This window comes from Sphaeramia orbicularis, chromosome 5 (assembly GCF_902148855.1).
Source record: "Sphaeramia orbicularis chromosome 5, fSphaOr1.1, whole genome shotgun sequence".
Lineage (NCBI taxonomy): Eukaryota > Metazoa > Chordata > Actinopteri > Kurtiformes > Apogonidae > Sphaeramia > Sphaeramia orbicularis.
Genome location: NC_043961.1, coordinates 39,301,178 through 39,433,677, shown reverse-complemented (window position 1 = coordinate 39,433,677; position 132,500 = coordinate 39,301,178). Strand labels below are relative to the sequence as shown.

General features: G+C 37.7%; 1 pseudogene; it reads right to left on the bottom strand.

The window, feature by feature from the left end:
- Positions 1-39,906: 39,906 nt before the first annotated feature.
- Positions 39,907-97,967, bottom strand: LOC115419930 (receptor-type tyrosine-protein phosphatase T-like; annotated as a pseudogene).
- Positions 97,968-132,500: the final 34,533 nt, after the last annotated feature.

The following is a 132,500-nucleotide window of genomic DNA, read 5'->3' as shown; positions in this document are numbered from 1 at the left end:
TAAAGACATAACCAACCCTTAATTTGTAACCAAAACCAAATTTGAACAATGGCATGCTTTTGACTTTTGATAAACACAAAATCATAGAGGTGCCAAATCCACTGGAGAAGACTGGACTTGTGTCTAGACTTAAAGAAAACACTGAATACAACATGACAAAATGCACATGCATGGCAATTAAAAAAAAACAAGGTGATCTATTTTCATTTACTCTAAGTATTTTTAGTAAAGGTGCATTACAAAAGATAGAAGTATTGGGGAGAAATCTAGGTGTGTTAATCAGATTTTTCATAAGCAGATAACTGCAGTTATCGGATAAAGCCTATCTGAGTGTCCTGTTTACATGATCACCTGAATAATCTGATAATTCCAGAAATTGGATAATGATCGGAGTATTGGTTTGCATGTAAACGGGTTCGCTGATACAAGGTGACAGAATGAATGAGCAGCTTAAAGAATCCCATCAATACTCAATAAGTGCTGTGTTTATGGATTTAACACATTTCAATACATAATAAAACCTAAAAATAACTTTGAAACATGATGCAGTTCGATACATTTCTGTCATGGAAATGAGTTTACTGACGCAAACGTGTGTGTGTGTGTCTGTTTATAGGCTCAATTAGTAGTTAAACCGCCCATAAAAAAGTTCCAGATTTTCTCCCCTACTGACTCCAGCTGAGATCCTCCACTATTCACACTGAATGCAACATTCAGCAACTGAAAGTTTGGGATGGTAAACCATACTGTGAGCACTTCCACCACTCACTTCAGGTTATTCCTTTTATTTATCATCCATCTACCTGTGGCTGACTCGTACTTTGGTGTAGTTCTCAGTCTCACTTTCCTGACGTGCTTTAACAAAGCAGGTCGTGGCCCACTATTTCAAGGAAAATTATTATTTAAACAAGCTGTTCCTTCAGGACCCTGTATCGGCATCTTGGCTTTGATACTAGTTCCTGGATGACATTTTATATGAATGCCATTAAATCCATTTTAACAGAAGGAAAATGATATTACACATCATTGAATTACTGGTTTATTTTTGAGCTCTGTGGCATTTACACAGTCATTTCCTTGAAATATTGTAAATCTACCTCAAATACCAGATTTCAGAAAATGTCCCAATCGACCACTTCTAATTAGCTTCTTACTTTGAGAAAAAGAATGTTATCAGTGCCAGATTTCAGTTGTATGTCATTGTTTGTTTTTGAGATATTGAGGCTTTGTAAATGGAATATGAGATTGTAAAAATGAAAAAGTCAGGAGTTCAGGTATGTGATTCTTCTGTAAAAAAAACAAACAAAAACAAAAAAAACAATCAGTTGTGTATTCTCTTAATTATTTACAAATTTTAAGTAAGAAATTTTGAGAAATTACATTTTCTTCTTTTCTCCTTGTATTTTAGTCTTATTGTATCAGAAATAAGATGGTCTGATTTATGAGATAATAATAATAATAATAATAATAATAATAATAATAATAATAATAATAATAATAATAATAATAATAATAAAAACATTTCTCTCCACACATATTTCCATGCATATTCTAAAGATGACCCCTTACCACATATTCAGTGCCTCTTTGACATCATGAGACACTGCATATAATTTTTTTTTTTTTTAATCAAAACTAGATTCCTGGCAGATGGTATGTTGTGCAATTGTATATTCATTAATATCCTGAAAAACATAAACACAGCCAGAGACTCAGTAGAATTATTTAGTAGAATTAATGAATGTATTATTTTACAATACATGGTAATAGAATAGAATAGAATAGAATAGAATAGAATAGAATACAATACAATACAATACAATACAATACAATACAATACAATACAATACAATCTTTATTTTGTCAGCAGGGGTCCACACACCTAAACATGCACCACACACTGAAATTTGTCCTCTGTCTTTAACTCATCACTAGATCATTCATCTCACACAGTATGCTAAGAGCAGTGGGCTCACCATACCAGGTGCCCGGGGAGGAAATGTGGGGTGGGGGGGTTTAAGTGTCTTGCTCAAAGGCACATCAGCCAACAACTTTCTGCCAGTCCAGGAAATCGAACCGGCGACCCTTCAGTCACAAGCCAACTCTCCAGCCAACTCCAGGCCATGGCTGCCCCACCTGTTACCTGTATTTTCTGTAAAGCACTATCGTAACAGCAAACCATTTTTGTCTTTCCACAAACTGGATTTAATGTGTACGGCAATCTGTACTCATAACTTATCTTCAAACTTTAGTCTTTTGCTAAACTGATATCTAGGATGGTGTATTAGGGCCACATAGGAAAAATAAAAGTACTTGTCACTACATGAATAAAGTCGTAATATTTCAAGAATAATGTCATATTTTTATGAGATTAAAGTTGTAATATTTTGAAAATGAATTTGCAATAGTGCGATAAGTCTTAATTTGGAAATTGTAAGCCTTAACTAAGTTAAGTAATTTGCTTCAAATACGTTCAGTTCTTACGACGAAACGATCCCCAACGTGTACAAACTGGCTTTAAGGTCCTTAGACTGATGCTAATGTGTTGATGGTGGGTGGGGCTAATAGGCTCAGTATTTCGCAATGTGTAAACCCCCAAAAGTAGAACCTTATAAAATGTTCCTAGTTCTCCATTATGTGATGAGTGGGTATGACTTTATTCTTGTAAACTGATATTTTTCCTGCCTGTTTTTAAATTACGTTATTCTCATAATATTATGGCTTTATTCTCAAAATATGACAACTTTAATCTCATAAAAGTATGACATTTTCATTAAATCATGATTTTTTTTTTTAAACTATGACTTTACTGTCATAATAATATGGCTTTAGTCTCGAAATATTATGACTTTATTCTCGTAAAATTACAGGTTTTATCTCCATAGGCTAGGCTCAGTAGTTGGCCGTGCATAAACCCCAAATGAATGTGTAACCTCACAAAATGTTCCAAGTTCTCCATTATACGACGAGTGGGTACGACTTTATTCTCATAAATTATGATATTTTTCCTGCCTGTTCTCAAATAACATTATTCTCATAATATTACAACTTCATTCCTGTAAAATCCTGACTTTTTGTATTTGACTTTATTCTCATAAAATTCTGAGTTTTATCTTAATATTTTACGACTTTATTCTCGTAGTGACAAGTGTTTTTATTTCCTTATGTGGCCCTAATACGCCGTCATAGACATCAAATGCCTCCTATAAAATAAGAAACTCCAGGTCCATAATGTGCAGAGACAGGACTTTCTGTCAGCTGATGAACTTGTCTGTCTGCTCACAGTGTGTTTGTGTGCGTGTTCTGCCATTCGGAGCTTGTTTTCTTTATTTCTTAGCATTGGGACAGTTTGTAGGTTAGACTGTAATTGCGTCTCCATGTCCAACATTTCATTTAAGGAGTGGAGCTCGTTAAACTGCAGTCACTTACTTTTCCCCCTTTCTTGTTGTTTTCCATCTTCATGTGTTTCTCTGTGACTATTGTTCTGTCAAGTAAATCTTATTCTAGGAGGGTTTTTTTTTTATTATTATTCAACGAGTGTCAGCATTTTTTTCTTTTACTGTAGTCTTTTCTTCACACCATACGTCTTTCTACCTCATTTGCTTCAGTTGATAAGTGAGGTCAGGGGTAATTTATTTAACCCTTTTGATTCCAGGTAAAGGTGCTGCTGTGAATTGTCATCTGTTTCAGTGTCATAAAAGCTGCTGTGAGTATGTGCTTGTGTTCCTTTTCTTCAGTGGTTTTGCTTTACTGTGTGTTTTAGGGTCAAAACAGGGTGGAACAAGTGGTGCCAGGCACAATGAACCCTGCCCCTCGCATGAATTTTGCACATTATAAGTAAATGGGAAGATTTGAACTTTGACCTACCTTTCCCAAAATGTAATGACATCTATTCTGGGTCACTGCAATCTATAAATCCAGTTTGGTATGAATTCAACCAATAGTTTTGCTGCTAAAGTGTTAACAAACAAACAAATCAACCAAACCAAAAACAATACCCCTCGCCTCCCCTTCAGGTAATAACAGAAAAAGACCAATAGAGGAATTGAAGTTTGACAGGTTTGGACTAAATAACGTGCTCAGAATGTACATCAAGAAGAGATTTAGGATGTTGAACATGAACTGTGAACTGGAACACACTGAACAACAAGGATTTGAATTTGGGCCCAGTAGGTTTTGTTTTGAGCTCTGTTTTTCTAAATCAGTCCAGCTGCTGTTTCACACCTCAACTCTATAAAGCAGTTACACAGTCAAAACTCAGTAAAAACACAGTAAAAAAAAAAATTAAGGAAAATCCCCACAACACTATAAACAACAGTGGAAAAAAAAATACAAGGAAAATGGTTTGAAAAAAAAAAAACAAAACAAAGTGGCTATTCCCACAATTTGCCTGGGTTTTAATGAATATAAATCAGCCACTGGGACAATGTTCAGAGTGCAGAATTCTGATCATTTGGCTCTGTGGCAATAGACAAACTGATATTTCATGCCACAGTACTGTTGCAGTGGCCATTGCCTTAAAAAAAAAAAAAAAAAAAAAAAAAAGCCCAAAGTCAGTCTCACTCACTGCTCTATGTTTTGCTCCCCCCCATTACACAAGCAGTGGGGGGTGCACTGAGCATGCTCAGATGTCTACGGAAAAAACAAGGTCTATTCTATCAGCACTTTTTGAAATTTTTCCTATTGAGTAAATACATTAATTTTTATGAGTATTTTACCCTTTCATGCATGAATTATTAGAACCTTTGTCAAGATCTTTTCTTGAGTGTTTTTATTCCTCATAAGGCATGAAAAAACAATGCAATTGAGTTTTTTTTTTTTCATGGATTGAGAAAAATGTCCACTCGGCTACACCATGCATTTTATTCTTGATGTACAGAAACATGTATTTAAAACCCAATATCAGAAAGTGATATGAAAACAATGAAATAAAAACATTTTTAATGCTGCTAATCTGATGTTTTCTCACATTTTAACATACTCTAATACTAGTTATGACTCTCTTGAGTTATTGATTTGATTGATTGATGTCTTTATTTCAAATATGAATGTCAAAACAGAAGAAAATAAACAAAACACTTTAACAAAGGACATATAATGCATATTCGAAAAGGAGTGAGAAGAAGCATAACTTATAAAATCCCACCCCTTCTCCTTAAATAATTAATAACAGTAATCGTCCTAGTTCATGGAGATAATATGCAGAAAAAACTTTTTTTTTTTTTTTTTTTTTTTTTTTTTTTTTTTTTAAATCTGCTAATTAGAGTCTAACAGTCAACTATTGATTTACACTCAAACATATCACTGCAGATCAGGTTTATCAAGAACAGGAAAGTTATAGTAATGGTATGAATTGCAGTGTATTGGATGGTGCATACTTGTGTCCACTGTATCAGCTGATTATCCAACTAAAACGACAAAACCTGTGAATATACAAGAGAACAGCTGAAGAGTAACTGTCTACCGGAGTGAACACTATGCATGAAAGGGTTAAAATAAATCACACATTCTGAATGCTCACCACAGACATGTCAGGGGTTAATGGGTTAACATGTCTTAATGGCTCTTCATGTTCCATCCACACGTTATGTCAAGATAAGTTTATTGTCACCGTATTCATTTAAATTGCTTGGAGCTCATTACAGTTTCTTCATACATTCTACATTTCACAGACACACAAAAAACACAGTCATTCATAATTAATAACAGTCAAGCTGATAATAACAAATAATCTGCAAGTACAGGATGTCAAGAATACATTCATGAGTCAAAGCCAGTTTTTAAAAGTAGGTGGAAGAGTCACAGTGTGTGTTTATTGAGAGTCTGAACGGCTTCGGAGAAGAAACTGTTCAATAGTCTGTGCATGTTTTCATTGACCTCCTTGACCTCCCTGAGGGAAGGAGGTCAAACAGGTGGTGACCAGGGTGAGAAAAGTCATTCACAATGAAGAGATAGTAGACATCAGCAATGTCCTCTAATGAGGGATGTGACAGTTGAAGTTACAATTCATAATGTGTTCATGTACAAAAGTGGAGTTCACACATTAGAAAAAAAACCCAAACATCTATATTTATTCACTTAAGCCTGGTTTTAAAAATGAACATCAGACTAAAGCTATGTGGGATGTTAAGTCAGCTGGTACGTATGGGAACACATATTGTATTTCTTATCAGTTAAAGATTTAATTGCAGTTGTTTATTATTTTTTGTGGAAACCACTAGATCAACACTGGTATTGTTATTAAGTGGAATCAGATTTGGCTGTTGAATATATGCATTTGCTCATTTGTTCTTTCCTTAGAGTGGCATTCAGTTATGGTTCTGACCACATTAAATACAACAGACTCATATGAACACACGTTCTGTTTACGGTGAATAAGGCCTCGTCATGATGGTTCTGCCATGAGTTCAGCTCTAATTTGTCTCATTCTAATACATTCACTCTCATCCAGTTCCACATCCGGCTTGAACATTTTAAACAAGAGCAGAGCATAAGATTAGGTTTGTCTGATATAAAATTCCTTCTAAAGCGGTGACTGCAAAGCCTTTCTCTTTTCTCTTCCCCCTTTTTTTCCCTCTAGCATCTTGAAAAGTATCATTTTTGTCTTGCATTCTCCAAGTCGTTTGAGGAGACATAATGCTCCTCTGTGTGTGTTAACAGAACCTCTGATGTTTGGTTCTCACACAGACTCTGTGCTCGTTTCCCTTCAGTGATGTGTGTGTAGAATTGTGATTGATACCAGTGATTCATTGTCGTACTCAATTGTATGATAAACAAAATGCCAGTTTGGAGTTCTTACAGTTCTTTAGAGGGTTACACATTTGTCATATTTGAGGACTGTAAACAGAATTAATTGGATGGTCTTCAAGAAGATGGAACATTTACACTGAGTATTTGACCCTTTGTTTAACTACTATATATTTTCAGTTAATTGTCCCCTTGGTGCTTTAGTATTTTGAGAGTTGATGAAAGCCTTTTTATATTTATAAAATAGCTGGGTTTGTAACAGCCAGACATTGTATTTGACACTTTATTATTTCCCACAAATTAGTTCTGCTTCAGATTCTGTTCAGGATTCTTACAACCTCATTTCCATTTGTTGAACCAACAGATTTTTAGGGAACTATTCTATGCAAGGATGTGTCATTAACGCATAGCTGTGCATAATGCACAACAGTGTAACAGGTAGTGTAGAGGGAGGATCCAAATGCACACAGACTCACAAGTAAAAGAACAGGCTTTAATGAATCTCAGTAGGTGGTAGAGGTAACAGGAGAGCAGGACTTGGAAAAGAATAATAATAATAACAGTCCTTTCTCTGTTACATGCTGGCTGAGGTGAGTTCAGGTGAGCGGGTACGTGAGCCGGACTCAAACCTGGATCATCCATGTGGCAGGCAAGAACTCTGCCTAAGGGCCGTTTCATAGTCAACGCAAGGGCACGCAGACGCAAACGCATTGCAATGCTTTGAAACACACTGGCCACCAAGATGCATGCTTGTGTCTCAAAATGTGTTGTCCATTTTTTTGATACCCAACACAGTGATGCGTGCAATACCATACGTCACCATCGGGGGCAATATGCAAGTGATGTATTTTTAACAAGTTATATTTACAGAAGAAGAAGATGGCGGTGATTCACCAGAGTCTCCAGCAGGAAGTGAGTCACTTGAGCCACCAGGTCGGAGACAGACATTCAGAAATATTGGAAATGCTTCTCCCCATCTAGAATTCACCTAGGCTGAACAAGAGATTGGATTTCCCCGTCCTTTGTGCTCTTAAACTGAAGGGTCGAACAGGATGTTCACTAATTAAAAGTGACACAGGCTCAGTGAGTTCTGGTCCAATGTTACAATGGCTTGTGTATGTGATTATTCTCCTGTGAATTGGGCGAGTCACCACGGTATTCCTACTAGGGATGCACCGATACCACTTTTTTCCAGACCGAGTACGAGTACTTACATTTGAGTACTTGCCGATACCGAGTACCGATACGAGTACTTAATAATCCAATTCCAGTTCTTAGTTCCTTTCGTAAATGTGCTTTATTGTCGTTATCATTAGTCTGACTGGAACAAAGTGCTGCTACTGACATTTAATGTGTTGGAATGAGCGCTTCTCAATTAATCCACCAGGGGGCGCTGCTCTTAATTAACCATACTGGACAAATACCACAAAGAAGAGTAAAGTTTTTTGAGAAGAAGAAGAAGAAGAAAGTCAGTAATAACAAACGTGGAGACGACAGAGGTAACACTAATGTGATACTAATATTTCAGCGATTTCACTGGTAAGGTTTAAAAGCTTAGCTTCAGCAGGTAGAGAAAAGAGAAATGAGTGATAGGTTTCGTTTTCACTTCTGTTGGCGGCACGGTCCGCACCGCTCCGTACATCCACTGGTATTCTCATTCTGTTTGCGCATCCACCAGCACCTGGAAAACGGATGGAATGTACGCAGAGGACGGACAGAACGCTGTCTCCGTATCTGTCTGTCTTTAACGTTACTTGCAGTCAGCGTTCCTTTTATCACCGTCATTTATTTTGAAAAATCTCCACACTCTTCACACTCCACACACATTATTCCACCGCCTCGTACCTGCTGCACTGAACTGTGAATGTCACACGGCCGTAAGTTGTATCGGTGCATTTGTATCAGATGTCTTTTATGAGTATGAGTACGGTTACACACACTGAGTATCGGAGTCAATGCTGACACTTGTATCGGTATCGGTGCATCCCTAATTCCTACCCTTAAAATGTCCGGCGCAACAAACATCAGAATACACTCTTTTTGATCTGAATATCACTCAGTTTGACACCTGTACCTGACTCAGAGCTACCCCCTATTGCACAAGCGATGTATTGCATTTTATGTGTCACCCGGTTAGCTTGCATTCACTGTATTAATTATGAAAGGAAATGCGTTGCACATGTTGCACGCATTGACTATATAGGCAGCCAAAGCCAGAGGAACAGGCTGAATACAATGCCGAGTACAGGTAGTGGGTCAGCCTCCTTTCATATTTAATAGAGGGGAACAATAGGCTATCTGACTGTCATATTCTCAGCTGAAGAAGTGCCTGCTGTTCAGGGTAATATAATTATAGAAGGCTGAAAATCACAAGGTATGTCTGTTCTAATGATACAAGTCAGCAGGGTAAAGCTCAGGCATGTGGGAGCTTCCACTCATATTTAACAGAGGGGGCTGGGTGGGACAGTATCTACAAGTATAGCTTTTAAGTTGAAATAATTAATCATTGCATATAATGTACCTATCACTCCTATCATTTTCAATGCTGATAATTTGTTAATGGTTAGGAATGTTTTTACTGTTCTCAAATGTAAAAAAAAAAAAAAAAAAAGGGTCAGGTTTGATCCTCATTATTATTAAAGGGTTAAATGTGTCACTTATTAACCCTTTGCACCGACGTCACAGTTATCATGTGACTAGGGGTTCAGCCCATGGTGGACGGCAAAAGCAACACAACAAACAAACAAATGAGCGACGGATTCTGTCTACCAGCACTGAAAATAAAGTTTTGGAGTTGTCCTGCGAAGTGACTCACCTTACTGGACGGCACAAAGAACACTATTTGGAGCAGCTAGCGATAGCAGGGCTAGCTACCGACCCTTCTCCCTCCTGATGTGTTTATGGATCTAGCAAAATCCTCCAGTCTACCGGAGTTTAAAGCACACGGTCTGTACCATTCTGTTCTAAATGGAGTGTCCCCATACACAGGTACTGATCTAAAAACATACAAAAGTCTGGATGTTACCAGTTCTTAGTCTCAGGTTACATTACAGAGTCGCTGTACTGCGCTCACGGCAGAGGAATGGATCCCATAATGGTAAAGGAAAGATACAGCTACCGTTAGCTAGCTAGCTGTGTATGTTTTTAACATGTTTCCCCAGCCTGCCATTAAAACTCAAACAGACTGTAACCAAAAGCAGCTCTAATTAACTAACACTGTAATAATGTTAGTGTTTGTCATAAGTATCCTACAGTATTAGCTCTGTTGTTGAAGTGTCTGCCTTTCTACTGTCTACACGCAGTAATATGCACAGTTCCACCGCTAGAACATATGGTACAGCATAATGAGAATAAAAGTATTTCATATAATGTAGTGTAGCTGGTAAAAAAGGCAGGCACTACAACAGAGCTAATATTGAAGGCTGCTTATGACAGCCACTGGAACAGAGTGGCTCATCGTAGTTAACCCAGTCTACCACCTAGCTAGCATTTGGTGGAGCTAATATGCTATCACCAAAACCGAGCCTGCTCTATCTGTAATATCAGGTCCATCAGATCCAGGCTCTGTCTGGAACCAGCTGAAACCATGGGTGTCTTTGAAGAAGGATGGAACTGTTGTGTGCAACCACTGTACGTGTAAAGCAGGGTTAAAAACGAACAAAAACGAGAACGTTTAGATCAAATTCTATATTAGCCGGTTTGCTGTCTAGTGTGCAGTCTGGCACTTCCGCCGTCTGTCATGGCGCTCATTTGCGGCGCGAACAGAGTGTGACGTAACGTGCAAAGGCTCAATACATTTTTCATTTTGCTACCAAATAGCTTTTTATGCTCCCAAATATTTTTTACTTTAGGAGCACATGTGCTCTGAGGAAAAAATGTTAGTGTAGACAGACTAATCTCATGACATCATGTATGTGACGCCAGTTTATTGCATTTGGCGTGCTATACGTACACATTTTTATCCTTATACATGTTATTTAACGCCAGTTGATGGTGTGTCAATGCGCTAGCCGCTAATCGCTAACTGCTAATTGCGCTAGCCACTAATTGCGCTAATCACTAACTGCACTAACCACTAACTGTAAACCTAACCCTATCCCCTAACCGCTAATCGCGCCAGTTGCTAATTACGCTAATGCAGCCGCTAATCACGCTAATGGCGTGTTATTTTACACGGCGTAAATATACACGCTGAAAGCTTATAATGCAGATAACAAGCCAATTAAAAGTAGCATGTTATCTGTACGTAATTCATGATATCATGTTGGTGTAGAGCTGGTTTGTGTTGTTGTATAAGAGATGTGCTGTATTATAAAATATTACTGTTGCCCACCTTCAGTATTATTTTTTCTTTCACCATGGTTGTGTTAGTTTTAGTATTTTTCTCTTAAAAAAATACATCTTCTGTACTCTTTTTGGCATTGTTTATGGATTAACGTTTTATTATTTGAGTTTTTTCTTCAATAAATGTAATTATGTTTTCCCTTTATTTTTTTATTTTTTTATTTTTTTTCAGTACAAAATGGCAGTGATGCAAGTTACATTCGCAAGAGGACCCTGAAAAGAGTCGATGTTAAGCTTAGCTCCTTGGAAAATGAAATGCCTGGAAGTTCTAAGATAGTGATAGTTCAGGACAATGATGAGACAAACTGTACAGCTGACAGTCCTCATTGTAATATGGGCATGTCTGAGGAGGAGGATTTAAGCAGTGAACCGGAAACTGATGATAGTTCTGATGATGACAATTGACAATTCCCATCCCAGCTTGACATCTGTGTTATCAGACTGGGCCATTAAGTATGGTGTCTCTGTAGTTGCTCTTTCAGTGCTGCTGTCCATTCTCAGGGCTTACCATCCTAGCCTTCCAAAAGATGGTTGGTCTTTGCTGTAAACTAAGACACATTATGTGGTGGAAAATTTAGCAGGTGGTTCTATTTACTATGTTGGTGTCATGAGTGCACTTAGGAAAACTTTTGAGCAAATGTCAAGTAAAGTCCAAGATAAACACTTGTTCAAATTACAACTGAACATCAATGGTCCACCACTTTTTAAAAGCTCCTCTGTGCAGCTCTGGCCCATCTTGGAGATGTCACAATACGACTGTATGAAAATAATGTACTGATTGCATTGTTCTGTGGTGTGTCCAAACCAATGTCTTTGCTTGAGTACCTGGGTGCACTTGTAAATGAGCTTAAACAGTTGAAAGATGGATTTCTCATAGGTGCACAGACTTTTTTGTAAAAGTGAGTTCACTTATATGTGATGCTCCTGCTAGATCGTACATTAAAGTCATTAAGTCTCACACAGGGTATTCTGGATGTAACAAATGTATTCAGTCAGGTCTTTACATAAACCACCATATGACTTTCCCAGATGCATGGCGCTCCTAGGACTGATGAGCTTTTCAAATGCTGTAGTGATTCAGATCATCATGTGGGGCACTCACCTTTTACTGAATTGAATATTGGCATGGTAAGCTGTTTCCACATCATTATATGCATTTGGTGTGTCTTGGTGTAGTACACAGGCTTTTAGATTTGTAGACAGGAACTGCTGCACCTCTACGTATATCTGCTGGTCAATGCAGCGTCATATCTGAAAAACGGATCAGTTTGAAACCCTTTGTACCAGCTGAGTTTGCCAAGAAACTAAGAGCATTTAAAGAAAGACTGAGGTGGAAATCAACTGAACTGAGACAGTTTCTATCATACACAGGTCCAGCTCTTTTAAGCGGTGTGTTGGCTGAGGAGGTCTACAAGAACTTCATGCTGCTTTCAGTTGCCATTGACATTTTAGCTGGGCCATCATCATATTTAGTGATGAATGACATCGCTAGGGCATTACGGTGCTCATCTGTGGACTATTTCAGTCAATTATGTGGTGCTGAGTTTGTTGTATTCAACATCCATGGTTTAGTTCACCTCAGTGAGGATGTTAAAGTTCATGGTCACTTAGATCTCATATTTGGATTTCCTTTAGAAAATTATCTCTATAAATGAAAGAAAATGGTGAGGAAACCACACAGTCCTTTGACTCAGATAATCCGACATGTCTCAGAAATGGACAGCACCAATGCAGAAACCATTACTGAGAAACAGACAACCTTAGCAAAAGGGCAGCACAGAGAAGGACCTGTGCTTCATCTAATGGACACTGTGAAACAGTTTAAGCATTTATTGATTGATGGTATGACTATCACAACTTCAAGTGGTGAAAACTGCATTAGTATTAACAGTGCAGTTGCTTTAGTACAAAATATACCTCTGCAAAAGGGGTTTTATTATGTAGTGTATAAGGAGTACACCAAAAAGGAGATTTCTTTACTTATCCTTTATATTATTCTGTATTCTGCAACCTTGTTGTTTTAGGTCTGTTCATCAGACTTAAAATGTGCAAGGCTTGATAGGAATATGATGAATGAAATATACTAGGATTCCACTTGAGACGAGGGACATTTTTGTTGTTTTCCCTCTACTACACCTTGATTAATCTGTTTAAACAGTTTGGTGCACACATGAGACAAACATTAAACTTCAGAGCTGAAGGGACAAAGCTCTTGTGAAGTGGACACTCCTACACGTAGGAGACACACACAAAGACAGCTGAGGTGATTTCTCATAGACTGCAAGGGAAGCCCAGCCTCCCCTAAAGTTACGAAAATTAAATGGTCAAATATGTACGGTTGTGTTGACATTTCATTGACTACAAACATGTTAGAACACGTTCATCTCAAAGACAAGTTTGTTCGGAATCAGCTTTAACACAATTCAACGAACTTGATGTTGTTCACTTCTCATACATTCCCGTTGCGCTGTTTTCTCATACAATCTATGGTCAATGCATTTGTCCGTAGATGCTCAGCGTCCATGCACTTCAATGGGACTTCATGGAACAGTTTTTTTCATTGTCTCAAAACTGGACGGTAATTGGATAAATGCTACAATTTTGTCCCGTCCCCAGACGCTCGGCATCTCTCGGGGTGAATGGAGCTGTGGGACCTCGGCTGGGCTGGATGCCAGGCTTCCACGTGCTGATTGGAGGATCAGTTGAAAGGCTGAATCCCATTTGATTGACAGCTATTTTGAGATCTACTCCTTCACTTGACAGAGTTCAGTTTAATACCGTCACGCATTCTGCTTGAGAAATCGCGAGAGAAACCACTACGAAATTACTTGTTCATTTCTTGCACTGTAAATAAAACACACTCATTGGACTTGCTTGTTTCAATTTAACATAATTTCAACGTTTTCTTGTTTCAGTTACATAATGTAATCATTTCTTTCCCGAGTTTAATATCGTTTTGCAGATAGTTAAATTAATCATACTGTTGGCTAGGTCGGAGTGAAGTAGCTATCTAGCAAGGTGCACATGATGGCAGACAATGCTAATGGAACGGAGGGCTGAATTTATGTTTAAATAACTTGACAATTTTTTGATGTAAGCCGACAATGAGCTTCCCCTCTCTGAAAGATGAGCAGCTGCCACTGAGAGACAGACACACAGAGACAGGCCCGCAGACAAAAGTTTGATATTACAACTAACTTATCTCTTGCTTGTTTCTGTCATATTCAGCTTTGCCACATGACTTGCTGGTGAAGCAAGAGACTATAATTGAGCAGCAACAAAACATAACAAGAATGGTGCAAGATTTTCATGCAGAGATGCACAGCATGACAAACCCTTCTACAGTCATGGAAAGGCACCATCCTTATTTTCCCTGACACACTTTTGAGCAGCTGAATTCCCTAGAAGGAGACCTCCAGTCTATTCCCGGACTTAAAAAGGATTTGGTGAGCTGCCTTTGATTCCTTTAGGATAGGGTAATGTAATGATGCTTTGAAAATCAATCCAGGTAATTCTCTTTTGCTACTTTCAGGTCACCGCTCTGGGACTTGCTGGGGGTGCCACAGTAAAGAAAACAGTTTGGGGCATCCTCAGACAAGTCATAAGAAATGATCTGGCACCAAAGGTTACCTAGTGTGGCTTAAATGGAAAGCTGGCCTTTGAAAGGCTTCATCTAAGAGCGGTGAAGTGGGTAAGTTTTATAAGTGTATTAAAGTATTCCGAGGTTACAGTAGACTTAGTGAGTCTGTTTGTATTGTCTTTGTGTATATGCTATCACTTTTAGATGCAGTGAGAAGAAATCCCACCTGCTCTGCAGCCACCAATAGTGATATGTGGTACCAGCTCGACTTGACTCGGCCTTTTCACATTTCCATTATGTAACAGGACCTGGAATCTGGTACCCCGTACTAGTTTTTTGGTATGTACTTTGCTGAGATTCCAAAATGGGGGTACCAATACTAAAATGTGACGTGTGAACACTGCAGACCACTGATTGGTGGAGTTGTCTCAGTGTCATTGTGTTATCAATGTGCGACCAAAATTTTTTTTAAATTTGATTTTGAAGGTTACCGTAAATGTACCGATAGGTTAATCAGCCCACAAAACTATGATGGTAGTCCACAAAACTACACCGTGGTTGGTCGAGGAGGTTCAGACATTTCTGTCCTTGGTGGCTGACGAAAAAATTCTGCGTGAACTTGACAGGGCAACATGCAATGAAAGAGTTTTCAGGAGCTATCTGAGCAGATGACCAAACATGGTTACCAAAGGACCTTCACACAATGCCGGGAGAAACTGAAAAAGTTAAAAAATGACTATCGTTCCATAAAGGACCACAATGGCAGCAGTGGTTCTAATCAGAAAAAGTGGAAATGGTTTGATGTGGTGGACTCCATCTATGGCCATAGACCGGTGAACAACAGGAGGAAGGATGGCGTCGACTCCACCACTGCCTTAAATTCCCTGATGGAGGATGGTACGTTTTTGTTTTTTTTGTAACGTAGCATTACAACCATGGTAGTAACCAAACAAGATTACAAAAAATGAGTTTGTGTAGGACTTGTATGAAAAGAGAGCTTATATCACTTATAAACTGAACAGAAAACGTGGTGCCAGGCACAACAAATCCCACCCTGTACACATATTTCGCCCATTATAAGTAAATGGGAAGAATTCAAAATAAAAAATTCAAACTTTGACCTACTTTTCCCAAAATGTAATCACATCTATTCTCGGTCACTAGCCATCTATAAACCCAGTTTGGTATGAACTGAACCAATAGTTTTGCTGCTAAAGTGTGAAACTGGTTTCACTGGGCTGGGGACAGGGATGGCAGGGGGGGAAATGCCAGCCAGGACCTAGCTGACCCAGCTTGAACCCCGCCAGGACCCAGCCAGGAGCACAATAAATACTGAAGAAGGCTGTGTATATGTTCGATGATAAAACAGTTCCTCACTTTGGCACATTTTGGAAACTGATTTGTCTGTGCAAACCAAACCTATGACTGTGTGTATGATAATGTCAGTGTGTGATGTAAATTTGTTGACTGCTTGTTGTATGTGTTTTTTTTTGCATACATTCTGCTTTTAACTGGTCTTTGCGTGCCTGTTGAGAGTTCGTCAAGAGATTAACAAGCTCCACCAGATTTTGTTATCTGGGAGGAAGGAAAGTTCACAACTACGCAGCCGTTCCAATTACTGAGAGACTTGTGTTCATAGGAAGTCCGTTCTCTGGGACCGCTTTTACCAAGACTGTAGTCGCCGAGTTCAGAAGACCATACCCTGCAAAGCTGATACTGAGAAACAACCATGGTCAGGATCAGACGAGGTCGGAACCAAGAAATCAGGCAAGAAGAAAATACTTCCGAATCAGGCATACCGCAAAGACAATCTGCTATGAGTAAAAGAATCTATGCAGCTTAAATACTGGCCAGCTAATTAGGCACAGCTGGGAGCAACAGGTGGAACTGATTATGGTGATGAGGTGTGGAGAGGAGAGGGAGGAGACAGCAGCAAAGCAGACTGTGACAAACAGATGATAATGTTCAAACTGTCTACATCCAAATCCACCCCTAAGCAACTTTATCCAATATCATTCCAATATTAAATCCAATATCAAATCATTAAGGTTTCCGGGGGGGGGGGGTGTTCAGCTGGGAATCAAACTTCTGAACCAAATAAATTTTGGTCAAAACACTTGAAACTGTTCAAAATCAGATTTGAATACTGAAACAGCACCTGGTCCATGTTGGTGGTAAAGGGGAAAAATAAATTTAAAAAAAATAAATAAATAAATAAATAATAATAATAATAGGAAGAAGGGAGGATGTTAATGTGCAGTATACTGGGGTGTGTGATGTCAATAACCCAAGGAGACAGCAAGTTAAAACCATACAATTTAAAACAAACAAAAAAAAATAATGATACACTGGTCTAACTCTGTTAAAATTCCAGGGTTAATATGAATGTAGTTACTAGAAGCGTTGTAGTCAAGACCACACCATCCAAGACCAAGACATTTCCAAGGCCAGAGGGTTCTGAGACCAAGACAAGACCAAGACTTTTAAGGGTCATGACTAAGTCAAGACCAAGACCATGCATACAATGAAAAATTAATAGGTGAGGGAACAAAGCAAGAATTCTCTATTTTAAGACTGATTTACAGTAACAGTAATGACGACAAACAGTCTCTACACTTTTTTCAAAGCACCACAATGCAGGAAATCTCAATTCTGTTTATTTTTCTGTCAAAAATCCAGCATCCATCAACCGAACAGCAGCTGTTTCATTCACAGAATTACAGCATTAAATTGATGTTAGCATACCAAGCCTGACTGAAATACAATGACAAAACACTCAAACATCTTCACCATCCAAAACAAACCCAATATATGCCTTATTTTTTGTCACAGTTTTTGGTTCAGTTTGGTTTTGCATGTCATTTTACAGATGTATTCTTCATGGTTTTGAAAACCAAATTTTATTACTAACGAGTTTGCATACATCATCATATTAACTGTTAAAGGTGCCGTATGTAGGATTGTGGCCAAAACTGGTACTGCAATCACATTCAAAATACTGTAGAGCGTGGTATCCTCTCTGCCTCCCCCCAGGCTAGGAGTTGCCAGATCCAGCATGAGCGTCGACTACTAGCGTTTCCATTAATCTTTGTCACCACACCATAAATTTCATACAAAAAAATCATCACCAGACTTATTATACATAAGTATAATACATAATAGAACAGGACAAACATCCTGTTCTATTATATATGATACATAAGTATCATATATAATAGAACAGGACAAACGTCCTGCCCGTTCAAATGAAAGTTTCACTTTTACTTCCGTGAAGTACAAGCGGCACGGATCGCTACCGTTACACCCCCACCCCCTTTACTGAACCATGGATGCCAGACTACCAACCCCCCCAACCAAACCATGGACAGCGGACTACCACCCCCCACCCCCTTTCGGATTATGCATCGCTACATGCAGAGGTCACTTCCACAGAAAACACTGTACTACAAGGAGGTACCATGGCAAGAGACAAGTCCTACACCGGTACCGGTGCTTCACCAGGGCCAGGCGAAGAGACTGGAGCCTGGCCCCGGGAGAAGGAACTGGGTGAAGAGGCCACGGCCCCGGCTCTCAGTGGTTCTTACCGGTGGTCAGACTAGCCGCCGTTGGTCTTCAAATTCTTCTCTGCTTTCAGCCGTCTCCATGTTTCAAAAGCATCTCCTATACATCTCCTTGTTTTGTTTCTCACTTTGTCACGACATATTTGGGAATAATAAGAGGCCTTTCAGGTTTATTAACGTCAGACATGTATGATCAGAAATGTTCCAGCTGCAGCTCAGGGAACTGGCAACCTGGGTGCTGAAAGGCAACTGACTTGGTGATTGGAAGACAGGTGATGGGCGGAGCATCAGACCAAAACACACAATAACAGCATAAACATCATTTCGGGGCTGACACTGAGCTTTTCAAATGCACATATTCTGGCTGGACTAGTACTGTCAGTGAGATCAGTATTTAAAATGAACATGATTCCTTAATGTCTGGTGACAGTCAAGGCCATTTTATAATTACTTAGAACATAATTCCTACATACTGCACCTTGAACTGAGTTTTACCACTGACACGAAATAATAATAAAAGAATTTGAAGAATGGGAACTATTGTTGTTTGTTATTGGTATCATTTACAAGAAGCAAGAAGTTATCAGTTATCGTATTGGTTGTAAAAAAAACAATTACCGTGCATCCCTAGTAGCTACCGAAGTCCATGCAGCCAATGCCAGCTCTTCAGCCATCCAGTCCATGTTTGCCCCCAACCCCACCCCAGCCCATCCACTGTCCACTCCTCTGATACTCACTGTCCACCCACCTTCTGCCCATCATACTTCTACTGCCTGTACAAGTCTATTGACCTGGAGGACACCTCATGTGTATGTTGTCAGGTTCAATCTGTCTCTGGTCTGGTCCTCTGCTCTCTGCTGTTGAATGCACAGGTTTGATCAGCTCAACACTCACTACATCCAGGTGTGAGTCTTTACTCATCGAGGACTCACAGGTTAGGGGGCTACAACTACATAAAACTCTTCAAAATAAAAGTGTGTACTTGAAACCAAGTTAAAACAATAAAAACATGCAATAAAATGGCTGCAATAAAACCAACTAGAAAAGTGCTGAGAGCACAGACTTCCACCAAGGCAGATCAGTCCCCCCACCCCACGCCCCAACACCACCAAAATGTGATCATTTGTTCCTTGGGCCAGTATCAACATTTCCTGAAAATTTCATCCAAATCCGTCCATAACTTTTTGAGTTATCTTGCTAACAGACAAACAAACACAAAGACAGACAAACCCCAATGAAAACATAACCTCTGTTACACTTGGCGGAGGTAATAATCCTGTCTTGTGACAAAGAGCCAAAACAGAAAACTCAGTTACTCTTATTACCTCCTCCAGGGAGGTTATGTTTTCATCTGTTTGTTTGTCTGTTAGCAAGATAACTCAAAAAGTTATGGACGGATTCTGATCAAATTTTCAGGAAATGTTGATACTGGCACAAGGAACAAATTATTAGATTTTGGTGGTGATGGGGGGGACTTGGGGACCTTGGCAGAGGTCTGCGCTCTGCGAGTGCTTTTAATTGGTGCGTTATCCGTACACATTATAAGCTTTCAGCGTGTATATTTACACCGCGTAAAATAACACGCCATTAGCGCGATTAGCAGTTAGTGTGATTAGTGGTTAGGTTTAGGGTTAGCTGTTAGCAATTAGCGGCTGGCACAATTAGTGGTTAGGGTTAGGGGTTAGCGATTAGGGCAATTAGCGTCTAGCGCATTGACATGCCATCAAATGGCGTTAAGTAATGCGAGAGGATGAAAATGCATACGTATAGCACACTAAATGCAATAAACTGGCATCCCATACAACGCGATTTCATGAGATCAGTCTGGAAAAATAAGACTTTTTACCTTGAAATTAATTTTTGCAGTATTTTGTAACATCTCAATGCAGATTTGAGATTTTAAAATCATACTGAAGTAGAGAATGAAGGATTCCAGACCATCACCCCACTGGCTCATATCCTTCACACTGGATTCCACTATGATGTGAAGACACTTTAAAAACTTGAAAAGCACTCGGAGAGCGCCTCTGTCAAGGCAGATCAGCCCCCCCGATCACCACCAAAATTTAATCATTTGTTCCTTGTGCCAGTATCAACATTTCGTGAAAATTTCATCAAAATCCTTCCAATAACTTTTTGAGTTATTTTGCTAATAGACAAACAAACAAACCCTAATGAAAACATAAAAAAGGTTAAAAAAAAAAAAAAAATCGACTCATAAATCAATTGCTTGACTTTTAAAACAAAACATACCCCCAGGATGTGGATTCATATTCATATTCTGATACGATTTATGTCGCTATAGCAGCAGCTTACACGAAAAAGGGACTAAACAATGAGCATAAAAAACTATTCTTCAAAACTAAGGGAAAGAATGCCCATTAAATGGAATTTGGAACTAGAAATATCCTTTCATTTCCAAATTGTCATACGTTGGCAGAAATAAATTAATCATGTTTACCTTAATGCTCCCTCTCAAATTTATTACCCTCTCATTACCTTTGTGGCACATATGTACACACACAAAAATACGCTATAAAATCATCATATATCACCATTTTTTCTTTTTTTGGCATTTTTTTAAATATGTAAATCTCTTAAACAACTTTCGCCCTGTTCAAAACTACCAAACTTCCAACAATTTTCAGGATTTTAACCTTTTAAATGCCAATTTAATTAATTGATGATAAAAAACAAAACAAAACACAAAGAAATTTAATATTTGCCACATAACAAGGAGTAAGGGATAGAACATTGGTGGTGATTATAGCCTTGTATATGTCAAAGATTGGCAACAAAATGGATTTAATTGCATTAGTATTTTTTCTGTAGTGTCAGATACTCCCTCTGGTTACCCTGATGGACAAATATGCCCCATTAACAACCCCCTTTTTTTTTTTTTTTTTTTTTTTTTAATCTCACTGCCTTTACACTTTACAACCATACTTTCTCTAATGTCAACATTTTATTTAGAGGAAAACTAGTGATATTTGGCATTTTTACTGTATTTACTGATTTCGGGATTTCGATTTTGGAGTCGACTGAGATGATCTTGTAAACATAATGTCTGACTGTTGACTGTGTGGAATGGGAACATTGCTCATCCTCACCAGAAAGGATGAATGATGACAGTGTGAGGACAGAGAAACATTTGCAGCAGAGAAAATGCTTTGGAAAAATTAAAAAGAAAACAAGCAGAACACAATAGAAGACTGGCGGCTTTAAACGTTTCGCAAATATGGCACAATGTTTTACTCTACTCTTTATACATTAACTTTATACAATACATTGTATTAACTGTGGCATTTTAATGTCTTCTGTCTTTCTATTCCCCTCGTCTCTTCTCTTTCTAATTCTCTCTAACTCTTCACATATACACATATATACACATGCACACCCAGTGGAAGTACACACGCAGTCCGCCTAAGCCATAATTACCATAGAAGGATTGCTCCATAGACTAATGTGCTCCCTTAAGCTTGGCGAGGCAAAGAAAGCACTCTGAAATTAGTGTTGGCGTCAGTCGTGCACATCTATGCCACACAAAGACTTCACTGACACGGAATAAGACAGGCTGCATGTGCTCTGTGATACTGAGCTCCTTAATGGGAGTCAATGAACTCTGGCCAAAGCCCTGTGAGAAGCTCCATTTTCAGGCAGTCTGAATAAGGATGAACACTGCTGTCAGCCTTGAACAATGCAGATAAGTACACAGTGGACACATTCTGGATGATTTCAGGGAAGTAAACAGTAGTATTACTGTTTAAGTATCACAGTAGTATTACAGTAGTAGTACTGTTTAACTTTACCACCATATTAATTCAGTTAGTGCTTGGCCGCCTTTACTTTGTACAACATCTGCACTATAAAAAGCATTGTCCATACAACTTAAAATTTTGAAGACTTTTTTTTTCCCAATAAATTAATTAAATTAGATTTTCTTATTTATTTGAGTTTTGGTAATTAAAAATTGCAATTGTTTTACGTAACTTAATATTTTTCACCAAGAAACTAATTTGATAAAACTTCATGATTAAATACATTTCATAGTAGACCTGTTAATTACTTTTATGGAAAGTAAAAGGTCATAACTAACCCTCAGAGATCAGCCATCGTGTTCAATCTCCTGCAACCACATACTGGTTCAAAACAACCATAGAACATACACATGGAGGAAAAACCAGATCATCACTGAGCAGACTAGCTCATGACACAGTAACAAACTACAATTACTGTCTGTCCTAGTAGGATTAGGAATCCTACAGGATTTCAATCTCTACTGTGACATATGTATGTATGTATATATATATATATATATATATATATATATATATATATATATATATATATATTTATATATTTATATATATATATATATATATATATATATATATATATATGTATGTATCCATTTGAAGGTTAACCATTATAACCCTGTCCATACATCAACAGCCATAAACAACAGGTGGAAACTTCAAGGTCACATGCAGACATTATAACTACACTAAAAGTACACTGAGCTTGTAGCACCAGCGGTTATGTGAGGATAGCAATTAGTTTTGCCTCAGCTCTCTCTCTCTCTCTTTTTCTCTGGCCTGGCTTCCAATGTTTAGTCCATTTATTTTCTCTATACTTAATATTCATATCACACATTTATTTATTTATGCATTTATTGTTACATATTTGTGTGTGTTGATGATTAAAATATGTGTTGTTTTCAATAATTAATTTAGGTGTGTGTGTGTGTGTGTGTGTGGGTGTGTGTGTGTGTGTGTGTGTGTGTGTGTGTGTGTGTGTGTGTGTGTGTGTGTGTGTGTGTGTGCAGCAGATTGAATTTCAAAAGGATGCAGGCTATCAGGAGGGGGACTTGATGTGAAGATGCTTTAGAAAAAGAACAGCAGAGAAAAGTGAACCCGTGCACTTTCGGTCTGAAAGCAGAGGTGGACAGTGACAATGAACAATGAGGCTGAGAGTGGAGAAAGATCACATTTAATCATGTGTTTGCAGATGTGCTGCTGGCACTGCTCATGAAACTGACTCCAAACTGAGCAGAGGAGCTGTAGTTATCCTGTGCAGCAGCTTATTTGTAATATATTACACATTATAAAGTAACCCTTCACTCAGATAGCATCATCATGGAAAATATAGAAACATGAAATTATCACATCAACACATTACACACAAAGGTATTTCAAGGGAAAAAAAACAAACATTTGAAAACACTGCACAAGGGCCTGCACGTACAGAGGCAGTTTTATGTCAGCTGACCTTGAACACCATCACTGCTGCTGGGACGTTTTTCAAATGTCCAAACAACCTGTGTGTCAGCAGGTTCCTCATCTTCACTGTGAACTTATCTGGGTTGAGTCTACCACTGTTTTACCTCTGTCATCCTCATCTTCATCCTCACTCTTGTCAATATGACCTCATCTTCTTCATCACTATTTGACACATCATCCTCACTCATCCCCTGGCAGTGCCACCTGTGCTGGAACCCTTTTCAGAGCGCCATCAGAAAAGTCCAGATTCATTCATTTTTTAGTTTACCATTATGACAGTTACCTTCCCCTGGAATAGTGCTGACAAAAATATATATATTTTATCATCAGTATTGATGTCTTTCCTCACAGTAAAATCATAGAATTCAGTTTCTGGCTCAAAAATCATGTTTTGGGGTTTAGTGTGAATGTGAGGAACAGCAGAGACCCTGTTATAGCAGGTGTTATGTTTGTTTTAAAGTGAAACAGTTCCAGTGGGAGTACATTCCCACTACCTTATGGTTGGGTTTGAACTTCACCAGGACACCACCACATTCTTATCCTTCCACAAGTCTTTGTTTTCTATCGTGTTCCTGTTTCCAGGGCTTTACGTGCACAAAAAAATAACAAGATTCTTTGAAAGTTAAAACTCTGATATGTGGTACATTGGAGTATAAACAAACTCTATCATGATTCTCAGGGTGTCTTTATTCTTACCAGTTTTAATGGCTCGATGAAAAGGATTTGCTGAGTGAGATGTCACCTACTCTTGACTTCACAAATCTTCAAAGCGTTTTTGCCGAGTTTCTTTTGGTAATTGTACTATTGCACATTCTTTCATATGACCTGTGATTGTACAAAACAGACAGAAAACACCTGATTCTCCTGCTACCATCGTATAAATCTTAAAAGAAATGATTAAAACAAAAAATGCTTTCTTTGGAAAAACACACTGCATCATTTTTTTCCTTTGTGACAATAATTCTCCCACCCACTCCATGTCCTCCCTAATGTTGTCCTCATCTTCCCTCTCACTTTTAACTGCCTTTGGTAATTTTGCGAGAACAGTCAGCAAAAGACTCGTGCTGAGCTCTTCACTTTACCATCATTATGTCCAATTAGGCGTCTTGTCCTTCAGTAGAGTTCACATTGACTCGTATGTATGGGTCCCAGCAGCTGCCCACAGATTAGAGTCAAGAGTAAAAGAACTCCACTTCAGATAAGGGTGTTTCAGACTGGGTATCCGGATCCGTGCTTTACCTGGATATGATCACACCTTTGCCGCAGATATTGCGTTCACAAGCACGTACTGCAGCCTGTGCCCAAGATCGAGTGGGTGTTACAGGGCTGAAACAGTAGGTGGCGGTGTGAAAGGAATTCTGTGGGAAACGTGGAAGTGACAAACCTTTACGTCATCAACTGTTCTGTTCATTTGTCAACAGCGACAGGCAATACTCTTCTATCTGTTAGTCTGTTTGAGGTAAAGAGAAGAAGAGCGACCGTCGTCCCATAATAGCACTATTTTAATTTTTTTTTTTTTATAAATTTGGTTCATAGGTGTACGTACTGTTACATAGACATAAATATTACATATATATAAATATACTGTTACATACTGTTACATAGATATATACTGTTAATATTGTAAATGTGTGTCTATTTGTATTTTGTCCATTTTTATTTTTTCATTCTACTTAGCTCTATTCTTATGTTACTTCATAAAATTGTAATGTTTTATTGTATTTTTAATCTTATTTTTAGTTTTTGGAATTTTATATTTGCTTTATTCTTATTTCTGTAGCACTGCTATTTTGTTGTCTAACTGGAGAAGCACTCCTAATTTCTTTGTACAGACAATGACAATAAAAGCTATTCTATTCTATTCTATTCTATTCTATTCTATTCTATTCTATTCAAACTTCACCATTTGCAAAGCACAGAATTTACTCTCAACTCAGGAAGTAGATGGTGGAAGTAGATGGAGGTAGATGGTAGATGGACCTAAAAAGTCTGGAGAGACAACACCTCCACTGCCATTTATTAATACTTTAAAACATGAACATATTCATTTCATTTTCAGACACATAGAACAGTTTTACTTGTGGACCACTGGAGCCTGTTGGTGACCAACTGGAAAGGTCACTTATAAAAGAATTAATAATTATCTAAACTCTTTGAATGATAAATAAAATGTCCAAAACCAACACAATCTTATAATTACAGCAGCAGAGAATGCTGGCACTCATGGGACCCCCTCAGAAATACTTCAGGGAGTACATACTGTATAATGCAGTGTTTTTCAACCTTGGGGTCGGGACCCCACTTGGGGTCACCTGGAATTCAAATGGGGTCGCGTGAAATTTCTAGTAATTGATAAAAAAAAACAAAAACAAAACAGAAACAAACTTACTAATAAAAAATTTATGGTGAGTTGAGAGAGACAAAACATGAAAGACATGACAAACTGAAGCTGAAACTGAAGCACTGTGGTTCTGTTTATCTGTCAAATGTTCATTGTGGTCAGTTTCAGATGCTGCAGCTCTTTCATAATTCATAGTTTGAGTTCTTGTTCGTTCAGTATTAATTGTCAGCCTTGTAAATCCAAGCTGGACTGACTGTACATATCCTGACCAAGGAAAATAAAATTCTCACTTTGTGCAGTAATCTACACCTGGCTTTTCTGCCTCCATCGATAATAATATACATTATATAGATTAAATGTCATCTAAAATTAACCTTTATTTGCAACATAGTATAGCAAACTATTACATGATCAAAACCAAACTAATTTTAGCAAAAAAAAAAAAATTCTCCATTTTGAATGTCTGGGGTCGCTAAAAATGTGTGATGTTAAAATGGGGTCATGAAGCATAAAAGGCTGGGAACCACTGGTATGAAGTCTTAAGTATCAAAGTATTATTTATTCATTTTCCTTTATTTAATCAGGAAGACCCATTGAGATTAAAAATGTCTTTTCCAAGGGAAACCTGTATCTAAGAAAGAAAGAAAGAAACAAACAAACAAACAAACATGAAAACTTGTCCAAAGTGATAATATTCAAGCACATGGTATTAGACATTAACTCCCACACCCCTGGAGGTCATTAACTTTCACCTCAAACCACCTTAAAAAAACAACAAAAAATATACCTCAGGGAGAACTTGATCCTTTTTAAAAAGTACAGAAGTTGTGCTTCAGTGTAAAACCAAACTCCATTTTCAGAGCCCACACTGTAGTGGAACTGCCTGTCCAGTGCAGACCCATGGTGATCCCTTTGAAAAGCCGATGAAAACACCTGAAACACAAACACTTAATGCTTTAGAAAATACCTAAACACTTTGAAAACATATTCCCAACCCTGTCAGAATCACTGTCAGACATCTGACTGAGCAGATCATTGATTCCCATTTATTCGATGCCACTGCGTTCCTAAAGGAATCCAGTCTTCACTCACCTAATGTGAAGGTTGTAAGGAAAACATCAGAAAGTTTTAAAAGTCTGGAGGTTACAAAGGCGCTCTGGTAATTTCATTGTTTTCTGCAGCAGGAGAGATTTCCCATATGTCTTCATTTTGTGTCCAACTCCACAGAAAGCAGCAGCAGTGAATGAGTGCAGCTGATGGATTACACCTGAGGTCATGGCTGACTTAGCATCTTGTTAGCCTCCTCCGTAAGTGGAGACGGAGGAACAACAGCAGGATTTACACACACTCTAAAAGGTAAATGAGCTTATTATTTCGGTTGAGGTCACACATACAGTTTTTGGGGAGAAATGACTCTAGATAAATTTTCACTAGTAAGATGTGCCTCAGTATGGTTTCACCTTTTTGTCAACATTAAGTCTTAAAGTAGTGTCAATAATGTCAGCACTGTTTAACAATGTTCAGTCCCTCCAGATAAATGCAGGCAAAAATCCTTGATTATGTGATGGAATATGGAGGGTTTTATGGGATTTTATTGGAATTGTGGAAATTTGCACAAAAATGTGCGAAGTGGCAAAAATATGCGGGAACTGGAAAAAACATGTGTTTCAATGAAAAAAAATAGATTCTTCTCCCACACCCTGTTCTAACGAGGCTACTACTGAATGAAAAATGTCCAATTACATCCTATAACTAGAAAAGCACTCAGAGAGCGCAGACCTACTCCAAGGCAGATCAGTGCCCCCCCCCTGCCCCCCCCCCCATTCACCACCAAAATTTAATCATTTGTTCTATTCCTTGTGCCAATATCAACATTTCCTGAAATTTTCATCCAAATCCATTCATAACTTTTTGAGTTATCTTGCACGCAGACAGACAGACAGACAGACAGACAGACAAACAGACAGACAGACAGACAGACAAACAGACAGACAAACAGACAGACAGACAAACAGACAGACAAACAGACAGACAGACAAACAGACAAACAGACAGACAGACAAACAGACAGACAAACAGACAGACAAACACACAGACAGACAGACAGACAAACAGACAGACAAACAGACAGACAAACCAATGCCAGCAAAAACATAACCTCCAAACATACAGAAGTAGGCATCCACTACATCCCAGAAAGTGCTGGTTCTGTTTTAGCTCATCTTTATTTTCTAAACATGGCTCAAACATGGCTTTAACATTCCTGAGTCACAAATGTCAAAAATAAAAGAACTGCTTCCTGCTTCAGCAAAGTAAAGTAGAACAGACCATCTGTTTCAAGGCTATTACACTTTTATGTTCATAGAACATTATTATCACTGCAGCAGAAACCATTTTCAAATGTTTCGTGCTGGAAAAGTGGCTCCAGTGTTGTTTTTCTCTGATGTTCCGCCGTACAGTTGCTTGGTAAAACAGTATGAACCTGCTTTCCTGTAGGACATCAGTACTGGTTACCTCCGCCAAGGAGGTTATGTTTTTGCCAGCGTTGGTTTGTCTGTTTGTCTGTCTGTGTGCCAGATAACTCAAAAGGTTATGGACGGATTTGGATGAAAATTTCAGGAAATGTTGATAATGGCACAAGGAATAAATAATTAAATTTTGGTGGTGATCGGGGTGGTGGTGGTGGGGGGGCACGAGGGCCCACTGATCTGCCTTGGCGGGGGTTTGCACTCTCCGAGTGCTTCTAGTTTACTCTGTCTTTTGCAGATATTTTTGTTGGCAAATGAGCTGCATTTTTCATCATCTTGCAGGATTTTTTCTGAGGCTCATGGTTAGTTTACCTTCTGTGGACGTGTGAGCTGATGACGTTGTGCGTTGCATTACATCACTACCTTTGTCAAGTTACAATGAATTATTTTTAAAACTTTATGTGGAAAAATGTGGTGTTTATGACATCATGGGAGCCCTGCATATTTTGCCTATTTTGCATGGAAATATGCTATTATTGTGGTTAATATGTGGCCTTTCTGAAAAAAAAGCGGACCCCCGCATAATGTGTGTAATTTGCTTGATTATGCAGTGAATTATGCAATCACATAATCATGTTTTTTTGAAGGGACTGAATATTCATTTAATGGACAGAAAATGTTTTGTTTTTGTTTTTATTTTTCTTTCAGTTACACTTATGTAGTTGAAAGAACATTTCTGCTGAGCATTAACCATTGTTAGTGTTGATGTTACTTGGAATATGAATAAACATTGGAATTGTGATGTGTTTTATTAGGATATGTAATTGAACATTTCATGGTTTGTTGGGTTTTCATACAACAGTATTAGGGGAAAAAGTCATATTTTGAGAATTAAATCAAGAATTACAAGAATAGAACTGGTTATGCTTTGTGAAATTTCCTGATAGAAATGAACAAATCATCTAACATTAAATAACTCATTTCTTGTCTTTGCCTGTGGACTCTGTAAAAAACTGTTTATCCTGTTCCAACCACAGATGCTAGCGCTGCCGTTTGTTCAGCTGGTAATTAAACTCTCTCAATGTTAAGATTTTTTTTTTTCTCTTTTTTTCAGACATAATTTTTTTAATATCAATATTTTTCTTGTTTCTTATGCTTCTCTTGTGATGTCAGAAGTTTTTTCTTGCTATATTATAACTTTAGTGCCTGCTTATTTTGACTTGTTTTCTCTGAATAGTTGGATTTATTCAGCTTCTTTGTCCTTGGTTTGACCCAAGTAGGATTTTGTACTTTCCTAACACATCATTATCAAAAATTACAACTCACAACTTTTTTTTTTCCAACGTGTATTCAACTGGATATGAAACAGCTCTGTTGTTTCAGATGGTCTATAATTGAAATATTATCCAAAGGTCGAGTGAAGTTTCATTTTAATTTGTAAGTTGATTTGTCTATTAGTTAACCAATAAATCACTGCAATTTTGCTCCTAGATCAGTTTTTTTTTCTTGTTGACTTAAAATATTGGTGAATGGAAATTCCATAGATCTTGTCCTTAGTCCAATAAATTTCCAGAGGACTAATGATTATATATAGAGACCTCAGACATGACAGTCTGTGTGATCAAATGCAGGACAAATCCAGGGTACAAAGCCGTGTGGATGATCTGAATATGTGTAAATGCGGCACACACACAGATGCACGGCATCTGCTCCAGACACTATATAACCTTGTTACAAGTTCTTGGGGAGAAAATATATTAATAACCCTGCTAGAGTGGAGAAATACGGTGCCACCACGAACCCCCCCTTCTTCCCCCCAGATAATGACATTTCACTGAGAGCAAATGAAATGGGCCAATTTTCAAGCTTATTACAAAGTCAGAACTGAAATGGAAAGAAAAGAGAAAGAGAGAGGATGGAATAAGAGACAAACGATACACACTGACATTGGCTTTGTGTGTGTACTATTTCTGTTTTTATGCTTTTTGTGTGTCTTTGTGAGTGTCTACAGTACCTCTCACACACTTTTGCATGACACGTGGGTATGTGTGTGGTTGTGCCTTATGTATTCTTTGTGCATACCTTTTTTTGATGTCTGTGTGCACGCATCAGCTCAGCCCAAAGCCGAGCTGACAGACAGCTTCCCTCCGAGGAGCCCCTTAGTGTTTCTGATTGATCGTCATAATGCCAAGGTACAGGCCCTGTCCTTGGTGCCTATGCTAATCGCCGGCTCATGCATATTTATGAGCTCCTTGGGAATCAACTAGCTAAATAAAGGATGAGGCCGTTGGCTTGGAGCTGCGTTCATCACTAACTCTGATGATTAGAAAGAGGAAAAAAAAAACAACCTTTAAAAGCCCATGCTTTCATTTTTTTTGCTGCTCTTCAACTCGGGGATCATAAAGGGAGTATCTGACTTCAAGGAGGGCAAACAAAAGGTTAAGATGTCAACATTCAAAGAGTGTAGAAAAGAATAAAGTCTGCTTATGTCTACAGTGTTATTTCTAAACCTGGGATTTGTTAATAGTGTTTATCATTAGGCTGGAACCATTACTTTGCTTAAACCTACCCCCAGGAGGATTTAAGAACTATTTGTCTTTAAACTGGCTTTATATAAGATTAAAACCTCAGTGTCCAATACATAATATGATGTTTTTTTAACTACTTCATACGCAGACATGTTCAGTCAAATGATTTGTTCGTGTGTATGTGTATCTTTCAGATTTATTTTGTTTTATTAATTGTTTTCATGCGTCTTGGTGTTCTGTCTTGCTGTTTTGTTTTGTTTTTGTGTGTGTTTGATTAAATTTGATGATAAAGCACCTTGTTCCGTTTTTCTTATACCCTTGGATGTTTATTCTGTCTGTGTGATTATTTCATTAGTTTATCATACATTTTAGAATCATTGTTGAAGTCATAAATTCTTTTACAAAACAGCAACATTTTGTTATCCAGGAACAAAGTTGAGTTTTTGCACAAAGAAAGGGATCAGCCAGTCCACCTACTAGTGTAGATCAGGTCCCAGAAACAATGGTGAACATGTTGATCTGTAGTTGTAATGTTTTGTTTGAAAAAAGATACACCTTGGTACCTTTTCCTGTCCCAATTTTGATCCCATTTTAGGCCCTAACATTTTTATTAAAAATTCATTAATTTTGGAATGGCTCAGAGCCCTTTTTTTTTTTTTTTTTTGCATTTATCTGAGGTCATCATTAGGTACATCCTGGGGGGAAATATGTCTAAATTTCTCTTTGTCTAAATTTCATATATACAGTACAGGCCAAAAGTTTGGACACACCTTCTCATTCTTCGCATTTTCTTTATTTTCATGACTATTTACATTGTAGATTCTCACTGAAGGCATCAAAACTATGAATGAACACATGTGGAATTATGTACTTAACAAAAAAGTGTGAAATAACTGAAAACATCTCTTATATTCTAGTTTCTTCAAAGTAGCCACCCTTAGCTCTGATGACTGCCTTGCACACCCTTAGCATTCTCTTGATGAGCTTCCAGAGGTAGTCACCTGAAATGGTTTTCCACTTCATAGCTGTGCCTTGTCACGGTTACTTAGTGGAATTTCTTGCCTTATTGATGGGGTTGGGACCATCAGTTGTGTTGTGCAGAAGTCAGGTTGATGCACAGCTGACAGCCCTATTGGACAACTGTTAGAATACATATTATGGCGAGAACCAATCAGCTAAGTAAAGACAAACGAGTGGCCATCATTACTTTAAGAAATGAAGGTCAGTCAGTCTAGAAAATTTCAAAAACTTTGAATGTGTCCCCAAGTGCAGTCGCAAAAACCATCAAGCGCTCCAACGAAACTGGCTCACATGAGGACCGCCCCAGGAAAGGAAGACCAAGAGTCACCTCTGATGCTGAAGATAAGTTCATCTGAGTCACCAGCCTCAGAAATCGCAAATTAACAGCAGCTCAGATTAGAGACCAGATGAATACCACACAGAGCTCTAGCAGCAGACACATCTCTACAACAACTGTTAAGAGGAGACTGCGTGAATCAGGCCTTCATGGTCAAATAGCTGCTAGGAAACCACTGCTCAGAAGAGGCAACAAACAGAAGAGATTTATTTGGGCCAAGAAACCCAAGGAATGGACATTAGACCAGTGGAAATCTGTGCTTTGGTCTGATGAGTCCAAATTTGAGATCTTTGGATCCAACCGCCGTGTCTTTGTGCGACGCAGAAAAGGTGAACGGATGGATGCTACATGCCTGGTTCCCACCGTGAAGCATGGAGGGGGAGGTGTGATGGTGTGGGGGTGCTTTGCTGGTGACGCTGTTGGGGATTTATTCAAGATTGAAGGCAACCTGAATCAGCATGGCTACCACAGCATCCTGAAGTGACATGCCATTCCATCCGGTTTGCGTTTAGTTGGACCATCATTTATGTTTCAACAGGACAACGACCCCAAACACACCTCCAGGCTGTGTGAGGGATATTTGACCAAGAAGGAGAGTGATGGAGTGCTGCGCCAGATGACCTGGCCTCCACAGTCACCGGACCTGAACCCAATCGAGATGGTTTGGGGTGAGCTGGACCGCAGAGTGAAGGCAAAAGGGCCAACAAGTGCTAAGCATCTCTGGGAACTTCTTCAAGACTGTTAGGAAACCATTTCAGGTGACTACCTCTGGAAGCTCATCAAGAGAATGCCAAGAGTGTGCAAAACAGTCATCAGAGCTAAGGGTGGCTACTTTGAAGAAACTAGAATATAAGAGATGTTTTCAGTTATTTCACACTTTTTTGTTAAGTACATAATTCCACATGTGTTCATTCATAGTTTTGATGCCTTCAGTGAGAATCTACAATGTAAATAGTCATGAAAATAAAGAAAATGCAAAGAATGAGAAGGTGTGTCCAAACTTTTGGCCTGTACTGTGTGTATACATATATATAGATATATATATATATATATATATATATATATATATATATATATATATATATATATATATATATATATATATATATCTATATATCTATATATATATATATATATATATATATATGTATATAAATGCAGTGGTGTAGTCCAGGGTTTTTCGGTGGTATATGGCGTACACCTACTTCTTTTTCAGTCAGCATTGCGTATACCCACTTCCAACTCGCTCCTGATGTGCACCATTCTGTTGTATCTGCCCATTTTTTCCCTAGGATGGTGAAGCCATGACCCGCCCTACTCTACTTCTAACTGGCTTGTACTTGTTGCCTTCACTGATTAGATTGGTTAACTTTATGCATAAAGACTGATTAGCCAATCAGAGGCAGGGTAGGGCGGGTCACGTTGAGGACAATATGGCTAACTAGTGTTGGCCACCTCTGGAACCTGATTGTATGCCACAGGTTCCAGTTCCACCTGATTGACAGGTAACTGCACGTCTTGTTGAAAGATGCACGATTATTGGAAATGCAAACAAGAAAGGCAGAATAAACGTCTTTCAGGTGAGTGACACATATCGAGAGAACCTACTTTCATGGAATACATAATTCTGAGGTAAGTTTTAAGGTGGTTTCAGAAGGAGTCACTGTTTTAAACTACTGGTCATATGATGCACATTTAGAGAAGAGATGTCGCCAGTAGTTCAACTGTGTGAGTAGGCTAATGTTATGAAAGGCTAACGTTATGAAAGGCTAACGTTATCCTATGTTTGCCTCATGTTGAATACGTTTCCATTCATGCAGCTGCTTGTGTGACCAGTAATACCTACAAACTGCTCCTGATCAAGTCAGTTTTATAATAGTGAGCAAATACTACTGACAGATTTTTAGGTAAATATTCTGACATGTCACTGTTTCTAAAACAGGGCCTTTTTCTGGACTATTTAAAACAAAAAAAAGGCAAAAATTGAGAGCATACCCATATTCTCCAGGGGCCACTCCACCACTGTGTATATGTGTATGTTCACCTGTTTATGGTGCATGTAAAAGGACTTTTACATGTGCTCTTTTATTCCTGCATCTTAACTAGAAGGTAAAGAATAACTAAAAAAAGTGACAAGAGATCACATTCAACATTTTGGTCCCTTTATTTCATGTTAACCACATTTCAAACAACTAAACAACCAATGATAATGGCATCACCAGATCTAAACAACACCTTTGCTAGACAAATAATAATCATCATCATAATAATAATAATAATTATACAAAAGAAATATACAAATCAACACAAAATAGAACTCAACATAAAGCAAACAAAATATAGTACATATGAACTGATAACATCATGAAATGGGAAACAAAAAGAATAAACATTTCTGGCATTCACATTGTCTTCAATAGAGCACTCTCACCATCTTTGTCTTGATAGGTCCATTAGTGAGTCTGACTGGACTCCAGCAAAAGAAACAAACAAAAAAACCCAAAACAGAAGCACAGACTGAACAGTTTGCCACAACATTTTGCCACATGGAAGCCAGTTCTGGCAATAACACTGAAACCTACGAGAAAGCTCTTCCATTTCAAACTAAATACTGACAGTTGCTGGTAGAAATTGATGGCTAATGTCGTGTAAAATTGTTTGGTTTTTTTTTTTTCATATTTTTTATTTATTTTTTTAAGGATGCTGGCTAAATGCTGTAGTTCACTAGTTTCAGGTAGTTCTTTTAAAGCAGAGTTCTCTTTGCAAGTCTAAATACTGTGTTATTACCAGGTAATGTACATGAAACACTGCCTGACAAACTTCTAGCCCCATAAGACCTCCAAATACCCTGACAGCAGCTCAGACAGATGCTCATGTTACAAAGACACTCTAACATTGAGTTTATAGAGAACCAAAGTCCTGTCCCTTATGACTGTGCCTCATGGGAACCCTTTTTTGGAGAAACAAATTAAAAATGACATTACAGTTCCAGTCAGTGGCAAGAGACACGTCCTTTATTGATCCCATTCAATTCTGTGACTGATGACATATGGTGTTAATCAATAATATAATAATTTTATAGACAATTTTATTTTGTTGCTTTAATGTCAGACTAGGAAAACATATTAAGATGACACACCGCACACAATCTGGTCAGAGTCTAAAGATGTCTCTGCAGCTTCATGATGACCAGAATGGAGTGATTTTTAGGCCTTTTCATTCTTTTTCACACCGTTCTCAAAGATTGAATTGAAATTTATTGAGGAAATGGTTTTGGTGTTGGTGGCATGTAACACGTGATAGGAGATGCAGTCCATTGAGCAGAGTAAAGCATGACTGTCTTGGCTTGTAAAATTATCTTTTAATTTGACAAAAATAATATTTGTAAATGCTGGCAACATGTGCTTCGCCCATAAGTAGTTGGGACAGACTCAAGCAACCCCCCTGACCCTAGTGAGGATAAAGCAGGTTCAGAAAATGAATGAATGAATGAATATTTGTAAATGGTGGCACAATTCAAAGGGGGTCCAAAAAAGCATTTGTATCACTGGAAACAATCTAAATCTTACCAAGTGTGTTTTTGTCATTTCTTGTCAAACTATCTCATCACACTTAAAATAAGACAGTCACCTAAAGAGTAACTTTTCAGTGCGATATAAGAACTTACTTTTAGACAATAGATCTTGAAAATCTTATTTCAAGAAATCTTACCAAGATCATTTTCACTTGTTCCATCGGCAGATTTTTTTTTTTTTTTTTGCTTAATTCAAGTTTTAAGTGTGATGAGCTATTCTGACAAGAAATGAGTACAATACACTTGATAAGATTTAGATTTTTTTGTTGCACTTCATTTTCTTCCTAAACTTTGATCCCAGCTGAAGAAATGGGACTTCAGTTCTCTAAAGTCCACAAAGTTCTTTGCTCACTTTGTCCTCACTCTATTTAGGGTTAAGGTTGTAAGTGTACGCCCATATGCACGGATTAGCCTTCATCTGAAAGGGAACATCTAGTTTCTGTGTTCAATACAAGCCTGAAACACAACCTCAACATCAGTTTAAATGCGACTGTAAAGCTAAAATAGGTCATGGTAACGAGATCCACGTTAAGATGGAGAAAGATCCTGTGTTCTTCTGCCCAAAACAAACTGCACAGCACTTTTTTTTTTTTTTAAATTGAATGCTAAAACAAAAATCAAATTAACATTTTATTTTACCTGCTCGACCAGCAGACAAAATAATGTCCCTGATGCTATGCTACTAATTTGAATCAAAGAGAAGCTCTGTGCTGCAGATACCGTGAATAAAATGTAAAGTAGAACCCAGATTTGACAGCAGGGTCAACAGGAGGACAGTGTGCTATAGCTGAAAAGACGGACCTTCAACTAAATACTGCAGATTCCCTCACACCTGTGGTCTCCAAAAGCCAGATAATAAAAATGTTCACAACAGTAAGTGCTGATCTTGACCTCTGACCCCTTGAAGGAGGATGAGGAGGAGTCAAGGAGTTGAGTTCTACCTCTTTGGCTGAGGCTTACAAAATTAAATAGAAATGAATAAAACATCATATGTTCTGTTTCTACTCACTCGAGGCCACCTCCTTTAATATTTGCAGCCATAAGGTTGTGTGGTAGCAGGAGGACCAACATGTTGGAAAAGATGAGAAACCAACACTATCTCCCAAAAATTACCTTCACATATAATAAACTGAACTGCAGCTGGAGTTCTGTTATAAATGCTATTCTGCCTGCAGTACAGCTTTGTAGACACTCAGTCTGTGTTTAATGTAATTTCACTGGAGGATCTACAGGGTGGGGAAGCAAAATTTACAATATTTTGATTGAAAGGGATTGAAAGACAGTGTATGACCAATTAGTTTATTGAAAGTCATGAGAATTTATTTGCCACAAGAAAATTTACATAATAGAAAATGTTTTTATTCTGTGTCCTCCTTCTTTCTCAATAACTGCCTTCACACGCTTCCTGAAACTTGCGCAAGTGTTCCTCAAATATTCGGGTGACAACTTCTCCCATTCTTCTTTAATAGTATCTTCCAGACTTTCTCGTAATAGTTTTGCTCATAGTCATTCTCTTCTTTACATTATAAACAGTCTTTATGGACACTCCAATTATTTTTGAAATCTCCTTTGGTGTGACGAGTGCATTCAGCAAATCACACACTCTTTGACGTTTGCTTTCCTGATTACTCATATGGGCAAAAGTTTCTGAAAAGGTATGGATAATAGTGTTAGGTATGATTATGACATCAATATATGTTTGGTTTCAAAACTATTGACGTAGTGCCTGCTGACAAAAAAACAACTAAATGTTCATTGTAAATTTTGCTTCCCCACCCTGTATATATATATATATATATATATATATATATATATATATATATATATATATATATATATATATATATATATACACACACACATACACACACACACACACACACACACACACACATATATATATATATATATATATATATATATATATATATATATATATATATATATATATATATATATATGTATGTGTGTGTGTGTGTGTGTGTGTGTGTGTGTTCATTGTAAATTTTGCTTCCCCACCCTGTATATATTGAAGCAGATGTTGATTTCCAAATTACAGAACTTTCAAACCCAGACAGCAGATTTTACATGATAAAACTGGTCCAACTTTTGGGTTTAGCCAGTAAAACTGGTTAGAATCAGGCAATCAACTGGTTTGGTTTATATAATAAGACTCTTTTTATCTCCAAGGATAGAATTGGAAAATCACGCCAGGACAAGAAGAAAAAACAGTATCCATATCAGCTGGTGACGGTGGAATATGGACTTTTGCACAGTTACACTGTAGCCACATGTGTGGGAATAACGCTTTTACATTACTATGTGCATGACTGATTTAACAAGGTACAAATAGGTCAAAAGTGCCAGTTATTGATATATCACTACACTTTTCACACTGAATGCACAGAATGGCCATGATCGATATGAAAAATCTCCCACTTTTTCAGTTCAGAACAGTACAGTAAACAAATATTTCTATCATCACAGTCAGGTTTACAGGTCTGACCTGATACAGGAGAAGATAATAGAGGGCTGAGGTCAGTGGAATATCCTGTGTAATTAAAATATTCCCACTTCCACACTGTGCCCTGGAGACCAGAGCGGCGACTAAACTGTCCGCCATGTCGACCTCCTGCTCCACCAGGTCAACCATCACTGAAACCATTTCCTGTGAGACTCGGGAAGCATCGTTTTTCAATTTCTAAACACGAGAAGAAGTGTTTACTGAAAGGTTTATTTACACATGACGAGGAGTCCCTGTCAGAGCGCAGCACTGCAGCAAAGCTATTCATCAACATACGAAGTGTAAAAACTGTGTGACTAAGGCTACGTTCACACTGCAGGCAAATGGGGCCCAAATCCAATTTTTTGCCCATATGTGACCTGTACCAGATCTATTAAAGACAGTTTGAACAGCACAAATCCAACCCAGACAACTTTCATATGAGGTCCTAAATCCAACATGTATCTGATATTTTGCAATGTGACTTCGGTCTGAATGGCCGGGTTGCATTTATCCGACCTTTACGCCATTGAAATGCGACAAACATCACAATTCTGCATCCGAGGAGGAGGAGCGGCAGAAAACCATATTTACTTCCGTAAACACAGTGTGTGCCTGCATGGTCACGTATTACATCAGGACCTGTTGTGCACATGCAGGTCACTTCAGGGTCGCATTCAGTTCATACTCAAAACTGATATAAGTCTCATTTAATATGTAATATGAACGAGCACACACACCAAAAAAAAAAACGGATTTCACTAAAAAAATCCGAATTGCGCATTAAGACCTGCTGTATGAACGTAGCCTTAGAGAATTAATGTCATAAACAAATAAATGCTTTGCTCAGTAAAATAGAATAAAAGAAGTTCTAACAAAAATTCTGTTGAATAAAACAAATCATACTTGATGATTAAAGAGTTCAATGGACTGCATCATTTATCACCTGTATGTGTTACAGCAACACAGTGACACACCATACTGTTGACTAGATTAAATATACTCAAATAACAGACTGAAATAATCTAAGTAAATCTAACTAAAGTCTACCAAGTGCTCAAAATGTTTTTGTTAATTTTCATAAGTGTATTTTTTAAAATAAATATTTAACACCTCTAAATATTTTTTTCTTGCAAAATTTCTTTGATTATGTTAAATATTTCATTTGCATTAAGTACATTTAATCAACTTTTTAAAAAATAAATTTCATGCATGATGTCCACATTTGTGGACACATAGTTGAAGCTCACTTTCCAAAGGGTTATAAAGGCAATATTCTCCAAACCACAAGGGGGAAGTCTCTATAGACCCTAAGCAATACAATGATGAAAAATATCATCTTAGTTTTAGAATTTGGACTTGCTCTGTGATCTGATAAAGTGAAATATCTTCTTAATAAAACCATATTTAAAAAAAAAAAAAAAAAAATCAAAATGCATTTCAACTTTAGCCTAATTTTGAGGAATAAAATCAATAAAAAAATCAAGATACTTTTTTTTTTCATAATTCATGCATGAAAGAGTTAATGTGTTACAACTGTAAAATCTGCTTAGTAATATGTGTCAATGTGTTGCCATCATTTCTTTCAAGTAACCAGCTGAGTTTTTTGACAGTGTAAGTTTTAGGACTTGTTTACAGGATCTTTCCTCATGAAAAGTTCACTGATGTTTGGTTTTTCCTTCTGTGACATTTCCAAAATGTCTGGTCTTTTTTCTTCTTAAATGAACTACCTCTTCTTTTTAAGCTAACAGGGATGACATTTTTGCTTATTTGTTTTTTTTTTCTGTCTGGTTGGTAGAGTGTCCTGTAACAGAGCATTCCATGTACACATGTACACGTCCCCAGCAGCTGTTTTCTATCGGTTTATTTAAGGTGGACATTTAGATCCAATCTGCAGCCTTAGTTTATGAATGGACACTTCGCCCAAAGAAACATAAAACAATAATCACTGCTGAAAAATGACATGATGCTTTTTTTGTTCATTTTGTTGTTACATTAACAGCAGTTGAGAATGGTGATGTGGGTTTGTAATGTGTCTGGTGTTTGATGTATGTCTGTTTGTTTGTTTGACTGTGGTTGTCTTATCTTATTTACAATAAGGGTGAATGCACACTTAAAGATTTAGAAGATTTTTTTTTTTCCCTGCAATCTCGAAGGGTAAAAAGAAAAACTGAGCAGAGATGACAACATTTACTCCGATTTTTCCCCCTCTTTGCTGTTTTTTTGTCTCCACTCTTCTTCTCGTATCATAGGAAACACTGCTTTTTCTTCCTGCACCTACATTTGAAACCCATTTTTCCCTCCATTTGCTAAAACCAAACCACATCATAAATTACTTCAGCACTGTAGGAAATAACCCATATTAAAATTCCTTGTAGCCAATTAATTTATTGAGAACATTATAACCATTCATCATCGAGGCTGTCATGTAGCAGTAGCTGCGAGAATATTCATCAGCTTACGATTTCAAAGAAAAATGCCTGTAATACTAACAAGCAAATCTATTTGTTTTGCTTTGATCCAGTTAAGTGAATCACGGTCAACAGCGATCGTGTCTGAGCCAAATAAATACTTAATTAGTTTCCTCACTCAGATAGAAGAAAGAAGAGGGAGCGAGTGCAGAGAAATGTAAAAGTTTCCAGAAAAAAGAAATCTTGAAGTGTACATCCATCCCTCAGAGGGAGACAACATTCAAGGCGTAGAATATATCTAAAAAGGAAATACTGTACAATAGTCACATCACAGCCCAGCAGAGGACAGAGAGAGAGAAGGAAAAAGTGGAGCTTTTTTTTCTGTTTAAACATCAGCTTTTGTTTTTTGAACTTATCATTTTTTCTTTTTCTTTTTTCTTTGTACAAGCATGTAAAGTCCCCAGTAGGGCTGGAGCGAACACACACACACAGAAAACCCACCAGTGTGTATGTTTGTCACTTTTTTTTCTCTTCTGTACAGGGTGTGTGTGTTTTTATGTGTTGTCACAGGCACACTTATAGATACACACTCTCAAATATGCAAGCATGCCCACCCATGCACACACACACACACACACACACACACACACACACACACACACTCTCACACACACATACGTACAACTTACAAGCACACACACAGGCAACACATGCTCACAGGTTGGGTTCGGGTCAACATGAGAAGCAGTTTTGCACTTAATGTGTCCCGGTGTTGCATTTTGAGATCAACAGGCAGCTTCAACAGAGAATAAAAAAAACAAAACAAAACAAAAAAATAAAATAGAGAGAACTTGAGCTCGAAGCCGGATCAGATCAGAAAGAGCTGAGCGCTTCCAGGGCCACTTCATAGCAGAACTTGTACTGTTCCTGCAGACGAACAGAATGAAAAACACGGGTAAGTAAAAAGACTGAAAACTTCAAATAAACTGAACAATTTTTCACTTCATTCTATAACAGGGTTTATGCAGGTCATTAAAAAGCATTAAGTCATTAAATAGATTTTGTAAACATTAAGGCCTTAAATGACATTAAAAAGCATTAAACTCGATGTCCAGAGGCTGATCTATCAGGTGGTCAAGTTATTTCTGATGTTTCTGAAACTGGATCAATTAAATTCCATTTTGTTTACTGTTTGTTGACTTGTTTGAAGGAAACTGCTGGAAGAATAGTTACCAGTCTATAATTTCTGACTTCTCTGGGGTCTCCTGATTTAAAAACTGTGTGATTACATCTGTTTTCTAAATCTAAGTCTAAATCTCCACTGTCAGTTTTGACCTCTTGTCTCTCTCTCTTGAATCAGGCCAAACTTAAAGATACCGTGTACTGGAAACAACAACAATAATATATTGTATTACATAATCTAGAAAAATTACATGTTGTGTTCCAACTGTCCACTACTAAATGTGGCAGTTTATTATTATGAAACAAAAACAGGGACAGAGCATCTGTCTAAATCTGTTTTGGGAATAGACAGTCAAGGAAAAAATTATTAGACCATCAAAAGTCATCAAAAACAATGGTTATGCAATCAAGTACTAAATCCTGTGTGTATCATGTGACTAAAACAGACAGAAAAGAAAACATGGAATGTCTAAAAGCACTGTTTTTGGCAGTATAATGCCAAAGGTATTGATGTAAGAACTGAAGTGATTTTGGTTATTATCAAGAAAACATGAAAAATGGTTAGATATCAGCTCTGAAATTCAACTCTTATGAGCTATTTTTGTTGTTTTCATTATATTTGTCCAAACAAATGTACCTTTAGTTGTACCAGGCATTAAAATGAACAAGAAACTGAAGAAAACAAGGGTGGTCTACAAAAAATTTCCACAACTGTATACACTGCATCCTGACTAACATTTGAGAATTTGTGCAGTAAAATGCACACACACACACACACACACACACACACACACACACACACACACACACACACACACACACACACACACAAAAGGAATTTTTGCAAATTGGATCCAAATCATGTTTGGAGGTGAAATGTGATTCCACTCAGATTTCTACAGATGTGTCTCAGTCTGGACACTCTGGTCATTCAAATTGGATTTCACAGTGTCTTGTTTCACTCACAATGTGATATACAAGGATGATGTCAAATCCAGAGAGACAGAAGTCACTGATCCATGCTGCTACTGGCTGAGTGTTAGAGACCATAATATGGACCATTTGTAAAATTGTTATTGGCCTGCACCGGAACTTGGAAGTGCAATTGTGTGGATTTTGAGGTGATGGACCTCAATTTTTCATGTCGTTGCTACCATAGCAACCACAGGTGAAAGATGTGTTCAGAGCCTTCATTTCAGTACAAGTATCCACAACGCAATCTGAAAATACTCCAGTGAAAGTAAAAATTGTGCATTGAAAACTTTTGTGGGATAAAACTACTCAAACACTACCTCTGAAATGTAATTAGAGTCAAAGAGTTCATTGTCCAATAAAATATGCAGGGTTTTGTTATTACATGTGATACTTTTGAGTCATTTCCTGTTGCATTCATGTGGATGTTACATTTTGCTGCTGTGTATGTTGTGCTAGATTGAGCTCATTTGTATGACCTTATAAACTGATGGGAGTTTTATCTACAACGATGAATCATGTTCTGCGAGATCACTTATTTGTAGTGTTATTTTCCTATGAGAACAAGGTATATTTAGAAAGTCAACTTTATATGAGCTCAGAAAAACAGGCCTGTTTTCAGGTTTGTCCTAATGCATTTTACAAGGAATTCAAGAGTGCTTTTAAATAATGTTATCATCTCATGAATGAGGGGGAAAAAAGGAAAAACGTCATTAGAATACATCAAATATGGAGATATGTCCTAACTCTAAAAAAGAATTAAAGCTGTTAGAGAAATTGAGTAGAAAAGTGCAGTATTTGCTTCTGAGACATATAAAGCTCTGGAAAATAGAAAGATAAGTAGCGGCACCTTAAATGTGTACAGTCTAATCCACCACTGTCTGGTCACACATATACAATATGATCACTTTCCAAAGACAGTCTGTCTTAAATTTGAGGAAAAATTCCATAAGTCTGAAGAAAACCTGAGTGACGGCGTACAAGTAATTAATACTGTGAAATTAAAATGAATGACTCTGTTACATGAGTAATCAGAGCCCAAATACAGTATACAAAGAAATATTAAATGAGGAATTCCAGGAAAAAGTGAAGCTCAGAGAGGCTGAAACCTAATCTCTTCAAAATCAAATTTCACCCAAGCCAATAAAACAAGACAGCCTTGACAAATACTGAAAATCTTCGCGTGCTCATGAGTCTAATCCACCTACAGACGCAAAATGTTTTCCTCTGAGTGTGTGACTTTCCCTTAGTAGACCTAGAATTTCTTCTGTGTGTGTGTGTGTGTGTACCAGCATGTGTGTTTGGAGGGTCAATCAAATAGAACATTTCTTTATGGAGGAGATGAGGAAGGTGGTGAGACAGCTGCTGCCTTAGTGTGGGTGTTGCAGAGAACAGAAATATGCATGTCAATGGAAAGTGCTCCAGGTGTACAGAAACAGAGAACAAGTTCGTGACCACACAAATATAAGCAGGTACAGAGACATTTCAATGCCCTGGAAAATTTGGACTCACCTTACAAGGTAACGTTAGTCAGCTGTTATATGTTATGAAACAGGGGCATTAGTCACCTGTTACCTGCCAAATACTGAGCCACCATTCCATTGGCTGGAAGGTCTCATTGGCTGCTGAGTTTCATGTGTCTCCATCAGCTCCATTTATACTTGTCAGCTTGACTTATTAATAAATTACTGCCATTTAACCACCGTCATCACATCTTAACAACCAAAAATGTTTAATTTGGCATCAAATGAACTGATTCATCTAAGTGTAAAACATGTGCTGTCTGATAATATGACAGTGCTGTGTTATTCTAACTTGTACAGCAGTACTTCATGACCCGAAGATAAACATGGAGTTCTACTCTGGTGTTTCATGATAGCATTAGTTTGAGAAACAGTAATAAGTATGTGGTCATTTCTTATAATTATACCGTATATCGGCTAAAATTTGCTTAGAGGTCTTATTTCTGTCTTTGTGCATAAGAAATCAATATAAGTGAATCCCCAAAGGAACTTTGTGTTGGTAAATGCAAGTTATGCAAATTTACAGGATTTCAGTTCTGTTGCCACATGCTGATGGTCATATGAACTATGTTTTCAGCTCAAAAATGTGTAATTTCATCACAATTAATGCTATATTTTCATGTCACAAATGGCCAAGTTATTTTTAACTGAATTTACCTGAAAAACAAATATTCTGTTCTTTTAGATTCCCCAATTTTTCTTACAAGATTATATAGTGTTATGATCTCTCCCCCCCCCCCCCCCCCACCCCGGTCGCAACTCTTTTTTTTTAAGGTATGGTGGCAGAAGGCTCTTGAGGACGTAAAGGGGCGTTTGTTCAAACACTATATTATCTATGCACTAAATGATCTAGGATGTTAGATGATAAGATAAAAAAAGCTAAGCATCTGAGATGTAAAAGCAACAACCTTGGAAAACTTACAAAATAAGGAGTGTATTGTTTAGAAGTACATTATAAAGTGCTGCTTAAAAGAAAAAAAGATTGAAGATTAAAGATGAACTGATTACCTAATTTTATTATCCCTGCAGGGAAATCTGATCTGTATTTTGCCCTTTCCTAATACACACACAGCACCAAGAATTAGCATTAGCATGAGAGTAGTGAAGGCATTATAGAGTCAACTCCAGATCTTCATCAGCACCATAGTGAGGGGCACGAGCAGGAGAATTCACCTATTTTCACCTGTTTTAAAACCAGGAATGCCGAGAGCACAGAGGAAACTCCAGAACAGGTAAAAACATAGAAGGGCTGAGATCTGACTGAGAATGGAACCCGGAACCTTCTTACTATGAAGCGGAAGTGCTAACACTACTTGATCCTTTACTCAAGGAAAATATAAGGAAACACTGAGGAAATACTCAAAAAAAATAAAATGAAAAATTAATTCCTAATTTTACTTGAGCACAGTATCAGTAAAATGTGCCTCAAGTAAAAGTTTTCTAATGTTATCATATAAGCATATCATATTTTTTGTGAGTGAAATAGTGAACTGTGGAGTACAGGTATATGGTTGTATAAAATGAAAAAACTTCAGTACAAATTTCTCAAATTTCTACTGAATGTTGATTCCTGATTAGATGTTGGTAGTTGGTAGGGACTTGATAGGGACTATAGGCGCAAAGATGAATTTAATTTAAGATTAGTTCTAATCAGAACTAGTGTGTTAACCCATGGGGAACCATGGGTTCTAGACGTGGTAGTTTTTATGCTGGGGAGAGCTGACTTCTGGGAAAAAATGTTAGTCTATAATTTATAAGTACTGACATAAAAAATTAATTGGTAAATCATGATATTTATTATTTTACATATGATTTTATTTTGATTACAACTGTTTGAATTCTGATTCTGATATTTTACATATTTAGTTTATGTAATAGATTACAACTGGTACTGATGATATCCTGGATTTCATCATTATAAATACCAAGGGTGGGATGTGAAAAGGGAGGCGTTTTTAAAATCCACATCCTGTCCCTAAGGGGCAGGATGCTGGTCCCCCAGCACAGATATTTGTTGTGTAGTCCCGCATGCTGTACCGCATTAGTCCAGCAGTCGCCGCCAACGTAACTGTAAGGTTAATGTATTCCAAAATTACGAATATCTCCCAAAATACTGGTCCTATCAACTTGCTGTTTTTGCTAGGCTCTTCCTTGACCAAATATACATAAATATGCCAAACTGCAGCAGTCAGCTCTTTCCTGATTTTGTGTGATGCCCGAGACACACACACACACACACACACACACACACACACACACACACACACACACACACACACACACACACACAAACAGAGTCCATTTCCCTTTTAAAATATAAAAAAAATCTAGGTAGAATATGAATAGGGGAGTAACAGTTCTGAAACCACAAATCCAGACATCCACAGTCTCTGGCTTACACTTCCATCTCTTGTATTGGGACTAAACTGGTTCGTTCTGTCGTCCCAGTTATATGTGTATACTGGACAAATCATCCCAACTTCTCATTGCAGGTTCTTTCCACTGGATCAAAGGAAATTCTAATGAGCTGTATGTGAGTTCAATAATCCTTACCATAGTCTCCACCATATTGGTCTTGTTGTTCCTCAGTGTTTTGACAGTGTGGAAAACATCCACAATGTTCTGCTGCTGGATCATCTCATTGATGCTGCAGATGGCACAGAACGTTCCAGAACGTCCTCCACCAGTACTGTACAGAGACAGAATGAAGAAAAAGAGAGGAGAGGGAGAAAAAGGTGAGGAGAAAATGTCATTATCATCAAACATCATCATCTAAAAAAACGATGGGAACCAAATTAAAGAGAAGGATGACCAGAAACAAAAGGAAAAGGTTACGAGCAGGTACCAGACAGCATGTAATATGATTAAAGTTGAGTTATTCTTCACAGAACTGGCCTTGTCTCACCTCAGAATCCTACAATTTAGATGCGTTTATCAGTGAATTTAATGGTTTCTTTCATACGATTCCCTGTTTTTCTCCTCCTGCTTCCACTTTGCTGCCTTGCTGTGTAGAGGTTGATTGTGTCAACCTTTGAAAACTGCGCCTGAAACCTCAAGAAAACTTTGTATGGGTTTCAATATTATGACAAATTGTGAGAAGCAGGATTTATTTGTTGGTTAAAGTGTGAAGGCCTGTGTTTATATGTTTGTGTGTGTGTGTGTGTGTGTGTGTGTTTGCGTGTGGGTGAAATGAGTTTCTATTTTGAAAAAGCCAATTTTATGTCTAAGGGTAACTGCAGCTGTGCGGTAGATTACATTTAGAGACTGAATAAACTTCTTCATGAAGGTGATTTTTTTTTTTCTGGGCATTAGTTGAAAAATGTGTTTTTTTTTTTCCTAAATCTGGTGAAACATTAATTCAGTCATCACCAAAAACGACTTGTTAATCCAACGTCTTTTGCTCTGACAGTCTATAGCCCTTTTGAAAAAGCAAAAACGGAGTCGTCAGGGGAGTATTAACAGTACAACCAGAGATCACTATTTCCATTGGTACAGTACTAGTTTGGACTTGGAACATCTCATTAAAGTATAACTGCTTGATTGTGTTCACTGACAACATTTAGGGTCTGAGCAAAATCTGCAGCAATATAGAATCACAAAGCAACTGCTGAGTCATATAAGGTTTTAGAGTTTTTTGTACTACGGCAAACAAGTACAGGACCAAAACGCCCCTGTATTTTACCCACCTAATGTATAAATAGTTAATATCAGTGTATGCCATATTTAGTTTTTGACCACTTTGCATTCGGATGGCCCTCTCTGAATAAGGGCCTGGCCATATGAAAGTGAACATAAGGGTCAATTTCTTTTTTCTCTAAAACAATATTTTTTGATTACTCAGCATGAAAGACAGAATTTGTAGTTTCTAAAACTGTGTTTATTTAATTGGGACCTGAATTCCAACTGGATATATAAGAAAATATATGAGAATACAGTGTAAATTGAGAGCAGTAAAAGTTGTAAATGTGTGTATACAGCATATATTCATTAATGCAATAGCAATGTGTCAATAAATATGTTCAAAATATACAGGGGTTGGACAAAATAATGGAAACACCTTCACCTCAAGATGATAATGCCCCAATCCATACAGCTAGAATTGTTCAAGAATGGCATGAGGAACATTCTAATGAAGTTGAGTATCTCGTATGGCCGGCACAGTCCCCAGACCTCAACATTATTGAGCATTTATGGTCAGTTTTAGAGATTCAAGTAAGACGTCGATTTCCACCACCATCGTCTCTAAAAGAGTTGGAGGGTATTCTAACTGAAGAATGGCTTAAAATTCCTTTGGAAACAATTCACAAGTTGTATGAATCAATACCTCGGAGAATTGAGGCTGTAATTGCCGCAAAAGGCGGACCTACACCATATTAAATTATATTTTGTTGATTTTTTAAGGTGTTTCCATTATTTTGTCCAACCCCTGTATGCCTGTGTCTAATCTTATATTTCATAATAATCAAATACCATAATTTTGAATGTTATGTATTACAAAAAAACAGCAGAACGATGTGTATTAAATATAGTAATGAAACATATGTCACCAAAGACTGATACTTTGATCAGTATCTTGATACAATCTTTGATTAGTTGGGAAGCACTGGGATCCAGATCCACTCATTGCCATCACTGGGGCTTCTAGTGCTTTACCATCAGCCAATACATATGAGAAAGCTGCTGTTTTGTTTGGTATGATGATTGCTAAAAAGTTGATCCTGAGAGTGTGGAAGAAGGACTCAGTGCCCACGTCTGACCTTTGGATGGGGGAAGTGGAAACACGCAACATCTGGAAACACAAAGGTATTATAATGGTGACAGAGGCAAAGTGTTTGACCAGATATGGGACCCTGTGTTCAAATTTCTTCAATAAGGTGGCTGATGTGAGTGATTGACCTTGGTGTTTTCTGTATTACATACACTTTTCTTTCTTTTATTTGATATATGATTACTAATTTGTAGCATATTAATTTACTGTTGTCAGGACTGTGTTGCTGTAAATTCACTGATGTGCGGGAGGGGGGGTGGGGCTGTTTTATGTTTATGTTGTGTTTTGTAAAAATGAATAAATTTATATTTAAAAACCAAAATGAATTATGAATTAATGACTTTTAAAACGAAACTAAAAATGATATCAGTTTCATTTTTAGATATAATGTACTCTCATCTCATTAAATAAAGTGTGGTATGCTTTAGCATTTAGAACAGCATTTTTTGGTATTTTTTTCCAAACCTTGAATAACTGCTGTATATTTTTCCTCACTCCGTTACTTTGTCAATGATGATAAATTCATGTTTTTATTAAATATTTGGTTATTATTTCTCAATGGCATATTAAAGTATTTGTTTAGACCTACAATTTGCGCTATTCTGGTTGCTGCTAAATTAATTTTGAAAAACAGATATGGAATGATTAGTGTTGCTGCACAGTGTTTTCTCACTCCGTTACTTGCTTGGCCAGGCCCATACGTGCTTTTTAAAGCCACCAAACTCCCTTGACAAAAAGAACAATTTTGCTTGAAATTGCTTTACTTCTTTGTTTTTCTGAGTGGTGTTGCATCAGTTCAGATCCAAGGTAGATTTTATCAAAGGTGTGTGAAAGAAACGTAATATATTAATTTCCCTATTGCGAGTGGATTTTTGATGGTAGAGTGCAGCTTTCAAGGACAAATGGGCCATCCATATTGAATTAGAGGGAATTAACCTTTAATTATATGCACATTTCATGATGTAGTGAAGAACCCAATGGTCAACATAGTGTCGATATTGGCCTTGCAAGGCTGTGGATGATTCAAAGAGGGGGCAGAGAACTGTTTTCAACATTTCAACACCTCACTGTTAAAGGTAGAACTAATATTCAATACAGTTAGTTATATTTTGATATAATTTACTTACAGTAGGTTCAGGCTATTATGTAGTTTATATCTCAAAGGCATATTGAAGTGACAGCGTTTCTGTAAAGTGAACATATTTGACTTCATTCTAGGTTGTAAACGTCTAAATGGATTGTATAGTGTGGGGAAAATGCAATGTTACAGAGAATAAAAATAAGTTGACTTTTGTATAATAGAATTAAAACAATAGGAACTGTAAACTGTATTGGTAACCACAGTCTCTGTAAAGCCAAATTTCAGATATCAATCATCCTTTTCAATGCCAACACTGAAACAAGTTCACCAATACAATCTGAAAGAGTAAAATGAGTGACAGGAAATGACAGGCTGGATGTGAAGGACAAAGGAACCCGTTGATACACAGTCGAATAAAAGTGGTGCTAATGGATTTAAAACATTTGAATATATATTAATATCTTAAATGAAACTTTTAGACAGGATGTAATTGATACCTTTCTGTGATAGAAATAAGTTTCCTGACGCAAACATCCGTGTGTGTTTACAGGCTCAATCAGTAGTCAGACCACCCACCATGAAAAGAGCCCCAGACTTTCTCCCCCAGTGGTTCCAGCTGAGATCCTCCAATATTCACACTGAATAAAACATTCAGCGACTGAAAGGTGGAGTGGCAGGCATCACAAAATCACCCGCTGTATACCTACACTGCCTTTAAAAAGTCAGGGTGCTGCACTCGGCTCTTTAATCAGCTGAGGTTATACATAGATATAAGACATCATGACTTAAGACGTCAGAAGAATGTAGTGTTTGATAACTAGACTTCCATTTGCGATGTAAATACAAGTGGTGCCAGGCACAACAAACCCCGCCCCTTGCACGTATTGTTGCTTATTTTGGCATCGATCCAGCTGATGTCATCACGTCTATGCATGTGCTAATGTCAGCGTATCAACTGCCTCTATATATGTGCCAAATTTGAAGTAAAGTGAAACAAAATTAATGTTTTTATAGACATTTGAAATTTCACCCATTTTAAGTAAATGGGAAAAAAAAGATTAAAAAATTTATTTAAAAAATTTTAACTTTGACCTACTTTTCCCAAAATGTAATGACATCTATTCTGGGTCACTGGCAATCTACAAACCAAATTTGGTATGAATTCAGCCAATAGTTTTGCTGCTAGAGTATTAACAAACAAAGAAACAAACAAACCGAACCAAAAACAATACCCCTTGCCTCCCCTTCGGGTGATGGGGTAATAATTTAATCAGAATATATTTTCATTAAACAACTGACTTGATCACATGGATTTTTCAGACAGGGTGACAGAAGTAGTGCAAACCTCTGAACAGGAAAATAATCACAATCAATAGTCACATGACAAACTTGTTCTCTCTGATGTATAATAAATCTAGTCCGGGTGCACTTGTGGGCCTCTCAAAAGAGGAACATGAGGTAACAGGACTAATTTCCAGGCCACAGTGATCCAAAAACTCCAAATAATGAAACGTTCAGCTGAGTGTTTTAAATGATGCACGAGGGACAAAGAAGAAGGGATGACCTGCAGAAATGAGGCCAGAACATTTTCATCTGTTGACTGGCTGGATATAGTATGGGATTTCAACCAAACACGGTAGATTTTATTAGAAAAATTGCAAAATTATAACCTGACTAGTGTGTTTTTGGTAAGTTTGACTGACAGCATTAATGACCAATGTTGCTTCCAAAACCAATCAGGCAAGCCTTACATCCCAGTGTATGTACTGTGCAGACTCTAATCCTAAATTGCAACATGGCAACGCTTTGACTTAATTCTACCCAGCTGGGGCGGTACCCCCCCCTCCCACACACACACACAAGTTGTTTCAGAGGGTGAATGGATGTGACAACTAGGATAATGATGGGGGCCTTACCTAGGGAGCACTATAACCCCCCCTTTTTTTCCGCGGGGGTGGGGGTGGGGGGGGGCAGCAGGAGGTTCAAGATGATGGAAAAAAAAAAAAAAGGTGGAGAACCACTGATTTTACCCAAAGGAAACAAACTGTGTTGAGCCATCTCTACATGCAGCCTATGATCCACCAAGTCAAAACCACATCAAAACCCACTGGAAACGTTTTTAGGCTGTCTAATAAAATGGCCTAAATGGTTCTGTTTGGCTAAGCCTTCTATTGACTAAACTGAACTTTCACAAGCGTGATCTTGAGGGTGAAGATGAAGACTTGTTGGTAGCATTTTTCGGAGTTTTGTTCAGCATGATGGTGATGGTGATAATGCAATGTCTAGTGCTGTTACGATTTGAATCCTCGCGGTGGCCTTTTTATTGGCTTAGACACGCACAATACACTGAGCTTATACGGGGTGGGGAAGCAAAATTTACAATATTTTGAGGCAGGGATTGAAAGACAGTGCATGACCAATTAGTTTATTGAAAGTCATGAGAATTTATTTGCCACAAGAAAATTTACATAACAGAAAATGTTTTTATTCTATGTGTCCTCCTTCTTTCTCAGTAACTGCCTTCACACGCTTCCTGAAACTTGCGCAAGTGTTCCTCAAATATTCGGGTGACAACTTCTCCCATTCTTCTTTAATAGTATCTTCCAGACTTTCTCCTAATAGTTTTGCTCATAGTCATTCTCTTCTTTACATTATAAACAGTCTTTATGGACACTCCAACTATTTTTGAAATCTCCTTTGGTGTGACGAGTGCATTCAGCAAATCACACACTCTTTGACGTTTGCTTTCCTGATTACTCATATGGGAAAAAGTTTCTGAAAAGGTATGGATAATAGTGTTAGGTATGATTATGACATCAATATATGTTTGGTTTCAAAACAATTGACGTAGTGCCTGCTGAGAAAAAACAACTAAATGTTCATTGTACATTTTGCTTCCCCACCCTGTATATGTTATCTATAAGTTAACAAAATGCTGGGGTGCCATAAAGGGGGGATAAACATGACAAATTCATGAGGCCCAGTGGATAAAGGTTAGGAGTTGTGAAAATTCTGTGTAAGGTCCGCAGTAAAAGAGAGGCATAGAAGCTGGGAGTCGGACATTCAAAGTTAAGTTTTACTTTGTTTTCACGTCCATTGCAGTTGTTACAACACTTATGAAACGTGCCCCTATACCTCCAGTTGTTACAGTACGTTCATAGCCCGCCTGCTCATATCCCCCTGGCTCCAACAACAGATTTACAGATAATTCATTTTCTGAAGGGCCCATAATGTTTACCTTCCATGGGGTCTCAGTCAAACGGTGTACGTAAACTACGTATACGCCCAAAATAAAAAACAAAAAAACAAAACACTGATTGTTCAGCATTTTAGCGAAACTTTGCTGGCATACACTGCCTAAATCATCATGGTGTGACAGGGCCTTACAGATGGGGAAAAAATCCTGTTGATGAACCGTCTGAGCTGGAACCACTTTGCACATGACAGCAAAGTTGTTTTTATTTGCAGATGTGAGTATACGTCTTATCAGATCACCTTATATTACATTCATAACAGTCAAGTTCTAATCAGAATGATTTCACTCAGGTTGTAGAAATACTGCCCATGTAACCATAGATACTGTGTCATTCTATCATTATACTGGAGCTGTTAAAGTATTCTGCGGGAGACAATAGCTTTGTTTACAACAGCTGGAAATACATTATCTCAGATATGGATTACCTCACACTATGAGTGCTTTTAGGATCTGTTTAGATGAGATAGTGCCACGTATTTTCTTACCATCTTGACTATCTCTTTAATACATATATATATATATATTTTACGCCTTGAAGTAAATACAATGCAGACAGACTGTTACCCCTCACAGTTCTCTAACAGGTCGCCCAGTGTGATTTGCTGAAAATGAGACATGTGCTCAGCATTTAAAGACCCGTCAGACTCCAACCTCCAGGACAAGTGAGGAGCAGAAAGAAATAATCCATTTTCAACAGCCTACTGATTGAACTATCATGTTTCTCCTTATCTCTGGTATTACTGAGTCTGTGAAATCAATAGCTGGGGCTGATTAGCCAGTGTAGCTGTCTTTAGCCAACAGTGGAGAATGCTGCATACCCATCGCTCACATTTACTGGGCTGAATAAAGGGCTTAAACGATGGTGACAGCTGAAGAATCTCAATCATATCTATGGTTTTACGTGTATCTTATACAGATTTATAGTGAAATATCACAACTTCTGAATGTTATCATACATTTTATCCATCTACACTGGATTCAAAGTTTTAATTTTTAACTGTCTATATGAGAAAGACTTAAAGTGGCAGCACTTCACTGTTTTTTAGCATCACTGTATTCCATAATCACTTTTCAACATAATGTCATTCAAGTCTGAGAGTGCACAAGATGACTGCATCTACTCCATAATGCAGATTTTGCATAATCAGAGCTGTTACCGTACAAGTAGGAGGGTACCTACCCTAATATGTAATATCAGCTGTGATTATAGATTGCAGTCCACATGTGACACGTGACACATGGGACATAATTCCACTGTTCAACTCCATATTTCAACATGGAGGTGGCTTCACTTTTCTACAGCAGTGTGTACCAATGTAAGGTCATCTTTATCTCTAGCTAATTTTATGATTCAGAATGGAGCTTATCTTATTCTGGCATTTTTACCCCCAAGGGGTATTGTTTTTGGTTTGGTTTGTTTGCTTGTTAACACTAGCAGCAAAACTGTTGGTTCAATTCATACCAAATTAGGTTTGTGCCAGTGACCAAGAATAGATATGGTTATATTTTGGGAAAAGTAGGTTAAAATTCACATTTTTAATGATTTTTTAAAATCTTTTTTGTTCTCCCATTTACTTCTAATGGGCGAAAATTCAAATGTCTATAAAAACATCAATTTAGCTTCAATTTACTTCAAACTTGGCAGTGGTATATAGAGGCAGTTGATACGCTGACATCAGCACATGCATAGACATGATGACATCAGCTGGAAAAGAAGCTATAATATGTGCGAGGGGTGGAGTTTGTGGTGCCTGGAACCAATTGTTCCTCCTCATTTTGGCTGCAGCATGAAGTTATTAAACTTTTAACATTCATTAGGTCTCTGATAACCAATTTTACAGTTAGTTTTGGGCTTGCACTTGAGTCTGTCTTAAAGTGATGTAGTTCATGTTGTGTTTTATCCATCGAACCCAGGACCTTCTTGCTGTGAGACAACAACGCTAAACAATGCACCACCATTAGAAGTCGAATACATGTATTCGACTTCTAATGGGTGCATTTGGAGCTTCCTCTTTTTTTGTTAAAACCATGACTCTAACGCAAACCCTATCTTAGGGTTAAGGTTCCATTAAAAGAGTGCAAGTTTTAAGGTTTAAATAAATAGTTTAGTGTCGTTAGCTAATATCAGTTGATTCTGAGAGGATCAGTGATTGAGATAATATTCAGCAGTCATTGTATTTCCTACAATAGCAACAATTATACTCGCTCCTACTTTAACTTTAATCAAAAGTCTACAAGCCTCATTCATAAAGAAACTTTGAGTGTCTTTGCTTTAAAATTTAATCTGCCTTATTAAATGTGGTAAAAGCACACTGTAGTTCAAGTTTAAATTAAAAACAAGTCACAGCAGCCTCGGTTCTCTGGTGTATTCTGTCTCTATCTCGTTCTCTTACACAGTGAGAAAACACAGAAAAGCTAACAAAATCTCGTAGCAGCTGCAAGAAACAAATCAATGCCAATTCTGATTGGCCCAATGAGCTGTGACAGAAGGAGCTGATTGGATGAGCATGAGTGATGTGCTTAAGGCGATGTTTGGAGTGTGTGTGCATGTGTGGACAGTGGTAGTGTTTGTGGGGGTTATTGTTAGCGAAGTTCCCTGTAATCTGTCGTCTATAGATTTTACAGCCCCTGTTTCCCTCCCTCATTATCAGCTTCATTTGTTCTACTCAGATAGGAGGTGTGTGGAGCTGAGCACCGCACAGCCGTGGACAAACACACACACATGCACACACACACACACACACACACACACACACACACACACACACACACACACATTACTGCCGTTATTTGGACTTGAATGTATTTAAATGAAATTTATAAGTTTTGTCAAACGATTAAAATTTTTAATCAGATTAATCGCAGAGTTGCTGTGGATTACTTTCAATTAATCATATTTAAATATTATTCATTTTTTATCTATCTATCTATCTATCCATCTATCTATCTATCTATCTATCTATCTATCTGTCTGTCTGTCTGTCTGTCTGTCTAATTGCATTTCATTTTGCATGAGCAAACAAACTGAAGAATGAAGGGAATACATATGCACTTGAAGTGTTTATTAGACACCTTCAACAGTTTGAACAAAACAACTTAAAAAAAAAATATACACACACACACACACACACACACACACACACACACATATATATATATATATATATATATATGTACTCAGTGCCAATGAAAACGCAACACTTGAATGTGTTTTATTGTTCCTGATCTGCATCAATATGTTTAAGTTTCACCTGTATACGATAATCCCAGACAATTTCTTAACAACCTGAGACGGGTTGAGCTATTGTCACGCTTGAATGAACTTGTCTGCATTCATAAGACTTGTTTTTCTCATTGCTCAGCAATGAACTGCTCAACTTAAGGAATTGTGGTCAGTTAAGGACTGGTCATGTTCTGTATATAAAGGCAAGCTGAAAAGCACCAAAATCATTTACAATAACTCAGCGATGCCTAGACTGACACGTGACCAAAGATGCCATGCTATGGGGTTCTCCTGGAGGCCGGAATCTCTGCTTGGCAGGTGGCGCGCCGTTTTGGATGCAATGTGTCCACCATTAGTTACCATGAGTTAGTTTGATGTCCAGTTCCACTTGTGTTTGATATTCAGTGACTCATATTAACTGATTAAATGGTTATCAACAATTTCTTGCTCCAAACTAATATACTGAACCCCCAAATGAATATACCATTATAATATACATTATCACTAACTTCTAGTTACTTTCATCTAGTGCACATTGACATTTGACTCAAGAACAATGCATTTAATGTGTTGCTAAGGAGTTCTTAATGTCATTTGTCTCTACACAAGACATGTTTGTTGATTAATCACATATTTGTATCTCAGATTCCCAGTGTATATTGACTTACAGGCAGTGTACCACGGTCCTCCCGTCTCCTCCGTCATACTGCTCCTGCCACTTAGCCAACCTCCGGACCAACTGGAGAATGGAGCGTTTGGAGAGAGGCGTGTCCCTGTAGGCTGGCCAGCCAATGAACTGGAAGTGCTGCACTAGACGATAACCATCCTGTGGCTGCAGAGAGGAGAGTGGATTATGAAGAGCAAAATCAGTGCATTTACCATCAATAACCTTGAACATCCATGCATCCCATCCCATCCTTTTTAAACGAGCTCTTGGTGAAGTTGATACACACTGCAAAAATCTAAATCTTACCAAGTGTATTTTTCTCATTTCCAGTCAAAATATCTCATCACACTTAAAATAAGACATAATCACCTAAAGAGTAACTTGCAAGTGAGATATAAGAACTTATTTTTAGACAATAGATCTTCCAGAAATCTTACCAATATAATTTTCCCTTGTTCCATCGGCAGATTTTATTTGCTTGAATTAAGCAAAAAAATAAAAAATAAAAATCTTGAATAAGTCAAAAATTTTTTGCCAGTATGGCCATGAAATTGGCATTAAATTCTGTTTTTAGTAGTCTTAAAAGGGTCATAAAAGTCTTAAATTTAACTTGTAGGAACCTGTAGGAACCCTGTATTTGGGATGCCTTATATCAGAGGTTCAGGCTGATGGTGGCACCAGGAGGATATTTTCTTGGGACACTTTGGACCCTTTTGTACCGATTGAGCATGATTTAAAAACCACATAATACCTGAGTATTGTTGCTGATGATATCCATGCCTTTTGACCACAGTGAACACAACTTCTGATGCTACTTCCAGCATGATAGCGTACTGTGTCACATAATGTCAAGCTGGATTCTTGATCATGGCAATGAGCTCACTGTGCTCAAATGGTTTCCACAGCGACCACATCTCCACCTTATGGACGCATGTTTGTGATTTTGCTGGTATATGGGAGATTCACATCATGGATGTGCAGCTGAAAAATCTGCCTGAACTTTTGTTAATATGGAGCAAAACCTTCAGGAATTTTTCCAGCACCTTACTCAAGCTATGCTCGGAAGAATTAAGGCAGAAGGGTCCACCTGCTATTAGTAAGATGTAATGAATGAAATGACAAATGAATATAGTCTCATTTGTTAATTATGTAATAAACTGATACATAAAGCCATATGCATTTGTTACGAGGCTGTTGTACTGTAATTACTCGCTATTTTGGAATTAAAGTCTGTTGGGGAAAAAGGTTTGATTCAGCAAAGAAGGCATCTTATAATGTTAATTTAATTTTATGCCAAACAAAATGTTTTCTGTCATCTGGCCCTGAGGCGGTTGGCATCCACCGTCTAAAATACCAAAACCCACCATCACTGTCAGCCTGATTTACTGCTCTGTCACACATGCAATATGCACAATGACATTTACACACACAAAGGCATTCATAAAGCTGTGTCTGCTTTTTCTTTTCCCTTTTTTCTCTGCCATTTCTTCCAAATTGACACCCATTTCAAACTACTCTCACACTCCTTATTTCATTTCCTTCATTTTTTCCCCCCTGGCCCACCCCTCTCATAACTCTTTTCTCTTTCTGTGCCTGACTCCTTCATTTATTTCCTTTCCCTGCCTCCTTTCTCTCTCTCTCTATCACCCCTTCTCTCTTTATTTGATGGCTTAGTGGTCGGTGGTGCACACTCAGCCAGGTTGGAGCGGCTCTCACAGTGTGAGATGTGCTGTTGTGGTGATGATATGAGCCATTTCACGCTAGACTGGTGATGTGCGTGAGAAGGGGAGAGGGGGGGGAGAGAGAGAGAGAGAGAGAGAGAGAGAGAGAGGCAGCAAAAGAGGAGAGTACTAGAACGGAGGGAGTCGGGTAGTGGGGAGTTCACTAAGCGCTATAGAAGACGAGAGGGCACCACTAGAGCTGAAGCGTCATGGGTGGGTGACAAAATGAGATGAGGAGGGAGTAACAAGAAATGGCAAAGGGAGAGGAAATGAGAGGAGAAAAGAGGAGGAGAAAAGAAAAGGAAAAAGGAAGGGGACAAAGGGGAAGATCCTCCTATAATGTCATTTTTCTCTATCAAGTTTACATGAACTCATGAGCTGATTCAGTTGGTTTTCTACAGTACTGTCTACAAGGCTGCTTAGAGGGAAGGAAAGGTCAGATGAAATGATAAATGCCTCTCCTGCACTGTTGCATCGTCTTCATTGGTGGATTGTTCTACCTTCTGCTCTTATACAGCAAACTTAGGTACAAAAAAAAAAAAACAAAGAAAAAAAGAAGCATTTTACTGTATATGCTTTTCTCTGTTGTTCAGGCCCATATGGCAGACTGTTAAAGTGGACCACTACAGTACTTGTATAAATAGTCCTTCAAAGGCCAACTATTTGCTGGACCAGTACCTTCTACACAAATACTGGTGCTGTACCCTAATACCTCTGAGGTAGTCTGTTGATCACATTGACTACACCAGGGGTGGCCAACCCTGGTCCTGGAGAGCCACTATCCAGCATGTTTTAGATGTTTCCCTCTTCCAGCACACCTGACGGTCGTTATCAGGCTTCTGCAGAGCTTGATGATAGGCTTGTCATTTGAATCAGGTGTGCTGGAAGAGGGATACATCTAAAACATGCTGGATCGTGGCTCTCCAGGACCAGGGTTGGCCACCCCTGGACTACACCTTAATCTCGGACTAACCTGCAGCTCTGAACCCCAGTGCTGAACATTTCTCTGTCGTGGTCAAATTATTCTTCTTAACCATTCAACTACTTCTGATGTTAAAGATTTCTCTTCCAATTTTCTATTTATCTTGGTCTTTGGTAAGCCATTCAAGAAGATCAAGAAACTATTCAACTTAAAAATTGTTGTCTGAAAATAATTTTTGCCAAATTTTTAGACAAAAAGTAGAAAAAAGAAAAAAAATCCAAACTACATTCAGAAAAATTGGAAATTGTGTGGCTCAAAATGATGATTTTAAAGCTTCAGAGAAAATTGCTAACATCCATTTTTTTGTCAGTGTAGAATCAAAACTAAATTTCATTACATTAAAATTATTAAAATAATTTTGTGAAACTTATAAACCAAAAATTACTGTAGATGTTAACTTTTTCAAAATGATTCATAATGACTCAAAAAACCAACCAGAGTTGCAAACAGTTCTTTGGTGGTAGATCTTATGCTGCGTTCCAGGCAACCCGTAACTTGTGTTTTTCCAACCTTCTACTGGTGAAAAGGCCCTGGAATGGCAGTCAAACCTGTGATTCCCACCCATGAACTCTTACTACAGTCTACTCTCGTTATACCGCCAACTTCCGTTCACGGCCAAATTGGCGGTATAGCGAAAATGGCGTTACAACGGGTTGCGTCCATAATGTGCATGTCTTTACTATATGATGTCTATGCTGCCTCTGTTAACTAATTGCGTTTCTAAATAAATCTTGATTCTGTTATGTTGTAAGGGATCATTTAAAGTGGGGAAACATTTTAAGCATTATTATACCGTGTCGGGAAATGACACCCCATCATCTTAAGGCTTTGGCTTAATCCCACGTCCTCTTCCCGACATCCTGACCTACTGAGTGTTCTGCGATAAATGAACGGTGGCCGTTCCGTAGACCTACTCGTAGCTTGTCGCGATCAGCGTCTGGCGCGTTTGTTTCAGTGCATTGTTAAACTTTATGTGTACTCGATGGCAATCACGCTGGCGGTATAACGGTCGGGAAATCAATGGTATAAGTGTTGTTTGTGCATGGAACTGGGCTGGCGGATGGCGATAGGTGGAAATGGCGGTAGCTAATGGAATAATGCATTGGGGATTTTTGTGCAATGGTTTTGGTCGGCGGTGAGCGAAAATGGCGGTATAACGGCGGGCGGTTTAACGAGAGTAGACTGTAGAATATACTCCCAGTTACGAGTTCTGATGTCACGTAGCTATGGCAGTCCCCATGGATGTGGTGTTTATGCAAATTGTTTATTAAAACAAGGTATTGCTCTGACATTATTTATCTGCAAATGTTCTGTTTAATCAGCAGCTACTCTTGCATTAGCTAGTTTTCAGTCCATTGAGTGCAAGAATAAATTAATACCAAATACGAATCCAAATATACAAGTAACATAGAAGGTAGAAAAGCTTCTCTTGCCTTATGTGCCATTTTTATTCCTCTGTTTCCCTAAAATAAGCCAAGAACAAACACATTTGGTGATAGAAATGATTGTAAATGAGCATAACGTACGGTCCACCATGCTGGTTTGGTTACATCTAACTACCACAACTCCTTGCGCTCAGGCAGTTTGGCGTGACTTGCCTGGAACATTACAAAGTCGTGAGTCGTGGTTTGAAGTCATGACTTATGGGCTCAAAAAACAGCCTGGAACGCAGCATACAATAGGGTTTGGAATGTGAACTTGGATGACTTTCTTCATATTTAGAATCTTTATTTTGTCAGTGTATAGATCAGGGGTGGCCAACCCTGGCCCTGGAGAGCCACGATCCTGCATGTTTCAGATGTATCCCTCTTCCAACACACCTGATTCAAATGATAAGCCTATCATCAAGCTCTGCAGAAGTCTGATAATGACTGTCAGGTGTGCTGGAAGAGGGAAACATCTAAAACATGCAGGATAGTGGCTCTCCAGGACCAGGGTTGGACACTCCTGATATAGATCATACACGTAGATATGCACCACACACCAAAATTGGGAGCAGTGGGTTTGCCATATGAGGAGCCCAGGGAGCAAATGGGAGTGAAGTGCCAACAGTCTCTGCCAGTCTGGGGAATTGAACCAGCAACCCTTTGGTCATAAACCCACTCTCCAACCTTCCAGGCCACATTATGTGTCCCCAGTTAAGTGTCAGAAGATATATCAGTTTCAAATAGTGCACCTGCCAAACACGAAAGCCATCATTTCTTGCAGTTTTCATGACTGAAATAATACATCTGTAATTGTAATTGTAATCTGTAAGTGGAAGTATTTTTACAACTTTTGGATGCACCCGTCCCCCTCATATACATTGTTTGCATGCAATAAGAGTACTAGTTACCTCACTAGTAAAAGTGTTAGAAAACTGCTGAATCCACTCGACTATCTCTACAAAGACTGTACTGAACCTTTCAAAGCTCTGCCTTTGGACAGTCAGTTTACTGTGTGCAAGCTACAGCTCAGTGGAATGTTTTCTGAGATTGTACAAAGAGCTGAGGTTCCGTCAGTAGCTTTAAAGTTAAAAATGTGCCAAAAGCTGCTGTGCTTTGTAATCACTGATTTTACATGGTAGATATTCTGTTTGATTTTCTTTTATGTTTGTTTTGCTTGATATTCAAATACCCTTGTTATTAATTTGTGTAACATACTGATGACAAGCAGTGTGTGTGTGTGTGTGTGTGTGTGTGTGTGTGTGTGAATTAATTGTATTGTGTGTTTTGTCTTGTTTGTCTGCTTTGCTTTGTGATTTTCTGTCGCAGTATGTACATTTTAATTGTAACTTGTCAGAGAGCTGCAGATTAAAAATGATCCTTCAGCTAATGAATCATGCCAGCAGTTGCGTTTTATATTGTTCATAGTCTGTAACAAAGAAAATCAAATCTACAACAGCTCTCTTAATAACCTGTCCATCTATTTGTATGAATGTTAGAAAATTACACCATGATTTTAAGCACAAATGAACAACATGTGAAGTTCATTTGGCTCATTAGTTGGTATATCACAGAGCCCTGGTGTTAAACCATGTCCAACAAACATAAGTTAAAGTGGAACACCATCTGTAAGGCAGGCATTATGGTCCAACAGGACTGGATCTTTTCCATTATACATATGTCATAGTGCTGGGGTTTGGAGTGTATGCATACCCTGGCCATGTTGCAGATCCTGAAGATGCGGTTGATGATGTCTTCATCAATGTCTGCTGATATAAATTCAACTTGAATCGGTCCGTAGCAACACGAACTCTTCTCTGGCCAGTACTGCATACATAACTACAAAGAACACGTGTAGAAAACAAATGGAATGTGTTAAAGACCATTTTAAAAGACAAACGATGTTTTCACAGTAAATAATGCATGTTATCACCACTATGGCTGGACATGCATTAAATGACATTTTCACTCCCTTGTTCTAATGCAGGGGTGTCAAACTCATGATTTTTCAGGGGCCACATTCAGCCCAATTTGATCTCAAGTGGGCTGGACCAGTAAAATAACAAAATAATAGCCTATAACAACAATTCCAACTTTTAGCACCCCCCCCCCCCCAATAAAATTATGAAAAGATGTGAATAACCTGGAAAAAAATATAATTTCTTATGAAAAATAATTGTAATTTTAACAATACTATGCCTCAACTTGTCAATTCTACACGTGCATTAGAGATCGGAACTACAAAGGTATAAAACCTTGAGTAACAGGCAGAATATTGTGAAAAGTGTATTTAATTTTCTTGGTTGTTCGTATTTATTGAGCCTATTCACTGTTTATTGTTACATCCGCCAATGAACAGAGGAGGTCATGTTTTCATTGGGGTTCGTCTGTTTGTCTCAAAAAGTTATGGAAGGATTTTGATGAAATTTTCAGGAAATGTTGATACTGGCACAAGGAACAAAATATTACATTTTGGTGATGTATCAGAGGGGGGGCTGATCTACCTTGGCGGAGGTCTGCGTACTCCGAGTACTTTTCAAGTTAAAGGATAGTTTGTAAATGTAAATATTTTCAGAATTTCAAGTTGTCATTACTTATAAGCATCATGTAATATTACTTTTTTTCACATTGAACCAAGGAGAAAATTTGTTGTATTTATTTATGGATTATTATGTTATTATTTTACTTGACAACACATTGGGCTGAATGTGGAACTTGAACTAAAATGATTTCAACACCATTGACTGTTAATATCTGCAGTGTAATTTTTGCACTTTGCACAGGCCAGATTGGAACCTTTGGCGGGCCGGTTTTGACCCATGGGCCACATGTTTTGATAGCCCCACTCTAAGGCCTTATGAAAGTCATATGCAAATTTAAGAGGATCTATCAGATGAAAATAGGGCTGGAATTTCACTTTAAACAACTGCAAAAGAAAGACAAATCATAGCAAATATTTTTGTAGCGCAGTATGTAAAGAACTGAAAAGTGAGAAACTCTGGGGAAGGTGAGACAGATAAATCTAGTCCTGATCATGTGGCAGTAATATATTCTTGGAGGGACGTCTACACAAGTGAATATGCATATTAAAAATACTGAGGCCAGGACAAGGTACTTCACTGCACCTTAACAGGTACTTCCAGAAAAATAAAAGACTAAAACCATATGGACTGGGCCAATAAATAAATAATAGATTTGTCCAAACGATTGTACTCCATTAATGTTCATTTTAAACAGACCAAAAAAAGCAATGCATCATGTGTCATTTATTAATGTATTTATTGGTTTAATTAACAGGGACCTAATACATGTACATAATTCACATTGCTGTATAATATTTAAATTTAAATCTAAATTTATATAAATACTTACATGTATAAATAGCAGATTTTCTTCTCTCTTCTCTTTATATTTTATGTTTCACATGCGTATATTTCTGTTTTTCTATCTTCCCTGCACTTTATTTCTTGTATCTGCTGCTGTCAACTGTGCTATTTCCCCATGGTGGGATCAATAAAGTCTTAAAGTCTGATCTTATCTTATCTTAAATACACCAGAGTTAGCCAAATGGTTATTTGCCATCTGCAGTCCCTGGACAGGTGTTACATTTTCATCCAAAAAGGTAGCACAAGGTTATACACATGCAATTTTAAATATATATATTATTAAGAGCCAGGTCTTGACCAGCTCTAAATGTAAACTTTTGTTATGATTTGGTGCTGTAAAAATAAAAGTAGATTTCATTTGATTTGGTTTTGATTTGATAAAATATCTAAACACAGACGAATGCAATACAAAAAATGTACAATTAATTACACATCAGACATAGTAAATAAAAAAAAATGAAATACACATTGCACTTCGACATATCAAAAAATACAACAGAGACAGGACTAAAAATGTCCTAAAAATATTTAAAGTTATCCAATATATTTACTTCACTTTTAAGTAAATAAATACATTCCCAATAATGTAAATAGCGTTAATGAATATTTACAACAGTGAAAAATGTCTACTCATACCTATGTATAAGATCCCAGAAAATATCAAAGTGCAGATGCAATGTATATATAACTAGAAGCACTCGGAGAGCGCAGACCTCCGCCAAGGCTGATCAGTGGCCCTCCCCCGTGGGCCCCCCCACGCCAAGGAGGTTATGTTTTTGCCAGGGTTTGTTTGTCTGTCTGTCTGTCTGTCTGTCCGTTAGTGTGCAACATAACTCAAAAAGTTATGGACAGATTTTGACGAAATTTTCTGGTCTGCGCCCCCCCCCCGTGGGCCCCCCCACCCCCGATCACCACCAAAATTTAATCATTTCTTCCTTATCCCATTTCCAACAAACCCTGAAAATTTCATCAAAATCTGTCCATAACTTTTTGAGTTATGTTGCACACTAACGGACAGAAACAAACAGACAAACAAACAAACCCTGGCAAAAACATAACCTCCTTGGCGGAGGTAATGACAAAATCTAGCTTTAATATCTTGAATCCAACAGAATCTACCAATGAGCTGTGGAGATTATGTTTACAGTTTAGAAAGTTTAGGATAAGGAAGACTTGTGGTCAGCAATTTAGCTTCACACATTATTACTTACTTTCCCTGTGTTTTATGAATTCAAATATAAAGAAATACAATAATGCAAAGCAAACCACTTACTTTTATTTCTTTACCTCTTCCTTTTTATTTCTGTTTGATCCCTTTTGTGTTTCATTATATTGTGTCAGAGGTATGACTACGAAGATAACTGCCAATATCAAGGACAATCAATACAAATGTAAAGTAGTCTCTGAGTGTATTGATCAAGCCCAGTGATGTTACAGTTGATGACTCAGCTCTTGACTTTCTTGTGTTTTTATGAGACAAAGGCAAGAATACAAATCTGGAAAAACAGAAGACATGTGCATTAGTTTATGTGACTGCTTACCTGTGCTGCGTCCATCTCATTGAGCATTACAATGGAGGAGCAGTTGTAGTCAAACACAAGCCTCCAGAAATCACCCATGGTGTTTGGCAAAGGATGCTGGGTAACAATGAAGGCCGCGGGCTGTTTGTGGCTCTGAAGTGTTAAGGTTGTCCAAAAAAAACAAAACAAAAACAAAAACAGAAGAAATCAGGAAAAATAATATGTCAGAACAGTGGTCAGAAGCATTACCGCAGCCCTATAAAAGTATAAAAGGTATGTTGACACCCTCCACAGAGCACACATACATCCATTAATGCAGCATTGATGTAATTGGAGCTCTCTCCGTCCACTGATATCAGGAAAGGCAGGCAGCGGTCTGCTGATAGAACGTCCATGCTGCGATTCTTGTCGTGGTTCCTTGGTAACAAACCCACACTGCAGTCCTCCGGACGGACCCTTGGGGTCACTATGTTTAGAGTCTAAAAACACAGGAAGTAACAGTTAAATCAGTCCATGAATATTCGTATGTCACATAAAGTACCTACGTTATAATGATAATGACAACAACAGTAGAAGAAGCGTATGATGTTCGTCACCAATTTTTCATCAAATCTGTAAAACCCGAGTGGTAGCCTAAGTACGTAATCACAGAAACACTAACGGATTCGTATTTGTGATACTTAGGCTACCACTCGGGTTTTACAGATTTGATGAAAAATTGGTGACAAACATCATATGCTGCTTTAACATGAGGGTGAGCATCACCAAGGATTAGTTACAATTAAATTACAAGTGGCAAGTGTAGGTGACATAAGACCAAGCAGTACCAGGATCTGCTTTCACACAGCCAATAGAAACCCAGAAGATACTTAATGACCACGCTGCAGTTTGTATACCAACATCACTTCTACATACAACAGCACCACTGACATGTAAATTTGATCATAATATAGGAAACATGTTGGAAAATAACTAAGTGTATATAGTAGTATATGTAAGATATAGTACAGGTCACCTTTAAAAGCTGTTTATACAGTTAACATTTTACCCATTTACACATTTTTTAACAATGGTGTTATCCAAAGCTGTTTCCAACACATACTTCTAACCGTATTTGAATGTGCTAGTATTCTTTTATATGGAGAATTACACTCATTTTGCCTGGCACCAAATGTCAGCTGCAGTGAGAGGGCAAGATATTTAGCAAATTATTGTTGGAGAAGAAATTGTTTTGGTCCAACTATTTGTACCTGGGAGAGTGTGTAGTGATCTTAAAAGGCTTAAATCTCTACAAAACAAAATGACACATAAATGTTTTGTCAAAAAATGCTATTTTCAATGCGTGGTTGCAGTGCAAAGGTTGTTATTTTAGAAGGGAAGAGAATGAAACCTGAAATAGTCATCCAGTGGCAGGATTATTCTAGAGAAGCACATCCCTAGAGCCAGGCTGTCATTGTACACTTACATTACAAAAGGATGAATAACACTAACACTTAAAGCAACACTATAGAGTTTTTCAGCCTTCAAACTATATTTCCAAGGTCATTTTGGTGATACAACAACTCACAATAGGTTCAATTACCCTTTCGTCATTGTTCTAGAGCATCTGTATGACCTGCACTGGCACTATGAAACTTCTGGTTTGGGGTTGTAACGCCTACACAAAAACAACTACAAAATATGACAGCTTTACGGCATATGTCACATCCCCCTCCACCTTCAGAAGACGAGGCAGGTAAACGCAGTTACTAGTGAAGGAAAGCTACAAATAGGCTAACAGTCATGGCTGAAGCAGCAAGAGGAGCATAGAGGGTAAGGGAGTTGTCTGAAGAGACAAAGAAAAGAAAATGTGAGAGTGATAAAATAAGAGGCTGGACTAGGGTGAATATTGGCCCAGCTTTCACTGGCTGAAAGAAGAGGAGGGATGCCCTACCCATGGAGACCTGGACCTGGTACTGTTGGACTACGAAGGATACATTCTGCAATAAAATCTTCTGCATTTAAGTTTATTATGTTTCAGGTCAAGTTATTGAAATCATAGCCTTCTGTTTATGCCCATACATCAAGTTATTCAACCAGTAGCCTTCCGCCGCCAGTAGCTAACATGCTAAACGTTTTTTCGTTTCTGATATTTTTAAAAATAAAATAATATTGTTTGTATAAAATGCTGTAAGGCTACTTTACGTGGCCTGAAGACATGGTTGAAGGCACATTAACTGTCTTGCCTCAGGAAGTTTGTCGGCATCACCGGCTTGTCAATAAATGCGCGAGTATTACTGAGACACAGATTTTACGACAGTTGTTACAGACAATACCGTTTCTTGACTTTAGGGGGACCCGGCAAGCCAAAGTTACATAGTGTTGCTTTAAGTAGCAGATAAAAAAAGACACTTAAAAAAGGCATATTATCAATCATATTAACATTAGGAGTAGGGTTACAGTTATGTTTAGACATGGGTTACATATAAAATAATGTCTAATACATGCACATTGGCATTATTAGACATTATTTAATTATAGATGAAATGTAACAAACCCTAAAGTTGAAGCCAGGTTTAGGGCTATGGCTTCATGAATGGAGTAGATATGTGTTTCAGACATTTTTATTGCGAAGCCTTGTCCTAGTACAGATTTGAGATCTCTTGATTGGTACATTATGCTCATTTTTGATATCAACATAACAAACACACATTCAGAAATAAAAAAAACGAGAACAGCATTGATAAAGTGAGAAAAGAGGAAAGAGAGAAAAAAAACAAAACAAAAAACACAATTTAACATCTCACCCACCCCCTCAACGCCCCTCCCCAACTCCATCCCCAGAGCCACTGAGAATGAATGAAGTAGATATGAAAATATTAAGAAAAGACACACAAAACAAGATAGTTCCTCTAAAAGATATTTGATCTTCATAACAGAAAAATTCCTGTGGCCCATATGTTTTGTGTGTGTGTGTGTGTGTGTGCCCACCTGAAACTCATCTTTAATCTGGCTGGAGTTGGTCTGTGGGTCCAGTCTGCTGATGTTGTAGTAAATGGCTCTGAACTCACACACAGGTATGGCTGTGTTCCCACATAGACACGCCTCCAAGATGGCATCATGAACGAACACATACTGCTCCTGCGGGTTACGAAATCAGATGGTCAAAAACCAGGAGGCACAAACCTACATCAAGTGTGCACATGGACAGTATGTGTGCCTTTGTGTGTACACTGAGGTTTGGTCTCATAGTAGCCCTTGGAAATGCCTCTGGTCTCATTTGCGGTTGTAACTCTGCTACCTCTGGGACAAAGGAAGTGACTGTGCTATTAAACTGCATCCCCTGCTTTTTCAAGCCTCCGACAAACTCAAACATCCCACAGTGAACACAGTTTTTGTTTGTGAATTCATTATTTGTGTGTGTGCTCTCTTGGCAGCCTGAAAATAAATTAAAAGGGAGCTGTGCCCTGCAGTATTTCTCTGCTATGGATCAAGTGTGCTCTTTGTGCTCAAACTAACTAGCTCACTGTTAAGAGCATCAGCCATTATGAGCCATACTCACAACCCAAACCACCATCCTCCTTCCTCTTGTGTTTTTTTTTTTTTTTGTCACACTTGTGTTCATTTGCTGTCTCTTGCTTTTTCAATTTTCTCTCATTTTATCGCTCACCCATGCTCTCTCTGTGTTGAATGTTAATTGTTGCCCTTGGACGGGGAGAGGACAGTTTTAAAAGCCTCACTGGAATGACCTCTCTGGGCCATTACCTAACACCAGTGACATGCACATGCAAAGAAAAACACATGCGTACACATAAACACACGAATGCATGGTAACAGATAAAGTGCTCATCGACGCACACACCTCTTTCCCATTGTGCCTTTTAAAAGATTAATTGCTTTGTGCGGAGCAGGATTATAATAGCATCGAGTGGCTGCAGCACTGACAAAAATTGCTCCCACACATATTCAATAGGCAGAGCAGGATGTATTTAGCTTGGTTTCAAGAGGAATAAAATCACACATGCAAGTACACACACTCACACACATAACACAGGCTTTCTGCTGTCACACGAAGACACTCAAAGTGATGCCCTGTGTAACATCCTCTGAACCTGGCACTTCTTAAACCCATTCAAAAGTCAATTTTAGGCTCAGGAGCTGGAGTTGTCAGTCTGGAAACGAGGCTGTTTTTCTTCATTCTTCGCAAAGTTGCCTTTTTGGATGTGCTAGGATTTCATCAGGGGTACAAATAGAATGCAGAAGCAGGATGGATTAGGCTGACTTAAGGTAGCTTAGAGAAGAAATTAATGCTTCTGTTCCAAAATGAAACACCTAACGGTTGAAGTCAAAGGCTCTATAAAAATGATTGATTGAATGGAAAAAAATGGATTATGTGGCATTTTTAAAGTATATATTAGTAATACCTTTAAAAATGTACTTTTGTGAAAATAGATTGGTATGAAATAATTATATTGGAGGAAAGAAATTTGGATATTTCCAGTATGACTCAATACAAAATGAATTAATTACAAACAAGTGGTACCAGGCACAACAAACCCCACCCCTCATAAGTATTGTAGCTTATTTTGGCATCGATCCAGCTGATGTCATCATGCCTATGCATGTGATGATGTCAACAAATCAACTGTCTCTATATATGTGCCAAGTCTGAAGGAAATTGCAACAAAACTGATGTTTTTATACATATTTGAAATTTTGTTCATTATAAGTAAATCGGAAAAAAAAGATTGTAAAAATTCATAAAAAAATTTAACTTTGATCTACTTTTCCCAAAATGTATCTACATCTATTCTAGGTCACTGTTAATCTATAAACTCAATTTGGTATGAATTCAATCAATAGTTTTGTTGCTACGGACATTTGAAATTTCACCCATTATAAGTAAATGGGAAATAAAAGATTTTAAAAATTCATAAAAAATTTGAACTTTGACCTACTGTTCCCAAAATGTAATCAGATCTATTCTGAGTCAATGGCAATCTGTAAACCCAATCTGGTGTGAATTAAACCAATCGTTTTGTTAACAAACAAACAAACCAAACCAAAAACAATACCATTGCTTCCCTTTGGGGTCGAGGTAATTATTCTTTGATAATATGAGGACATGTAGATCAGTTTTGCATTACACTTTTCCAAATTCTGCCCATAACTCATGTCTATATACCATCAAATGTCTATAAACTACTACATGAAAACAAAGATAAACTGTATGCTGAAGTAAAGTATATGGAAATAATGCAACACTATCTGTACTTTATGCACATTCTAGACACAGTTCCATTGTGTGTTTTTGTGTGAGTTTGCCATGACAACTCCAAAACCAAAAAAGAAGTTAAATTATAGAGTTAAGACTATAGAACATAGGTTGCTGTGCTCGGCTGCTGTATTTTTATACTGGAATAAATGGAACTTGCATAAACAGAGGAACTGTCCATTCTTATTTGACCTCATTGTGATCCAGTGTGGAAATGTACTGGTAAACAGAGGACAACTCTTACTTACTTTACATTTTTCCTCAGTTTCCGCCTCTAGACATTAAAGTTATGGCTCATACCATTGGCTGAAACCTCAGTCAAGTAAATCTGTTCTGGAAAATGTGAATGTAACAGCCAATAGGTGGGCTTATAGCACAAATTCTGACCCCATTTCAAAAGGTCAACAGAAAATGCAAATTTATGCACATTTCCACTCCCTATTGTTATTCATCACTTAAAAACTTCCTCGTAACACATGGCATTTCATACAATGACATATTATCTGAGCTGCCGATTGAGGAGTTCGTAAGTGTATGAAGTCTATAAAATGTCTGTCCAAATCTCAGTCTGACATTTCTTTCTGCAGCTCCTCATATGATGCTGCTGCTGTTTTCCGTGTAATACAGTATGGATGGATTCAGTGAACATCACACTCTCCATATCTGTCCACACACACATGCACACACATGAAAATTTACTAAATCTTTTTCCGCTGCATTTATCATTTATCCGTACACAAACCTTTCCACCTCAGTGAAGCATAAAAAAACCATTTTGTTGATATTTCAAGGTTCTTTCTGATGTTCAGCATTTCCACTCAGGCTTTTCAAAAAACAAATTGAGAAAGCAAATGAAAACAGCTGAATGGACAATGGACAAGGGAAAAGTGTAAGCCCAGAAACATACTGTCAGACTAAATATTTAAGAAGAAACTGTAAATTTGGCAAACTGTAATCTACAGCTGGGCAAAAGGATTTACAGTTACTCTGATTTCTCAGATCAAAATCAATAATTAAATCTCTCAACCTCATTTTGGCGAACATCATAAAAGCACGGTTCCTGAAAAACTGAAATGTGCTGGCACATGCAAATTATGTACAATCACATCCTGTTTCATACAATGCAATTACATATCACATGTTTTTTTTTAAATACATGCTGCATCAATTTTGGATCGTCTCAACCCCAAAACATTTGTGAATTATTGACAGTGTAAATCAGTTAAAGTCAAAACAACTGTCATCTGTGAGATGTTTTCTGTACATTTCGGTTTGATTTGTTTTTATTTAAATATTCCTGAATTGATAGATTAATTGCTCCTAGGTAACTTCTGACTTTTGCTAATAAATAGAATATATGAAATGTACAGGCTGAAGTTTGAAGACTGTAGTGTAATCCCCACTGCGCTGCATGTACAGTCCACCTGTACCTGAGGGCTGCGTCCTCTGATTCCATTTCTATCATTCTATGTCTTTTCCTTAATGCAATGCATTACTACAAAACAATCTAACCTGTCTCCGAAATGGGGCGTCAAACAAACAACAGTAATAACAGTAAAGGTGTAAATGCGAACCCTTCCCAATCAGTTTGTAACTTTGAAAATGGTATTTCTGCAGGGAAAAAAAACTGCAGCCTTGTACGTTTTCAATCACTGTCATCAAACCTGAAGCCATAGTTTCCATCAGAAAATCCTTATGGAGTACAGCGTTATACTAACAATCAATATCTGGTCAAACTGTGTAAACAGTGACACAAGGACATTGGACAGGGTGTTTGTTTATAAAAAATACTCCCTTTTGAGACATAATCAAAGCATTTTGAGGAAGTTAGAGGCTTTTGCGGGTTGGGCTGTGCAGGGCTGTTTGTATGAGATGTTTTGAGAAATACATTTGCAAATATTAAGACAAATTCCAAAACAGAAAACCTGCAAAAAGTATCTCTGGAGTATAGTGGGGATTCATTTGGTTTGATTTTTTCTTTTCTTTGTTTTTATAGAAACTGCCAAAGTTTATTATATTTATTATATTATTTTTATTTTATTGTAAAAATAATAATAATTCTTTATAAAATCATTTGCTGCGTACCTTTCAAATGCCTTTCATAATCCACATCCACCTGCTGTATTAGGTTTCTTACCATTGTCCTTATCCTTTTACACTTGTGTTCTTTTATTCTGTTTGTGCTTATGTATTGTATCCCCTATTTCTACCACTGTTCAATTACTGTTTTGTTCACTGAAACATTAAAAGAATAAAAAATAAAAACTAGAAGCACTCAGAGAGCACAGACCTCCGCCAAGGCAGATCAGTGCCCCCCCGACCACCGATCACCACCAAAATTGAATCATTTGTTCCTTGTGCCAGTATCAACATTCCTGAAATTTTCATCCAAATCTGTCCATAACTTTTTGAGTTATCTTGCACACAGACAGACAGACAGACAAACCAACGCCGACAAAAACATAACCTCCTTGGCAGAGGTAAAAATAAATACATCTTTGTCTGTGCTCAAAATGTAACTTCAGAAATAACATCATCTTACTCGATATGTGTCAGACAATCCTAAATTGTTGTGTTGACGGCTGCGTGTATACTGTCTATATACATGTATGTCTGGTCTTGGCCTATTACTGAGGACATTTTAAATATTGATAACCATATTAGGCTTATCAATAGGTTATAGATACAGTAACTGTGAGTGTAGATGTTTGATGTTGTCATGGTGACATGGGTGTTCTGTGTCGGTGTCTACACACTGACCTCTGTCTGAACCATGTTGACCCGTTGTGATCTCAGCTCTCGGATGCAGTTGAAAATATCCACCACGCCTTCATTCTCTGCCATGTCCAACATGATGTCCACTGCAATGAAACAGCCCGTCCTCCCTGCACCGGCACTGCATAAATGCACACAGAACTTACTTTAATGTGCATGACCTATGGATTAACTCACATAAATGAGACAGAGCGACAAAGGAGCCCCAGGACCCTTCCTCCTGATGTGACCCCTGCTCCTGTCCCCTGATACAGGTCTGTGCACTGGGTTTGATCAAGTCCCTTCCATCACATCCACATATTTGATGTTGAACCTGGTATATGAGTCTGGTATAGACCTGTGAGCCCCCACATCCCTCCCCCATCAGTGTAACCTTCCTGTGTACTATTATGATACGTTTATGATCCTTGACACTTTGATACTGTTTCACCCTCCATGCTGTGATTCTCCCATCCTTTGGTTTATTTGCATAAATACCACTTCTGCCTTAAGCTCGAGGTCAGCTCACATTCTCAGATTTCTAATGTGTGTTTATAAGCCCACAGAGTAGAAATCTCTATCTATCTATCTATCTATCTATCTATCTATCTATCTATCTATCTATCTATCTATCTATCTATCTATCTATCTATCTATCTATCTATCTATCTATCTATCTATCTATCTATCTATCTATCTATCTATCTATCTATCTATCTATCTATAATAGGTCTGTCAAAATTAATGCGTTAACCATCACCATGATTAATCTGACTAAAAATTTTAATGCAATTAACCCATCTGCAGCACAGAATAACTCTGAACGTCTCTAATAATGCATTTGGGGCAGTTTGTCCAAGTAGAGTTATCGTTGCATATGACCAAATGGGCAGCTGATCCGGTAGAGACAGGCAGCAGAATCAACCCATAAAGATGGAAGTCACTAAACAGCATGTTGGCCCTCTGGATGGAAATATGAGTAAAACCAAAAAAACCCAGACGGAACAGTTGACAGACATAAAGTATTATGCACACTCTGCAGGAAGGAGTTTTCTTTTCACTGAAGCATTTCCATCTTAAAATACCACATTAATGTGAAGCATACGTTCATCAGGGATTCTGCTAACACTTCGGTTAACGTGTCACCCAGTTTGCGACAAACACGTTAAGTGCATATATATTCTCTTCTTTCTTGAGTCTGTTTGCTCAAGCAACATGAAATGTGATTAATGATGAATGAAATTTAATCAGGATTAATCGAAATTAAACCACAGCAGTCCTGTGATTAATCTGATTAAAAAATGTCATCGTTTGACTGTACTACTACATATATGTTGGTTTGAAGTTTTCACATATTAGGAAGAAAGTAAAAAAACATTGTTTATTAAATACTAGAGCTAGCGTAAAGGCTTGTTCCTTATCAGTAATTATATTTAGTTTTAGATTGTTTGTTTTTTCGCTATTTAAAACTGTTGATTTTATTTTAAAAATGCGACAATTAGAAAATACCCATCTTCCCTCTGCAACTCTCTCCTCTTGGTCTAAATCGAAACATTACTTCTATATGCAGATGATCATTTCATGCCTTTATAGTAAGCTCAAGCCAAGCTCCAAGCTTTTGAACTGAGGTACAGGAATAGTATCCCTTCCAGGTCACTTCTTATGGATTCTTATCAGTGTTTGGAACAACAATCAATGATGTTTTTAACACCTTCATGTCTGAAAACACTTGTGTTTAGTCAAAATCATGGCATCACAGGGATGACATTCTGCAGCCTGAAATCAGAGGCAAGGAGTAAATGCAGAAGTCCAATGTCCGCTCAGATCACTCAGTTACCATATGCTGAAAAGGTCATTATGATGCAGGAGAACTGCAGCGGCTCAATCTACCAGGATTAAGTTCAGTAAGTTCAACAGTAATGCTGAACTTCAGATCACTTAAAGAGACTTAAAAGTCATTAAAAACCAGTTTTCATGTGTGACATTCACTGAGGAATGTGAAGCCTATGAATCTGTAAAGCAGTAGAAACACAGTTGGGTGTGTTAGACAAAAAAAGTTATGGTCAAGTACAGAACACTGTGCAGGTGGAGAATTGAACAACTAAGTGAACAAATATTTTTCAGTTAACTGGTTCTAATAAGTTCATTGACATTAACCCATCACAACTCCATCTGTGATGCTTTAAGACAGACTGACCTGGTCAAGATACACTACTACACAAAAGTCTAAGGCCACCATGAGTTTTGTTGCTTAACCCATAAAGATCCAGTGTGACTTTTGCGGTAGGTCCCAAATGATTTTTTCTCTCTATTTAACCTTTCTTATGTGATTTATCACCACTTTTTATAATAAATAGTATTTTGTGAATTTTCAGTGAAAATCAAGTATTTTCTTATAATTAATTTACTGATCATGTAGATGTTCATAAAAGCTCAGATTAAAGGTGAGGATTATTATATCCAAAACAGAGAACACTGAGGACAAACAGACTTTTTCAATGATATATATCATTAACTGAACATAAACCAGGTGTCTCCATCCACTGTCATTGATCCAACTCCATGGATTTTACTGGTGAATCAGTGTTGTAGAAGATGACGGTGTTTCCACAAATGGGTCATATCTGATGACCATGAAAAGATGACAAACTGTGTTTTACACCAAGTATTTACATGTATTGACAGGATTAGTGAAACACCAGGTATGAATCCGTTTAGATCAGAAGATGCTTTTGGTTGACAGTGGATATTTGGGTCTTTATGGGTTAAGTAAAAATTATTAAGACTGCAAATAAGAATTTCTGAAAGTCAGCATCGGCATATGAACTGGAAGATACAGATCAAAACAGCATTAAAACAAAAATACATTCATGAAAGGTATGTATATTATAGATATGGAAATCTTTAAGGTTATGATGTACTAAATCTAAAAATGTGGGTCACAACTACTGACTTTTACCTGCAGAAAACATTTAGTTCTGATTTATCTATTGTTTAAATACTGTGCACATATTTCCTACATTTTCTTGTTGTCTTAATAAAGAGACTCACAAATTCAATAACATGTTGTACAACCCTGTAAAACAAATGTGACTTTTGCACTTTATCTGTGTAGTCACTGACAAAATGCACAGTAATTAGCATTTCAACAAAAAGTGATGCCTGTTTATTTCTGCTGTGGAGTCTCTAAATGTTAATATGCTCTAGGTTTCTGACATTTGCACATTATTTAACATATTAAGTGTAGAAAACAGTGGAAGCGCTATAAAATGGTGGCTGTCTGACAGTCTGACTTATGGACTAACTGATGCCTGAAATACACAAATGACAGTGGAGACTTTAATACCTGAAGTCAAGTGTTAAGGAGACACATCCTGAACAGTAATTCCCACAGTGTAGAGACGGATGGAGAGTCAGGTGAACAGATGGATGGATCCAAAGAGGGAGGGAAGGTGGAAGAAATTAGTGATTGGGAGTGATAGAAGCGGTCGTCGCAGGGGAGAGATCAAGGGAAGAAAGTAGGTATGGATGGAAGGATTCAGCAGGAACAGAGGATGAGGGATGGAAGGATGGGGAGGAAGAGGAGTGGGAGGGGAGGAACCTATCTTTCACTTTGCAATCCCCCTGACAGTTCCCAGAGATGGTGAAAGAGAGAGGAAGAGGGGGGGGGTTAAGAGACAGAAAGAGAGAAAACAGAGAGATAAGAGCAGAGAGAAGGGGAAAGATGGAGGGGGGGAGAAAGAAAAAGAAGGGAGCGCCTCTGCAGATTACCTGTCAACCTCTGTGATTAATGTTGAGACCAGAATACTGCTGGGCTTCTGTGTGTGTGTGTGTGTGTGTGTGTGTGTGTGTGTGTGTGTGTGTGTGTGTTCATAAGCCTCATGACACAGGCCAATAGCATCGAAGTGCCCCCGGAAATTGGAAGTGACTGCCATAACTTCCTGCCTGTCTGTTCATGTCGTTTTACTACAGCTGTCTGTTTACACGTCTGCTGTCCATTTCCACTTCCACGTCTCTAAAAGTATTTCTCTTTAAAGGCCTCTTTTTGTTTCTCTACATACACACATATATGGGGTCTTTCCATTTTAGGTACTTCTACTCAAAGACAATGGCAAATATTGGACTGAAATTATGTAAATAAACTGAATGAAACTAAACACCTTTTCCATTCGTCAAAAATTACGTTTTCCCACAATGGTTCTGTGACACAGTCAGTGCCTTTTTTTTTTTAACCATTCCTCAGTTGGCCAGGCTTTATGTCAGATATACTAAATCAAGGACTTGGACACCTGTGACTAGAGTCATCCTAACACACACAGGTACAGCAAAGAAAGGGTTCTGTTAAGTTAGGAAAATATTTTTGTGTTAGTGTGAATAAAAAAAACAATAAAGTAATTTAAATTGTTTTGATCTTGCTGCATCTTTTCCCATTTGTTCTTGATTTTACAAAAAAAAAAAAAAAAAAAAATTGCTTTTGGCTTGTATATCTTCGGTGTCGTCTTGTTGTACCTTTTACAGTTGAGGCTTGATGAGGTCCAAACTTTTTCCAAAACAATGCTCTTCTATTTCATTTGTGAAAACAACTGCACATACAGGGGTTGGACAAACTAATGGAATACACCTTAAAAAATCAACAAAATATAATTTAATATGGTGTAGGTCCGTCTTTTGCGGCAATTACAGCCTCAATTCTCCGTAGGTATTGATTCATACAACTTGTGAATTGTTTCCAAAGGGAATTTTAAGCCATTCTTCAGTTAGAATACCCTCCAACTCTTTTAGAGACGATGGTGGTGGAAATCGAGTCTACTTGAATCTCTAAAACTGACCATAAATGCTCAATAATGTTGAGGTCTGGGGACTGTGCCGGCCATACGAGATACTCAACTTCATTAGAATGTTCCTCATGCCATTCTTGAACAATTCTAGCTGTATGGATTGGGGCATTATCATCTTGAGGTGAAGGTGTTTCCATTATTTTGTCCAACCCCCTGTACAGTCACAGAAAAATTATTAGACCACTCTTTTTTTCTTCAGTTTCTTGTTCATTTTAATGCCTGGTACAACTAAAGGTACATTAGTTTGAACAAATATAATAATGACAACAAAAATAGCTCATAAGAGTTTAATTTCAGAGTTGATATCTATCCATTTCCATGTTTTCTTTTCTGTCTGTTTTAGTCACATGAGACACACAGGAGTTAGTACTTGATTGCATAACCATTGTTTTGCTGACTTTTGATGGTCTAATAATTTTTTCTGCGACTGTAAATTTATGTTGATGCATTTCACTCTAATAGCTAAAAAAAACCCTGAACAACCACAACAACCCTGTGATCCATTTTAGACCCTGACCCCGAATCATGAGGATGACATGTTTACAGTGAATCATACACAATGGTTTTTGCAAAGCGATTAAAACAGACAACACTGTCCATAGCAATTCCCATTTGAATTTAGTATCTACAAGTTTGAAATAATGTTAATAAACAATATCTAATGATGTTGTTGGAACAAAACTACGAACAGTGTTATGATTATGATCATAAGTCTAGCTACAATTTAGTAAAAAATTAACACAATTTTCTGGGAGACGGCTGATCTGACAGCTTCAGTTACTTTTCAGAAAAGTTGCAACGATTTATTTATTGATGAAATATGTCGATGGATAAAGAGCAAAAAATGAGTGAAAACAATGATTAATTATTTTCAAAAATCTCCTTGATTAGTCGATCATTTTTGCACATTGAGGTGTTGTTTGGACATACAGTGTCTGAGGACATCAGATTGTGTTCTATGAAAACATTATTAATGTTTTATTAAATTGTTTAACATTTCAAAAGGGAAGAATTAGTCAAGATGTGCGGTCATAGTGGTAATGAGTAATTGAATAATACTTAAGTAAGGAATGTAATCACTTCTTTTGTTTAAGTTGAATATAGAAGACAATATGAAATAAGAATTCCAGGAAACATGTCCTTTCCCATCTGTTTCATTCACGTGTGTCCCCATACAGAATACATTAATTATAAATTCTTGGAGTACTAGTAATCTACTCCAAAGCTTTTTTCATCACTTGTCAAATTGCTGACCTTGTAAAGCTTGTGCCTGCTAACAACCTGGCCCCATAGCTGAACAGTTACATCCCATAAAGAACAGAACATGGAGGTTAAATATACTGTCGCCATGGGGATCTTAAAACTGCCTCTTATTGCGTTTCATCCTCCATTTCTGTCGGGTGATGCTGGTGGTAGGATTAAAGTGGGGTGGGAGGTGAATTTTCATCTTTTTTTTTTTTTTCTATTGCCTACGTTTAAAAGGTTAACACATAGATCTAATTTATGGACCAGTGATATTAGTGTGATCATACTGGTACGGAGAACCTGGGTTATTGTGTCAGAGAGTAAAAGAGGGGGAAGAAAAAAAATGTTACAAAGTAGAAAAGCTTCATAGTTAAATAAATTCTTATGTTTTGTTTTTTTTTTTCCAGGCAAAACAGTTGAGCTGATATTTAACTGGTATTCGTGCAACAGATATTTTTTCTCCTATTTATTACATACATTATATTATGTATAAGACCATACTGTTTGGGGGTTTTTAAAATAGCTTAATCTGTGTAACTCTACTTAGGCTATGGCCACACTACAGGTTTTAAAGCTCAATTCAGATTTTTTAACAGAAATCTGATTTCTTGTGTGGTTATTCATCATTATAATTTAAATCCAGATGTCATCAGACCTCATGTGTGAACAGTTGACGGCCCTGAAGTGACACGCTGCACAGAAGAAGATTGGGACATTACATCACACTGTGTTCACAGAAGCAGATTAAGGCTCTTAACGGTGTCGAACAATTTTACCCATTTTTTTTTTCTAAGAATTATGCGCATGTGTGTTTTTCTACTATTTTTTGTGTATACTCCTTGGATTTTTTTTGTCACTTATGGGTAAGGGAACCAAATATGGCAACTTATTGACCTTGATTATCTACATAAACAATAAAAAAATTCACAAAAGTAAAAGAGTCTTGTTAGGTTGTCCACTAACTACACTATGGTGAAATTTAGAATTCAGAGTATTTCTATGAGTGAAATATATAGGGTTTAATAGTGTTTGGTCTTCTTTAATGTTTATTCTTTATACTACATGTGTATCTTGTTCTTTAGTTTTAACATTCTGTCTACTTTTACTGCTCTTTGATGCTATAAACCTACATTTTCTATAAATAAATTTAAATTAGCAATTATGTCATCTTAGCTTAAATTGCAGGCATGTTGAAACTTTGCCACCAAAGTATGGAAAACCATAAATACAATCAACATTTCAATACCCTAAACCGTATGGTGATTATGGTAAACATGTATTTTTGCCTTCGTTCAGTACTGGAGAATAACTATGTACAAAGGTTGAATGTTAGTAACTAGATCTATCGGTTAGTCCGTCATGGTTTGTAGTTACAGTACCTCAAACTGTCAATTATTGTCATCATCAAATGATTTTCTTTTTTAGCTTACCAGCTGACAGGCGTAAGCTATTGTTGTCATGCAGCACCCCGGCGCGTCATCGTCTGTCATCGTCCGTCGTTGTCCTCTGCTGTCCGTGTTAAAAAATTTCAATCGTCTTCTTCTCCGAAAATACACTTATGATTGACTTCAAACCTTGGTATACAGCTTCTTTATGCTCATGTCAACAAAGTTAGTGAAATTATTTGGATCTGGATCTGATTCTGGATTTTGGTGGCCACTCTGAAAATTTCCCCTTCTAAGAGATAGGAAGTGGATCGATGCTATAACTCAGTAATATAATGATATCCAGTGTAAATTTCTACAGTACAGCCCTGATGGGGAGAGGACCAAAACATTAATGGCCACATGCTGATCAGGATCTTCTTCTGGATCTGTGACCTTACACAAATTTAACATGGGCTTCTTATGGGGAAAAAATTCAATAATTTTCTTCTCCGAAACTACAGTTCTCACTGATTTCAACTTGGTATACAGCTTCTGTATGATGATGTCAACACAAGGTTTTGAAATTATTTTGATCCAGATCTGATTCTGATTTGGTGCGACTTTGAAAAATTTTCCCATGATAACAGATAGGAAGTGGATTGAATAAATGCAATAATCAGTAAGTATCAATGATATCAAGTTGGAATTTGAATTTTTTACAGATCTGATTGGAATATGACAAAACATGGGCTATTTCTGTAATAGAATAAATACACATAACTGGGTGAGAATAATGGCATTCTGGATACATTTCCCAAAGCTTTTTAATTTGGCGGTAAGCTACAGGACCACTGGTCCCTATTTTTCTTTTCCTTGGTGAGAGGCCTCTACAGTCCTGTCAGTGAAAGGCAGGAGCAGTAGAGTGAGTGGTTGTGTTTGTTTGTCTGCTCTGTGTCCCACCTGACTGACACCATCAGGGAATCAAGTTTATCTCCTGTACTTTCTGTCCCTCAGTGTGCAGAGGTGTTTGGGTGCGTGTGTGTTCTCACCTGCAGTGTGCCACGATGGGCCCAGCATCAGGGCGGGTTGAGGAACTTGACCTGTCGTATGAAGCCCAGTAGTCCAAGTGGGCGTAGCACGGAACACCGTGGTCTGGCCAGCTGGTGAAATGGAAACTGACGGAGTTCACGGATCTCATGATGGCCCTTCTGAAACACACACGTACACGCACACACACACACGCATGCACGCACGCACGCACGCACACACACACACACACACACAGAAAGAGATGGTCCACCTCAGTTATGTACATTTACAACCAGCATATAACATGTTCTTCATGAAAAGTGATGGGCATTTGGTCTCCTGATGATGATAAATGAAGGGATGTCATCACAGCCCTTTTAGGAAGGAGTGACAGGAAGGCATATCATGGTTCAGCTGCTTAATTTACAGCAGGGATTTCAGGGGATAGAGCTGCTCTTTGGCTTCAGATGGAAAATAAATCGATCTTGTGGATGTCAAGATGGACTTTGCGACACTTCTGGAATGGAGAGACAAGAAGACTTATCGTGAGTCATTTGCCTAATTTACTGGGGAGATTTTAGGATACTGACGGTATTTTGGCTTCACAAAAAAAAAGATTTAATTGATTTCACAAATCTCTGGATGGCCCTTTAGGGGAAGTCTGATGAGGGAAATGCTATAATTCAATTACAGCTTCCAGGACTACTTGGAATTTTCATTGTTCTTACTCATGCCTGTGCGGATCGGAATCCTAAAGGCACCAGATTCAGCTAATAAAGTACAGTTGCTTAAAAAGAAACTGTGTGCGTTATGGTTAGAAAACAAAGTTTTTGAGAAAAGTGTTATTTCATAACACATCAAAAAACATTCCCTTAGAAACTACACATCTAGTGGCTAGCGAGAAAGACAAAATGCAAAGAGGTGGAGTTTCTTCAAAAGATATGAAGAGGCATTAGGCTACATAACAATGGAAATTAAATGGGAATGGAATGGCAGTAGACATCCATTTTGCCCTCTCCATGCGATCGCATCTTGACATTTTAATGATGAACCTCTCTAGACACACAAAGGGCTGTTAAATACTTACTGGCCAAACAATGGAACATTACAAAAGTAATAAAGATGACATCCTGATTAAGATTTAGTTCCGACATCCACACTGATCCATCTGGGACACAAGCTGAATGCTTTTCAATGTAGTATGTAGTGTCAGCACAGGACCTGAATTAGATGGATGTTAGAAATTTTCATCAAGTTATAATTACAATTTTATTGTATGAACCGGGATAAATATGGTCACGAGAGTAATTTCCTAAAATTGTGCCTCAAGCACAAGCACAGCCACAATGTGTAGAATACTCACATGTTCTTTTTGAGCATTTCTTGAGTGAATTTGGGTGTATTCAGACCTACTTCATTTGGTTTGTTTTAAAACGGACCAGAGTTCGTTTCCCCAGAAAGTTCCGGACTTTTTTTTAGGTGTGAATACAAACATGTTGAACTCTGATTTGAACCAGAAAAGCTGACCACGTAGAAGAAGTGGTCTCGGTCCATTTCCAAATGGACTCTGGGCCGGTTCACTTCTGGTGTGAATAAACTGGCCTCAAGCAGAGAACAAACCAAGGAACCACCTTTTTGTTCTTGAGAGCCACTGTAGCAGTGTCACATTGTGGGTAATCAACAAAACTGGAAGTAGCCAAGCCACTTGGTAGTCAGAGCTAATAGCAGCAGCCATGAACCGTGAAAGACGTGGAGCTATGAGGAGACCGAATGTCTCATGACATTTGGTAGAACCTCCATGTTTGTTTTTAATCAACACCCACTGTCTCTGATTTCACTTCACCCTCAACTTTTTCTGTCCAATGGCAGCGCCAGTTCATCACATGTGTGCTACTGTTTACAAATTTTGGTCCACTAGCTAACTTCTAAAGACTAACAATTATCAGAATATGAACTGTTTTCAAGTGCTGTGCCAAAATCTGAGGTACTCACCTAGTTTAGAGTTATCTTATGCTGCTTTTATCGATCAGTCATTATGTGCCACTTGGGAGGCAAATCAAAAAAACTGACCAAAGCAGTTGTTGAATTTGTGAATTAGAGGTAACATTAGTATGGTTTCTTATATTTATACAAATTTGGTAATATTGATAATTGGTAATATTTGTTCAAGCTACATTTGTCAAATATATGTAATTAACATGATTTATGAATTAGTTATGATCCTGTGTAAATATCCTTAAGGATTCTTCATTATTTAACCTGCTCTTGTGCCTTTGATTATAACCATTTCATCCTTTATATCTTATGGGGATAGAAATCAACTTTGTCTTAACTTTTTGACACAATATTATCATTGTCCTGGACATTCCAATAAAACACCAAAACATGGCTGACGGTAGCAAAAGATACATGAGGACACTCCGCAGCCTCTTTTTTTTTCACTTTTCAAATTGCTTTAGGAGTGGCAAGGAAAGACAAGTGAAAACATAGATGCTATTAGAGATTATTCAGTATTTGTAACCAGGACAAAACACAGCATCAACCTAAACCTCCAAGACACCCCAAAACATCACTGTATTTTGACACTTTTAGACCTGTCAGCAGGAAGTTTATAACTTTGACAGTATTTCCCAACATGTTCAAGTCAGATACAGTATGTGCCTTAGGGCTGAGGAGTCTTACTTCTACTTTTCTACTTTGAATCCTGACCTACATCTATGGGCATTCACCCGCATCTCTTCTCATGGGTTATTATAATTTTCTAACTTTCTGACAACTCTCTACTGGAAAGAAGTAGAAGATATGGAATGACCCCTTTCTTCAGCTTCCAGCAGTCAATTCCCCCCCTCCTGAAAAAAAAAAAATAGTAAAAAGAAAAACTCCCATCATATGCTTGAATAATTCAAACCCAATCGCTTCCATTATACTGTAGTGAGCTAATGTGTCTTAAATGGAGAGAACCACATTTTGTTCAGTTCAGTTTACCTTCTAAGAATAGACCTGAGAGCACACTGTTGTTCTAGCAATTGAAATTGCTTGTAAGGTTGTATTGAATTGTTTGCTTTGGCATAGTGCCTTATGATAACCTGAGAACATTGGAAAGGCACGAAAAGGAGAAAAACAGGGCCATGAAATGTAAACTGTGAGAGGTGGTGAGTCGAGGTCACAACGAAGAAGGTAAAAGGATAGAGAAGAAAAGACAATATGAGAAGGTACAAGGTTGAAGTAGAGAAAGAAACAGACGTTAGAAATGGACGGGAGAGAGGATGGAGACAGGGAAGAAAATAAAACCCAGAAAACCCACAAGGTGATTTGATAACTGGACTTCTCATTGATTTGCTCTCAGTGATGTTGAAATTACTTCTCTCAATCGATAGATGGTGTGGTCCAACCAACCAGGGCCTCAGGGTCATGAGAGGTTGGTAAAAAAAAATAAAATTAAATCTAAACTACAAATTACGTTGCTTGCAATATGTAACTGTACCTCTAGAGTCACTAAATCTCACACCCACGTTCGTAATTCAAATAATTCTATTATGCTGTACTACTTATTTCACTGTGTTCTAACTACACCTCTTCACAGCATTTTTTTCTTTTTGGTCATTTTGACCAGGGTTTTATGTTCTTGTCACATGACACAAATGCTGCCCAATTAATTGAAATGAAGTCAATGCAAAAAAAAAAAAAAAAAAAAAAAAAAAAAAAAATTAGTAAATTAAGTCCCAGATCAGTCCACACAACACACTCAAAATCACCAATAACCAGTGTTGTGCAGTTTTTAGATTTTTGATCAAGTTCATAACACAATAAGTCCTATAGTTATTTCTGTGCATTATTGTCACAAAAACTTTCCTGTTAATATTTTCATTTATTTGTTTTATTATTCTTATTATTCATTATTTTATAAGCATTTGTTTATTTCTATTTTTTCTATTTTTTCCTACAGGAACAATCCTTCATCCATTGACACACAATGGAATGGATGGTTGTTCCGATATAAAAATACTAATGGGAAGATATCATCTTTGTGACCACTCATAGATGAAGTGTTATTAATATTTTATTGTGAACACTATCTGAGTTTGAACAACTTGCAATGATAAAAAAATTAAGCCTTCAGTGCATTTCCATGGTCACTCTGACCCAACCTGAAACTGAGCAAGTATGTCTGCTCTATGGGCTTCTAAACACAAGATCACCATGACATTTGGAGGACTTCCCCTGTTGTGTAATATCTCAGACAAAGACATAATGCCTGTTGCTACTATGTGTAGTCTACGCTCCATCTGATGACCAAAGTGGAATTCTAAGAAAAGGAACTATGGATACAAAAGACCCTGAAAGGTTTCTTGACAACCTACAAAAACTGCCATGAATTATTGTAGAAGGCAGATTCAGATGGCATACAAAGATAAATCAGAGCTGAGTTTCTTAACCTTTCCAAAATGGTTCTAGATCCAACTTACAGACCTGTAAACAATAGACTTTGACTGCAGTTATTTTTAGTTCTTTTAGATAAATATATAAGATAAGACTCTAAGTATGTTTTCTTGTCCTTGTGTGTGGTGACCCTGTACTGTCTCTTTTTAAATCTCTTTATAAGCTATTTTCATGCCTTTTTAAATTGCCCTTTGGGGATAAATAAAGTGTGTTGAAACTGAAGTGCATTGAATTGATATACACAGAAAAATATGAGTTTATCCTCTGCTTCAATGGTACAGTCTAATGGTTGTGGCCTGTCTAGGGCTCAGAGGTAAGGAGCTCTTCATTTCTAATATTCCCCTCATTCATTCATTCATGCAAACTGTGCCTTGAGACATTTCTTAATTTCGTACTAACAGTGATTCTTCATTTGACACAAACTTTGAACAATAGCCTTTAAAGCCGAGCAACAATGTTCATCTTCATTTTCTCTATGCACTGCCACCTGTTAGCTTTGGCCCTCTTCTGGGACATAGGTTCTGGCACCCTTAACTATTCTACTGTTAATAAAAATAAAAAACTAAAAATAACAAGTGGTTCCAGGGCACAACAGACCCTGCCCCTGCATGTATTGTAGGCATATTCTGGCATCACTCCAGTCGATGTCATCATGTCTATGCGTGTGACTGATGTCAGATATCGGTTGCCTTATAGTATGTGCCAAGTTTGAAGTAAATGAAACAAATTGATGTTTTTTTTTTAGACATTTCAAATTTCACCCATTATAAGTAAATGGGAAAGAAAACCAGATTTTAAAAAATTCATAAAAAATGTGAACTTTTTACTTTTCCCAAAATGTAACCACATCTGCTCTGCGTCACTGGCAATTTATAAACCGATTTGGTATGAATTCAACCAGTAGTTTTGCTTGCTATAGACATTTTGAAATTTCACTATTATGAGTAAATGGGGAAAAAAAAGATTTAAAAATTCATAAAAATTTTTAACTTTGACTGACTGTTGTCAAAATGTAACAACATCTATTCTGAGTCACTGGCATTTTAACTCCCAATTTGGTATGAATTCAACCTGAAAGTTTCTGCTGCTACAGACATTTGAAATTTAAAAAGTAAATGGGGAAAAAAAAGATCTTAAAAACTCATTAAAAACTTGAACTTTGACCTACTTTTCCCAAAATGTAACCACATTTATTCTGGGTCACTGGTAATCTATGCACCTATTTGGTATAAATACCAACCCCATAGTTTTGCTGCTAGAGTGTTAAACAACCAGAACCAAAAACCAATACCCCTTGCCTCCCTTTTGGGGGCGCGGGGTAATAAAAAACCATTCTAGTTTGTTTGGGGAGTTTTTCTTTCTGGGATTTGAGCTTGCCTTAGGTGGTGCTAAGGGAAGGATGCAGGACAGTCTGCAAATGCTGTCAGAGGGCATTGGTGGATATTCAAGTGAATTACCTTATTGAAATGACTTGGGTTAATGCAGAAAACTGAAAAAGTCATCCAATAGCAGAACTATTCTGTGAAGATTAAAGTCAGGTTTGCTCTCATTATTCAGTGTAATTAAAGCTATTAACTGTTGTGCAGAAACTCATGTACTGTCTTGCATTCAAACACACAGACACTGACAGAACCTGCTTTAGTTTGGAGAATCTTCCATTAGTGAGTATGTGCATGTGTGTAGTGTGTGCAGCTGCGCATTGGAAAATGAACTTGTCCTTTGAATTCTACTGTGCACTCCAACACACACACAAACACACACCACACCAGAGGTGGTATGGATTAATGGCTTGCTAAACGAGCTGACAGCGACGACTTCAAGACGTGTCTTCCATAAGCTGCTTTGGCACAACTGAGGGGGAAATACAGGAGTGGAGGAGGCAGAGGAGGAGGTATGATGGGTAAAGAGGAAGAGGAGGAATCAGAAAGAAATAAGAAATGACAACAAAGAAAAGTAGTGTGGAAAAAAGAAAAGGATGAATGACTGATATCACTGATTTTTGTTAAGTGTCATTTAAATATGTTAACCTTTATGCATGAATGATAGGCAAGAAAAAAATGTAAATGACATTAGGGTAGATGAAAATTATTCAGCACCGTTTGAAAAAGCAATAAAGTTAAGATGCAGACGAAGATGAAAACAAAGAAGAAATCAGGCGTTTAGTTGTGGGTATGTGATTCAACCGTTTTCCCTTTTGATGACAAGCGCCTTAGAGAACGACATCACAACAATAATGGTCCAGTCTTCCAGCTTCACTAGTCCTTTCTCCTCTCAAATCCCTTCTGCCTGATTACAAAGGCCCGATTATGCTTTTTTGAGCCTCCTCTTAAACAGCAAGAAACAAATAAGAATCACTGTTGGCCTCAAAGCCCCCCTCAATCACACACAAAACAGGCTCTGATGGTAATCCAGGCTTTGAGTTTACAAAAGAACAGAAGTGGAAGCCCCAGTAAAACTACAGATTATCTGTATTAGAGGACAGAAACTTTATTGTCCTGTGCTTTTTGTTGTTTACCTTCTGGACGGTGAAAGTTCGTATGACGTATTCGGCCAGTGGTTCAGTTTCTATCAGGGTCACTGTGATGTCTCCGTAGACCTCAGTCTCATCAGGCCAATAACGCACACACTTCACCTGAACAAGGACAATTCACACAAATATAGTTATACAATTTATATGTATATAAATAAACAATTATTGACTGCAAAATATAAATCTTACCAAGTGTATTTTTCTCACTTCTAGTCAAAATATCTAATCACACTTTAAAATAAGACATAATCACCTAAAGAGTAACTTTCAGTGAGATATAAAAAACTTATTTTTAGACAACAGATCTGGAAAAATCTTATTTCCAAGAAATCTTACGAAGATATTTTTTCACTTGTTCCATTGGCAGATTTTTTTTGCTTAATTCAAGATTTTTTTTGCTTAATTCAAGCAAAAAAAAAATCTGCCAATGGAACAAGTGAAAAATTATTTGGTAAGATTTCTTGAAATAAGATTTTCAAGATCTATTGTCTAAAAATAAGTTCTATATCTCACTGAAAGGTTACCTCTTTAGGTGATTATGTCTTATTTTTAAGTGTGATGAGACATTTGATTAGAAATGAGAAAAATACACCTTAGTAAGATTTTTGATTTTTTTCCAGTTGTATAAGATCAGGACCCCTCATAAGTCCTGATCTTTTCAGAGAAAAATAAAAAAACATCATGTCTCTTTCTTAAACACATACATAACACACAATTAATCATCTCAGATATGATGAACTCACCCTGCCCCACCTCCACAGGTTGGTAACCATGACGATTGAGGCCGAATTTTCCTGCCAAACCTATCCTCCAGAAATCCCTCACTGTCTCCTGCATGGGCCCTGCACACACACATGCACGCACACACACACACACACACACACACACACACACACAGAAGCGCCAGAGATATAAACATGATGCACGCAAACATACAAGCAGCTCTATATAAACACACCACACACTCAGTATGAGCACAGGACTTACACAAGTGTGCTCTAACATACACCCACACTCACGATCCCACATAGTGGTTCGGGGGTTTGAGGTAATGGGGTCTTAAATTTGTCAGGGGATTTTATACGGTGGTTAGATTTAGGAGGTTGTGGTAATAGCCTTCCCGCTCAAAGGACGAACATTTACCAGGTGCCTGCTACACAACACACCAACACACACACACACACACACAACACACACACACACACACACCACTCACACTACCCACTCACGAACACAAACACATAAAATACATTACACTTTTATATTTGCACAAATGTAGAATTACACTCACACAATCACATTACGTCAGTTTAATTACCTTGTGTGGCGATGTAATGTCTGGGTCTATGGTACCCCTGTGAGACAGAAAAAAAAAAAAGAAGAAGGGTCAAGCCTTAAAAAACACCCTCTCCATATTTTTCACCTTACATATTATGACCTTATTTTTTTTTACATTATCTATTCTCTATTTTAATGACTTTTACTGGTATTTCTTCTCTTTCTCTTGTCTTTTCCCCCATTTTAATATTCATTTTTCTCTGCCTGATATGACATTATTTGCTTTCTCCCTCCTGTTTAATGTACAGTATACTGTTTACTGTTTTTCATTCAGCCAGTAACACCAGTGCAGAGCTTCTAACCTTTTAACATCTACTGGTTTTATTGAATCCTAACCTAATGTCATATTCACCCTGTAAAGCCTGAACTTTGCCAGTTGGTCCTTCTGAATTTTCTTTTTTTCAAATATCAATTTCCATGTATGAGTTTCAATTTTGTATCATCTTTGATACATCAGGTTCTTAATACTCCGCTGTTATATTTTTGAACAACAAAACTATAATATAACACAACATGTCTAACAATTGGCAATCTTATTTTCAAAATTGGCAAAGTTCCTGCTCCTTCCTCATAATGACAGTCTTGTAGTGTCACTGCAAAGGCCTCTGGTTGAATGAATTCCTCCCCCCCGGTGGATTATCCTGTATTGCATGTATCTAATGTATACAATCAGGTTTTTCAAGAAAAAAAAAATCCCACATGCATCATGTAGAGGGCTTCAAAACTCATGCTATCAAATATAGATACGTTTGGTGTTATAGGGTAAAATAACTAATGTTTGTGCTTCTGACATCCATGATGCTAACGCTCATTCCTGACCCCCCCACCCATGAATGATTCTGTGGCTCCACTCATTCCCATTTCCATATGATAAATTATCAACACTAATGACACATTTGATTGAGTCCCTCACAAAGCTTTACAATATAGCAATATCATTCATTGGGTCTGTGGAATATTATGACTTTGAGAGTCAGATTTAAGGATTTATTATTCATTTTAACTGCAATCACATTTAAGAACTTTTTAAGGATTTTTCAACCACCCTGCATGTAAATCTATATTCTGGTTACCATGTGAGTTTGTTCTGTGAACATTTGGATGAAAAATAACTAAAACAAAAATACCTACATTTAAACATAGAAAAATGTCACTCACTATTGACCTACTGTTCAAAGTAACTAAGGAAGTGGTGTGTCTTGCCTACACTTACTGATGCTAATGCTAACGCTGACCCAAACTCGTAGCATGTACAGTATGTGTTGCATGTGTTGCAACATGGTTTCCGGTGTTTTATAATATGGTATCTGTGGAATATCAAGAACAATATATGCACAGGGAAGGGTGAAGATGAGAAGTGATTTTTTTTGGTTTAATTTTATATTTTGTTTTCAATAAAACTGTGTCTCTTTTTGCTGCTTTTACATCATATGAAGAATACAATAAACAGGAACAGCTTACAGAATATTTAAACATTTGGAACAAAGATTCACATGGACCGACAGATATGCTGATTAGATTATCGTTGAAGAAGATGTGATGCATCTGATTGTAGGTACAGATCCCTTTTCTATTAAAATGTCTGTATAATGGTCAACAACGACTGCACTATCAAACTAAACATTAATACAATTCCAAAATTTGTGATGCACAGATAGGTAACACAGGACTTAAACTGGATTACAAAAAAAAAAAGACGAATTTTCACCAAAAAACAATTAATGAACCCTTAAAAATATCATGTTTTTGGTTTAAACTGAATGTATGAGACAATCTGTTTCCTCTGCCCTGAATTAGGGCTGGGCAATATGGAAAAACTCATATCATGCTAATTTTTTTCATATCAGACGATATCAATATGTATCGTGATATAAATCAAATCACTATCTTTGTTAAGCTTAAATTTTCCGTTAATCATAAGTTAGTTGTGAAGGCATCAGAAGGTTATTTTTGATTTAATATGATTTATTAGGTTTTAAACATGAAGAATATTATACAACTGTTTCAGATAAATAAAACAGGTCCAATATATTTAAAACCAAACTAAAAGTCCTGACAGCAGGCAAAAACTTTCATGTTTTAAAAGAGAACACAAATAAAATAGACCATCTTCAAGAAACAATTCTGTAACTGCTGTAAGTAGTGTAAACCAAAGCTGAAAACGTAACATGCTTAGAACGTCCGGCTCCCAGCTTCTACGCCTCTGTTGTACGCTGGAACTGAAACGGTTACACCCTACTTTTCCAGTAACCCGGTCGCATGAGTTCTCGGTCAAATTGTCTCTGAGGGAAACACTCATTATCTCCCCACTGCTGCCCAAACATATGTGTGTGGTGCAGCTGCTCTACACCTGTGCTGTTGTGCGTCAACCTAACTTGACGTGGCGCTACAATGATTGGTTTGATGCGGTGCTACTTAATTATGATTGGCTGTTCTTATGTCTGTCCAAAACATGGGCGAATGAATTCTATCAAATTGTATCGAGTTGTCTTCATATTTCTATCGAGGAAAAGTTATTTTGCAATATATATCATAGCATTATATCGCCCTAGCCCTAGCCTGAATGTATTTATTTGGTCTCATTTGGAAAAATGTTATGTATCAATAACATAAAACTAAATCTCTTTCATTCTTTCTAATTCCAACTGAAGATCTTTTTAAAATGGCAAGTTTATGTTAGTTTCAAACACGATTGCAAAAGACTATTTGCTATTTTCATCATGATATATTAATGTATAAACCTGTAACGACTAGAGTTGTAATGGGTTGTAATGCTACAAGGTGATCGCATGAACTAAATACTGTACATAAATACACCAGTCTCTTTGAGTTCTACATGGTTATGACATTAAATAATTAACGTAACACAACTACTAATGAATGATAAGAAATAATAATAATAAAAAAAAAAAAACATTTAAAATATAGTCTAAACATCTTCAGCTAATGTCAGCTTTGCCATGTGGTCATTCCCTCTATCCTTCTGTTGCTCTCCTTCCCATCCTTTCCCCATACGACTGTTACTGCTGCCTTTGACTGACATTTTCCCTCCACCTTAAATTTCATCACCACTTGCGCTCAGTTCCTGTGTTTATTTTTTCTACTTTTAGTCACTTCGAAGCCACATTTCAGTACTTTCCATCTTCCTCCTCCTCCTCCTTTCTATCTATTCTTATATTTTAATTTGTCCCAGCTCACTCTCCACTCCCATCACTTCTCCCCAAAGTATAACTCAAGGTCTCTTTCCAAATAAACACCGAAATTAAATAATAGAAGCGACTTTAATTCTCTCTCTGTGGGGCAGATGAAAAGCTCCAACTCTACAACCACAGATGAGTATCTGGTCCTCAACCCCACACCTCCCAGGGAGACCCATAACCTTGTTAAGGTGAAAACATTTATCACTTTCCTCTTGTCATTAAAATCATGCAAACAACACTATCTTTCAATGAGGGGATTAACTGTTATGATTTTTAATTTTCTGCCTTTTTTTTTCTTTTCTTCTCATTTCTTCTCTGACAAGCCTTCTTCTTTCGCCCTCCGTTCACCGATGCCTATAAGCTTTGTGAGCCATAATCATTAACACCACCATACAGCATCTTGGAGTTTCAAGTAAACAACTGGTCATCACAAGAAATCTCGCCAGTGTATGTTTCTGCACAATCACAATATCAGCTTTATTTGCCATTGAAGGAGCTATGACTTTTTGACCTTTTCTTCAGTAGTAGGAGATGACTGAGGTGAAGACAGGATATAGAATCCAGTACTTTACCACAGCATCTGCTCTTCAAATCCCTGACTTCCTGTAAATTTGTGGGGTTACGCTAGAAGAGCATTTTATTAAAGGGGTCATAATTTTGCTAAACCCACTTTTATGTCTTTGGTACATTTATTTGTGTATTTGGCCCTAATAGTTAAAAAAGTTTGAATTTGAACCCTCCAGGTGATGCAGAGCTATCGTTTTATTCATTATGGCAAAAAATCGGATTTCTACAACCTTGTTTTCATTCCTGCTTAATTTGTCACGTCTGAAACTAGTTATGCCACGACATTTGCCACTATAAGATCAAGACTTCCGACAAACATGTCACTCAAGTACGCGATCATCGTTTGTCAGCAGCAGCAGTTGTAGTCCATACTGAAAATACTGTCCAAACTTTGAGCCAATTACCTAAATGTTCAGTTGTTGGTTGTATAACAAAAAACCAAGTGGCCTGAACAGGACAGAGCAGCATGGTAACAACCTGGAGGGGTGGGGCGTGAAGTGGCTCATTTGCATTTAAAGGGCCAGCGCTCAAAACACCCTTTGCTGGTGTCATTAGTCAGAAACAGGGCTTGAAGCTGTACCTGTGGATGTGTAATAATGAAGAATTCAGACCCAAGTATAACATTTACAGTTATGTAGGACCACAGGGAAATGTTTTAAAATGTATAATTTCATTAAAAAGCAGGAATATACTCCTTTAAGTAGGGAAATGATGTGGCTTGGCTGAATAAAAACACATTTTTATGTTGTTTTTTAATCACATCTTTGAACAGTCTCCAACCATAGGTACTTTACCAGGGAGCTGGATTAACGCTCAAAGACCCAACCAGCCACCTGTACAGTACGCATACTAGTCCATAATGTTTAATACTTCTGAACCATTAATCCTCTCAATGCATTTTAAAATTCAGGTAAAATATTGTTCGTTAGCTTTTCGGTATCAGATATGACCCATGTGGACGTTCAGGCTCCATAGTAAGCATGCAAACCACTGTCATCTTCTACAACATTAATTCCCAAGTAAAGCCCATGGAGTGAGTCAATGCCCAGTGGTTGTAGCCCTTTGGTTTTATGTCAGTTGATGATATATTTAGCTAAAAAAGTCAGTTATCCCGTGTTTGTCATAATATACCTTTGAATCTACTCTGGGCAAAATGCAGAGGATGATATTCTAATAAATTGTGATAAATGTCATATGAAAGGTTAAATGAAGACAAATTTCATTTGGATGTTAGACCAAATATTTATAGGACCTAACTTAATTAAAACCAAATAATGCTGGAAATATGAGAAAAATCTGTGGCCTATGAGTAAGTGACGTTGTATTTTGTGTGTGAGTACAAATGTATTTAATACAAACTTGTATTTATCTGTACAATATAGTTATTGTAATAAACACCAGAGATAGTACAGATGAGGTATGGTGGGATTGAACCACTTGCCATGGGATAGTGATGGGGTATCAATTCTGTGGTATGGATATATCGATACTCACACACTACTCATTTGAGGATCGATTACACTAATAAAGTATCAAAATTAATTAATAAATGCCGGGATAAAAGCGCCCTATGTCACGTCTGAATCTTATAGAGTAACTTACTTCAAGGTTTTGTACTGACATAACCACCCCTGCAGCATAAAACTGAACACGTCAGTTAGCTGTTTTTAGGCCTGTTAGCAACAGTTCAGTCAGCGGCTACATGTGTGTCTGAAAGGAGAGCCTGGATGGAGAAAGAACCGTGTGGTATAGGTGTACTTTACACCTGTGGATAAAACTACCAGTAAAGTGTAGTCTGTGTAGTAAAATATAAAACACTGCAGCGACCACCCGAACCTTTAAACCACCTGAAAATTAGCCCAGTTCTGTCAGAACTGCAGTCAGTTTTATTCTTTTCTAACTCTGTTGTCTTACAAAAATATAAAATGTGTAGGTCTTGTTGGAAAAAAAAAGCCTCTTTTGGAGTTGTGACCATTTCATTGTATTCAATGCATACATTCAATTTATGTCCATTTTTTTAAAAATTAATGGCCACTATTATTTTTATTTAAGTCATATGTGTAATTATTATTTATGTGTTTTATTTTGACATTTCTATTCATAATTATATGTATTATTTGTGTTTCATTTGTATATTTTAATTAATATTTATGTTAATTATTTATTATTTATGTGTTTTTCAAAATTTATTTCAATGCTTTAAAAATGGCCACCAAAGGTTATGCACATTAAAGCTGTTAAATGGACAGTATTTGTCATGTGAGATGTCTTTTAAGTGAAACATTTTAACAATTAAAAAAAAAAAAAAAAATCACTGAAAGTATTGGAACCGGGTATCAAATATATCTCAAAAAAGTAATCGATATCGCATTAAATCACAAAAGTGTGGTATCGGCCAGCGCTACCATGGGATAGAAAATATAATGGATACAAACTGTGCTCATGCTTTTAACTGAGTTGTGGAAAGAATCAGTGTAAGGATTGTGTTCAGTTATGTGTGTGTAGGTGTGTGTGTGTGTGTGTGTGTGTGAACACTTACGTCAATGTAGTTGGCGTTGATGTAGTCTGAGTGAGGGTCTCCATCCAGCAGCTGCAGTCGGACTCTGGTGTGATCGTCTGTGGGGTCAGATAACACAACAATACAAGAGGCCTAAAGTTACATTTACCCACAGATCGGAACCAATAACTGACTGCAGGAAGGACCGACTGACTACCACACCTACGACATCCATCTGGATCTGTTGGCTGATCCAAATGAACAGGTTTGGCTTGAGTTGGTGTGTTTTGTGTCCCTGTTGATTTTGATTTTAACCCATAAAGACCCAAACAGCCACCAGTGACCAACAGCATTTACCAATACAAGCTGTTTAAGACCTGTAGATCCACTCATCCTATCAGTACATGTAAACAATTGAGGTAAAATGCAGTTTCTTAGCTTTAAATCATAATCAGACATGACCCATTTTGGACATTCAGAGGCTCAGTAATGAACGTGGGCACACCGTCATCTTCTACAACATTGATTAACCAATAAAAACCATGCAGTTGGATCAATGACAGTGGATGGAGACACGTGTTTTTACATTCAGTCATTGATGTATTTGCTGAAAAAGTGACTTTTTTCTTCTTTTTTTTTCTGTTTCAGATATAATAACTTTGAGTTTTCATGAACATCCACATGATCTGTGAATTAAATCTAGGAAAATACATGTTTTTCACTGAAAAATGCCTAATACAGAAGACAATATTATCATAAATGGTGATAAATCACTTAAAAATGGTAAAATATAGAGGAAAAATTCATTTGGGAACTGCCACAAAAGCAGCACAGGATCTTTATGAGTTAAATGTATTTCAGCTCATGGTACTGCAGTTCATTCATTTAAAATGAATGGGTATGACACACAAAAATCACTTAATGATACACGCATTATCCCCATTACCTACTGCTACAAAGAGCAGTTTGCTTACTGGCTTTATTCCTTGTGCACCTGAAATCTGGAACAGAAAAGAAATTATTATCTATTGTTTGTTTTTTTTTATGTGAGGTGAGTCTTGGTTTAACTGATTCATTTGCCTAATTACTTAAACTGCCCCGACTATTCATAATGTCTATTTGTTTACTAAGCTGCAAAGATTTCTGGTGTCATTCCTTGCTTGGCTATGTTGATAAAACTAATATATTCTGAAATAAAATGAAGTGTCTGTATATGATCAGGGATTCGTACCGTGTGTTCCCCTTTGAAATGAACTAGATGCTGTATCCCATTCTGTCATAGTCCTGATATTACACACTGAGCTCAGCTTTGATCAATTTACCTCTGGAATCCACACTAATGTGGTGTTTTTTGATCCCTAAAATGGAGACTTATGGAAATGATGCCGACCCTGTTTTAATTTGAAAACTCTGCAGTTGCATTGTAATGTGGACTTTTTGAAGTGGTGATATTGGTGGGCACATTGGTACAATAGTCCTACGAGTCATTATGTATTCTTCCATGATTCATTGTGCCCCCGTCAAAAAACAAAACAAAAACAAGACAGCTTTGATTACCAACTGTTAATCCAATGTGACTGAATGCTAAATTCCAGCTGATTTTCATCTTTTGGTAGCTGCTGCTGTGCAGTTACATTGTTTTTTTGTTTTTTTTAAATCATCATACAACTCATGCCTTTTGCAGTGGGCAAACTCCAACTCAAACAATTTGGCTACATTCAGACTGCAGGCAAATGTGCTCCAGATCTGATTTTTTTGCCCATATGTGACCTCTATCCGATCTGTTAAAGACAGTTTGAACAGCACAAATCCAATTTTGTCAAATCTGACCCAGGCCACTTTCATATGTGGTCCTAAATGTGATACATATCTGATATTTTGCAATGCAACTTAAGTCTGAACAGCCAGGTTGCATTTAGTCGACTTTTACGTCATTGAAATGCGACAAACGTCACAATTCTGCATGCCTCCATATTTACTTCCATAACACAGCGCGTGCCTGTGTGGTCATGTATTATGCCAGGACCTCTTTTGTGCATGTGGGTCACTTCAGGGTCACGTTCAGCTCATCCTCAAAACTGATGGAAGTCGCATTTAATGTGTAATATGAACGAGCACACAAAAAAAATCATATTTCACCCAAAAATCAGAATTGTGCATTAAGACCTGCTGTCTGAACGTAGCCTTTGTGACATTTCCCTGTGGCATTATAAGCCTCCTAGGTGATAGATATATGTGAGGCACATTATAGGATATACAAAGATTGTTTCTGTAATGTATGTAGATTGTTTTCATTTTAAAAAAAGTGATTTCAGATGAAATAAAAGTATTATTGTAGCCTCAGTCTCATTTTGTTAAAGCTGGTGCTGGTGAGGTGTCAGTACTAACCACTACACCATCATGCCACCCATGACTATTTCAAAAACACCAATCGTTTACTCTTTCTATACGGTACTTTGTCAGAAAGAGCCAGGTAAAGAGTATATGGCACCAAAATGTCATTATATATGAAAAAGCTCCATTTGCATCAGCACAACCATAGCTTAGTGTAGTGCTACTTAAAATCTGTCAGCTTCTTTCCTTTCATCTTTTCAATGTCAGTTATTTTGTTCTGGGCTCTAATGGCTATCTATAGTGTTAGGGCACATATGGAAGAGGTGATTACAGCTAAAAGCAGCAAGTGAGAGGGTTTTTTTTTTTTTTTAATATTGCAACGTGGCAACAGCAGGTGATCGCAGATGAAGTGAGCATGATTTTTAGTCATTATCTCAATTTTTTCTCCAACACTCAGCTGTTTCTGTTCCAGTCTTGATCTGCTCTTCCCTCCTAGTTTCATTCTCTGAGGCATAGACCAACATTTTAGAATCATAAAATTGGAACAAATAAGGGTAATTTCTTCATTTCTTTAATGTTATCATTGGTGGAAAAAAAAGAAAAAAAATCAAGGCGAGAGAATGAAAGGAGGCAGAGGCAGAATAATAAGGACAAGTGGAAAACAGGAGGCAAAAGTGACACAATGATAAGAAAAAATAATGGGGATGGCTAGTGTGACGTCACATATCACTTCCGTTTCTAAATCCCTACTCTTAAAGTAAACAACAATGGCTGCAGCTCAGGAACAGGTCACTTTTTTCACTGTCACATTGTACTTTGCTGACTTCCCAAAGTCAGTTAAAAGAGGTCTTAACTCCTTATTGGTGTCTCTTATTTTCTTTTTTTTTTTTTGCACACATTCCAAGGACAAAGACACAACACACCACATTCTCCCCCGTCCCCACTCCAAATCTTATCTGGTCTCAAACTCTTTTTTTCACCCTATCCCTGAATCCTATCAAATCCATGAAAAAATACCAGCATGTGTCCACATGCAATGTGTGAAAACTGTATGATATCTTATATTTGTGCTTTGCATTATCCTGTGTTCTTCATTACACATTTTGAAGAAAAGGGTTCTGTGGCAGCGCACTAGCTGCAGCAGCCCGATGTCCCTAATCATTGATCGCAATTTCGTTTGATGTACTCTGTGTATGTACTCTGTGCTGTCAAATGATATAAAGAGCTATTCATTCATTCATTCATTCATTTATAACTCAAATAGTTATAAGAGTTAGTCTAATGCCAGGTGGAAGTCTGACAGGGAAAGTTCAGACATCAAGGAAAAAGAGGAGCTATGAGGTTGAGGTGAGAGCAAGTAGCTAGTGAATATAAAGGTGTTAGCAATAAAGCTTACATTACTGTACCCGGGTAATGTTTAATTAGCTATGATAGAATAAGTACCATATGGCTAGTTGACAGTGTAACTGACAACTGTACACTGGACATGTCTTCCAAGCACCAGACAAGTTAGTTAGCTAGCTAGCTAAGGATGGGGGTCCGCTCATAATGCTAACATCCAATTATTCCATTTTGGGTGATTGTTTTATGGGTTTTGGGTGAGGGTTAGCAAAGTTGTTTTGACTCAGGTTGAGGGACAGGAAGTGAAGGCTAATGCCTGCTCCTGTGGTACAGGGAAGGCCAAGTGCCACCATGTCCCAGCCCTGCTCATTTGGGCTGAAAAGAATTGAACCCGCACGGATGTCGAATATGTGTGGAAGAGGGCCACGACACCCAAAACTGATGACATCACAGCGAACAGGATGTCTGTGATTGCACCTCCAACAACAAGGTTAGTACTAATTAGGAGTTATTATTCATGCTTTCTGTTTTACTATCACTGATAAATCCTGATCCTAAGTTTTCTTCCCATACTAAAATCTAAGCCTGGGTTTAAGGTGTGTTATGGTGATACTGACAGCAGTTATGTGAGATGGTGTTGTCACTTGAAACCATGTCAGTTACAATCATCCATTTTATGTTATTATTCAGCTGGAATTAAACGACCAGTTACCCAGGAGGACAGAGAACAGGCACAGCTTGACCGTTTTCAGGTCTGGGTTGGATTTTAGCTCCAAAAACTTCTCAGGTTTGACTTCTGTCTTTTTGTATTTTGATGTTCCATGTCCTGCTTTATCAGAAACGTCACAAGTACGCTACATTTAATCAGTTACAAATTAGCTAAGTTTGAGGTTATCCCACCACACCATTTTCCACTGACGATAAATTCAGTTTGACATAATCCGCAGATGTAAACCACTGCAAATCAGACATCAAACTGTTCACACTGTAATTTAAATGTATTTTGTATAGACTGTGTAGCCAAAACTATGTGAATGTCTCACTGAACATTGTTGACTTGCATGGAAATCTAATTCTTTTGTCTGATTTCATGATATTTGTTGGGACAGACATTTGACCAATCACATCCCATCAAGACATTTGATGGGATATTGGCCAGCCCAGATTATGGCGATGCAGAGGAAAAAGCTCTGTCATCACTTGCTGTCAGCCCACAACAGAAGGAAGCCATTGAGAGAGCCACAGTTGGGCAAACTATGAATGCCTTATGGTAATGATACATACAGAGAGAGTCTCCATTGTTTTCAGGTGTACTATACAGTCATGGAAAAAATTATTAGACCACCCTTGTTTTCTTTAATTTGTTCTAGTTCGTTTTAATACCCGGTACAACTAAAGGTACATTTGTTTAGACAAATATAATGATAACATCAAAAATAGCTCATAGTGTTTAATTTCAGAGCTGATATCTAACCATTTTCCATGTTTTCTTGATAATAACCAAACACTTCAGTTCTTACATCAATAGCTATGGCATTGTACTGTCAAAACAGTGCTTTTAGGCATTCCATGTTTTCTTTTCTGTCTGTTTTAATTACATGATACACACAAGAGTTAGTACTTGATTACATAACCATTGTTTTTGATGACTTTTGATGATCTAATAATTTTTTCCGCGACTGTATGTCAATAGTGAGCTTTCTCATAATTTCAAGAGGCATGCAGTTAACTGTCATGGATTTCTTCATAACAGGATGGCATATCGTGAGAAAAAACTCACAGCCAGCAACGTTGGTTTGGTGTTGGCAGCAGTGAAAAGGAACTCTAACCCTCCCTTGTTATTCAAAACCCTGCTTGGCCAATACAATCTTAAACAAGGAGCTCATGTGTTGTATTAGAAGGGTTGGGCTTATATGTCTTCCCTTCCCTCCCTTTGTAAAGCCCATTGTGTTGTCATTATGTATAAAATGCCTGATATAAATAAAAACTGCATTGGTTTGAATGGAGCATATGCCTTCTTCCACACTATCTATCTATCTATCTATCTATCTATCTATCTATCTATCTATCTATCTATCTATCTATCTATCTATCTATCTATCTATCTATCTATCTATCTATCTATCTATCTATCTATCTATAACTTTGTTCTTATACTTACTAAACAAATACTTACTCCTACTCTTACTACTACTACTACTAATAATATATTAAAAGATTTAATCAATAAATAAAATAAATAAATTCTTAACAAAACTACAATGTCAATATTATGCTGGAACTACATCCAGTCACTTTTTGTAGTGTGCAAAGATTACACCTATTGAAAGGTGTTTTCCTCCCCGCCCCCGGCTTGTGACTGGGGAATTGTAAATGAGCAAAAGGCAAAGCAGGAATACACGGAGCACACTGGTGTGACCATCCAGGAGAGGGGTGTTCCTAACAGAAAGTGGCCTGCTTGGTGGCTCCCCAGATGGGATGGCATCCAATGACTGCATCATCGAGGTGAAATATTTCTATGCAGCCAGAAAGAAGACCAGCCTACAGGCAGTGTAGGAAAGGACTGTTTTTCTCAAACCGGATGACATCACTGTCTTACTGAAACTAAAGCAGACCCCCGACTACAGGCATCAGACTCAGGGCAACCTGCACCTGACAAGAGCCAACACATGTCATCTGGTGGTATGGCCTCCTCTTGACCTTGTAATCCTGCTCATCCATAAAGATCTGGCATGGACGTAACATTAACATTTTAGAAACCTTTTTTAAGGATAATTTCCTCCCTCACATTATGTCACCGATGTGAAATGATAGTCTATTGACCCTGCATTCATGACCTGTTCTACAGCAGGATTTTCATTCTGAATGTTCAGATTTATGTTCCATTTTGGGGGAGCTTGTGTTAGTGTTGAAGCCTGTGACATCTGTTTATTTCCTTTCCCCCTAAATTTTAAATTGATGACACTATTGTGCAGCACAAGCGAACGCAAGACAGTTGGCCATATTTCATACATTTATGTCTTCTGAAGTTCTGCCTCGCACTTGTTTAGAGAAGGTAAGTTCACAGCTGTGCATTTGTACCAGTTTATATATATGAGAAAAAATAAATGGTATCAAGAGGAATCAATGGAAATGTTTCTGTGTAGTCACAGTCAACAATAAATCAACTGGGAGTGGAACAACATAACCAGTGTGAAGACTCCTCTTTGTCAGCTAGTTCAGCTCATCTTGCACCTAGCCTGTCAAAGTGGATGTCCAAGTAGTTCTCTCAATTATTCATTCAAATGATTATGGATTAAACAACATTATTTTGAGAATATAAAGTTGTGACAGACATAAACATACACCTAAAAGAGAATGTGACATTTCTTTTTAAAGATTTCAGTTTGGGGCATGAACTGGTTTTATTCGAAAATGGATTAGCAAGGAATAACCAACTATTTGATACATTTCATATGGACCAATTTCAATAATACACATTTATCCAGGGAAAAAAAAAGAAGGAATACACTTGAATCATATTCGAGACATCAACTTAAGTTTCTTCACACATCAAATCACAATCATTTCTTCAAATGCTGGGATTTAAGCAAGAACACTTGAAAATATTGTATAATATGTACACATCATGTCAGTCATGAGAGCAAATCCCTCCATTTTCACAAGAAGATCCAAGTCTGGAGCAGCATGTTTATCTGCAGTGACATCACAGTGACATCACATGTTACACAAAAACCCACGTCTCACGGTGATGTTTCTGAATTCGGAAGAGAGAGGAGAAGACACAGAAGAGCTTGATGTTGCTGAGGGTGAGGTCTGGGTGCAATTGTAGGGCCAGATCAAGCAAAAGTGAACATCAATGTCAAAAATCCAAGTTTCACCTATCATTTCTCAAATAGGCTCATTTTTTTGCTTAAGAACTCTATTTTACGGAACTGTTTACAACATTCCAGTATCCCGTACAGACAAAAAAAAGATATAACTGATTATGTGAAGTTATACTTCTGATATTTGCACTATTAACTTTAATAATACTTTTTCTTTGTTGTATAAGTGATATTTTAAGTCTGAATCTGTGGGAACTAATTATTCAACAGTACAAGAATATAGAAAGGTTATGTACAATCCAGTTATTTGTCAATTATGCTCTGCTATTAGCTGTAGATATCACTTCAGTGGTAATATGTATGTTAAATAAAAGTTTATTAGCATATTTGTAGTGTTTTGGTTCCAGCAAAGTCTTTTATTTTGTCTACTGAACAAAGTGACAAACTGCTGTCCCCATGTCACAGTTCCCACCTGTCCCCATGTCACAATATATTTGTGTTCATAAAAAACTTATAATTTTAACATCTTTGTCCAATATTGATCACAACTGTAGTTTAACATGAGAGCTGGTTTGTACATTTGTGCAAAGTGAAAAAAAAAAAGAGTTCATTTTGGGGTCCCCATGTCACGCAGCAGTAATTTAAGTATTTTCTAGAAATTGTAACATGTCATGTGAAAGTACTTACTGAGACCTATTCATACTTGTATTAAACACAGAGATAAGTTATTTAGTTTTCAACACAGAGCTTATTGAACATGAAATGTGTCCGTGTCACTGCTTGATCTGACCCTGTAGGTGATAATGTGATGTGTGAAGTGACTGGCTATACAAAAAACGTCCAAGATTGATGATGCCAATGTGACAGCCACTGACAGACAATTCATGCTATTTCACAGAGAATGGGATTCTGTACATTTGTGAGACAAACACATACTTTCAGTATCTTGTTGGCATGCTTTTTTAGTATTATGGGATGTAGGAAAAAATGTTAAACGTTTTCAGGTGCTGAATGGAATGCTCCACATGAATTCTCGCACTGGCAACAAGTCTGTTGTGCTTAACTTCCTCCATTGTGAACTGTTTGTTGACAAACAATGTTGGGATGTTCAGCGAAACATCTGCAGGCAAAATGTCACTAATAGTGAAGCCCTTATCTACCATCACCATGTCACCTGGTTGTAGCTGTTGGAGTACTCCGCAGTCAGCTGTTATCGCTTTGTCTAATGTACTTTCACCGTATAGGTCACTGGTGAAGGTTATAACTCCACTGGGAGCCACACCGATCAGAGCCTTTAGTGTAGTGGTTCCTTTGTAATGACTCTACAGATGACTCTGGGTGTCCAGCTTTCTCTGTTGGAGACAGCTACTTCAATGCAGTCAAGCACAACCCGACAGTTGGGAAATGGTTGGTAGTGATCTGGAAGAGATGTTTGGTTCTTGATTCTGGAGGGGATGTTGTTTTCCATCATGCTGACATACGAAATGTCATACAGAGCACTGGTGATGGTGGTGAAGATGTTGGTGACTGTGGCACATTTCAGTCAGAGCTTCATCAAAGCCAAGAGCAACTGATCTATTAGGGACATTACTTGGACATTCCACTCAAAGTGATACTGGAGATCAAATTTGGAAAGAAAGGCCTCCAAAAATTGGACAGTGGCAGCATCTGGCTAGCCAGTGTTATAGTTGACTTTGATTCAATTCTTTTTTCAGTTTGTCATTTCCTTTTCTGAGCATCTCATTCTCAATTTCAGGCACCAGAACACTTTAAGTACTAGGGGTCTGTGGAGCAATGTCAAGGGGGTTATGGCCTGGTTCAGCTCTTTCTTCATCCTCCACACTTGCAGGGAGCAACTTTTGATGTTTGTTGGGATGGCTGCTGTGGTCATTCCGAGCAAACCGTGTCAGCCCAACTGCTTTTCCATTGGGTAAATGTCACCCACAGACCCTTGAGTTATAGTTTGGGGTGAAATTGTCACACCTGTAGGAAGAAAAACATATCATTGCTTAAAGAACTAAGTGGCAATGAACATCTTACATCTCAGGCTCCCTCTAACTTGTAGAACCAACTTCTATCATCAGATGTGTTGTTTTGCTATACAGATATACTAGAGTGTTTATTTTTGCATCGTTTTTTCCCTATCATAGTGGCTCTCCTTCTCTTGTGTCAGTATAAGGAATAATGCAGTTGTGTCATCCACAAACACCTTCAGGTAAGTCACACCACAACCATGTTACTATCACAAGATAATAAGCTGTGGGAACGAGTGAGAAATTGTGTTTGGGAAGGGGGCTAGCTAACTAAGTTGTCCAACAAAACACACACCACACCACACACACACACACATCATTTTGCTTTAAAGTTACATATAGACAGGTAATGTTATATAAGCTAATGTTTAGTGTTAGTACTAGCTAGCTAAAGTTAGCTACTTATGCTAGCCTACACTAAGCTGTATTGTTCATCATTTGTGATCTAACTTACCGTATCACCTCCAGCCATCTTCTCTTCCCCTTTTCATCGGGAGGAAAGCGGTAATAAGAGATGGTTTATATACGTCATTTCTGTTGTTGCAACACGGGAGACAGCACTGCACCATTTTGCTACCTTTTGGATATTTCGCGATTGGACATGGAAATGACGTTTTAGAGTATGATGACGTAGCGACTAGCCATCCCTATAGTGAGATATGGAAAAGAATCAGAAAAAAAACAAAAACAAAAAACTTGTGCAGTTTAAGAGAACACTGAGAAAAGAGAGGAGGGAGGTGAGAAACCCGCCAAATTGAAGGGAAAGATAAAAGGATTGCCCTGATACTTTCAAGTCACTTAAATGATCATTCATGTAACTTTTCTAGTTCATGAACCAGGCTGTGAGCTTGTTGATTCCTGTTAGCCTGCAGGCTGGATGCCTCATTTAAGAAAAGTCTGTGACTTTTTAACAGTTTTGGGAGAATATTCAGGAGTTTGATCCCTTTTGATCACAGTTGCAACTAAATATGACTTGAATTTGTATGAAAAAAAAAGCAACTGTACAACTAACATTATAATATGGTTGGGAAAAAATCCTTTTGAATGAGAAGGATTTCTTTTTCTCTTTTGCTCAAAGTAACCTCTCAAAAAGAGAACCTGGCTTTCATGTGAGCAGATCTACTGTGCAGCCACTGGCTGAGCTCCAGTTGTTACATAGGAGGAATCATTATGTCAAGTAGGTGCTGTTTTTCAAATGGGGAATATTTAGAGCAGATATGTGAATGTCCATTCATGGTTTGGGGTTTCCAGTGTCATTAAAAGTCTAAAAAGCACCAAAATGTTGAGAAAAAGCCCAGTTATATTTAAAATATGTAAAGTATTGCATTAAAAGGAAACACTGCATTGTGAATTGAGTCAAATTTGGCGGATGGAGCCCATTAGCAGATGTTTTACTGTGTACCAGTTCTGGGTCACAAGGCTGTAGGTTTTAGATTAAGAGACACAGTTTCCATATGAACTGATAACAAAGGCAACCTTGTTTCATCCTGTGGGAGGGAGAGCCCAGACAGTCATTTCCACTACTATTATCCACAACCCTGCTCTTTTGGTCACTAACACCTTGTAGCCCTTGGTGAGATTAACATGGGCTACACTCACACTGCAGGCAAATGTGGTCCAAATCCAATTTTTCTGCCCACATGTGACCTGTATCCGATCTGTTAAAGACAGTTTGAACACCACAATTAGATTTTTTCAGATCCGACCAAGGCCACTTTCATATGTGGTCCTAAATCCAATAAGTATCTGATATTTTGCAGTGCAATTTCAGTCTGAACGGCCACGTCACATTTAGCCAACTTTTACATCATTGAAATGCGACAAACGTCACAATTCTGCCTCCCAGGTGGAGGAGCGGTGGGAAAAAATATATTTACTCCTGTTGCGTGTGTGCGTGGTCACGTATTATGCCAGGACCTCTTTGTGCATGCAGGTCACTTCAGGGTCGCATTCACTTCATACTCAAAACTGATAGAAGTCGCATTTAATATAATATGAATGAGCACACAAACAATCGGATTTCACAAAAAAATCCAAATTGTGCATTAAGACCTGCTGTCTGAACGTAGCCATAGGCCATCCCCTAAATCTCCACCACAACAGGCTGGTTCAGTGTCTGTATTGCTGTTGATGCTGTACTAGTACATCTTCTCTGATTCTATTGCACCACATTCATGTTGCTATGTCATAAAAACATTCACTTTTCCACCACTTCCATACATTAATACATTTCAGCCCCTTTAACCCCTGATGGTGTGGTGAACGTTCTGAATGTGCGATTTACTTTAAATATTCATAAAAATTCAACTGCTTGCTCAATAGAAAAAAAATCAATACACGCTGATAGAACAGACCTTGTTCTTTCCATAGACATCTGAGCATGCTCAGTACACCCCCCATCACCTGTGTAATGGGGGTAAAACACAGAGCAGTGAGTGAGACCCACTCACTATGAAAAAAGATGGTTTGGGCTTTTTTTTTTTTTTTTTTTACACCATTTTCCTGAATTTTTTTGTTTTTACTGTTGTTTCCAGTGTTGTGGTGATTTTCCTTTTTTTTTTTTTTTTTTTTTTTATTGTGTTTTTACCCAGTTTTGACCGTGTAACTGCTTTTTGGAGTTCAACTAGGTGCCAAAAAGCGGCTGAACTGATTTTGAAGAAAAAGCGCAAAAAAAAAAAAAAAATACTGGCTTCAAATTCAAACACTTGTTGCTGTTCAGTGTGTTCCAGTTCACAGTTCATACTAAATATCCTAAATCTCTTATTGATATACATTCTGTGCCTTATTTAGTCAAAACCTGTCAAACTTCAATTTGTCTATTTGTCTTTTTCTGTTATTCCACCCTGTTTTGACCCTAAAACCATTGAAACAGACACATTCACAGCAGCATGTTTACCTGGAATCATGTCTCAGGGGTTAAAGGGTTAAAGAACCAGAACATTGTCTTGACTCTCTAGTCTGCCTTCTGTTCAGTCCCTAAAGCAGTCAGTCCTTACCAGCTCTAGGTTTCATTTAAACGGAAACACCAATTTCAAATAGTTGGTGAGTTTATGTTTTACACAGTTTGACAATAATTTATTCAAGAACATCCGTCGTAAAACACTGCCTACTTATACAGGTCTTGTTCACTAATGTTCACAGTAATCACTTACGGTCCAGTCCACTGAGCCAACGTGTCCTCATTTTCTGCTGTGCTTCATGAGGGTAGCTCACTTCTTGGACCACAAATACAACACTGCTGTCTGTGATTCAGATTTTTACCATGAATTTCCTCCCTTGATTATCATTTCCAGGATCACCTTGAAGAAAATTATTTGTAAAGCTTCCATCAGATAATTTCCTAGCATCTAGCTGAGCGGCAACAATAATGGCAGCATGACTCCACAGTGCCGGTACAAGATACTGTCATCAGCTATCAGCTCACTCACACCCTCACTCTGTAACACACACAAACCAAACATTCTTTTTCTACTACACACACAGATATCCACACACACACACACACACACACACACACACGCACGCACGCACGCACACACATAGCAGGTGGTCGTCTGCAAGCCTTCTGCTCTTTTCCTCCTTCCTCTTCTATCAGTCTGTTCTTTCTCTCCTCCTTTTTCTCCATCTCACCTGCCTCTGCACTGTCTCTCTTTTACTTTTCCATTTCCCCCCCCCTCTTTCTCATCTTCCTTCATGTAACTGTTTTCTCCCACTCTCTTGCCCCATACCGTCCCTCCTTCAGACAGCAGTAATTATACAGGGCTAGTGTCAGAGGCTGTCATAACTCAAGAACCACAAGAACCACCAATATGAGGCCAGACAGAGAGAGAGAGAGAGAGAGAGTGTGTGTGTGTGTGTGTGTGTGTGTGTGCGCGTGTGTGTGTGTGCGTGTGGGGCATTTTCCACTCCTCTCTACCCAGGGAGGGGAGCTTCTAATTGGGCTGAGATGGCAGGAGGCACTGGCTTCCAAATACTGCAGATCTGGACACAGGATAAGTTTGAAGAGGTTGACAGTCTCAGTGTGTGTTTGAATGAGGAGAGGAGAGGAGAGCTGTAGATTGCTTTTAATGAGTGTACTAAATGTGTACACATGGTGTGAACACAAAATACACTAGGTAATACAGCAGGTATCCAAAATCCATAATTAAATGTAAATTGAACCTTAAGACTTTAATTGCCTACAAGTGTCCACAAAAGTAATAAACCTTGTTCGGAGCACAGATTCAGGATTAGATGGACTCAATGCTGGCCAAAAAAATAACCCCCACCTGGATTTAAATAAGCAAGTAGTTCAGATCCTTCCGTTGGATAATTGCTGCAGTGGTTAATATGTTTTAGCTGCAACAAGTTCTTTAACCCTTTAGCAGTGAGTAACTTCTTATTCTTAACCCTTAATCGGGCAAGAGACTATTTTTGGTCATTTTGGCACACATTACAAGCCAGTGACAGCAACAGTTCCAGTGAGGACAGTGAGTCAACAATCTCAGGTCCAATGTGGTCTTCAGGGTCTGTAAGGTCCACCTCTGCATGAACAGTGAGTGTACCTGCTTTGTTAGATACCATGAAGTAATGGTACTAATGTAAGGAATGATGTTCAAAGGAGTAATGTGGATGTGGACAGGGATCTGGATCAGCACTTATGTTGGTCTAATGTTCTAAAAGTGATGTTTTAATGTTTAAATACATGTTCCTTTCACCTTACATGTATTTTTCTTGTATTTTTTATATTTACGTCTTGGATATATGTTTGTTTTTTTTTTTTTGCCACTTATGGGTAAGGAACCAAATATGGTAACTTCAGTGACCTTGATTTCCTACCTGACAATAAAAAGTTTTGAAAAATTTCCCAAAAGTAAAAAAGTCTTGTTACGTCGTCCAATTACACACTAAGGTTGAAATGTTGAATTTCACAGTATCTCTATGAGTGAACTGTACAGGATTAAACAACCATCAGTTTGATGGAGAGCATAAAGACTGGACTGTGTTTCAATGGATAAAGGTCAATGGTCCGATGAGTTCAGACTGACCTTGGTCTAGAATAATGGGTGCATTAGGGTGAGAAGAGAGGTGGATGAAGTGATTACCCATCATGCCTAGTGCCTACAGTAGAACCCTGTCAAGGCAGTGTTATGACCTGGGGTTGCTTCATTCGGTTCAGGTCTAGGTTCAGTAACATCACATGTCCAAAAAGATGACAGAAATAAATGTGGTCACATTGCACAACTTCTCAAAATGAAGCCAGAGTGAATGCGAGCCACAATCAAAATTAAAGATTAAATAAGACTAAAAATAAATAGAGCATGGGACTTTTAGGCCAGGCTGTGTACTTGCCATAGGCTGATCTGCAAAACTGTGAAAACCCCCACTCTTCAAGATGATGTATGATTTTTATACCAACAACTCCGTTTGTGTTCCTACTGCTGACTTTTCAGGCTTGATTCTGTGATGAGATATAACTTGTAACAACTTGAAATATGAGTCACCGGCTACAGCTACTGCATTTCAAGTACTGATCAAACTGGAAACATTAAATGAAATGAAAGCATAAGGGGGGGGGGGGGGGGGGGTTGTACAATCTGCAGTCCAATGATGTTTCAATGGAATGCCTCAAATACATTTTGAGGAATTTGCCAAGCTAACCTAAGCTAATTGGATGCCACTAATGACGTGATTAGTCAAGTGTCAGGCAATGTCAATAACAGGTTTGAGTTGTGCATAATCAGTCCACACTGATGCCACTTACCCCTGGAATCTCCCCTAACATGGTTTGTCTTGTCATGAATCTTAATTCTGAACTGACCTTTATAGTTTTGAATTCTTATAATGTCTACGCTTCAGCAGGACATAAAATGATCACAAATGCAAAACTAATGACACAAAAAGTGATATTTCAGTTATGCAGATGATACAAGCGTCTCACCAGATGACTACAGCCCAAAGCCTTGGTGTTTCCATGAACCACCTTGACACTTTGGCTCTAAAAACCAAAACCCAAGTCTGAAATATTACAAACTGAGAGACTCCAATCTTGCCATCTCTGGTCATATCTAAGCAGTTCCCAAAATAGCTTTCTAGTAATGGCCAAATATATCTAGAATCACAAAGTTCTTATTTTGCACAGAAAACTGTACTTTCTTTCTCATATTAATATTTGTATTTATGTTAACAGGTTATCCCTTACACACATATCCATTTTCCTCTTCACTGGGCTATTGGCTGGATGGAAAGCTACGGTGGGCCGGACATGGCTGAGGGCCGCCAGTTGATGTTCTCTGCCCTAGGGATTCAAGCCTCTGAGTTTGAAAATACAATACATATGATTCCAGTATGTGATCTAGATCTAGACATTGAGACAGATAGAGATCTGTGTGATGTATGTGAACACAGACTCTTCCTGGTGTGTGCTGCAGTGGAGTAACAACAAAGTCATCAGATGCTGCGGTGTCCAAGGGCGAAGGGTCGCGAACCCATTACTCATTAATGAGCTCCACTCTTCTGCTCTCCCTAGTGTCATAACCTTGTAACAACAACCCCCCCGACCAACCCCACCCCATTCTCTGCTTTTAGTTCAGCTATTTTCCACCTCTCTATGTCTGCTTTCTCTTCCTCTTCCAGCCTGAGTCTTGTCATTACCGTGGCAGCCAATGTAAAAGTTTTGTTAGATGAGAACTTGTTAACTTGCAAAGGCCAAAATAAAACAGACTTCAGTGTTTTATCTAGAGGATTTTTCAGGGGGGCACTCAAATGCAGCAGAAAGCTGTAATTTGGAGGCATCAGATCAGATTGTATGTAGTGAGAGCCTGCAAACAGCCAGTATGTGCACAATAAAATGAGCCGGAGCCACCGGAGCCTGATTACTACAGCATAACAGCAAGCAGCAGCAGCTCCTTTTGGATCCCTCTCAAAGATCAGAAGTCATACTGTGGCTGTATAACCATCACCACAGCTAAGGCCATGTACTATACTAAAGAACTGTTAATTTGACTGGGGGAAGATCTATAGAGTCATTATGTTCCAGTTTCATGAACATACTGCCTTTATTGCTTCATAAGAAAGCGTCTAGCCCAGACTTTTCTCGCTTGATGATGCAAAAAGACATTAAAGTTATGTAATGCTGAACTCCACTATGCAGCTTGTATACAGTATGGGCCAAGTCAGATCATATTTGCACATTTAAATTACCTATGACCTTCAGCGAGGTCCTTCTGCCTCATCAAAGAGTTCTGTACGAGAATATGATATTTTATGTTTTTAGATACAGGAAGCATTCGACAGAGTTCATATAGTTGTAAAACTTTCATGAAATTTCATTTCTTTAGTCGGGACATGTCCTCTTTTCACATCCTGTCCGGAGCGTCCGCGCAGTTTTTATAAATGAGCAAAAATGTCCGGTTTTAATTGTTTTTACCAGGAAAAACTCTTTAAATGCATATGTATTGGTGCAAGCGCAACCTCACTGTCTGTCATCGTCACTGTTCGTGCTATTGGAAAAGTTACAAATTCCACTGGAAGAAAAGACTTTGCGCTTTCCTGTGATATACAGGTTACTACAGCAGTAAAAGGCACTGATCCACACCAGCCTGTGGATGTGGGGATGGACGGACCTGTCCATAGACGCATTATAACAGGGGTGTTTTAGTTCAGGGACCACATACAGACCTATTGTGATCTCAAGTTAAAAAAGATGATTTTTTTTTTTTTTTTTTAAATAAATAAATAAATAAATATAAAAAATAATGTAATGCCTATAAATACTGCAAAAAAAACAACATAAAATTATGAAAATATTTACATTAAAAAACTATCCTTTAACAATTAGGTTATTCTACAATTGTAGAATAAACTGAACAAACATGAACAACCTGACATGTCTAAGAAAATGAGGTGGAATTTTAACAATATTCTGTCTCTTACTAAATGTTTTGTGCCTTTGTAGATCCAATCCATAATGCACATATACGAATGATAAGTTCCCCAGTCCAGTAAAAACCCATACAAATTCAACAGTTTTTTTTATTTTTTTCTATTACTCTACCCTGTTATACCCCCTAAAACACAGTAAATCAAACCTCGTCTTGGCAGATCTTGAAAATGTAAGTAGTCCGGAAAAGAAGGGCACAGTACATACACACAACAGCTTTTATGACACTTCTACAGCTAGAATAATAAAATAATTCCAAGCAGCCTGTTTCACAGAAATATTTCTCTGGGGTTATAGGCACTTTGCACAGAACACTACAGTACTTACAGAGCGTGTGATGAAGTATCTTGAGGCGGAGCCGAGTGTCCTCTTTTGGGAAATCAAAATATGGTCACCCTAATTTCATTATTATTATTAGCTCTTTCTCACTATATCTGTTTCAGGAGGAGCCAAGTCATTTTATTTTGAGGGATTGACTAATTTTATTACTATTTCTTTTTTCTCCCAATTATGAGTAATGCCTTGATTTATAGAAGTTGAAAAGGGGTGGATGGACATTGAATGTGACTTATAAAGCAGCTGTTTATTAACAAGCCAAATATTTTCCCTTTATATTTGACAATATGAACAATTAACACTGGAGAAAAATGAACATTAGTTGATTTTGCCTGTTACACAATTTAGTGCCATACATTTAATTTCGCATTGTTGACTACTAGTTTTGTATAATTATTTATTTTGAGTGTTAATTTTATTTGTACATTTTAGCTTTTGTAGCAGCAGCCAGGTTACTGATGCAGTAAATATCACATTGTAATAAGACATTTGTGATAAGTTAACAGCAGATTGTGGCTTTTGCTTTTTGCAATTGTTATCTTGATATCCTTTGCTTTGAAGTCTGTTTATAATATTCTTTGGTGTCTGTCTGAAGCTGAAAGAGTTCAGTTAATCTTCAGAGGAACTTGTTTATTGTGATGCTTTGATACAGTTGAAGTAATAGTGATTGATGAAATGATGACTTCAGACAGTGAAGAATTAAAATGACTGTCAGCTCCCTGACTGGCTTCGGAACCCCCACATAGAATAAGTCCAGAACAAAAAGCACAATGTTCTATGACAATAATAACTGGCAAGAAAAAAGTCCTAAGTCTGTTAGCAACTGATCGACTAGTTCCTGCAGAATTTTTGTACAATATGTTTTTCTTCTGTTTTGAAGTCAAAAGAAGTGTAAAAAATATGGGGTACAACAACAGCAGAATAAAGCAGACTATGACAAAATACATGTACTATATTACCTTGCATAATATTGCAAACTGCGCTACTAAAATATCGAAATCAGCAGGGGAAATCTCTTTGTTCACATTTCCAAAATGATTCTTCATTTATAACTGTAAAAGTATTTCACTAAAGCAAACCACAGTAAACCATAACACTGCTGGATAATTCAGTTGCTTATTTGATATATTGACCGTACGCAGGATAAAAATTACCTTCACATCAGCTTTATTTCTACGACCCAATATTATAAATACATGCCCAAAAATCTAACAGTGAAAAATGGACATATTATTACACAGAACAACCATAGGACAAAGTCTTTGCATAGATTACGACAGAAACTTAAGCTGCAGCATGTGTTTTCATCCTCAGACATCTTATTGCTGCACAGTGTAATTGCTGGGTCACTAATAGTGAACAAAAACCTTATCAACCTCCTGCAGCTACATTATGGTCTATTGAGCTATGAGGCGGTTAAAGCTTTTACTTACTGCCTCCATTATATTTGATTGTCTTTTCAGCTGTGTGAAAAGAGCAAGCGAGGGTAACAGATCTGGGTGTTGAAGAGGATAATTTTATGCTTCAATATGCCCATTTGATGTATCTTACAGCTCAGACACACAGTACTGCTGAGGACCTCTAATAGAGATGAAATGGCTACTTTTACAACTCCTGATGACCACAGTCAACCCTGCTGCCCACAACGGGCTAATTGCAAATGTAATTAGCACTTGTTATGATATAAAACCACATGCAAAACACTTGACTCAGTATATATTAACCAGTGTTGGGGAAGTTACTTTTTAAAAGTAGCTTTTGCTCGTTACTCATTACTTCTTTAAAAAGTAATTCATTACTTTACTTAGTTGCCCTCTATGGAAAGTAACTTTTTACATTACTCATTACTTTTACATCCTACAGAGTAGGAGAGTCCTACTTTACCTGACTAAAAATTGCATTAATCATAACAAACTGCACATGGCATTCTCCATGAAATTGAAGATTGTACAAGCAGCAGTGCCACTGGTATATAAACCAGTTTAACTATACATAGTGCTCACCTGAAACTACTTCAATGGCTTAGCTAAAACTGTTAAAAACTTTTCGAAGGATAGCACATACAACGCCACCATAGATTTGAACTTGGTATCAGGAAAAATGGCATAGAACTGAAAACCATTTCTAAGCCTTGACAAAAACACACTAAATATCACTAAATAATACAGGTAATAACAGAGCTACATAGTTTACAATGTGTCTTCTTGGCCTTAATATCAAAAGTAAAATATATCCCATATCCCATATATCTGCTCTCTTTCTCCCAAGCGACAGTGTTTTTGGGTTCCATGTGCAGCTTTACTGTCGACACACTCTGCCAGTGGTTCGATCAAAACAAATGTAAGCGCCTTCCCTGCCGCTCATAAAGTTGAGTTCTGACTGGAGTTCTTCTCAACTCGTGCAGCCTGCTCTGCCTTCTAATTGGGTTTTGCTCTCAAGTTATCCCGCTTTCCTCCTATTGAGTGGATGTCGTTTCAACTCCTCCCACCCTAATTCTTCTGCCTGGATCTCGTCTCTGGCCAACCTATTCAGCTAGTTTTTATTCGTTGATGACAGTGTCAGTACATTTAGTCAGTCTTTTTGCTCTCTTGAATTACTTTTTATTTAGTTATTGATTTTCCTCAGAAAGAAAATAGTCGTTGACGAAGACTATAACAAAAATTATTCGGCAACAAAATTAACACTGATCTACTCTATCTATCTACGTCTATCAACCCTGAAGCACCAAAACTAAAGTAGTCATTCAAAATTCCCCTCTGTGTTGTAAATGTTACATTATTGGATTGTCTTCCACATTGATTCCCTTGTTTTAAGTATCAACACAAACACAAAAGAAGAGACAAACAGGCAGAAACACAGCTTCAAAGACAGAATACTGATTATTGCCGGTCCCGTTGCCACCCCCCCCCAACCCCACCCTTCGGATGATGAAATAGTTTCTGTTTCCATCGCAGCAAGGGGTTGCAGGGACATAATAGTGATAATGAAGCTGATTTTTAACGCCGGCAGCAGAACTATTGATACTGTTGATAGTGATTGCTGTTAATCATTGTTCCTCTTCAGAGGCAGTGGGGGGGTAACAGCAACCCAGTAATAATGCACGCAGAATTTTGATGCTGATTTTTTAAACAATTGCTAACTGTTGCCTGAAAGTCTTCAACAGGGAATAGAGATGATGTAATGACTATTACAGTGATTGTGTTTTTAATTAGAAGGTGGAGGATTATTAATGATTAGATTTCATCGTCTGAAAACTACAGGGGGTTGACAATTCGATATTCGTTGATGGAGGGTAATGACGAGCTGTAATCATTAACAGTGTGTGATAATTGATTGTTGATGAATGAAGCCGAATTAATGAGAAGTGCTGCTGTTTAGACATTTACAAGATACATACAGAAGGAGTTAAACTTTGTTTTCTGCATATTCATCCACTTTTACTAGATCTCTGTTGGCTTTGTCTGCTGGAGAAGGCTGGGTGGACTATTTTAAGGAGATCATCAGGCAGCTGTTGTGACAAATTCACCTCAAACTTGATTGCTTTTCCTCAGAAGACCCAGCGTAGGAACAAGCTGAGCTCGGCTCCGCTAATTCCCTTCTCAACCTAATGAGACACTGTCTGCTATCATACCAGCACTTACATGCACATCATTTTTTTCTCCTCTGCTGGTGTGTGAATGGCCTGCTGCAGGGAACACTCATAGCCATTAGACTGAAGAAAAGATGTTCCACAGATAATCAGAGAAGGGACACTAATGAGAGAAGACGGACTCAGTTGGTCAGTGGGAATAGGGATCATTTTCTGCAGGAGACACTCACTTATCAAGTGCCAAAGTGTTACAACCAGAAAATAAAAATAATTTGTGTGCTGTCTCCCAATTTGCACTGAACTTTGTTATTTATTTTGTCAATAAAAAGAAGAGGTTTATCCCACATAATCAGCTGTGATCCTCTGATATTGGACATAACATTTTGAGGAAAGAAGAGGGGACAAAGAACTGATTTTGATTTAATTTTTAGCCCGTCCCCCAAAAGGCAGGCAAGGGGTATTGTTTTTGGTTTGGTTTGTTTCTTTGGTTTGTTAACACTTTAACAGCAAAACTATTGGTTCACAAAATTTTTTAGGATTTTTAAAAAATCTTCCCATTTACTTATAATGGGTGAAATACTTGTGAGGGGTGTGGTTTGTTGTGCCTAGCACCACTTGTTTATTTTTTTTTATTTTTTTTTTAATAAAACACAAAAATTCCATGGTTCCAACGTACTATATATGTGAAATTGATGCCTTTTCTATTTTGAGCAGCAATGTGATGACATCTCTTTGATTTCTGAGACTTTTTCTGAATTTGTAAAAAAAACAAAACAAAAACAAAACCTTTGTTTAGAAAAAAACATTAAAAAAAAAACTTTAAAAAAACATTCTTTTGCAGGGAGATACAACTTGTACTTTCAATCAGGGCTGTAAATACAACAATTCAGATGCTGATGGAGTTTGTTTAGGATGTCTTTCAGCAGCAGAGCAGACAAAACATAGACAAGTTCACAACTAGATTTTTGTTGTGAACTTGTCTATACAATGTTGAAAACAGAGTTTTAATATATGGACATTTAGCGTACAGTTATGCCACCTAAAGACCTTTGTCTATGCCCAACTGACATCGTGCACATTCCAAGCTTTATAGTCAATGTGGTGTATTTTTGTACTGCTTCATCAGCTGGTAGTTTGTTAAAAAGAGATGCTACTCACTGTCACCATGCTACACTTAACATCATTAGCACATATAATAATACAGTAGCATCTGAACCAAGTTGTCACATTTCATCACTTGGTCAATATTCCTTTTACATCTACCTTCAATTCACAGTCACCCTGTAGGCTTGATTTTTATACACAGGGTAGCAGGTAGAAGTCAGATGAAGTCGTTAAACAGCAAAAGGAGCAAAGCTAATTCTGCAACACCAGACACCGAAGTGCATTTTCCATACCTGAAAATCCAAATGTAGGTCTGAGTCAAGAATCTTGGTTTTGTTACATTTGCAATGTCAAGATTGAACTAATGTATTTGTCATCACTATGTGTTTGTCACTACTTCAGCATGTTGCTCTCATTTTCTTTTGTTTCTTTTCTTTTTTTTTTTTTTTTTCCAGTGACTGAATCCTATCCAGTAATTGTTTTCACACTGTACATGAACTGAAAGGTTGAGTTTGATCGAAAGCACTTCTTTTGAACCAAAGACCATCTGTTTTTACAGTCTTTGGTCCATATGAGGCATATTTGTCTATGTACTGACAAACGATACTGTAGTGTCAAATGTGACGCCCTCATCGAGTGGAACAAGTGTTATATGTGACAAGTTTGGGAATGAGGATATGGAATCCCAGCTGCGTAGCAAAACAGCCAAACCCAGCAGAGCAGAGCCTTTAGGTGAAGACACACCAACCCGACTGCCAATCATCATCAGAAAAGGTAACCCTACTGATCAGTCGGCTCTTGTCTCCCTGACATAGTCAAAAAATTGTGAAGAACACACCAAATCGACTTCAGCGTACGTTCTGCGCTTGTGCAAGACGTAAAACCAGAAAATGACTGAACATCTCTCTAAACACAGAGCTCGCTGTCGTCAGTCGTTGTCAGCAAGAGAGTGTTGAGTAGTCCAGAAGGGTTGTTGTTGTATTCATTGAATGGATGGCTAGTAATAAGAAGATACTGGAGTTGTCAGCTCATGAGCTTCTTCATGTGAAAGAAGAAATATGTTACAGGCAAAAATTGAGGAGAAATCGCACTATGCTAACACTGAACAGTGTTCACTTCATGGAATGAATGAAGTCCATAGTCAACATTGACTGGCACTCATTCAGATACGATATGAGCAGTGAATGGCCTATTACAGAAGACAACAATAGTGTGAAGTACCTTGGCATAGCTGTACCAATGGAAACTTCTCGTTCACTAATTCACTAGTCAAGGGCTAACCCTCCACCAATCAGACTGGTCCTACTGAACGACGGATAGCGGCCGGTTACACATGTTGAATTGGCTGAAAAGACTGGTGACGTCATTAACAACGGCCGATCGCTTAGAACACACCAACCACACTCATGTCTCCGACCTCGCTAGACTGCCCGATGACATCTGACCGCCGAAAATCGGGTTAGTGTGTCCACCTTTAGTCTGGGTGATCCATTCTAACCTCATCCCTCGCAGATAGTATCCCCATTATAGTGTAGAGCATCCATTCTCAAGATTTCATATCTATGACCTACACACTTTTTGCCTATATTGCTGTTATACATGCTAGCGTGAACGTTAGCTAAAATAATTCTAATTACAGCTGTAGAACAAACAAACAAAAGAAGATAGCTTCAAAGTATTGAGAAACAACATATGAAACATTATGGTTTTGTATTTGTTACTGATGTACTGATTCTGTTCTGTTGTACATTTTAAAGTGAAGAAGCTGCTTCACTGTATTTCATAAATCTACGTCCTCGTCTTCTTTTTTTTCCATCTCTCCTCATCCTTCTCTTGCTGTCAATCCTCAAACAGCTGCAAACGGCATCTTGAGGTGTGTGTTTGTGTACATGAGTGGTGTGTAAGTCAACAACATTCTGGGTTGTTGACACATCGGTTGCAGGGAGCTCAGGTCTTAATAGGCTATTACACCCCATAATATCCTCTAACACACACACACATGCACTCACATGCACACTGGCAAGCACAGTTGCTGACAGAGTAACACACATCATTTTAATCAGTGTGACTCTACAGGAATATTCTTCAAAATGCACACATGCAAACCTTTCATGAGACGTCCAAAAGATACTTCAGAACATAGTACAAGCATGTGGGGAATAGAGGCACACTTTAACACGCTTACATGCCACTCTGTTATACACACACACACACACACACACACACACACACACGCACAATTACACACACACACTCAATCACACATGCTATTAAATTCTGTAATGCCTTGAGCCGGGCTGACAGTGAAGTGTACGCCGTCAGTGAGTTGAGCTCCACAGGGAGTTAACTGATTAAGTATATCTGTGACAGACACAATCCCTGCTTAGTGGCTACTGAAAAAGGAGACGAGGAGAGCACGAGGGGAGATGAGAGGAACGAGGCGGCGGATCGAGGAGTGAAACAACATGGTCAGCAGTTTAGACTTGCTATTGTGAGCATTTTTTTTTAACTCTCTTTAAAATATAATCTCTGTATATTTTTGCGGACATTTAACCAATTTCTTGCCACTTTCAGCAGTGGAATTAAGAAAAAATGTGCTACTATATTTTGTAACATTGCATGACTCTATTTGAGTGTTTGCACTTTGTTTTATGTGATTTACCCTGCACAAAAAAACCCCAAAAAACAACACAATTTGAAACATTTTCACCTCATTTTTCCTCTAAATTTGTTAGATTCCCTGATGATTGAATTTTACCAGTCACGTTGGATCATGTGAGGCATCGTGCTGTCAATATCTAAAAGGTGTGGTGGGAAGCAGATCTGCAATGGTATAATAATATGCAAAACTGTACAGTTTGTTGTGTTGAAAGTGAGATATGTTGCTTTATGTCCTCACAGGTTTTTCCTGGATCGTCTCTGGACCTGCTGCTGTGGTCCTGCTTCTCGGCCTCCATCATCATTATTCACTTATCCATATTGTTGTGATAGTGTTTATTACATAGTTACAGAGATGGTAGAGATTTATATATTTGTACTAACAGTTGCAGTTGTACTATATCCACTGTTAGTACTTGTATTTGTAGTAGTAGTATTAACAGTTATGGGTATTTTTTGTAGTTATTGGTAATTATACTAACACCAGCTGTTCTACTTTTTAACAGTTCTAGTTCAGTTTGCTGTCCATCCATGTGTCTCCCCCTACTTCCCCCTCTCCCCCAATATCTCTCTATATAAATACAACTTGATTTATTTAGTAGTTTATTTGGTAGGGACAATGCACATTAATGAACATCTGTACTGAGCAACATCAGATGTACATATGCTGGAATGGATCTTAGGTTGAGAAAAAATAAATAAATAAATAAAATAAATAATAAATAAATAAATAAATAAATATTAGTATTTTAGAGAATATGCAAAGACAACATTTACTCCAAATGAGCATGTTAGCTTTTTTTTTTTAATATTTTATTTTACTGTCTACTTAACTTTTGATAAATAAATATTTCTCACTTGCTATAGAGAAAAACTCTTTGAATTGCAATGTCTGCAGGTTAAATAATGTTGCAGTCAAATGCAAACCCAACTGATCTGTGATCTGTGAATGCCTGGATTTACTGAGAAAATAAACGTGTCCAACTGACACTCACAGGTACAGGACTGTCTCATGCAACTACATGTGGCATTCACAGTCAGTGTGAATGTGATGGTGTTTGAACAGTGAGTGGTACCGTGTGTGTGCGTTGTTGCTGACAGCTTGGGGGATGCTAATTTGTTGTGGTTCTCTGGTCAAACACTTCAGAGGAGTTGTTGCCATTCTGACTTCAGAGCAGGCTTGGGGAGACGTGTTGAGAATCAGCACCAGTGAGGATAAAAGCAGAAGAGGGGAGGAACACAACATAAAGACACATGAGCAGCACTCACTCACACACACACACACACACACACACACACACACGCACACACCACACACACACACACACATACTACAAATAATGATTTCTAAGAAAGGAAAAGAAGCCTTATTTCTAGAACATTTGTCTTATTTTTCATCTAAATAGAAAAAAAGCTTGCCAATAAATGTTTACATAAGAAAAATATTGCCACAGTACTGTTGGACTAACTTTCTCCTTTGTCTATTATCACAGAGCCAATCAGCGCCCTCATTCTGTCATGTGTAGACTGGTAACCTGTCACCCTGCTGCCACGGTACTGTGGCAATAAGCATCACTCATGCCACATGTCTGTTCGCTTACAGGAAAAGACTAGGATACAAGTTACCAAGGCTACGTCCAGACGAGAACACTTGTGGTATTTTTCTTTTGCGAATTCTAAAAGTTTCACATCCATACACGTATCATTTCAAGAAACATCTGCGTCCAGGTGGAAACGGAAAACTGGGTTAAAATAGTGTAATACATATGCCACACCTACATGTGGCGCTGTACAAAACATAGACAAAGCCACAGGATACACTAAAATCACAGAAGAATGCAGTGAGCATGTGCATGAGGTTATGTCCAAGATTTTCTTTTTCTGGTCACGTGGTTCTATGGCATCATCATTCCAAAAAGTGGTGTTTGCCTATCCATACGGCAACCTGAAGGCGGTTTTGGGAGATTTTCATTCTGGGACCTGTTCTCCCAAAATACCACTTCAGGGAACCTACAACACCAGTGTCATGTGGACGAAAGGCTCAAACGATATTAAACTTTTGCAGATTGACATAATTTCGTTATCGTCTGTAGGGGGCATATACACCATATATCACCACAGTACTGTGGCAACAAGAGGCAAATGAGTTCATGGAACAGGATCCATGATTGGCTCAGTTTCAACAAAACGTCCTTACTGTTTATTTTCACAGTACAAATGCTAACATTTGATTGGCTCTGTGGCAATAGACAAACCCATATTTTGTGCCACAGTACTGTGGCAGTAGCCATTGCCAAAAAAAAAAAAATATATATATATATATATATATATATATATATATATATTATATAAGTTTTCTTAATCAGATTTTCTAGCTAGTATCAAGCTGGATTTTACTAGTAACAAGGTATGGCAATATTTTGCAAATTATTCCAGCAAAGGCTCAAGATTGTTTTCCTTATTTTAAGACTGAAGCCACTTGCACAACTTCTCAGTTTAAGAATCTTAAGAAATGACAGCAACTAACTTTTTTTTTAACCATTAATTGTTGTTTACAGGCTTAAAACATGACAAAACAATAACACAGTTTAACATGACCCCTGACTAATTTGAAAAAACTAATCAAAAATGCATTTCAATCCCAGTTTGCACATCAGAGGACAGCCTATTAAGACTGTGCCTTTTACAATACATCAGATGAGGCTTTGTACTGTCCATGTCACTCTCCAAAGCTTTTTTTTTTTTTTTTTTACCCCTTTGTGCTTTGTTTGTTCCAAATTGCAGCACATATGTACACACTCACAGAAACAAGCTGCCCTCCTCCTCTCTTGTTTTCTCTCACTGACTCACAAGTGTAAAGCATCACAATGGAGGGGACAGAGTGATTATGCCGGTGATGCTCAGCGCTGTAATGGTGTGTAAAGAGTGTGTGACTGTGTGTGTTGGTAGCGTAGACTGACAGCCGGGGTAATGATACTTATTCACCTGAACACCGGAGCACATTAGTTGACGGGCTGAGGCCTCTGAGGTGACTGTTAATGTTTGTGAAGTGAGAGTGTTTGGCTTAGTGACGGAGCGAAACCGAAAGGGAGACACAGAGAGTGAGAGAATAAAGAATAGCAGGGATTAGTGACAGAAGAGCCGCAACAGAACAAGAAGTGATATGTAAGAAGAGGTCAGAGGTGTGATGAGAACAAGATACGAAAGAATAAAAGAAGGACAGACGGGCAGAGCAGAGTGAAAGGTACAAGGAAAGATAGTGAATCCATGAAGTGCATAGACACAGAGTCTCATAATGGGATGAGCATGAAGTTTTTTTGTTCATTTTTCAGCTTTTTCATGCCTCAACACATAGCAGAAAATAAAGACAGACAAATTCTACACGTTCTCACATCTAATTCACACTTTCATCTCTGCGAAAAGGTTATGTTATGGTTCTAACATGACTATATGGTACAAGGCTGGTTTTCTTGACTAGCTGCAGAGCAGATATGGCTATGGTAAATAACTAAAACTTTTTTACATCAGTAAAAATCAGTGCCTTCTTGTACGATGCCTTATATCGAACTCAAACACTTTGCTCTAGTTGGAGTCTTTATCGGAGGACTAGAAGATTTGCTAAATGTCTTTTGTTCACACACTTTAAATACCTGCACATATCCTTTGCTTTGCCTTGTTCTTTTTCCTAAAATGCAAAGTATTTCCAAATGCAATTTCAAATATTCACAATCAATACGCAATGAAAAATCATTCAGGTATCGAACCAGGAGGCAGTTTATGACCTGTGTACTATTCCCCGTTCGTACTAACGGAATGGGGAATTTTGCCAAAAGGGATATTAGTGGGTTCCAAAAACAGAGATTTTTAAGTTTGTATGTATCTGTGTAGATACATACAAACGTGTGTGTCAGAGAAAACAGAGAAATCAGAAAATGATGGCGTCACACCCCAAATTTTGTTTGTGTATTACAAAAAAAAAAAAAAAAAATACTGGCTAAAAATAATGAATAGGGAAGAACTTTAGCTTCTATTCTTATATTGCTTATTCTACACATATTTAACACCTCATCAAGCACATAACAAAAAAATCGATACAGTATACTGCATTTTTTTTTGAGAGGCATACTGTTTTGGCAGAAGCTTACAGGCGGTGAAAGGAACATTAATTCGCCCAAGTTAAGTGACCTGAAGACATTAAAACAATAGATCTGCTTGTCTGAAAAGTGTTTTTTGCCCAAAAGAGAAAATCCTTCGATTTTTTTCATCCAAGGTTTGTTGGCAATATTCCCAGAGATGAAAGAAAAAAAAAAGCAGTATGAAGCAATCAATGAGCAAATCAATTGTGATTATAAATGCGCAAGTCAGACAAACTCTTTCTGAATGTGAAATTAAATAAACACCTTGGGAGTATTTATGTTATACATTCTGCTCAGCTCCACAAAAAACAAAAACTCCAAGGGCCTGATTGACAAAAGGTTTGTGCGTGTAAGCCCATCTACTATGTAAGCATATCTACCAACAGGACGCACTGAGGATTGTGTCTCTCAAATGGGCAAAATAGCTCAACCCCTTTAGCGTGTTTGCCTTGATGAATACGCAATATGGGCGTTTCTGCCAGAATGCGCAAAATTATTGGGAGGAGTAGATGCAAATATCTATTTAGCGTGCAAAATGTGATTACCAAACCTGAAACTGATTGCAGTGGCTGATTCTGCGTCTATATTTATCACGTCTGAAAGGCAGGTTTTAACTGGAACAGCTTCGCATAAAAGTGGCTGCAGTTGTGGCGAGGAGGCGGCATAGACACAACCAAAGGCAACGCAGAGAACCAATCTGTTCTGCCCACGTCAACATTTTTGGAATGACAGAAGAAAAAATAATTGAGACTTATGGCCTGTCCAGCAATGTCATTTTAGAACTTAGACGAACTAGGGGATGATTTGGGGCCAGTCATAAGGAGGAGTCATGCAATACCTACTATGACTAAACTCCTCCAATGCTACTTTCCTTGCGTCCAGATCATTCCAGTCACCGTTGCCATTAGTGCTGGCGTATTCCAGAGCAGTTTTTCCAGCGTACTGTCTCCATGACAACAACCAGTAGTGCACACAAAATCCTCATTAATAGGGTGGTCTCCAAGACTTTGCACCTGTTGTCATTTGTGCTGGCAATCTTAGTTGATCACCTGTGACACGCAATCAATAGCATGTGCTTTTTTTGCGTGAGGAAGAAAACTGCCACCCGTTATTTGTGGTCGTAGTAAATCAGGCCCTCAGTACTGACTTCATGTGAATTATGATGACAATAACATGGTTACATGTCATGCTAATAAATAAGACACCGTAAGCTCATATGGGAATTAGGAACTTGTCGTATTGCTAGTATTTTTACACATTACATTTTAGTGTGATAAATTCTTCAGATTCATCCAAATATTCTTCTTGCCACAAAAAATAGTAAGTTATACCTTCCACTGGTTTACCAAACCACATTTCTTTGTGTTGTTGGGAGTTTTTAAGGAAATATTGTGCTTCCTCATGATGGTGAGGACCATAGTTAGGATGTTTGTAGCTTATATGTTTAGCCTAATAATAGTAATGTTTGACACCACTAGTTTCCTTCACAACTCATGAAACCCAGATATGGAGATAGTCATTTAAAACAGAGAATTATCCCTAAAATGACCAGACCAGATCAGTAAACTGCTGTAAACTATTGCCACATAAGCTGTGCAAAAAAAGCAGGAAAAAACAGCTATCAAATAGGTGTGATACACAGAGAGATGCAAATAAATATAGCACTTGAGGTGTGACAATCGTTACATTGTTCACTGTGATGCTAAAGAAGAATGGAAGAGGTAAACATGTCCTTAAAGACAGAAGAATATCATTATTGGGAACATGGAAACGTTGAACATGAACTAAACTATGTAACACACTAAGTCCATGCACACATACATACATATATATTCATAAATACAGAGTAACATAAGTGAAGAACACTTAAATCTGTCTTTAACTTCACTCAGATCTCCTGTTCTGATCAGGTCTCACTTGAACTCAGTGGGAAGACCTGCTTCAATAATGGTTCAAAATAAAATGAAAACCAACCCAACACACACAACAGACATAGTCACAAGGGCACATAAACCCTTCTTTGCCCATATGTAAATGCTAGCTGATAAATCTGTTTATTTTGAACACACATTTCTTTTGAATTATAAATGACCATATGGGAATGTGTTCTGTGAACTGAGGGGCTGAGGGAGAAGAGGAAGAGGAAGGGAAGAAAAAGGGAGGAGGAGGAGGAGGAGAGGAGGGAGGAGGAGGAGGAGGGGAGGAGGAGGAGGAGGGGAGGACGAGGGGAAGAAGGAGAGGAGGAGGAATAGAAGCAGACAGATGCCTGTGATGAAGAAACACAAAAACCGCTTTGCCTCAACCCATAAACTGTCAGAGGTAATCAGATGGGATGAATGAGGAAGGAGAGAGAGGAAACAAGGAGGAAGTAAGAGAAAAGGAGAAAAACACCCAAACAGGGGGAAGTGTAAGACAGATGGCACAGCTAGAGAAAAGAAAGAGAAGGAGGTGGACAGAAAGAGGAGGAGAGATGAGTGAGAATATGAACAGAGGAAAGGATATGAAGGAAGAGATGGAAGAAAAACAAGATGCAGGTGAGAAAGTAGAGAAGGAGATGACAAGAGGATGACGGAGAGCAGAGGAAAAAAGGAAGTATGCAATATTGATTCAATATTTATCAAAAATAAATGCTCTATTTTTTATATGGACGTAGTTCATTCATATATACTGTTTACATAGTGTTTTCATGGGTTACATAATGTTAATATTTTTAATATTGTTCACAGATACACATACTGTTAATGCTGTAAATCTGCATCTATTCATATTTTGTCCATTTTCATTTTTATTCTAGCTCTATTCCTATGTTACTATTTTCTTATCTGTTTCCCCGTCCCCCAAAGTGGAGGCAAGTTTTTGATTGGTTTTGTTTGTTTATGTTGTTGTTGAATTCATACCAAATTGTGTTTATAGATGGCCAGTGACCCAGAATAGATGGCATTACATTTTGGGAAAAGTTGGCTCAAATATTTTATGAATTTTTTTAATTCTTTTTTTTCCCCCATTACTTAAAACGGGGCAAAATTTCAAATGTCTATAAATACATCAATTTTGTTTAAATTTCCTTCAAAATTGGCACATATATGGAGGCAATTGATATGCTGACATCAGCATACACATAGACATGATGACATCAGCTGGATCGATGCCAAAATAAGCTACAGTACATGTGAGGGGCAAGGTTTGTTGTGCCTGGTACCACTTGTTATTTTTTATTCTACTTAGCTCTATTCCTATGTTACTTGTAAAATCGTATAATTTCCCTTCTATTTTCTTATCTTTTAAGTTTTGTCATTTTAAATTCTCTCTGTTCTTATTTTCTGTAGTACTGGTGTTTTATTCATATTGTTGCACTGACTGGAGTAGCACTAATTTCATTGTACACACAATGACAATAAAGGCTATTGTATGTATGTATTGTTGTATTGTATTCTGTTCTATTCTAAAACAGTGGAATAGTGAAAGGGACAGGAGGACAGTGCAGGAGGCTGGTAGATTAACATTTATTCAACACACTGAGGGGATTTCAACATGGCATCAAACGTTTGTGTTTGGCAGATGGCCGAAGGAAGAGTGTGTTAACACTTCAACTCCAATCAGGCCTTTCCAAACTGAGCCAGAGACAGAGAGAGGAGAGAAGTGGTGAAAAGTATGTGTGAAAAGGAAGAACTGCAAGTCAAAGACCTCATAAGGATAGAGGCTCACACAAGCCTGTCTCTGATAAGGGATTGGGAAGGTTAGGACTGGAGTGTTGCTTTAAGTCTGGTAAAGCCGGGCTGGCAAATGCAGTTCATTGTTGTGATCTGGCAAAGGCTCCATGAGGCATTTGCTTAGGTTAGAGGTGCTGAGACCAGGATGACTTTTCTAAGCACCTGGAATCCCGATGTAACCAGTAAACAGAGTTACCATTTGAACCTGGTCTTCACTAAGACTTAGACTCAAAGCCTTCCCACTGTCACTCACACAGTCGTCACTGTTCCCTTCAATCTGATCGAGAGGAAAGTTACGACGGAGTGTTAGGGCCACATAGGAAAAATAAAAAACACATATTACTATGAGAATCAGGTTGTAATGTTTGAGAATAAAGCCATAATATTATGAGAATAAAGTTGTAGTTTTAAAAAAATTCATAATTTAACAAAATAATGTACTTTTATGAAATTAAAGTCAGAATATTTTGATTATAAATTCACAATAGTGCAATAAAAAGTCATAATTTAGAAATTGTAAGTTTTAAGGAAGTTAAGTAATTTGCTCCAAATCTGTTTGGTTCTTATGACGAAACAAACCCAAACATGTGAAAACTCGCTTCAAAGTCCTTAGAATGATGCTAATGTGTTGATGATGGGTGGGGCTAATAGGCTCAGTATTTCACCATGCGTAAACCCCAAATGAAAGCAGAACGTCATTAAATGTTCCAAGTTCTCCATTATGCGATGAGTGGGTACGACTTTATTCTCGTATATTATGACATTTTTCCCGCCTGTTTTTAATTATGACATTATTCTCATAATATTAGGACTCTCCTCATAAAATTATGACTATTTTTGTTTTTGACTTTATTCTCATAAAATTACGGGTTTTATCTCGATATTTTATGACTTTATTCTCATAGTGACAAGTGTTTTTATTTTTTTATGTGACCCTAATATGCTGTCGTAGGAAGTCATGATGTTGATAAAAGCCTTATATATATCACTAATATAAAACAAAAACAAAACAAAACAAAAAAAACGATAAAGACCATCCTGACATGCAAAATCAGTCATCCGAATCCAAACACAAGGTTAATATCTTAACTTGGACACAAAAGATAAATGAGTTAAGCTTAAGACTGTGTTGAGTATAAAGACTGCAACTATTCTAGTGTTTACAGAATGAGATTATTTTAAACCAGAATCCAAAATTCACCTGTAAAAATACAAATCTGGTAGTTACTCTGACATTGTCCAATTTAGGGTTGAAATTGGACTAAATCCTGTTTGAGGAACCCAATCAAAAAGGAATGGTCTGGTTAAATAGTCACTGTCTATTACTGTTCATGAAAGGAAAGGACAAATAATTCAAATCAAAAAGAACTTTTTTCAGACAGGTATCTGAACAATTGTATCTAAACAGGAATACTGGGGAAAACCTTTTTTGTGGATGTAAATGTTTCAGTGTTGAAAGGCTGCAATGTAAATAAAGAATGTGAGTATTTTATTTCCTTCACCAATGTATTGGAATATCTGATATATGATTGCTTTCATTGAGTATTTCACTGCTGACAGAATATAAACCGCTCAATAAACAAGCATATACTGAAATGTAAGTTTGACTCCTTTTCTGTTTTCAGAAGAAAAATATTTAATATCAAAAATGTACAATGTTCCTGTGCTGCAGTCATGGCAGACTCAGGTTCATTAAAGCAAGACACTTTGATTTGACAGGCAAATGAGAAATGGATGCAAATTTAAACCACCGAACTAATCAAAAAACAAATCTCAAAATATTTGTGATACTGCCAAATGAAGGGGGTCCAGAACTCCCCATAGAAGTCATTCTTTTAACAGAGAAAATATGCAAAGCAACATAATTAATGCCACAATCCGCATTTACAGTTGCAATCAAATGATTCATCCACCCTCTGCAAATTAGGTTTATTGGCAAAATGTACAAACTAGCTGCTATTTGCAATAAAAAAATCAAACAGGAATAATTTAAATAGTGCAACAAACTAATATGCAAGTGGTTTCTTACCATCAACACAAAAATGCCTTTTTCAA